This window comes from Denticeps clupeoides, chromosome 2 (assembly GCF_900700375.1).
Source record: "Denticeps clupeoides chromosome 2, fDenClu1.1, whole genome shotgun sequence".
In the NCBI taxonomy this organism is placed as follows: Eukaryota; Metazoa; Chordata; class Actinopteri; order Clupeiformes; family Denticipitidae; genus Denticeps; species Denticeps clupeoides.
The window spans coordinates 4109829-4247459 of NC_041708.1; the positions used below are offsets into that span (position 1 = coordinate 4109829).

Sequence of the window (137631 nt, forward strand, 5' to 3'; positions counted from 1 at the left end):
TATATTTCTTGATTCAGCAACAAATGTAAAAAGATTCACAAATCTAATTTATGACTAACAAATAAATGTATCACCATTCAGAAATGCATTTCTCCTCTGTGCAGTTACATTTATTCACAAACCAACAAAACCTGCATTTACAAAACACCATATATATTTGTGAATAAATTTTACATTTATTTGTGGATTTTTGAAACTTCCCTTCAAAAGGTAGCCAATCAAATGTCTCCCGAGTTTACAGAGAATTTGATTTTTAATCTGGACTATTTTGTGCTGCTGTCGCACATTGTCATTGTCTCTTGGACGGAATTAGAAATTGCGAAGTTTCATAAAATGAATCGGGACAAAAGTGGCACCTTGGTGGATCGGGATTCAAACCGGCAACCTTCTGATTACAGGGCCGCGCCTTAACCGCTAGACCACTGTCCCAAGTCTTCTTTGAGGCTACTTTGAATGCCAAACGTCACTCTGGTCGATCTCATGCTGATGCTGGCCACGTGATGGCGTACCACCACCCAGAGTAGCTCTAAAAAAAAGAAAGGTAAAATCACGAAGCAAAATAACAATAGGGCTACTCTGCAGGGAGGACATTGCCATAGCAAAGCCTCCAAGAGACACCCTAACTTACCGGATATACAATTCTCACCTTTGTACCCCCAACTTTCGGCACACCACCAAATGCTCAACCACAAAAGAGAGCTGACTACAAACAGCACAGAATCTGTACAAAACATCCTGGACGAGCCCCCATTTGTCATATCCCTAAGTCTGGGGGAACCGCGACAAGGGTTTGGATAGGAGGAGGTCCGCTGTTGTGTGCTTTTATTTACAGTGAGCTAATATGTACATTAAAACAGCACAGCTAACAAAAACACAACAGTCTAAAGGAAGGGGTGGTCCAGAGGGGATAACTAAAGCACGCACAAAAGTTAACAAAAAGGGCTCATAAACACATAAATGAGATCCCCAACGGAGCTCCTTGCGAATCTCTGTGGACCCTGGGGACCTCCCGAAAGAGTAAGGGCCTAGCGGACCCTGGGGACCTGAGGTCCCTTATATACAGGCGTTGTTGACCATTAGTCAGATGGTAGGTGGAGCTGGTAGGCTTCAACTCCTCCAACGAGGTCAACCTAAAAGAGACAGGGGGACACAAAAATACAGTCAGCCACACAGAACATGTGGGAGCATATGTAACAATTATTTAACCTGTTCAGAGAATTTCTGACTGCAGTCACGGTATGTCCGGACACCAGGCTGTCTGTGTTGACATGTCACTCACAGGCACCACATGCCATGAGCGAGCGGGGAAACTTTAATTCCAATTGAGCAGAAACACAGTTACTACCACAACAAAACACTACAGGATTTGCATTATATTTATGACTTTTGTCCTGATTCATTTTATGAAACTTGTGTTTTCGCAATTCCTTCCAAGAGAACATGACGATGGGCAAAAGTTGTGCAACATCAGTTGATGTGATTGGCTACCATTTGAACAACACGTTTGTGCATTGAGGTCCGTCAGAGAAGTTTCAGAAATCCAAATTTAAAGGTATTCACAAATGTATATGGTGGTTTGTAAATGCAGGTTCATCTGTTTGTGAATAAATGTAACTGCACTGACATTTGTGCATCATGTAAAAAAAAAATGCATTGTGAATGCTGTTACATTTATTCGTCATAAATTGTATTTGTGAATCTTGTTACATTTGTTGCTGATTCAAGAAATTTATTTGCGAATGGTGTGATGTTTATTTATGAGTTTTGAAACTAAACTATCTCCATACTACAACTCTGATCCAAGCTACAGTAAAATATCGCCCCCTGGTGTATATTTTGTTCACTTTGAAAAGGAATCGTTTTTTTTCATCTAAAGCAGCGAAACATTGATCGTTGTATGTACTTTTCCAGGCCAGTTCTTTTAATAAAATGGGTTGTTGAATTGACCTTGAGTGGCTGAAAAGCTTTAAACGTCAAATTCCAAGCAGCTCATGTCGAGTCAGCCCTAGGGGCTCAGATCATTTGAAAGCTTTTTACTCTGGAGTCTCACCAAGTGAATGTGTGGGATGTAAGTACCGGGTGTTTTAGGCTGTTTTAGGTACTTACTTTGTTGTAGTCGTGCAGTTACAGGTCCTTAACCTAGCGGTTAAGAAAGCGGCCCCGTAATCAGAAGGTTGCCGGTTCAAATCCCGATCCGTCAAGGTGCCACTGAGGTGCCACTGAGCAAACACCGTCCCCACACACTGCTCCCCGGGCACCTGTCATGGCTGCCCACTGCTCACTCAGGGTGATGGGTTAAATGCAGAGGACAAATTTCACTGTGTGCTGTGCTGCTGTGTATCACAAAGACAATAGCTTCAATTTCACTTCATAAATAATATCCAAAAGGAAATGACCAAAAAAATAATGGAATGAAAGTGAAGTGATTGTCAAAAAACTGCAGCACAGCACACAGTGACACAACAAAATGTGTCCTCTGCATTTAATCCATCACCCTTGGAGATCAGTGGGCAGCCATGACAGGCGCTCAGGGAGCAGTGTGTGCGGACGGTGCTTTGCTCAGTGGCACCTTGGTAGATCGAGGTTTTAACCAGCAACCTTCTGATTAGGTGGATGAGGCAGTTGCTGTACTTCAGGCTCACCAGGCTAAGGAGGCCACTCAGAAAACCGTGACCAACTCTGCTGGTGTTCCAAGCGTCTAAACCAAGAAATGGGAAAACCGTAACTTGCTTCACCGAAGAAGAAAAATAAACATTGAAAAAATTAAAATACACAAAACATTGCATAAGATCTAAAACATCGTTTTAAAAAAAATGGAAAAGAAAACAGATCAGCCAGGTCTGGAGTAAGTAAGCGCTAGACCTTGATAATAAAACCAAAAAATATACCAAAAAAAAAGTAAAATAAAAATTTTTTTATAAAAAATGAAAAATCTGGGGTTTGAAAATTTGGGCCGCTTCCTTAACCGCTAGGCCACCCAACACAACCAGGTTCAGACAAAACGGGCATGTACCACCGGAGAAAACAAAGAGAGTTAGGGTGTCTTTTCTACATGGGCGCTGTGGAGAGCATCCTGACACAACCTTACTTCATGTTTGGTAACAGCTGTGTCCAGGATCACAAAGCCAAACCGAGGGTGATCCGTGCGGTGGAATGCTGCTGCAGTTCACTTCTTCCATCTCTGCAGGACATTTCCACCAAGAGATGCGGGATCGGGGCCATCAAGGAAATGAAGGACAAATCACACCCAAGTAACATCCTGTTTCAACATCTGAAATCAGGCAAAAGGCTTCGATGCATCATGGCCAGGGCTGAGAGACTCAAAAGGAGCTTTTATGCCCAGGCCGTAAGGATGCTGAACAAGGACATGCAGCCACACCTCACACCTCCCAACCTGCCCAGTTGAATGTTCACCGTTCTACTTCAATCTGTTACTGTTACACTGGTCATTGCACAGTCTATGCATAATGCCTTTAGCAGAATCCATAGCCACCATCAATGATGTCTGTGTTTTATGTTCTCGTTGGACATATATGGTTGCTTACCTTTATATTTACTACTTTTTTTACTTTTTTGCTAGCCTTATTTTATTTCCCCTTTATTCTATTTGATTTATTTCCATCACTATTACCAGGATGCATTTCACCGTGTGTTGTACAAGTATAACTATGCATGAGACAAATAAAAAGCTTTGCTGGTGTCTTCCTCCTGTACGTCGCTTTGGATAAAAGCGTCTGCAAAGTAAAGTAAAGTAAAGTAAAGTAAAAGAAAAGTAAAGGAATTTTTGCATACAAATTGCGAAGAAAAAAAAAAATCTTCTTGGTCCCAGCAGAGGGCGCTCGGCGGGGTCAGTCGGCGTCCGGAGTCAAGCTGTTCGGACGCGTTCGCAGCAGCCGGCCTTTCCACCCGCGGCCACCGCACCTTACGGGCGACGGTTCTTTTTGTATTTATATATATTTTTGGTGTCGGGCCGGGGGACGCGTTTGTTTTTAATCCGGCGGACAGAACGCAGCCGCGTCTCGGGAGATTTTCTTTTTTTTTTTGTTGTTGTTGTTGCAAGACGCGAGAACAAAAAGAAACGTGACGAAGATGGACGCGTCTGGCGAGCGCTGATCTCCCCGGGATCCTGGTCGTGGTTCGACGTGAGACCAAGTCGCAGAGGGAACAAACGCCGGGGAAGGAGCGATTCACGGTAAAAAAAAAAAAAAAAGATATAAAAAAATATATATGCATTAATAATAATAGCGACTTCGAGGAAGCCGGCGAACTTTTCCAGGTCGTGTGGAGCCCTTCCTCCGCCGTCCCAGCTCCACAGTCCGCACACGGCGGGATTTATTCTTCCTGCTGTTGTCACCGGTGGATGTTTGAGCGCCGCCCTGGAAACGCAAGGCCGAAAGTCGCTGCCGTTCCAGACCTTCTGTGGGTTAAAAGCTCATTCAGCGTCGAGTACGACGACCACAGAGTCCCAGGTTCGAACCCCGCTTGCTAACCATCGTGTCCCTGAACCAGAGTGTCTCCCGGGGGGCGGGCGTCCCTGTCACTGCTGATCGTAAGTCGCTCTGGATAAGGACGTGTTGGTACATTTTTTATTTTAATTTTTTAGAACCTGGTTCAAATAGTTTTTCTGTGACGCTTAAAATATGTTATGGACAGTGCTGCACGTTGGGTTTGTCCTTTACGTTTTACAGCATTTATCAGACGCCCTTATCCAGAGTAGTGACCGGGACAGTCCCTCAGAAGAGTTAAGTGTCTTGCTCGGGGACACCGTGGCAGTAAAGGGGGGGTTTGAACCTGGGACGTTGTGGTCTCATGCTTCCACTCGGCTGCTACCACTGTTGTCCTCGTCTAATGCAAGGACATTAGTGCGATGCTCCATGTTTTTTTTTTTTTTTTTAATTCTGGAAACTCTACAAGCATTCGGACAAAACTATTACACCAAATATTTTAATGTATGATGGGCATCAACTGTGCAACACAAACTAATGTTCATTCAGTACCAATATATGCAGCTAAAATTACCAAGATGGTGTGATTCACGGGACAACAATGTCACTGGTCTAAAAGTTTAACATATGATGGCCAGGGCTAAGAGTTAAAATGTGGTTAAAATGAATATTTTAATTAGGCCTGATTCACCGTTCAATATAACATAGATACACTGAACTTTGTAAAGTCTGGGTTCTGATGATAATAATTTGCCTTGAATTGAATAAAATTAATTTTACATCGTGAGAGGTAACAGTGTTTCAAATGTCTGCAGAACCTGCAGTTTTTAAATACGTTGAAATTAAATGACGTTCCACGGAGTACACATCTTAAATTCTAGTAAAAGTAAGTAAAAGTGCAAATATTACAGAAATTCTTTTAGCGTTTTAGTTCCATTTTCCAGACAATCGGCCAAAAGTATCTGAGGTATTGTGTAAATTGATAAAACGGAAAGAAACACTCTTAAATTATGTGATTTCTTGATGGAAGCTGGTTTAAATAGTCCAAAACGAGTAAGTAACCTATGTGAAAGCGGTCCATAAGGCTCCTCCCATTTTAAAGTGGAAGTGACGTGATTGTCATTGTGAAACACGGCAGCGCAGCACACGGTGACACAACGAACTGTGTCCTCTGCTTTTAACCTTGGTGAGCAGTGGGCAGCCGTGACGGGCACCCGGGGAGCAGTGTGTGGGGACTGTGCTTTGTTTAGTGGCACCTTGGCGGGTCGGGATTCGAACGGCAACCTTCCGATTATGGGGACGCTTCTGCTAGGACACCACTGCCCCAGTCTGTTTATGATTAAAAATAAATTCTGTCCCTTCCACTATCATTGTGCAGGATCTGTGGTGATGTGGTAAGGATGGCCACTCGAGGGGACGGCGCACCCGGCCCCGGCGGCTGAGGTTTGTCCGAAGGAAGAATGCACACGTCCTACGTTGGCATCAACAAGCTCTGCTTCCTGCTCTCGCTGGCGCTCTGTGCCTTCCTGCTGCTGCTGATACCCAGCCTGCAAGCCCCCTCACGCCAGGGGAGCCTCCCCCAGCCCCGGGCCGCCAACACCAGGAGGGTGAACTGGACCGTTCTGCCCGACACCTGGGGGAACAGCACCACCACCGAGGCTCATCACCTCGCCGCTCCTCAGACCCCCGAAGGAAACGTCGAACACCCGCAAAAAGGTATAACCCAAAGTAGCTTTGTAGCACCACGCGTCAGAGACCCCTTGGAGCTGAGAGACGTCTTCATCGCAGTCAAAACGACCAAGAAGTACCACCGGTCTCGCCTGGAGCTTCTTTTCCAGACGTGGATTTCTCAGGTGAAGGAGCAGGTAAGTGGACCTGAAGGTTACATTTACGGCCTTATCCAGGAGACACTCGATGTCTCGTTCAGGGACACAGTGGTAGTAAGTGGGGTTTGAACCTGGGTCTTCTGGTTCATAGGCGAGTGTGTTACCCACTAGGCTACCAACCACCCACCGAGGTTTTCCACAAAGTCCTCCCTCGGTTGTTCAGGTTGTTTGCCAGCAAAAAAACGCCACTGTCACAAATTATCCGTCCTCGTTCCAGATGGTGTCTCTTGTCCGGGGAATTACAACGCTTACGATACGTGCGAGGCCTTTAAGACCAAATGTCTACGTAAACGTGTCCTTCCATGGTAGGAGGTTCTTTACCCCGTCTGCTGCGAACTGTTTTTATAAATGGGACTGTTTGGAAGAAATCTTCCATTTGTGGGTGTTCACACGTTGATTTAAGAAAGGCTGTGACAGTAGTGACATGTCAGGCTGTGACGGGGACTGCAAGTGTGTGTATCTGTAAACATGTCAACTTCTTGCTGTGGGCAACCCTGCAAAAACCCACGCAGGCCGTCTTAAAGCGAGGAGCTGATCGCGCGAGACCCGAGGCCGGAATCTGCCAGGTCCAGCACACGTACGTTGGAAGTAGTGTGATCCGTTTTTTCCCCTCATGCTGCCACCTGTCGACATTCAAATTGTATTGGTCACGTACATAGTGAGACACAGTATGACATGCTTTGGCGACTGCTACTGACCACAGTATTGCAAATATTGCTAGTATACAATGATTACCAATATGCAAATATTGCAAGCATAACCAAATATTACACTCTTATGTCTTTAAATCTTTAACAGCAAAGTATAAAGTGAAAAAATAAATAAAATAAAGAGTTTGTGCAAAAATTGTGGGGAAGATTGATTCCAGAGTGATTGAAAGTGGAAGTGAATGTGCTGGAGTGTACTGGAGTTCTATGAAGTGTTGTTATTGTTGAGAGCTCGAATAGCCTTTCTTCAGACTCGATACTTGTTGAGAGAACTTTTGAGGTTCTGGAACAGAACGACCTGGCTGTTTATGCCATCTTAACTCTCCAAAAAAAACCCCCAAAGACCCCGTCAGGCGATGTCCCTTTTTTCCTCTCCGCTTTTAACAGCAGTGCTTTTCCAGAACGAATAACGGTGTTGTCATGTTTATCAGACCTTCTAGTTAATAAATGGATTGAACGTTTTTGTGAACGTGGATGCCTAGTCTTTGACAGGAAAATGGCAAGCATGAAGTTCAAGGTACCAGAATTGCAGGGAGCTGCCATCTGGCCCCTGTCCCCTGACCGGCGTTGGGTCCTGCGCCGCTGGGGTTCCGCTGACCTCAGCGAGGCGGAGCGGGCAGGAAGAGGCGACGTCGCAATAACGCTGGGCCTGGTGTCGGGATCCCGATCCTCCCCCGTTCCCCCTGGCGACCGGGATCTGGCATCCCGCGGGCCGCATCTGTGTTCGGTCAAGGAGTGGCACTTGCTGACGGAGGCCTGCGGTTTGTCCTCGCCCTGCTGGCTCAGGATGGGAGGTCAGGCGGCCGCGTGCAGATGCATCGCTCCGATTTTAACGCGTGCGTTGCCGTTTGCAGCGGGCGTGAAGTAATAGCGTCTTCGTGATCGTGCTTCATCTGGTAATTTGGTACGGATGGTTGAGACCCGTTTCAGAGAACGGGGCATTTCAGGATTATCAGGATCCGCAAAGCGCTCCCAGCCCTGCCATAAACCACAATAACCTGCAGCTTTATTACGTGTAATAGTTGTGTAATGCAGACATTTGTGGTGGTGGTGGCGGCCTAGCGGTCTAGACGATCCCACACGTGGGAAATTTAGATTCAGGAGGTTGCCGGTTCGAATCCCAATCCGACACTCAGGTGCCACTGAGCAAAGCACCGTCCCCACACACTGCTCCCCGGGCACCTGTCATGGCCGCCCACTGCTCACCAAGAGTCATGGGTTACTTTACTTTATTTAGCAGACGCTTTTATCCAAAGCGACTTACAAGAGGAAGACACCAGCAATTCTCGTTCGGGTTAAAAGCAGAGGACACATTTCGTTGTGTCACCGTGTGCTATGCTGTGTATCACAGTGACAATCACTTCACTTTCATCTTATCTTAAGGATGAATTGCTATTCTATTAAAATATGCAAAAATATTCGATTGACAGTGCTAATTAATATTAATATGTGTACATTTTTAAATGGTTGTGGCTTATTGTTTAATTTTTGCAGAATTTGATCTCAGAATAGAATAACACTCACCTATGAGCCAGAAGACCACAGTCCCAGGTTCAAAACCCACTTACTACCATTGTGTCCCTGAGCAGGACACTTAACCCTGAGTGTCTCCAGGGGGGGACTGTCCCTGTATCTACTGATCGTAAGTCGCCCTGGATGAAGGGCGTCTGCTAAATGCCGTAAATGAGACACAGTGCCCTTTGTCTCTTTCAGACCTTTATATTCACCGACGGTGAGGACAGGGAGCTGCGGGGAAAAGCAGGTGAGACAAAAAAGCCAGTCATTCAAGTTGAAAAGCGTCAGTGTATGATGAAAGAACTTTTTGTCAAGCAGGCCTCTGAGGAACCTCCACGTGAATCGCTTATGCTAGATTGCTTGGTCTGTTTATGACATTCAAATTCGGGCCATCTCCATAAATCCCGAACGCAAGTTCACAGCCTTTTGTCACTAATCGGCATATGTAAGATGTGACTGGGAGGGCGCGATTGAAAACGTTACACGATGTGTGCGCCTGAAGGACCAAACCCGATGTTTTTGGGCCTCCTTTTGCTCAGAGCATTCCTGCGATTGTACGTTGGTGGCCACATGTTGTGACCGTAAACACATCCATGTGTGATGAACGTCAACTTTGCGGTGGCGTCATATGCGTCCTCTGCCAGGTTTGTTAATCGAGTCTCGCATGCATTGTTCCTTCCCCCCCCCCCAAGGCCCGAACGTGATCAACACCAACTGCTCCGCCGCACACACTCGCCAGGCGCTGTGCTGTAAGATGTCGGTGGAGTACGACAAGTTCATCGAATCGCAAAAAAAGTTGAGTCGCGCGATCGCCTCACAAATTCCACTTATTAGTCATTTTTAGCATCTGTACTTGGACGTATTTCATTGCAAAAGGTTTGAACCAAACTGCGAATGTACCACGGTGTTTCTAGAAGTGTGTGTTGCTGACCTCGGCTCTGCGGGTCTTCTGCTCCCCAGGTGGTTTTGTCACGTAGATGACGACAACTACGTCATTCTGCCCAGCCTCTTGCGGCTGCTGTCCTCCTATTCTCACACGCAGGACGTGTACCTTGGCCGGCCGAGCCTGGACCACCCCGTCGAGGCCGCAGAGAGAGTCAAGGGCGACGGCTCGGTGAGCTGTGGCTTCTGTTGTGCTCACTTGCATGAGCCATACCCCCTTTCATTGCCGAAAGCGACACTGACAAGTGCACGTTTAATTTCGATGACATTTATGGCAGCAGGAGTGTGTCATTTCGTTTGACATTTTTAGCAATACAACCAGTAGACGAAGCCGAAGCCTGTCACTAATAAAAAAAATCAGAGATCACAGGGGACTTGATTTACTGCCTTAATTGCAGTAGCTTCTGCAGTGGGAAGGAAAATTAAATGTAATTATCGGTGATGCTTTATTTATACAATTTTATTTTTAATTTGTTAAGTTGCAAGGTGGAAACAAAATGGCCAGCACTTGGTGTTTGTGTAAGCGCCTGGCATTAATCAGAAGGTTGCCGGTTCGAATCCCGAGCTGCCAAGTTGCCACTGAGCAAAGCACCGTCCCCACACACTGCTCCCCGGGTGCCTGTCATGGCTGCCCACTGCTCACTTATGGTGATTCTGTGGACATTTCGTTGTGTGCATGTGTGCTGTGCACACAATCACTTCCCTCTCACTTTAATAGTATGTACTGCTGATGTTCAGTAACTGACTAACTGGTTCCTGTTTGCTCAGGTTTCTGTGAAGTTCTGGTTTGCCACTGGTGGAGCCGGGTTCTGCATCAGCCGGGGACTTGCACTCAAAATGAGCCCTTGGGCAAGGTACACAAATTTCCATTACATAACAATTGCCACTTATTGTTTACATTCATTTCAATAATTTCTCCACTACCCCCGACCCACCTCAGCCTGGGCAACTTCATCACCACTGCAGAGAAGATACGTCTCCCCGATGACTGCACCGTTGGGTACATCATCGAGGCTCTGCTTGAAGTCTCCTTGATTCATACATACCTCTTCCACTCGCACCTGGAGAATCTGCAGCGGTTGCCCAGCAACACTGTATTGGAGCAGGTTAGACCCCCTTATTACATCTGCAGTGCTCATGTATTAAAGGTCTGTGATATTATTTGACATTAATACGAGTTGCCCTAGCCTGTCTATGGTCCTGCGGTGGCTGGAAATGGCGATTTCTGAGAGCAACAGCTGAGATGGTCTGATCTGGAATTTGTCCCCTTATGTTGTCATAAAGGGAAAGATTACTTCCCGTTTCTCAAAAAAGTAACTCCACCGACATTAGTGGGTTGTTAAACGTTTTTTTTTTCTGGAAAAACGGTGAAATAACTTCCTGTTTGCGGCAAACAGGAATAGTTGATTACTACATTTTCAGCGAATCCCCACACGCTTCATTTGGCCGGTCTCCTCCTCGTCCCGCCCCTCTCCTTCTCATCAGCATTTGAAGCTACAGGTACTGAAACGGCACATCCTGGGGTAATCTCATTGTGGGACTGGATCAAAGTGGCTGTAATTGTGCACCACGGCTGAATTTAGGAAAGAGACTTCAGATACAGTACAGTCCCTGACAAAAGTCTTTTTGTAGAAACTCCTGCTATTAATCTGACTTATAATTAATCAATATGTGTTAGAAATAGCTCATATGAAAAGCTAAAAGCCTACCAAATTATGTTTAATGCATTGAAATGAATTAGTTTCACTGAAAAAATATTTCTCATTTAATCAAGACAGAAAGGACACATTTTGGCAAGACAGTGGTGCTATGAGATCCAAATGTAATATCTTATATGACTTCCATGAGCTTGAAGTTTGCTCATGCAGATGTCTAGTTGCAGTTGATGTGAAGGTCTAGTGTACCGGGGTTCTTTTTATACACACCTGACACCTAATTGGTCCATTATTAGTCCCAGGTGAAGTCATATGACAAGGCGACAACACGTATGTCTTTGCAAAAATGGACTCAATGGGCTTTACCAAGCTTTGAATATTCAAAAAAACTTTTTGACAGTTTAATTTTGCAGCATTATTACAAAAGCTGTTTGGAATAAAATGAGCCATTTCTTGTAAATAATAATCTTGATTAGAAATATATTTCTGCGGCACCAGAGGTCAATTTGTACAGAAGCAACAATACTTTTGTCCAGGACTTTATTAGGGGACCACTAAGACCGATATAACAGCAAAAAAACTAAATCATTATAGGGGAACCTTCAATAACCCACTGACCGGGCATTTTCCCACATTTTATTCAATGTAATGGGCACTTTTCAAACTGGTACAAAGAAAACCTTTGCACACTAAGTGTGGGCCCAAATGCAATCTTGAACAATGTTTGCACATGTGACCCAGCAGAAGTTAATCATTCAGAATGAGGCAGTACCGTGTGGGAGAGCTGTCAATCACCCCTATGGGCTCCTCCCATTTTAAATTTGACATCTTTGCATGTGCAATCGCAGCCATCAGCTTTGCTTTTTACATCCCCATCTCCATCTGTCTTTCATAAGTCCCTTCATAAATACATACATAATATAATAAAACCAATAATACTGTGATTACTTCCAAACCCTTCTGATTCATCCCCTTCACCTTAGGAGACCAACGCAAACATTACAATACTATAAAAAAAAAAAAACCCACCAGTGTCTCTGGTCGTCATTTCCTCTTATTTAGTCTGCTTTGGTGCGGTGGGGCAAAATGATCCAAGTTAGCAAGGTCTAACTCGACAGACAGAGAGAAGTGTTTACATTTACATTTACAGCATTTATCAGACGCCCTTATCCAGAGCGACTTACAATCAGTATTTACAGGGACAGTCCCCCTGGAGCAACTTAGGGTTAAGTGTCTTGCTCAGGGACACAGTGGTAGTAAGTGGGATTCGAACCCGGGTCTTCTGGTTCATAGGCGAGTGTTTTACCCACTAGGCTACTACCCCACCTTACCACATCATCCATCGCCGCTTTCTCCTAATAATAATCCTCCTGCCATCCCTGATTGACGGAGGGCGGCACGCGACCGGTCCAGATCCGTGCAAGGCAGGATTTAGCTGCACATGCCGCTGGGAAGGGTTACTCACATACTTCATCTGTGGTGTTTGGTATGACGTCCGACCACCTTCCATCGTGGTGCGAGGCATTTGCTATTCTGTTAACAGAAATGGTTTCTTATTTAAGATGCAGATAACTACCAAGATATTTATCTATATAAAGTGCTTTGTGCTTTGACCTTGATCTTACAATCAAATCCCATGCTTACCACATAGTTTAAAGTGAAGTGATTGTCACTTGTGATGCACAGCACACGGTGCACACAGTGAAATTTGTCCTCTGCATTTATCCCATCACCCTGAGTGAGCAGTGGGCAGCCATGACAGGCACCCGGGGAGCAGTGTCTGGGAACAGTGCTTTGCTCAGTGGCACCTCAGTGGCCTCGGGATTCGACCTTCTGATTACGTGGCGGCTTCCTTAACCGCTAGGCCACCACTGCCCCATAGTGCCGCGCATGGCAACGGTTTGAGAATAGTGCCCAGTTGTTTATTGTCCGAATTGAAACGTGTCGTCTCACCCAGTCTAGCCCCATATGACGAATAAATAGTTTTAGCCCCAGACCAAACTTGGACAAAGGCCTTTCAAACCAGATACGTATTTTCTCTGTGTGTTTATGTTCTCTCCAAGGTTACGCTCAGCTATGGAGGGTTTGAGAACCGGAGGAATGTGGTCAGCGTTGGAGGCGCTTTCTCTCTGGCCCAGGATCCCTCGCGGTATGGTCTGCTGCACAATGGCTTAAGCTTGGCCAAACATTCATTAATTCAGGGTCTTTAACCTTGTGCTTAGTCCTGCTGCCCAGTTTGTTTTTGGTTCATGTGATCATTAACTGCTTCGCCGTGTGCCAGGCTGAGTTGCAGTTGAAGCAGGGAAAGGCAGGCTTGAAGATCCATAGATTGTCATAGATTGTTTGCTTATGGATCCTTTTTAGTATTTAATTTCTCAGACTGCGTAAAATAATATTGGAGAGGCCCATAATTTAAGGAAAGTCCTTAAGTGTGTATGTGTGTGTGTGTGTTTTTTTTCAGGTTCAAAACTGTGCACTGCCTTCTCTACCCAGAAACAGACTGGTGCCCAAAGACCAACCACCATTAATATTCTATCATCTACATTCTGCAATATCTTCTCTATTTCCCCTCTATCTATTTATCTAAACCCCTGGCCTACAGAGACTCTTGCGAGTGGAACTGGGGTCTGTGTTATGTAGAACTATGCTGTGGTACGGACGTGGGTGTATGTTACTCATTTGAGCCAAAGCTCTGGTGAACATGGCCATGGAGTCAGTGTTGCTGTTGAGTCTGAATTTTGTGTACTAACGACTGCAGTCGTCTCTTTTGTCATGTGTTATTTTGACCTCTGTTGCACCCAGATTAGTAGAAATCCAAAGTATTTGCTGCAGTTTGCAACAAATAAGCAAGTGAATGTCTTGTGGGTGAATAAAATGTTCTCCAAGTGAATATATGTCTAAGCCAAAGCCATTTCAGTGCGACTTAATAATAAAATAAAAAAAACACATGGGTAAGATGTTTTCAAAGTCTTAATTCAGATTCTTGCTTAATTTGCAGGATAACCATTAGTTATGCTGTCCACACCTCAATATAGGATGTATTATTATTATTTTTTTTTTAAAGTTTGATGTGTCCTTGTCTTTGTGTCTCACCTTAATTGCACATACATGCATCACTGCTGGACAGTGGCAGATGAAGATTTACCAAAATGTGCCCTCGATGTTTCCTTGGGTCTGTAGCAACCAGTCTACCTTTGTGGGTTTTGTGTGAAAGCTTGATCACATTTTTTTTTCCCATGAGCTAGAAAAAGTTGATTTTGTGTCTGATATACCAAAGAATGTGTTTTAATGTTTTTTTTGTTTGTTTAAATAAAGCTTAATGCAGTATTGTTTCATTCATCTCTTCACCTCACAAGGAAAAAAAACCTGCTTGAACTAAACCATATAAAATAAAGATTGAGTGCATTAGTTTGTGGACGTAATAATTATCGGCATAATAGCATAGGATGCTTTTTTTTATTTTTTAATAATCATACCCCTTCACTGTCGTCTTCCTGTACAATTAAAATGCAGAACATTCCAGTATGATTTTAGATTATCTTGCCAATTGTAAACTGCATGTCCTGGCCACAGATATTAAAAGTGTTAAAACATTTCTACAGTGACAATGTTAGCAGAATAACGAGATGCATGTAGACCGTATGCTTACAAAAAAAGGTACATCAGCGTGTGTATGTATTTATTAATGTATGAAGGCATGCATGAATGACTAAATGCATGAACGTATGCATGCATAAATGAATAAATGCCTGATGTTGTGGACTACAGAGCTACAGATTTGATTCCGCAACCCACCAAAACTATTCCGCACCAGACCGATATTAAATGCAGTCGGGGATATACTGAATTAAAAAAACATCTCTGAGGCGTCCTTTTCAACGTTAGTCGAAAGTGCGCAGCAGAAACCTGAACTTTGCCTGCACTCGATCGGGCCGTCGCGACAGGAAGTTGTCGCGCCTTCTGCTTTTCAAGCGACGAAAATTAAAAAAAAAAATCCACACCGTTCTTTCGGAATCCACGCTCGACTCGTTTTTCTAGAAGGTGTGGCGGAAAAAGAACAAAACAAGAAGAAATTATGGAGATCACGTTCGCAAACAAACGCGCGTTGGTCACCGGCGCGGGAAAAGGTACGTTAACGCAATAAAAAAAAAAGTCGCGCAATAGTGAACGAGTGGGATTATTGTGCATACCGTGTTAAAAAAAAAAAAAAAGTGTATTAAAAAATGTCCTGCAGGGATCGGCAGGGCCACGGCTCTGGCCCTGGCACGCTGTGGGGCGGAGGTCGTGGGGGCCACGCGCACCCAGGCCGACCTGGACAGCCTCCTGCTGGAGGTAATGACCCCTGACTGCCCGTCCTGCCTGTGCATGATCCATACAGATGAAAGCCAGTCCAGAGCTTTTCATATCTGCCTTGCCATTCGTTTGTGTGTGTGTGTTTGTGTGTGTGACACCCTCGATCTTCAGTGCCCCTCCATCAAGCCGGTGTGTGTGGATTTATCAGACTGGGAGGCCACGGACGCCGTGCTGAAAGACATCGGTCCGGTGGACCTGCTGGTGAACAACGCCGCCTTCCCTGCACTGCAGCCGTTTCTCGAGGTCACGCCCGACATGTTTGACATGTAAAGCTGTCTACCGCCACCCTGCCCTTCACTGAACATGTGGCCACGGCCTTAAAAACACCCCACATTTTTGTCCTTATTGTCTACTTTGTTTTTGACCCCTTCCATAGATCTTTCAACACCAATGTAAAGGCTCCTCTTCACGTAGCCCAGGTAGCATAAAAATTCTGGTTCGTATTAATGGTCAATGAACATCAGTATTGTGAGATGGGTTGATTGCTGCCTACAGATTGTTGCGCGTGGGATGAAGGCCAGAGGAACGGGAGGCTCCATTGTCAACGTGTCCAGCCAGGCTTCTCAGTGCGCCCTGAAAGACCACGCTGTTTACTGTGAGTGCGACGGATTGGACGTCCTCCCCTACCCATCAACCCATTTCCGTTTCAACTTGATAGTGGGATTTTTAGCTCTGTGACTGACAAAATGTTAACTGCTAATGAAATTCTGAATGCTTGTGGGATGTGATGTTATAGGAAAGTTGCATTAAAAATCTGCACTTCTTCTGGTTTTCGATGTGTGTGTTGATAAAGGTGCGACCAAAGGTGCGTTGGACATGCTTACCAGAGTGATGGCCCTGGAACTCGGCCCGTATCAGGTGAATGATCTCATATGGTATATGATAGGAAAATATAACAGGTTATACTAATAGTTATAGATAAATGTAATGTATTGTAAAGGTAATGTATTGGCAACGTCATGATACTGAACAATTAATATTTGTCCCAGTTCTATGTATGTTTTATTTGACTTATTTGTCTTGTACTGTCAGACTAGTGTGGAACTTGTTCAGTTGTGCAGCATCAGTACTTTAATATGGGAGGGATTGTGATGGCTGGGCCTGTTTTGTTGATCTGAAGCAGCTGAAGGTGTCCCTCTTTTAACAGGAGCCCACATGAAAGCACACGAGTTGACTCTTGACATTGCGGCGGTCGCATGCGCCTAGTAAAAGGCCGAGTTTGACCTCTTGGCAACCTGTAACCCAATGCTGTTCTGCCCGGGCAGATCCGAGTGAACTCCGTCAACCCCACCGTGGTCATGACGGACATGGGCAGGCTCGGGTGGAGTGACCCCGAGAAAGCCAGAACCATGACTTCCCGCATTCCGCTTGGGAGATTTGCAGGTCACGCTTTCCACGTTTTCGCGTCAAACATGGAGCCTGGGTGCTGTGTACTTTAGGGCGCTCAGAACAACACTAGGAGGCCTGAGGTTTTAAACACACACTAGATGTAAACACTAAAGCCAGGGAAGCCAGTGTGTTTCTCTGTTTGCTTCTATAAAGTTCTTTGTGTCCCACCATTCTTGGAGCAGCCGGAATGTCCCTTTGAAATGCGACGCCGTGGAAATTGCAGCCCCATATAATCTAGCCGTCCTCGTAGTCCAGCCTCATAGTCAGTAACTAATAAGGAACTTGTAGTTGTGACTGAGGGTTCTGTTCCTTGTTTGACAGAGGTGGAAGACGTGGTGAACGCCATCCTCTTCCTGCTGAGCGATAAGAGCGCGATGACAAACGGCGTGACCCTGCCTGTGGATGGTGGATTTCTGGCCTGCTGAATGAGTGTCCAGCGTTCCCCATTTAAAAATGTAAGAGGGTCATTAGTCTTGACTATTTATGTAAAGAAGGAATCAGTTATGAAAACCTCATGCAGCTGTGTGAACATTTAAAATATATGTTAATGGCCAGTAGTATGTGCAAAATAGCATGTTGGCTTTTTTAATTAGTAGAAATAAATTTAAATTGTATTATCCTAACAGGCAGGAGGTCAAGCCATAATCTATTATTCATACTTGGGGGGGAATGTGGAAAGATTTTGTCCAGCCAGGCTCCAGTTGCTATGACAACCAGGAACCAGCATCCATGTTGCAGTGATGGTGAGAGCTGTGCTGCTGTAGATGACCAACAGAGGAGGATATTTACCCTGAAATGTCTGGCTGGCCAAAAAGGATGCATGAAATATGCTGGGAGTTTACTTTTTCCTAAATTTATTAATGACGAGACCTTAATAATGCGTTGCTTTAAAAAAAAAAAAAAAAGACTAAAATAACACACAAATTCAAAAACGATGTCAGCTTCTTCTTTTAATCGGTTTTGAAGAGCTATTTACAAAGTTACAGCAAGTGTATATCAAATGTCATGGCACCTATATAAGATATTAGTAAGGGTGAATCAAATGTATATAACACACACACACACACATGCATTCACTCATATCTGCACGCGTCCACACACTCGCCCACATGCCCACTCTGACAATTCATGCAAACAAAGACTATTTAAATATGCAAGGAATTCAGGAGGAGTGCCCTTTTTTTTTTGTAGACACTTGTGTACGTGGCATGCTCTTCTGTCACAAACATATTCACAACACGGATGTTTCTGGAGGAGCGCAGTCAAATACTCTAAATTAAATAAGCATTGTCACCGTGTTCACCAATGAGAAAAGGGTACGTTACAGAGAAGGACCAGGCGTGGCTGATGTGGAATCCTTGAACTTGGAAACAGGCAGATCTTCTTTCACGATGCATTTTGAACAGTGCTACACACAATGCAAATGAGTCGTACTTGGCGTGGGGCGGGGCCCGTTCACCGACGCCATACGGCGAGCTGCGATTGCAAGCGCACGCGAAAGTGCCAATTAGCGCTAATTGCGGACCGGCGAGAATCCTCCTCCGTGCTAAGACTTAGCACTGTTAAAGTTGAGCCCGTAAAAACCATTTAGACATTTCGTACATAAGAGATTCTGTATTCAAAAATTAGTCCAAAGACGTAAATCACAGGAGCTCACTGGCTGTATTTTAACAGTGCAACGCTAGAAAGTCGTAGCACGGGGCGTTACGAATGCAGGCACACAAGAGAGTGCTAACTATGCAAGTATCCGCCCCTTGCCGATACGTTGCATTGTTGAAATACATCCCTAACACCAACAACACTTTTTCGTAAGTATGAGATGGCATATCCAAAAATTTGCCCAAAGCTATGCACGGACATGGGATAAATATACCACGGTTCTTATGGACGCGACCTAAAGAAATACGGGAGTCGTACTGTGAAAAGTTTACACACGTTTACACAACATTACTCTGAATCGCCGTATGTGCTCTCGTATCGTTTATAAGCAGCTGTAACAATACGAAAAAGTAAAACTACGACAGAACGAAAAGAAAAGAAAAAGCCAACAACGACGTTTTCAGACGTTGCGTCACCAAAATCATGGCTAAAACGGATTTACCGAAAGAATCAGATTTTTTTTCTGAGATTTCTAGGATATTGAAAAGCAAACATCCTCTATCACAAGACAGCTATATTCACTTCCAGATTAGGCTGAATGTTTTTGCCGTTATTATTTTTTCTCAACTCCCGAGTTTTAACCAGACCTATTCTATGATGTTGGGTCCTTCGTAAGTTTATGGTTTCCTCTAAATCTAAGGCCCCCCTTCACCACTTAAAAAAAAAAACAATGGAAAGTGTCCAACAGATTGTATTTTCCACTTCCACATAGCTCTGCTGTTGTTGGGCGGTGGCACAAGTGGTTGTCGTCACGTCAACTTCGGCACGGCTGGCTTCTCAGAACACGGTGCACCTCTTGCCACGCTTTTTGACGGGCGGAGGGCAGAGCACGGCCCGGATGGCCTCGTCAAACACAGTCTTTAGGCCCCGCTGGGTGAGGGCGGAGCACTCCAGGTACTTCACTGCACCTGAGATGGGAGAGGAACCTGGACCGTTAGCCGGATGAAATGACACCAATAGGAACTTCTTTGTTTTCTTTTCATTAGTGAAGTCCATATATCTTCACTCTGTGGTTACAGTCTCTTTAAGTAAAACTATTTATGTGATTATTTTTGGTATTCTGTGTCATATAAGGAAGCACCACTAGATGGAGCTGTCTGATCAATTTAACTTGTACGTCCGATGTGACCAATGTAACTAAGTGGGTTCCAAAAACTATTAAACAAGAGGTCAACTAAAACAATTTGTAAGTGCACACATTTTCAGTCTGTTTGAAAGCTATAAATATATAGTATAAATGACATACTTGATGCATTTCCATTATAGGGTATTTTGAGACATTCTCGGTTGAGTATTTTTAACATGCAGACTTATCTTTTGTAAGGCTAACCACTTACGTGAGAATCCAAACTCAATATTGTGATAATGAGGACAGGTATACATATTTATGTTTATGTGTGACATGTAGAAGCCTCACTGAAGCCATCAGGGAATGGTTTGGAAAATAGGAACACTCCATGAAACAAAACCAACACTTTTGAATCCAATTAGAACTTCTGTTTGTGTAATAATTGAATTGGCACTTGCTTAAAGGACGAGCACAAATGGTTACATTTTACAACAGGAAATGGAAGTCCTGACAAATGCCTCTTGTTGCTCACATCCACCCACCCCCAAAACATCCCTCAGCAGCAGTGGTGTGGCACAAGACAGGCATTTAATTGTCTCGAGGAGCCTTTTAAAAGCATGCGTGCTCACACACACACACACATCCCGCACGCAGGAGCACACACACTCTCCGGCGAATACACACTCCCTGGTACAAAGGCCCTTTCTGTTCCAGCTGACTGGTGGCCATTTTGTTTTCTGAACGTCGCCCACTTCCACTGACTCCAGCAGTCCCGACAATGGCCCTCTGTTTCCATGTCAACCGAGAGAGCGCGGCTTAGCTGATCATGCATGTCAACAGGAGCCGCTCTCACCGGTGACCCGTGCGAGTCTTGCACAAAAACTCTCGTATTCAGGAATACGTTAAAAAAGGGAAAAGTACGCTTCATCAGATGTTAAGATGTTTTTTTTTTGTTTTTTTCCTTCCTCCGCCGTTTACTCACCAATCTCACGAGCCATGGCCAGGCCCTGGGGGTACGTGATGGGAGAGAGCTTCTTGTCTCGGAGACGCTCAATGGTGTCTTTATCGTCCCGCAGGTCCAGCTTGGTGCCCACCAGTATGATGGGTGTGTTGGGGCAGTGATGTCGCACTTCCGGGTACCACTACAAGGCAGGATGGGAAGACGATGGAATTACGATTGCGATTCATTGCCAAACCGATGGATTTAACTTTGCTCAGTTTTGGGTTTAAAGTGATTTCTTCCAAAAACGTTAGCACAAACCTTCGCTCTGACGTTTTCAAAGGACGCTGGGCTCACCAAAGAGAAGCATATTAAAAACACGTCCTGAAAAGAAAGAAAAAACCAACACCTTTAGTAAAATATAAGCAATGTGCTTTGAGTTATGTGGATCGGTAAAACCTGTCGTGACACAACACACCGTTTGAGGGTAAGACAGCGGCCGAAGACGATCGTAGTCTTCCTGTCCGGCTGTGTCCCATAATCCCAGGTTGACCGGCTTTCCATCCACCATCACATTGGCGGAATAGTTGTCAAACCTGAAAGGCCAGGCGCATTAGTAATGATCAACAGCATATTCTAGAACACAGTGGACGTGCTACAGCTGATCTGAGATCAGTGCTGGGCAGACAACTCACACTGTCGGGATGTACTCCCCGGGGAAGGCATTCGTTGTGTAGCTGATCAGCAGACAGGTCTTCCCCACGGCCCTGAGCGAGACGACAAGATGCAACAATGACCCACAATTTCATTTACGATATTGCATATATCGATAATGCATATGGCTGCTGGTGATGACAATTTTACATTTCTAGTAGTGACACGTTCCAGCAACATGAATTATTTACTATAGGAGGCGACCCGCTTAATGTGCTTTGGGTCAAAGTTCACGGAACTGTGTCAGTGGTGCAACGCCACAGTGCACCAATGAGCCACGTCTGGGAAGCTGCCATTGACTGTGTGTGTTGGTGACGGATCTGTCCCAGATACAACTCAGCCTGGGGGGGGCTAACACACTTGTAACCCCCCCACCACCACCATCATCATCGTCGTCGTCTGCTCCATCCGGGATGGTTAAAGACACACACGCATATCTCCCGGGCTTGTGTGGTGATGCACCGTGATGCTCCGTGGTCCTTCCTCCATTGTAATCCGCACACCTCACACCCCACTACACGTTGCAGTGTAGGATGGCTGCCGTAGGATGGCGACCTTATAATGGAGCAACCGTCACCGGGTAACAGAAACGCCACCCAGTCGTGGCGCCGCCGGTGTTCTTATTTTTTTTTTTTTACCACTGATTTTATTAAAAAAAAAAAAAAAAAAACACCACCGACCGCACGTAAATCCCGAGGTGGCCACAATGTGACAGTCCTGCTTGATTTACGCACCGGTTACGCATGGGCTCTGGCCGCACGGACGGGCGATTACGCTGAAATAAATGGCTGCAGGACGGACACCGCGGGGCGGATGGATCGCGATGTCAGGAACGAAATAATCCGGGATGCGTTTTTAAGGCGATCGGCCGCCGCGCCCTTCACAATAAATTCCGAAAGATGCTGCCGCGTCCCCGCCGGTACCCTCCTAAACGCGCCGTTTCTCCCCCCCGCCCGCACTTACCCGTCGCCGACCACCACGCATTTTATGGCCTGCATTGGCGAACGATCGTTGCAGCGACGCAGCGAGATTTCATACGACGCGCGGCTCTCCGCTGCCTTCGGATTCACGCCTTTTTAAAAGCCAGGATCCACTATCCTCCTCCCTGCTTGACGTGCGGCGGCGGCGGCGGCGGCACCGAGCGCCTCCGGAAACACCCGAGCGTCTTAAAGGGCCAGTAGCGCAGCCGTCGCATCAAAAATCCCAAAATGTCATATTGTTAATAATAAATGTAATTTTTTTTCCCTCAAAGATATTTTTATTGACTTTAAGCAAGAGAAAGAAAAAAAACGAATAAAAAATACAATCCGCACAATATAAAAAAGATTCTGTAAGAGTTACATACAAAGATCGGGTAACATTGAGTATTATAGGAAAAAATGGCAATTTAATAAAAGTGAAGTGATTGTCACATGTGATACACAGCAGCACAGCACATGGTGCATACAGTGAAATTTGTCCTCTGCATTTAATCCATCACCCTGAGTGAGCAGTGGCAGATCGGGATTCGAACCAGCAACCTTCTGATTACGGGGCCGCTTCCTTAACCACTAGGCCACCACTGCCCCTGCAATTTAGTCATATTAAAAAAACAATGATATTAACGTGTGCAACTCTAAACCCAACAACCTTTCCACATAATAATAACCCCATCCTCATGCCAGATTGATTAATTAAAAAGAACAAGATGACAATATGGGCTGGTAGTAGCCTAGCGGGTAACACACTCGCCTATGAACCAGAAGACCCAGGTTCAAATCCCGCTTACTACCATTGTGTCCCTGAGCAAGACACTTAACCCTAAATTGCTCCAGGGAGACTGTCCCTGTAACTACTGATTGTAAGTCGCTCTGGATAAGGGCGTCTGATAAATGCTGTAAATGACAATATAGTTTCTGGAACTTTACTGGGTTATACTAATAGTTGGATTCTGACACTGAAGGCTTGTAAAACACCCCAGGAAGGGCCCTTACACCATGTGAAATTCTTTGTTGGCATCACTAATTGAGTAGCGTATCTTTTCAAGGCTTAGACAGGACATATGGTCCCTCATCCATTGAGCATGGGTGTGAAGAGCAGCACCTTTCCATCTAAGTAAGACTGCACGTCTGGCTAAAAGGGAAGCAAATTCATCATGAATCATCACTGATGCAAAAAAGCGCAGTTTACCTAACCCTAACCCCTATTTCATATATATACCACATAATAAACCTATGATTTAAATAGTGCAATGTCTTGTCCAAAACAATTGTCTTTATCCTTGCATCGAGTCTCCAAATGACATTTAAAGGACCAGGGGCGTAATTCCTGTACTTGCCAATGTTGTCTTGAAATATTCATTTGAAAGGGACATGTGATTAATAGTACATACAAACATTTATCATATACAATTTTAACCCGAATTATTTAGTCCAAAAGCCTAAATCTCAGTTTGCGTTACTCACTTACTGCCCTGGCTGCCGGAGCCCATCCCAGGGCACTGGATACATTGCAGGGACTCAGCCCACCACAGGGCGCACAGACACACTCACACCTACAGACTATTCAGAGTCGCTAAACCACCTAGTGTACATGCCTCTGGCTGGTGGGAGGAAACTGGAGAACCCGAAGGAAACCCACACGAACACTGGGAGAGCATGCAAACTCCGCACAGAAAAAGGCCCAAGCTGGGATTTGAACACACAACCATGGAGGTGTGAGCGAATGTCGCTCATAAACGTGCAGCCTCACCCTGCTGATAAACTGAAGCATTTGTTTGGTTTAATTAAACCCCAAAAAATGTTTAATATAAAGAGCCAAACAAATAAATTTACAGATGAGTCAAAGCCGTTTGCATTTAATATAAAAAACTGCCTTGAACAAAAAAAAAAACAAACAGTATTACAAAAAAAAAATAAATCACACAGTATAAAAAGCCAAATTTGTCCTTTAAAAAAATAATTTAGATAATTATTGCTGATACAAGCTGTACATTTCATTTTAAAAAGACAGTTATAGTGAGATTGGTCATTTGTGTTTGATTTCATACGCAATGTATTCTGTGTATTGTATAAAAAATAAATAAATAAAAACTGAAAATTCAACTTCAAAAGCTGTGATTACATACTGTAACTTTTCATGCTCTATCAGCACACAAGACCCACTTACAACACAGGCCTGATAGCTGAATGGTGGAAGGCGGGCGTAAGTGGAGCTGAGCTCCTGGGGTTACGGTTTCACTTTTTGGGGCTGAAGTGGCTGAGTGAAGAACCCTGTACGTAGGTCAGGATGGCGTTCTGCAGGCAGCTGGCTCTCTGCGCCTCGTCCTCACGCATGCGCTGGATCTCGCCTTCTCGCATGCGAAGCCTCTCAAGCAGGGAGGAGATCTCGCTCTCCTTGTCCAGCAGAGCTTCTCTGTGGTTGCTGCCTAACACTGAACAGACCAACGTCCGGCATGACAGGAGAAAATCATGTTCAGTTACAATCCCCCCACCAGAGTCCAACTAGGATCTATATTGAGTACAGCAAGAAAAACGCCACGAGACGCCACAGAAAATGGTCAAGGGCAGCTCCACTGACCTTTAATCTCTCTCTCCAGGGCAGCGATCTTCTCCTTCAGCCCACCCTGTGCTGTCCTCTCAGCTAGCAGGTGCCCAATCTGCTCCTGGAGCTCCACCCGGACCCTCGCCACCTCCGCCATCTTATCTTGCTCCTTTCCCGACAGCTCCTGCAGGCAGTTGAAAAGCAGCCATGAAATTCCTTGCTCGGTCAGTCCACAGGTTTTACCCCAATTCTGCAGGTGTGTCAATTCCCGCAAAACCAGTAATTTAACATTATATAATCTATATAATCTTATATAGCCCATAATCACATACAAGAGTGCTACAGAGAGGGACGCCCTTCCAGGCTAGAGTGAGCCTGCAGTTGGTCAGTGCAGGGTTTATGATGATTTGTCCAAGAAAAGAATAAAAGTCCAACGGGCACAGTAGAGAAAAAGTGCAGCAATTTATCGCACATTTTGGCTATTTTTTGGCCCAAATGACCCAAAAATCCTTCAGTCCTTCATGTCCCACAAGAATACAACAACACTGGTGTCCCCTTTGTACCGTTTAAATCAATAATGGAAAGAATGATGAAGAGAGACAAGTTCCATTTAGTGGGTCCTCTTTTCACTGGATACGTCCTCTTTTTGAGACCCGGAAATTGCGGCCGGCTGGGGATTTTGAATGGTCCAGGTTTTTGAGATGCCTTAACATTCATCCCATCATTTACATTTAGAGCATTTATCAGACGCCCTTATACAGAGCGACTTACAATCAGTAGTTACAGGGACAGTCCCCCCATCCTGGAGCAACTTAGGGTTAAGTGTCTTGCTCAGGGACACAATGGTAGTAAGTGGGATTTGAACCTGGGTCTTCTGGTTCACAGGCGAGTGTGTTACCCACTAGGCTACTACCACCCATCATGAGCATCTCTCATTAAATAGTTACTATCCAAAACATACGAGACCCACAGTACGTCGAACTTGGGTGTGGTTTACCAAGAGAAAAAAAATGCAAAATGTCTCACGAATTTGGAGAAAATCATTTCGGTGGCAAAAACAACACAACAAAAGTTCAGTAAGGCCTGAAGGGCGGAAGACGAAGTGAGCGAACCTGCTGGAGCTCGCCAATCCGACGCCGCAGCGAGTCCATCTCCACACTCTGCTGGCCCAGCTTGGCGTGGAGCTCGGCGATGGTCTGCTTCTGCTGCGTGCAGTGGCCCATGGACTCGTCCCGCGATTGCCGCATGGCCCGCAGCTTCTCCTCCATGCTGCTCAGGTGCTGCTGCTGCAGAGAAGAAGGTGGGTACAGCGCTGGACATCAAACACTGAGAGAAAAAAAACTACTTTATTCCCAAAGTTCCTACATATCGTTTAAAATGTTTTAAGTGTTTAAAGTGAAGTGATTGTCACATGTGATACACAGCAGCACAGCACACGGTGCACACAGTGAAATTTGTCCTCTGCATTTAACCCATCACCCTGAGTGAGCAGTGGGCAGCCATGACAGGCGCCCGGGGAGCAGTGTGTGGGGACGGTGCTTTGCTCAATGGCACCTCAGTGGCACCTTGACGAATCGGGATTCGAACCGGCAACCTTCTGATTACGGGGCCGCTTCCTTAACCGCTAGGCCACCACTGCCCCCTAGGGGAGGCAATTTTATTTCTAATATATTTCTAACCATATTGGCTCATATTAATCCAGTTATCTTGTGGTTAAGGATCTTTTACAATATACTTCTGATCCATTCAATTTATTGGAGAGCAGGCATCATTTTATGCTTTGAGGCTTTTACCAGTCAAATGTTTGAACAACCCTTATCATTTATGAGTCTGGCATGTTTTACATGACACAGGACTATGGACACATATGAGGTTATGTAATAAACAAAAAAAATATATTACTAGCATTCGAATCTTCAAAATGGCTCCAAACTGCCATAGAGTACGTGCAACCAGATTTTTGACTGGTAGTGTACAATAAACTAGTCAAAAGTTCAGAATGAGACAGACGCTCATGACATCTATACTGTATGGATACTCAGTTATTACCTCCTCTAGGCGCACTTGGGTGCGCACCTTTCCCAACTCCTCTTCTGCCTGCGCCCTCTCGGTCACACCGACCGCTTTCACCCTGCTCAGCTCCTGGAAGGAGAAGCACGACGGAAATGAACCCGGTCCCGCACCAGAAAGCTGGGCTTGAAGCGAAGGCCACATACTTCTTCTAACTGGATGCGTTGGCCTTCGAGTTTGAGAATGCGCTCCTGCATCGTCCGCTCAGTTTCCTCCAAGTGACGGTTCACATGATCCACCTGGAAAATGAAACACAGTTTGTAAAAAAAATCTTTTCTCACCACTAAGACTTCAATTGGACTTCAATCAGATTTTACACCGGGACTCTCCTCACCTCCTTGTGACGCAAACTGTCCACGTCTTCCAAGGCTTGTTTGGATCGTCTCTTTTCAATTTCCAGACGCTCTGTTAAACAGAGGAGCAGATTAATAGATCTTTAGTTTATCAATATATTTCATGAAAATTGTGTGTTAAATTAGCTTGCATTTTACCTATGAGTTTTCAGTTGCCTTTAAATGTAGTCTTTTGGAGACCACAATGACAGGATATCATTTCTATAAACTATATAAGGTATGTTCATAGCTACCTTGATCATCTGACACGTTCACAATCAGGCAGCCTCATCTAGTTGTGCTTTTCATTACCAAAACTGTTACACGTATCAAACAGCACATACAATTTTGTTTCAGCATTTGTACAAAGTGCAAATATACTAGACATTTGAATTGTAGCCCCTCCCTAGGTCTGCGTGCAAAACATTTACTTTGCAAAAAAAGACCAGAGATAAATTTGTTGAGGTATTGGTACCGTCATGGACATGGGTTCTCTGTGTGTGTGTGTGTGTGTGTGTGTGTCTGCTGTACCCTCCGCCTGGGCCACACGGAGTCTGAGCTCTGCGTTGGAGTTGGTAAGCTCCTGCTTCAGCTCAAAGATCTGCTCCTGTTGGGCTTTACACCGGCGTTCCACCTCTTCCACCTGAGGAAGCGGCGCATGCACGCTTGAGGTGGATCAGAAAATTGGAGTTTTGCCTGAGCTGAAATGTTTGATTTGAGGATTCCTACCTTGCTTTTTAGCTGACTGTTCTTTTCCGTCACAGAATTCACCTCCTTCAGAAGCTTTCCTTCCCTGAGTGCAGCATCCTGCAAAAAAAACCCCACCAGCTTCTTTTTAAAGCCTCGGTTCCTCAACTCGTTCATCAACTTTCTCAGGAAAACTGCAAATTAACCTCCAGCCTTCTAGTCGTTTCTTTGCTGTGCTGTCCAAGAAGCTCAGTCTTCTCCTGGTTGGCCCTGGTCAGGAGATCGCCCAGGCTGTGGACCTTCTGCTCAGCAAGAGCGAGAGCCGCCTCGGTCATCTGCAGCCTGTACATACGAAGGAGAACAAGATAGATCTTCAACAAATGCCTTCGATAAAACATTCCATAATTTATTTATTATACAATAATGACACATTGTAGCACCTGTTCCTTTAATTTACTTCACATTTGCACAAAATCACTTTGCACAAAATCTTTGCGCTTTTTACTTTACTGCTCTTTTTTTATGGCTCTTTTCTTTAAACATTGTCTTTCACTCATTTGCACGCCTTCTCCCTACCAGTTACACATATTTTATGTTAAAGACGTAAAAGTGTAATATTTGGTTATGTTTGCAATATTTGCATATTGGTTCATTGTATACTTGCAACATTTGCAATACTATGGTCTGTAGCAGTCGCAAAAAGCATTTCACTGCATATCATACCGTGTATGACTGTATGTGTGACAAATAAAATTTGAATTTGACATTTGGGAATAAATATTACACTATTATGTCTTTAACATAAAACATAAAATATGTGTAACAGGTAGGGTTGATGGTGTGCAATTGAGTAAAGTGAAAGTAAAAAGTAAAGAAATTTGTGCAAGGATTCTGGGCGGATTGAGTCCAGAAGTGATTGAAAGTGAAAGTGCTGGAGTGTATTAAAGTTCTGTCCTATGAAGTGTTGTGGTTGCTGAGAGCTCGTATAGCCGTTTAATACAGTTTAATGCACTCAGGTCTGGCCTAAAACATGCTTTACATAAAAAAAAAAAGTATTGTTTTGGTCATGTGTTGATTTCATCAGTCATTCAACGTAATCAGATGAGAAGCATTTAATCCAATTGTGCATTTACTTTGCGGTGAGTGAGTTGGCGAGAGATTTGCGCTCGGTCAAGGCATCCTGCAGCTGTCCAACTCGGACCGACATGTTCCTGCAAGACAAACACTCACAGTTTGTGTTTACATGTAAGGATGGGAATTGAAGCTCCCATGACATGAAAACTTCACTTTGTGAGATTAATACGAATTCCGCTAGCCTGTCTATGGCCCTGCGGTAACTAGAAATGGTGATATGTGTAAAGAGTGCTTTGGCCGTTCTGCTTCACCATTCAGACGGTCGGATCTAGAATATGGCCCCATATGTCACTGTAAGGGCAAAGGTTACCTCCCATTTCTCATGCTTTGTCAGAGAATTTCCCACCCCTCCCCTAAAAAAGTAACTCCATCGACCGCCATGGCTTCCAAACATGCAAAACATTGCAGTTGCTCAGTGATTGGATTTAAAAACAAGCTCAAATGTATTTTTTAATTCCATCATGTGAAGAACCAGTGGAAAAATGCCGCCACGGCTCCCTCTCTGTGCCAAATATTGGTGGTTGGTGAATGATGTTGACGTCATTTCCACGAATGCCCACTCAACTATCTATAGTCTGCTCTCCTCCTAGACTTCAGATACAGAATTAGATGATTTAAAAGCAAAAACACATCCCCCCCAACACTCACCTACTGCTTCGGCCCATCTCATCCCTCTGCTTATCTATGGTGTCCATTAGACTGACAAACTGAGGAGAGAGAAAACTGAATGGATTACGCCAGACTCAAGAGGCTCCACATGTGCCGAGCGTTCCTCACCTGACGGCCCTTTTCCTCCTTCAGGAACTGGATTTCTTTGCTGAGGACCTGAGTCCGGTTGTGGCTCTCCTTGAGGGTGCTTTGCCGGTCAGCATTGTGGTTTACAGCCTGCTCTGATTTTACAAATGCACAATGGACGAGTCAGATATTGTGTTTTGTAACACTGTGAAATATGACACGTTTTTTTCTTGCTTACCGAGTGCTTTAAGGGTGTCACTGGGGACGTTGTTCCCGGCCATCTCCAGATGAACCAGTGTACGATTGTGCTGCAGCCCCTCCAGCAGGGCGCGGCCGCCTAACAGCCCAATGTTATTCCATCGCACATCTATCCATTCGCACAGAAACATCACGTTAGATTAAATAAACATAAAAAACATGTACGAACGCACTATACGATAGTATATATATATATAAATATACCTGACAATACAGGAGGCAAATTACTCATGGTTGCTTTTAATAGAAAAAATAGTGCATTGGTCCGAATATAAGAGATTGTTCTCAAAACAGAAAAAGGTCCTGAACAAAAGTAAGGATTACCAAGTTCCTGCAGTGTGCTGTTCCTTCTGAGGACAACTGCGAGTTCAGTTGCCCCCTGGTGGTTGATCTGATTGTTGCGCAGATCCAGCTGGACGAGGCAGCAGTTGGAGGCCAGGCCCTCACAGAATAAAGAGAAGGCTTCGTCCCAAATGCCCAAGGCATTCCACTCGAGGACCAACCTACAAACCGTAGCCAGTGGACTTTAAAGCTATGCTTTGTGTTCATGCTTGCTTCGGATGTTAACCTGAAAGACATGTTCTCACCTACGTAATGTCTTGTTTCGTCCCAGCAATTTCCCCAAAGCCTCAGCTCCAGAGCCTCTCAAGTTGTTTCCCTGTGGAACATTTCCTTGATGAATGAATATGTTTAGTTGTGCTCTCTCAGGCCAAAGCCAAGGTTTGCGTAAGAGTCTCTTACCTTCAGATCAAGGACTTTGATGACAGTGTTGGAGCACAGGCCATTCAGAAGGAACCTGGCACCTGCAAGTGACACATGTAAGGTATCAGCAGCTTCTGTTTACAGTTTAATGCAAATACGGGGCTTTACTCAGTTCATTTTTTTTTTAAATAAGAACCTTTTCAAACACTGAAACCTAAATGCTTAAACATTTTTTTTGCACTTTTTCTTGTCCCAATATGCAATATGGGTACTCAGATAATGTGGAACGTTGTTAAATTTCAATGTATTTAAAAAACTGAAGGTTTTGCAGACATTTGAAACACGGTTACATCTCACAATGTCAACTTTTTTATCATTTTAATGAAATTCAAGGCAAATTCTTATCATAACCCATAGATTCAAAGTTCAGTGTCTATAAGTTATATTGAATAGTGAAATAATTAAAATATTAAATTCATACAATGAACAGTTTATCTCTTAGTCCTGGCTGTCATATGTTAAACTTAACAGCACTTGAGTAGCTTTTAGACCAGTGACATTGTCATCCCGTGCATCACACCATCTTGATCATTTTTGTTGTATATATTGGTACTGCATAACCACATTATTTTATTGAACTGTTGCACAGTTTTGACACCCATTATATATTGGGTGCAATAGTTTTGTCTGAATGCTTGTAGAATTCACAGAATCTTATAGTGGAAGTTGGTTTTAACAAGTGAGACTAATTTTCTGTGTCCCGTGCATCACATGGCAAGTTTCCAAACTGCTTGTATGGCTTTTATCAGAACTTCATATTGAAGAATCCAGTAGTAAAGCACAACAAGTACTACAACATGTCACACTTGTTCATAGTTCAGACCTCTAGTTATGGGGATAAAGAAACTTATTAAAAAGGCCCATGCATCAAGTAGAGAATCGTCAAAAGCTTCTCAGGAAATTGCAGAAATAAAGGCAAACAGACCTACCTACCTTCCTCACTGAGCATGCAGTCACTGAGGACAACCTCGGTGAAGAAGGAGTCCTGGCTCAGCACCCTGCCCAGCACAGAGCAGGTGTCTGCAGACAGGCTTTGGCCAGCCAGGTCCAGCTTGGTGCCCATGGAGCCCCGCAGCTGCTGCAGCTGTGCCAACACAGACTCCTGCGGCTCCATGCCGCTCTCCTTGCACAGGCGTAGGAACGTCCTTCTGAACCCATCCATTTTCCTCCCTGCTGCAGTTATGGGAATTACTTGCAGTAATGCGATGGATAGAAATTCAGTTCTCCATGCAGTTTCAACTCGATTGTTGCAACAATCGAGTTTAGAACACATCCTGTAGAAATACTCAACTGCTGCTAAACTCAGTCATTTAAGGTCACTTGTGCGAACAATTCGAGTGACAGCTCGAAGTGTAAACACAGTACTTTTACAACACTCTGATGAACCGAAACCGTACCTTACGACTCACATCGGGCAACTTTGTCCGCTAATGACTGCTATTTGATTCATCTTTATATTTGAAGCAGAGTCAAGGAATAACACATCAACCAGGCACTGCCACAAGCGCGGAATACGAAAACGGTTGTAAGGTAACCAGGAAGTAAACGGCCTGATGGGAGTGCGCAAAGGATCTTGGGCAATGTAGTCTAGTTAGTTAGCATTGACGTCATAGAGGCGGACCAATTTAACAGGCAAAAGAATAAGATCTATAATTTAATATTACCCTAATGTATGCATATTATAGTAAACATGTTATTTACACATTGCTTGAAATCGTAGGGAAACATTTTAAAAATCTGGTGGTCCATAAATGATAAAATGTGTGTTTTTTAAGTTGCTGAGTTTGACTGAATACCCCTCTCTTTCCCATTTCACGTTATGACACGGCCTGACATTAATTTACTGGATTTTTGGATTCTTGATTACTGTAGAAACCTGTTCCATATGTATATCATAAAACATTAGAAAAAATACACTGGATCTGTACAACATCTCATTTTCATGACCTATAGCTCAAACCCATACTAGGCTAGAGATGTAACCACGACAACCGTGGATACAACTGTGGATAATGGCCAAGATGCATCACCAGAGTCTGTTAATGATTTATACAGAGTCCACTTATTGCATGGAGATACTTTGTCCCATGCCTGAAAAGGGTTGAAATCAATTTTGTGATCAACTAAAATTTACAATCTCTTAAAGGAAATATACATTTCATATAAGGCACAATGAGTGAGAAAATCTTAGCAAAAAGATAACTTCCACACCATGAAAGGACATCAAAAAAGTATCGTTTTTTTAAGTTAATCATAAATAGAGCTTAACTAATTTCAAGCTTGGTTAAACCTCCACAGATTCCTTTACTTAACTTCAGCCCTTCAAGAGATATCACACCTGCACTGGTACAGGAACCAAGGCAGGACACTTGATACAATGGAAGTTTCCCAGACGTCCTCCTGACTGGGTTGAGTTTTGTGGTGTGAAGTCACAGATGATTCATCAATTGGAGACTTGCGCATTCCTTCCTTTTGGACTAATGGATCTCTGAATGGCTTTGTCTTCAGGGTGCATGAGAAACAAAGAAGCTGTGAAAGCCCTGGAGCAAATGGGAGGTGCTGTTTGCCATTGTAGAGGATCAACATCTCGCTCGGCCTCCCAGACAGTGTCATTCTATGGACCACATCAGATATCGAGCAGGAGACCTTCTAGATGGTAAAATGAAGGAAGGAAGGAAGCAACAAAACACTGGATAATATTCTGACCATATGAAAATCATCCAGCACAAAAACAATGGATGGTGTAAAAAGATACAGCAATAACCCATGGACGGTCTATGAGGAAGAAACCCCTCATTGTAGAGTTTGGTAAGTAAATTATAACTAGTATCATGATACCATGAAACAAATAATTCAAATAGATACTAATTTTTAAATGATGCCACAGTATAATTTGTATAATGAACATTAAGAACAATATAAGTAGTTACATTAATTATCTCTCTGTTGCCAGTAGCAACAGGAACTTATCTACAAAGAAACAGAATTAGACTTCAAAATGAGAAATGTCATACTTCAAAAATGAGAACAGTAATAAATGGCAATGCTACTTTAATTAGGCCTTTAAAATAAAACTTTTGCATTTCTACACAATCTGACAGAATTATTTACAGAATTGTACATGGTCATATACATGTAAATGTACATATAGTTAAAGTAACAATTAGTTGTTAATAAGTAATATATTGTACTGCTTGAATATTAAATGTAAATGTTCTCCAAATATGTAACATATATTAAATAAAATGACTTTTATAACATATGTATTATTGTATTAATATTTACTTTACTTTACTTTACTTTACTTTACTTTACTTTACTTTACTTTACTTTATTTAGCAGACGCTTTTATCCAAAGCGACTTACAATAGGAAGACACCAGCAATTCTCGTTCGATTTCTATAGAATATCGAGTTTACAAACCTAGAGCCCTGATAAGGCTTAGACTTGTCATTGAAGAGCATGCTCGGAGATTGTTGGGTGCTAGACTAAGAAAAATTATAATGTATTTATACATTTTGTATTTGTTTGTTCAATGTGTACGCATGTGCTTGTGTAAGTGTTAGATTTGTCTGTAGTATTAATGTATTAATACTACAGTATTATTACATAACAGTACATAACAGTATGTATTAATTTTTAAAAATTGTCTTTTTATCCAAACAGGAAATGTAAAGGTGACAGTCTGCAGGATGAGCTGAAGCTTGAGCACCTCCAACTCTTACAACTGAGCTTCACCAGGCAGATCACCTCAGAGGCCACATCGCAGGGGAAAAGAGAGAAGAACGGGATCCCTGGTGGTCCGTCAGATGACACTATGGGTCTGGAGGAATTTCGGACAGCTCTCCTTGCAATAACCGGCTTGGAACACTGGGCCAGTAAGGCAGAGGAGCTTTTCAACGAGGCACGTGAACAAGTTCACTCAGATGAGAGCTTTTCTATCACTACATTTACAGGATTTGGGCAAATGTTCTTATCCACAGCGACTTAGAAAATGTCCTTCATTAAATTTGATGGTGATATCTGTCAATACCGTTTGCTTAACAGGTCAGAACCCAACCTTTTTTGTACATTTACGTAAAAGCCCTTTTTAATCAAAGTATTTCCTAAAAAAAGGAAGGTTTGCAGCTTGTGTTTGAAGATCTTTAGTGACTCAGCTGCTCAGTAGAAGTTTATTCAACCACCTAGGAGTCAATACTGAGAAGAATCTAGATGAATGCTTTCCTGTGATACCAGTGATACCAGTACCAGAGAGACCGGGTGGGCGCAGTGGGGCAGTGGTGGCCCAGTGGTTAAGGAAGCGGCCCCATAATTAGAAGGACTACGAGTAAAATCTTGGTGAATAATCTGCCACTACTCACTAAGGGTGATGTTTAAAAGCAGAAGACACGTTTCGTTGTGTGCACTGTGTGCTGTGCTGTGTTTCACAATGACTTCACTTTCACTTTCACTGCTCACTAGGGTTGATGGTTAAAAGCAGAGGACACATTTAGTTGTGTGCACGGTGTGCTGTGCTGTGTTTCACAAACGACAATCGCTTCACTTTCAAGGGATCGCGTTACTGGGACTATAAAGAGACCTGTTTCTTTCACAGATTCTATTTATATTATTACTACACTTTATATTGATTGTTCTTTTTGTTTCCAGTGCATGAAAATGCTTCTAAAATCTGCATTTGGTGTCAGTGTGCAGTGACCTTGTTCCAAAAGAAACGCCCCTTGCAGCCAGTGGGTGGCAGTATTGCTGTTAGGTAAAGTGCATATTTTCTCTCTTGCACCCTTGCACAGGTGGACATCTTCTGTCGAGGCAGGGTGGGCTGGGAAGAGGTGTGCACTTACCTGCTGCAGTGTTACAGACAGAGGGACAGCACGGAGCAGGAGGAGGCCAGAGCTCCCCGCACCTCACAGCCACTGATACGCCACTGCCTGCACAGCCAGGTAGTCCACATCACGATGCTTGCAAACTGACATTTTCATGAGGCCATCTGCACATACGACAGTCGTGAATGCAAGTGACAGTCAATGCACTTTTTGCTGACTAACAGCGTGAGCCAATTGTCCGCATGGTTGCGGTGAGCCAGCCTCCACCTCTGCGCTTCATCACCGTTAGTAAGAGAGGAACGCTCACTGTCTGGAACCGCAGCCTGCACATCGTCACATCCGTGCAGGTGAGCATTAGGAATGTCGCAAGCATGTCACCTCTGTCTTCCTGATACATGCACTCCCTGTGGAAGTCCGCTCTTATAAATCATTCCCATTAATACAATTATATTTACGGCATTGATCAGATGCCCTTATCCAGAGCACCTTACAATTAGTAGTTACAGGGACAGTGCCCCTGGAGACAGTCCCCCTGCTCAGGACACAACGGTGGAAAGTGGGCTTTCAACATGCGACTTTTAAGACGATTGTGCTACGCACTAAGCCACTACCACTCTTTAATAAATGCAACATGCACATGAATGCGTGAATTCAATTTGTAATGGAGGCAGTGGTGGCCTAGTGGTTAAGGAAGCAGCCCCGTAATCCGAAGGTTGCTGGTTCGAATCCCGAGCCGCCATGGTGCCACTGAGGTGCCACTGGGGACAGCACCATGATCGGTGATGGGTTAAATGCTGAGGACAAATTTCACTGTGTGTGCTGTGCTGCTGTGTATCACAAATGACAATCTCTTCACTTTATAATGCAAAATTAACTTGTTAACACGCACATGCACACACAATGCACAAAATGTAAAAAAAAAAATTGTCTTAACAATTTCCAAGCATGTTCTTTTTCTGACAAGTTCGGCCTCAAAATCTATAGAAACCGAATGAGAATTGCTGGTGTCTTCCTCCTGTAAGTCGCTTTGGATAAAAGCGTCTGCTAAATAAAGTAAAGTAAAGTAAAGTAAAGTAATTTTCAGTGTTTGAGGCTGTCTTTCATTCGGATGGTGATGAAGTCATGGTCTTTTCCCTCATGTTTCTTTTTTTGCTGTGTGTAAAAGCTCTCTGGGGACCCTGAAGAAGAGGGAAACCGCAAGAAATTCAGGGGCTTGACCACAGACGCTGTCTACATGGCCAACGTTCACAAAATAGCAGTCGCCACCATGAACAGGGAGCTGCGCTTTTTCGACATCTCTGCTAGCAGCTACATCGAGGAGTTCCACTTGTGTGGTAAGCATCAGGACATTTTGTCCCATGCTGTGGATTGTCGTGATCTACTTACAACTCTCTTTTTGTCACAGGGTTGAGTAATGCGGTCACCGCGATGTGCTACTGGTACGACACCTCAGTAAGTGCAGCACGTTTTAAACCCTCTCTAGACCCGGCATCTGATGTGCTTCTGCTGACTGTCCCTCCCGCTCCCAGTCTCCAGGTAACCCCTCACTGCTGGTCTGGGGAGACGATAAGGGCAGCGTGAACATATTGAGGTTCCTCTGTCCCCACAAGGGCTTGTTTGACATCCCCTTCACGAACCAAACAGGCCCTCAGAGAGTCTACTTGCAGGTGCTATGCTTCATTTCAGTCGGATCTCTCACAGTAATGACTGATAAGTCCGTAGATGCAACATAAGGCATGAAAGGAAGTTCTCTGGAACGTTCCAGATGGTCGCTACCATAGAAAGCATATTCTGCTGTCTTGAATTGGTACTGCCATTTCCAACTTATTTTGCTAGAGCTGGGTAGGGGTCACCCACCCTGGTCTGGGAGGGCACTTGTCCTGCACATTCAACTCTTCAGTTGAATTAGGTGTTGTGGGTGACCCCTGTACTAGAGCATTGTCTGCTCGGGTGCAACGTCATATGACATTTACACTTTCAGTCTTTCTGTGCCTGTGAAGATGCTGTTCTGTGCATGGAAAAACATCAAGATCAAGATAAAATAGGATCACATCATGCCGGAATGTAGAATATAAAGTAGAATCCTCATTCTGCTTGCTACAGGACGTCTGCATCAACAGCCAACGGGTTTCTTATCAGCACGTTGGCAAGATTCACGAGGAGCCGATCAACAGAATTCAGTACCGACCTGGTGCAGACCTTGTGGTGACGTCATCAGAAAGTGCCACCAGCTCAGTGGTCCTGGTTGATGTCAGCCTCAGGAACAAAAGCTACGTCTGGAAAATCAATAAAGTAGGTCCAAGATCCACCACAACCCTCTCCTGTTTCCAACACGGCCACTGCTGCAGGTTTGCATGGTGACCGTTCACTGTGACCTTGACCCAGGTCACTTTTTAAAAGTAAACACAGAGAAGACATTTAGGGCAAAAATGTGTGCAGCGTTCCGCCGCAGATAAGTGGTCGTAAATGATCTACCCAGACGTGTACACGTCTCGGGCCACAGGGGTGTCCATGCGTCATGCAATGTGTGAGAGTAAACGATACTTTCAGGACGTACGAATATATCCGCCTGACTCACGGGGCCTGTGATTGTTTCTTGTTATTGTGGTTTTTTTGCTGGCCTGCACCCACGCCCTCATTAAATTTCAGTTCGGTCTCAGTTCCCCAGCTTTTTGTAGTAGTGATACTGTGCATGAGCACAACAAAAGTAAATAGTACAGAATGATGAAAACAGAGGAAATCCCACGTGCAATTTATGACAAAAAAAAAAAGATTTTTAAAAAATGTTGATGTGTTTTCTCCAAGGGCGTGACCTGCTTTGACTTCTGTGCTTCCATGGGTCTGCTGGTGACGTCGGGTGTTGAGCCAGTCGTGCGTGTTTGGACCTGTTACGTGACAGCTTGCCCTGTAGCCTCTCTTGAGGGCCACCGGACCGCCGTGCTGGATGTGGCAATTCATCAAGGCCTGAGCAAAATATTCAGCTACTCAAAAGATGCAGTGAGTGCGAGGACAGATGGACCCCTGGTGACCTGAATTCTGTCCAATCTCATCCCAACATCAGAAATAATAATCCAATCAGTATGACGTTATTAAAATATATATTGAATGTAGTATCTGTGGATTAATGATTTTGTTATTAGGTGTTGAAAATATGGGACATCCAGTCCCAGCAGTGTGTGAGGAGCCTCCAGCTGAAGTTCCCCTACATAGTGGCTGGACAGACACCCGAACACGGGAACTTCCCCCTCCTTTTGCTCCAGACCCCTCTGCAGCAGGTGCTGGTGTCCTGCAGGGACTACCTGGGCCTTCTGCGTCTGGATGGTGGAGCGTCTGATGACAGACCTGTGGCCTTAACTTCTCTTCTTTACAACTCTCATCTCAAACAGGTCATTTTTGCTGTCCCCTTCTTCAAAAAGATTGACTCGACCTCTTATGCATTCAATTAAATATGCAATGTTTACTGAAGAGTTTGGAGGCTTCACAATTCAGGTCTTTAGTAGGGCAGTGGGGCAGTGGTTAAAAGCAGAGGACACATTTCACTGTGTCACCATATGCTGTGCTTCAGTGTTGCACAATGACAATCACTTAATGTGCATGTGTGTGTCACAGGTAGTGACAGCATGTGCAAACTCCTCTCTGGCTATGTGGGACATTAGGACCGGATCAAAGATTCTGGAGATGCGGAACACCCATGGGGAGGCAGCGATCACCTGTCTGGCTCTGGACACCACCCAGCGCCTACTGGTTACTGGTGCCTCCAATGGCACTATTAAGGTAAAATATATATTTATACATATTTCGTTGACACTATTTATCCTGTTCACTATAGACTGAAATAATTACTGGTGCCTCCAATGGCGCTATTAAGGTAAAATATATATTTATACATATTTCGTTAACACTCTTAATCCTGTTCACTATAGACTGAAATAATAACTGGTGCCTCCAATGGCACTATTAAGGTAATATATAATTATATATATTTCGTTAATACTCTTAATCCTGTTCACTATAGACTGAAATAATGAAAGGAAAAAGAGGATAATGAAAATGTTCTTTAAAGTTTAAAACAGTAATATGTGCTTAAAATGGTTCCATCAGTCCCATAGCTCTTTAGTTACTGCCATTTTCATACTGTATTTATAAAATGTAGTTACTGAATAATAAAGCAGAGCTGATTTTTTTTTAAATGAAGCGATTTATGCAGTGTTTATCAAAATGTATCTAAATAATCATCATAAACATCCACACAGTTGGTTTCAGATGCACAGTTAGCCTGTATGAAATAAAACTGTATATTGTATATCCCCATCAGGTCTGGAATCTGCTGAATGGTCACAACTTGCACAAGCTGGAGGCTGTATCTGACACAGAGGTCACAGGAGTCATCTGTAACCCAGACAACCACCTTTTGGCTGTGGGCTGGAGCCGACAGATAGCACAGTACCACATCACTGATCCTAATGTAAGGCTCTGCTTTCCACCGACGCATACAGGCTGAATAATGACAAGCTCACGTGTCCTCAGCCAGTTGGACAAATGGTTGTAAAACAGAATAAACATCTGGCTTGTTTTAGAGGGTTTTACCTTTCAGACATCTTGGGTTAGATTTTGGTTTTGTGGTCGAACCCACAGCCGGCGAAACATCCAGGAAACTGTTTAATGCAACCAAATGCAGTTTTCCTCACCAAGAAGCTGTTTTTTTTCTGCAGGAAACATATGTAAGGGCAGAAATGCCGTGGAAGGCAAGCCAACAACACCAAGGTGACATTCTGGCTGTAGATCATTGCCCACTCCGTGGTCTTCTGGCCACTGGGAGTTTTGATGGGGAAATCATCATCTGGGACTTGGATAACCAGAGACCTGTGGTCAGGCTGGCCAATAGCAAGTCAAAAAAGTACGTGTGTTACATGCCGAAGATTTGAATCAGTTCGTTAAAGTATGCTGTTGGCTCAAATATTGCTAAAATTTAAAATTACAGAGATGTTCCGGTATTAATTACGGCGCATACTCATATGAAATTAGACTTGCCCAACACATAACACAATAAAGGGGCAGTGGTGGTCTTGTAACTGGAAGGTTGCGGGTTCAAATCTGGAATTGCCAAGGTGCATCTGAGGTGGCACTGAGCAAAGTACCATCCCCACACCCTGCTCTTCAGGCGCCTTTCAGGCTGCCATCTGATAACCATCCTGATGGTTAAATGCACAGGTTAAAATTTTGTTGTGTGTACCATGTGCTGTGGTGCAGTATCACACTTTCACTAAAAATATCACAACACAGTGGATTACAGTGATATTTGAAAAAAATGTTTTTCGGTCCCTTTAGTGCTGCATGTCCAGTGGATAAGCTCATGTTCCTGCAGCATCATGCTGAGTGCCGGCAGTGGAGAGAACGGCCACTGCTCATCAGCTCCCAGGCCGGCTACGTCTGCTGCTGGATGATCTCTGGATCCCCATGCAACCATGGTAATTCAAACGTGAGAAATGTCTTTTTGTTATCCACAGAGTTGTGTTTAAATTATTATTATATGATGGAAGTGAAGTGATGGCCATTATGATGCACACAACGTGTCCTCTGAATTCAACACAGTGGCTTCGAACTGGGATTCGAACTGGCAACCTTCTGATAATCCATCCTTTTAGTAAATTCAATTAAAAAACAGTGTATAGCATATAGCTATTGCGTAAGTATGACCAAACTAGGGTACATTTATTAGCCCCTTTTCTCTTTGAACAGGGCAATTTTATGCACCTAACCAAGCCAGAGAGTGTGTCCTGGGCCTGAGCTCAGACCAAGAGAATAAGCTCCTGGTCACCAGTGACACGGCAGGGTTCATCCAGGTCTGGGATATTTCACAGCATCTCAGACTGACTCCAGACGAGGTGAGCCTACAAAAACTATTTCAAAGCAGCCCGTTCGCAGTCGGTCCAAGCTCAAGTGCGACTGCGCTTGTCTTGGTCTTTTTCAGGGTGCAGAATGCCGACCTCTGCTCTTGCACAGCTGGAGAGCCCACGGTGCAGCAGCGGTGGGTGCAGAGTTGCTGACGGTTCATACAGGCTTCTTTGTGGCCAGTGCTTCGGCAGACGGAGTAGCGCGGCTCTGGACTGTGGATGGAGGTCTTGTGGGGGATTTTGGACGGGATCAGCAGTGGAACCTGAGTGACCCATCAACCTACCAGAGGTCCAGGTGCTAAACCTGCACTGCCGCAAATACATAAAGACATTCACTTTTCATACAACTCAGCTAGAGCTCTTCATATATGTTAATCGAAAAGTCCCCCAGGAGCATGCGTGTTCCATTCTGCATTTTGTAATATAAAACAAACACTTTAAACGTAATGGGTTTATAGTCAACCGCCGAAGACGTGTCCGAGGCCATTTCTGGTCAACATGTCCAAAATGACACCCAATTTCACACCGTGGTCTCACCTTGTGACCATTTGATTGTTGATAACCTAACAATGTTCTTAACAAAGTTAACAAAGTTAAAATTCAACCAATGGACCAGGATCAAACATTTTACCTGTTTGGAACATTAGCATTTACAAATTTATCAACCATATTTCATTTAAACATCAGTCCTGCACTTTAACATCTTGAACATTCCCTTTATTGACTTCATTTTAGCCTTCACATTCAACCTTAACTTAGTTTCCTTTTGCTCATCTTCCTAGCCTCAATCATATTTTTTTCCCTCCAAGTATTTACTGTTTTCTGGCACAGGGCTCCATTGTTTTAAACAGTGCATCTTTTCACGGCACCAGGTACAGGTACAGTCGTGGTGTCGAAACGTGAAACGTTTGGGCTTGCAAAAACTGAGTTAGTGCTGGCCGGCTGTGGTGTGAGGGTGAGCCAGATGTGCCAAGGGCCTTAGGGATGAGCGACATCCGATATCTCTCCACAGCTGGCAGCAGTCTTAGAAACATCAGCTGGAGACGTCAGTCAAAAACGGTTGCAAGTAAAAGTATTAAGCCGGCGCAGATGGGTGCTTAGGAAAAGACAGAATATTTCGAAGTCATGGTATCTGGTATTTTAGGGTCTGTTTTTACTTTAGGACTAGAAAATTGCATTATTTTATTCTTAACATCTAATTTTCTCAATGATTTGTTAACAATTGAAAGAAATTTGTTAAACAAAATTTTTTTTTGAAGATGCGAGCCTTCATGACATTTTTGGGAGAAAATAAAGCTGTGCTCTCTGTCAACTGCCAAATAATTGTACAAATAAATGTACAATTCATTTAGAGTTATTTAGAGATTTAGATGTATCTTGGGCTATGGAAGACCCCAAAATATTTTAGCAGGGACGAATGTAATGGGGCCGAGCCCCAAATATAGTTTTGCTTTCATGGCACGCACCATTTTCTCTTGCTAAACTAGGCCTGGCAGTCTTATAGATGACAGGAACGTTTAAAAGTGATGAAACATAGCCAATGGTCATGTGTAGCAAGTCTTTAGAAGCCTCATATGCAGTTGGTTAGTCTTCATTCATTTTTTTCAAACATTATAGTCTTTTCATTTTTGTCTTGTAAAAATGAGTTGTACTTTATAACGGCTTTATTTAACAATCAATTGTTAACTTTTGTTCTTATTGCCCCATAACAAGAATTCATTTGACAGTTTATGTGTGTGATCCATTTTTTTCCTCCAATTCTTGATGTTCTGTTACCTTGTTAGTTAAAACAAACTTTTTCTATGGGTTTCTACAGGTAGGACAGGAGAGGAAATATCCTGTTTTGTAACATCCTGGGCTAGAAATGTGACCTAGAAAAGTTTGTAAATTTGACTCCAGGGTCCTGGGATGACAGATGTCACCATTTGGTTGGAGACAAAAGCGCAGCTGCAGAAGCCACAGCCTCTGGCGGGAAGTTAAACTGCTAATTAATGTTAACTGGAATGACCTCAGCTAAAAAAAGAGAGATTAATGACAAAAAAGCTTTTTCTTATCTCTATTAAATGTAGGTTATAGCAAACACATTAAGAAGGGTCAACATTTGCTCGCATTTGTCATTAATCATTCATCCATGGGACTCTCGACAGTGGGCGCTGCAAACAACGCAGCACAAACCAGGGGGATGTGGAGGAGAAGGAAGATGACCAATCACCAGGGAGCTCAGATGCACCAGATGACACGGGCAGAGTCCAAAGTGCAGAGCTGGCCTCCAGGGCAGATGAACGTTGCAGAGAGGACTATCCAAAAAAAACAGGTTGCACGCATTGACACGCACGCAAACACAGATGCATGCATACTTATTAATAAGCACCAGCAAAAACAACATGGCAACTGCAAGAAGTAGATGCACACACACTCATCCCTTGCATGTGTGATAGAGCATTGTCTGCAGGCTGTGTTATGCTGTGTTATTTGCAATTATTAGGTAAATATCAATGAAATATTTACAATGTAAACTGTAATGTAATATTTAATATAGATTGTTACGCAAAGACGAAGCAAGGCTTTAATTTAAATGGATTTTCAAATCAACTGTATCTGAAAAGCCTTCAGACATGTCAGAGAAAATAGCAATTTCTGAACAGCAACATCACACTTCCACCGTGTTGCGGTTACCAATGGCAGTAAAATTCACTCAACTCTGTGGACGTGTCTTTAACATGGTTCAAACAAGAACCAACCAAAACACTTAATTTTTCACAGTGTGTACGACACTGTGTGGCTCGTCTGATGTAATAATTACAGCAGAACCCTGACTTTAGGACTGTTGTCATAGTGATTCGTGAAATGAACCTGAATGCACCATACAAAAACTGAAATCTGGAAAGTCTGAATTGTCATACAATGAGCTGTCAATTAGCGTAACCACATTTAATTAAAAGTGAAGAAAGACTTTCCACAATAAAGGCCCCAAAAACCTTGGGAAAATTCCAGTCTGGCGTTGTCTTGAGTAAGTCATGCCTGGTTTTCCCCACCAAGATGAGTGGTTACAACACACGGAGGAGAGAGTCACCCATTATTACAACACCGTGCTGCCGTGGCATTAAAGTACACCTGCATGCCTCGTGTAAATATACGGCTCGCTCTCTCATAATGCTGCAGTACAATAACAGGTCAGATTCCATAATTAAATGCTCTGTGTGGCCTACGATAAATTCAGCCTTCCATGATAATGATGTTGTTCACGGAGCATATTAATTACAGCATCCTAAATTCACAGTCAATAAAAAAGGCTTGACTGAATGGATGGCTCAGAATGTGTATTTTTACCACCACTCTCAGCCAGTTTATAGCTAATTTATGTACATAACCAATCCTATAATAAATTCACAAAAAACTGCCATAGCTAAAGATGTAAAACTGTGAACTTCTTTTATTTTACTTGACCTTTCAGGCCATAAACTTTGTGACATTCATAACTAAATGTGCCAGAGGACTCCACAAACCATATTCAACCATAGACTTAAGTGGAAATGTGCACCTTTTTCGGGATATTCCCGTGTGAGCAAGCTATCTTGGTTCAATCCATTTGCAGTAGGTTCCACTGGCTTTCAATTCCCTTTTCTTTTGTAAGTGTAGAAAGGTATACTTCACCCTTAAAGCTGCTTGTTATAGATATTTAGATCTTTGACACCGGATTGTGCTGAGCTCTGTAGGTAGTGGTGTGGAGGTGTTTCTCCAGAGGCACTTCCTCAATGTTTCTTCTTCCAGACAGCCTTTTACGCCAAAACAAGCAATTAGCTGCACTCCCAAGCAGGGTGTGTGCTCTGTCTAGACTCTGCATGGAGTGAATTAGGTGTCTGCTAACACACACAGAAGCACACACTACCTCTGACTGCTCAGAGCCCTGCTGCCCTTGCATTGTCTGATCTTTGGTAATTTGATGTTTTTTCCAATTTAAAAACAGCCAAATGTACTTGAAGTCATCATATTGTTCCATGGACGGTTATTAATTTGTGCATATTTCTGTATTTTTCCAACACCCAAACCCGATTTTAAACACAAGAGAAGCATTTGTTTCACACACACATTACATGGCCTCTGAATGGTGCGGTGGGATGTAATGCTTTGATCGTAAATCACACTGTCCCTCTCATCTTTTCCATGAAATCAGAACCGGCAGGTCCAGATGAGGATTTACTGGCAGCAGAAGACCAGGCTGAAGCCAGAAGTGTTTCGAAGAGCCCTACTCCAATGGCGTACACCACTGTAAGGCTTGCATGCTTTTGGGAATGACTTCAAATTCATATAGAGAAACAAAAAAGTACTTTGCAGCATCCTTTGTGCAAATTGTCCCACTTAAAAACAGATAAATGAAGGTACACAAAGGGTACAATATTAAACCTCCAGGTACAAAACTGTTCCTTTCAGTTGATTGTACCACAGGACAGGTCCTTTGTGATTCCATGTTGTACCTTTAAATAAACATGATTTGGGAAAGTACATAGTTGTACCCATGAACCTGCACCACATGGAAATGATCCCAATTAACCCAACGTACCAACAAAAATGCGGGTAAATTGCCAGATTTCAGATGCACAATAGTGACAGAATGATCTGACCAATTTTTCCAAAAGTGGCAGATGTTCATGTTTGCTTCCATTTCTCTGTGTGTAGGTTCATCATAGGACAGAATGTAATCCAAAAAAATCCAGGAAATCACATTGTATGATTTTTGAAAAAATAATTTGTATAGTGGTGCAGAAATTTAGCAAAACATCACATCAATACTCTGGTTGGCAATGACAGAGGTCAAACGTTTCCTGTATGTCTTCACCAAGTTTGTACTATAGCTGGTATTCTTTCATGCAGATCTTCTCAAGAGCTGTGATATTTGGGGGCTGTTGCTGGGCACAGATTCTCTATTAGATTATGGTCTGAAGCCAGAAACTTGTATTTCTACAAGTAGCATTCCACTCCTTTGTGTTTGGGATCATTGTCATGTTGGAAGCCACATTTCAACTTCAATCTTTGGAAGGAGGTTTCTTGCCAAAATCTCACAATACATGGCCCCATTCACCCTTTCCTTAATACAGATTGGTCGTCCAGTTCCCTTTGCAGTAAAGCAGCCCCAAAGCGAAATGATTCCACCCCCATGCTGTTCTTGGTATGCAACTCAGCAGTCTTCCCCAGCTATTTTGGTCTTATCTTACCACATGGCATTTTCCCAATCCTCCTCTAGATCATCCATTTGGTTTCTGGCAAACTTTAGATGGGTCTGGACATGTGCTGTCTTAAGCAGGGGGACATTTCGAGCTCTGCAGGATTATAATCCATGACAACATACAGTGTTATTAATAGTAACATTTCTGTGGTCCCAGTACTCTTCAGGTCATTGATCAGTTCCACCCGTATAGTTACGGGGTGTTTCCTCACCGTTCTCAAGATGATTGTACCCCACGAGGTGAGATCTGCATGGAGCCCCAGGTCGAGGGAGCTCAAACAGTTTAGTTCTTCTCACCAAGCTGCTTGCCTGTTGTAGACTGGCATGTCTCAGCCTTGTGTAGGGGTACAATCTTCTCCCTGGTGTCCTTAGAGAGCTCTCTGGTCTTGGCCATGGTGGAGGTTATCATCTGACTGTTTAAAGGTGTGAACAGGTGTTTTAATACAGATAACAGTTCCCATTAATACAGGTAACGAGTGAAGGATAGAAGAGCTTCTTAAAGAAGAAGTAGCAGGTGTGTAAGGGAAATTCTTGCTTGTTTGTAGGTGCTAAATAATTATTTTCTGCCCCATTATACAAAAACATTCATTAATAACCATACAATGTGTTTTTTTACATTTTGTCTCTCACAGTTGAGGTGTACTGAATCAGATCAATACACCAATACACAGGTAGAGTGCATAAGTGAAATTCTTGTGTGCAAAGCTTGTCATGCAGCAATGGTGTGACATAACAACAGTGTGTGTGTGTGTGTGTGCTTCATATTCGCTAAATTCCAGGTTTTGGTTGCACAGGGTATGAGCAATGATTACATTTTGTGGAAAGGCATGGCAAAAGCATTGATCCCGAGTTGACTAATTAGTCATCCAATAAGGGAATTGCAATTTTCGACAAGACCGATCTGCATTATTCATTCGCATGTCTAAATAATTTCTCAAATGTGATGTAACTTTTTGTGAAACAGCATTTGAAGTTCTTGCAATCTCATGGATTGATGGATGGAAGATTTGTCTCAATGTTGCCTCATGTAGACTTCTCTTGGAACTCGTGTGGCCCAAGAGCTGCAAAGAAAGATGACCGCCCGGAAAGATCGACAGCAGACATTTGGTGACATTGACGTCAAGAAGATCTGGCTCATCAACAACATCTGCACTCCTTTTCAAGCCTTAAAACTCCCTGTAAGTTTTTGTGAGAGCTTAGCAAGCATGCAGCACGCACCGACTAAATATTTACACAAGGGATAAAATGAATACTGCATTTCAGTCAATAAAATGTTGAACATGAATGTATAAAAGAGCAGCAGGGAAGTGTCCTACTACAAGCAGAATCTGGAGTTAACCAGATTCTAAGAATTTGTGAACGTTATAGAAATACTGTAAATGACCTGATTTAAATATTCTTTTTAAAGTTGTTCATTGTGAAATGACACCGATTGTGTCTGTTTTTGATCAGAGATCAGTTTGCATTCTGCACTGTCCATAATAATTAATGAAGATATGAATAAAAATGTGCTTAGAATCTGCAATGAAACTTTGTATGAGTTTACAGAGAGTATACATAATGGAAAACAGCTTTAAGGTATAAGAAGTTTAAAATATTTACAGTACAGGCCAAAAGTTTGGACACACCTTGTCATTCAATGTGTTTTCTATTTTTTCATGACCATTTACATTGGTAGATTATAACTGAAGGCATCAAAACTATGAATGAACACATGTGGAGTTATGTACTTAACAAAAAAAGGTGAAATAACTGAAAACATGTTTTATATTCTAGTTTCTTCAAAATAGCCGCCGTTTGCTCTGATTACTGCTTTGAACACTCTTGGCATTCTCTCGATGAGCTTCAAGAGGTCGTCACCTGAAATGGTTTTCCAACAGTCTTGAAGGAGTTCCCAGAGGTGTTTAGCACTTGTTGGCCCCTTTGCCTTCACTCTGCGGTCCAGCTCACCCCAAACCATCTCGATTGGGTTCAGGTCCGGTGACTGTGGAGGTCAGGTCTCCACTTTTTGTTAAGTACATAACTCCACATGTGTTCATTCATAGTTTTGATGCCTTCAGTGAGAATCTGCCAATGTTAATGGTCATGAGAATAAAGAAAAGGTGTGTCCAAACGTTTTACCTGTACTGTATAAAATATATTAAATTAATTAACTAATAAACTAATCTGTTATTTCAATATAATATGTAATGTATTTTAGTAATTAATAAGAAATGCTGCTTTGGACTTAACTAAATCACTTCTATCAAAGTGATTTATAACCGGTGTTGCACTCTGATTGAGTCTATATAGCTGCTTATCATTTTACAATCATCTTATGGCCAGCACACAAGAACCCCATGAGGTTTTTCTGGCCAATTTTGACCGTTGTCTGAACTATGGCCCTTTTTGTTGTGTCATGCTCAGGTCATTGAGGTGAAAATGGTCTTACTATAAACCAGACAGTCCATGCTCTCAAAAAAAAAAACAAAAAAACAGGGAAATATGGAATTGTCTGCATTCTGTACAATTTTCAACAAAGTGTGGAGGCGTCGGCCCTGCCAGCGCCTGCTTTTCCCCGACGGAGTGGCTTGTGACAGGGAGCCCACAAAAAGAAAACAATACACTGTTATGGCAACTAAATGACACCACCAGAGAACGCCCGAGTCTCGCAATGACACGTAAAACTATTTATGGCCCAAAAAATGCCCCGCGCTAATCAAACCTCTTCCTCTGACCTTCAGGAGCTGTCTCGAGTTGAGGACATGCCCACCAGGCCGGAGCTGCTGTTCTCGAGAGCCACGGAGCTGAGCTCCCCTCTGCTTTCTAGCCAAGGCTCAGACAGACATGTGACAGAAGAAGTAGCTTCAGAAAGGGATGGTGTGGAGGGTAGTCACCCTTCCTTTTCTCTGCCGGTGTAAGGTCCCGCTCGTTCTCGGTGCTTATTCAAATCTGGAAGTCCCCCGGCGTGGACTGAGAATGGCCGTTTGTCAATAAAAATGGGCTATTTAATGCCAAAATGTATATTTGTTTCATGCTGATACAACTTTATCATTTAAGGTAATAAGGAGATGAATATGAGCCAACTGTCTGTCCTCTGATAAATGACCAGCAGGAGATTTGCCATCGCTTTAGGTAAAAAACTTGACGGTGGAATTTGAAGGTTGGCTCTGCCGCCAGTCTGGCTTCGCTGAAAAGAATTCGGCGCTCCTCTCCATGTGGAACATGTCCATGTGGACCGGTGTGTTGGGGAGAAATGTGTGTGTCCTTCTGTGTGGTGGGGGTGGGGTTGTGAGGGGATTTCCTTTCACACTCCGCGGAATATCTCAGGCTGGCTGGACCTCTTCGGTCAGAATTTTTTCTCATGATATCACACCATGCAGAAAGGAGATCAATTCCCTTCATGCAGGCTGAGGAATGACTTGCTATTGAACGCCGGCTTTTGGCTTGTGCTTCTGTCATTTGTGTATGGGCCCAAGGTTCTTCTAAAATTGGATCTATTCACTCACTAAATCTGAGGTCCGTTCCCTCATCATCCTGCTTGAAAGCAAAAGGTTTTAACTGAACAGCAATGCACTGAGCTATATTCGATTTCACATACATGCTGCAAAAAACATGGAGAAATACCTCAATTTTGGATTTGTACTACCAGACATGAAAGCCAATGCTTGGAACGCTCACTCAATTTATAAATCATACGCCTCACGATTTAGGTGGCAGTCTTTTCCAGTCAACGTTGTCACAACAGTGGAAGTAGCCTAGTGGATAACACACTCGCCTATGAACATGTGTAGTCCATGTGTAGCACCACTTACTACTCTCAGCTTTTTTGTCATGAAAAACAGGGATGTTTGTGGTGCTTAAAATTGTACTACAGCCAACAAGCAGGGGCACTTGGCTTTTATTAGAAAATATGCCTCACGGAAACATGCCAATAAAACATGACTTGCTTACATTGTCTTCTAGTGTGGCTGATGCAATAGAAATAAATCAGGTGGGATAAATCCTTCTGTAGTGTGTTTTTTTCTTTTGCAGTCAGCGATGCCAACACATTTCTTATGGCATTGTCCCATGGTGATCATCGAGACTAGACCAGAGAGACATGACGTGTTAAGATCTGTACGGAATAACCAACCAATAAAACTGAATAAGTGTGTTCCTGGTTTGCCCTCTGTGAAGTTGGCTTTGGACGTAGAGAGCTTGTATACATGTATATACACTATATACTATACCTATAGTTATATTTTCGGTATTCTGGCTGCGTGAATTCCAACCTGTCGCCTGTAGAAAAAGTACAGGAAGGGCGGAACCTGCATTTTTCCAACGGGTTTTTATGACAAGAAGGGGGCTGAATAAGCGTAAACAGACAGCAGACTACCTGAAAGAGATCATCACCACATGGTGGCATGCGGTGAGCCCCAAGCACCTGTTTAACACATCGGACTCTAAAAGGCAAACCATGTGCAGCTTTGTGGGGCATTGCACCAGGCCGCCATGGCCGCTTGCGGCAGTTCGACGCCTTCCTCCAACTTGGCCAGCTGACAGCGGCTGTCAGGCGGCGTACTCTGCAATGACAGACGACCGGGTCCGACCCAGAATGTGTAGTGCGTAAGTGAACATCCAGATGCACGACATCTGGACGCAATTGTTGCGGCAAGTTGCCGTCGACAGTTGCAATTGCTTAAGTGGCTTAATTGACACTCACTGTTGGTTTCTCCTTCAAACCCACTGCCATTGTTCTGAACACCCGGGCTGATTTATGTGTCCGCTTTCTGTCCTGCGAGGTGACAGCAGCGCAGGGACGCTGAATATAGTTGGGCTTTTTCCCAGTCTCGCTCTCTGTTTTCTTGGAAGTAGGGAAATTTACCAAAAAATAAAATAAAACCTGTGAAAATGGCACAGGACATCGGAAACGCGGTGCCGCCGAGGCTCAGCGCACCCGTCTAACCGACAGATGTTCTAGAATACCACATCAGGAGCGACAGATGCAGTCCGGGGACAGGCTCGCTCTACTGTCTGTCCGATTCTTTTTCCTTTTTTTTACATTTGGTTTCCGTATCCTTAATCCTTCCGGAGGGATTCAAATCTGATGCTCATCCTTGAGAAAAGGGAAGAAAGGCGATCTGTTGATGGTTCGAAAAGAGAGAAGTGTACACATTGCGTTTTCGCCTGTGGGCACAGGCACTTGCAATGTGCTAACATGCGAGCGTGTGTGTGTGTGTGTGTGAGACATGGGAAGTGGGAAGGTACAGCTGGAGCGTTGCCCAGGAGCGCTGCGAACGCGCTGCCTCCCAGACAGCAGTGCAGCTCAGACGGCACAGCAGCTCCAGACCACAGCTTGAGTCAGCCGAGCGTACACACACACACACACACACACACACACACACACAAACAAACACACGCACAGAGGAGCGGGGCCAACCAGGTGTGAGGCGTTGGATCCGATTGTGAGGCGGACGTAGTTCACAGAAGGACACGCTTGGAAATGTTCTGGAGGAGAAGGACCCTCTGAGTGGAGGACTCAGCCAGGCAGGAGGACTTCATCCAACGCGCACGGGGACCCGCGTCCCACCGACCCGGGACATGAGACGCGACAGGCTCCTGGTGGCCTCCAGCTTGGCGTTCATCTTGGCGGCGGACGTGTACTTCGTACTGCTGCCCAGGCTGAGGGAGTGGTACCGGCAGCCACAGAGGGACGGCTGCGCTTGCAGGGGGGCCAACGGCAGCGAGAGTGACAGGTCCTCGGAGCCATGGGGCTCCAACGTATCCATAGGCACCCTTGACTCGGGTTCCAAGCTTGAGCGGCTGTTCGCCCACCCCCTCTACAGCATTGGGCTTCCAGAGGTGGGACCAGAAGAGATCCTGCTCCAGTCGGAGGAGCTGATGAGCTACTACAGGAGGAAGGTGTTGCGCTGGGAGAGGTGGGTTATTGAACTCCTTCTCGTTCCACTTTAGGACCCTCCAGAGAACAAAGAACCATGTTATAAGACCTGCGTGTCTGGAGGTGGAAAATCTAGTTTGAAAGTGATTCACTTCTGCAGCAAAGTCGTCACGATCGCTTTTTTTTCCTTAACCCCTTACTCTCAGGAGAGTTTATGTAAAAACGGGAGACCAATCAAAGAAACCCGGACAAAATGTAAAAAAAAGAGGCTTGACAAGCTCGCAGTTTAGAACTTTTTAAAACAGTCGGGCAGAATATGAAATCTGCAGGTTTTGCCGACATACAGTTGCTCTGGTCTGGAGAGGTGACGCCTGGGCTTTCAAATATCGGACAGGTGGGTATGAGATTTACACCGCCCCCGGCGGGAGACTAAATTCTGCCCTCTGTAATTGGTGCCCTAGGGCTTTGTGTGTCTCACAGGGAGAGAAATGCTAAATTGCACAAGATACTAATGTGAGTGTGTGTGGAGCAGTGCGGAGGAGGAAGTAAGGTTATTTCAGCTGTGTGTGTGTGTGTGTGTGTGTGTGTGTGTCAGACTCCTTGTGCAATCCCCTTTACCGCTCTTGCGGTTGCTGCTGATTGCATGGAACTCACACACCAACAGATTAATAACCTGCTCGGGACTTCCTCCCCCTCCCCATCATCTGTCAGTTTACTTAAACCTGACCGAGGGCTGCCCACGCGCCGAAACGCGGCTTCGCCGTCCACCCGAGACTGATTACACACCACCATGTTGCTTCAGGACGAGATCCTGGCCGAGCGTCAGAGCGACGCAATTACTCTAGCTATGTACAAATATTATGAGAGCATTCTATCAGTATTAGTCCGTCATGAATGACCTGATTCAGGTTCAGCGAATTCAGTCAGCTGACATGCATGAATTCCAGGGCGCTTTTAATGAGTGTTTGCTTGTGAGTGTGTTGTTCAGACTGAAATTGGACGCACAAAATTAAAAAAATTATGGCAATTGTCTAAACATTAAGAAATACTTTTAAAAAATTGCTAATTGCAAGACCAGATTTATTTAATTTACTAATATATATATATATATATATATATATATATATATACACACACACACACACATATGTATATATATATGTTTTATGGTTTACATTTTTCAATTTAAAAAACCTTTTTGATATACTGGTTGGCAGTTGGAAAATAATAAAAATCTAAAATAATAAAAAATGATCTCTGTTCTCTCCAGACAACAGAAGTTCTACAGCGTCGCAGCGGCAGTGGCAAATATCTCTGTACATGAACAACGGGTGACATTTGACCCTGGTGCCAGCTGGTTTAAATTCCACTTGGGCATCAACCGCTATGCCCTATATGCGCGAAATGACCCCAACATCGCCCAACTCATCAAGGACATGCAGAATACTCCTGTGATAAGTGCAGGTGATAGAAGTCGTTCCTTATTCTCACATTCGATTTTGCATTTTCATTCAAATCCAATTTTAAGATTCAGGGAAATGGCTGAGGATCCATGTAAGTATTCAATTTCTTAAACAAAATGAGAAAATTATAAAAGACCAGGGTGGAAATTGTGTTTTTAATTGATAATGATTGATTGATTATTAATTGGTAACATTTTAATGTGTGACTATTTTTCTTTTGCCAGATTACACCCAAGATGAGAAGGCGCTGAAAGGGCTCTGTGACTGTTCTCAAGGTAGGTTTATAGTAAAATACAGTCTACAGAGCTGGTCTGAACCGTTAATTCTGAGGTCTCTCCATTGAGCTCACTAAACAAAAAGAAAAAGATCACTTTCCTCACTGAAACACATGGGGATGCTAGCTAAACATGGAGCTAAATTCTTGTCCATTTCAACATATAAGTGAAAATATGGTCAAAATATATAACACACTTGCCTATAAATCAGAAACGCAAAGACACAAGTTTTCATTTGCAACATTCATCAGACGCCCTTATCCAGAGAGACTTACAATCAGTAGTTACAGGGACAGTCCCCCTGGAGACACTCAGGGTTAAGTGTCTTGCACAGGGACACAATGGTAGCAAATGGGGTTCAAACTCTCTGGATAAAGCCATCTGATAAGCGTAGTAACAGTATAAATTGAGCCCGAAACATGTATAGTGTTTTGGACAATTCTGTTTGATGTATTCATATGTACTATTCTAATTGTAATCATTTGAGACTTGTAATCATCAAGACTTCACATGAAATGTAGTTCAGCATTTATAAAAGTAAACTTATTGAATGAAACTACCTGCTGTACTGCAACTGTACCCCAGCAGGGGCGCTAGACCTTTTTGTCCATGTTTTTGTGTCTTTGTACTATGCATAAGGCAAAATCCACAACACTGATTGCCTTACAACCTTGGAACTAGCACATTTATTTATCGAGTTTTAATGCACCTAGTTGCCAATCAGAGTTGAGAATTCTTTTCTTACATTAAAACTGTCCAATTACCAGTTTTAGCTAGCAATAAACTTGGCTATCAACATATGAAGCAGCAGTTACTAGCGTTCTTTGCTATAGTCACTCAGCAGATGCTCTGTCCAGAGCACAGTGCTAAAAAGTGGCACTTTGTGGATGAACACATGATGTGCCAATTGTTGCATTTTAGGCTGAACAGAGTGTGTTCTTGAGCAGTTAACTATATTCGGTCCATTGCACTGGGATTCTGGACAAGATTCCCATTTCTTTCTGGATTCTCGTTTTGCCCTTTCGCATTCAGAGTCAAACAAGCATTCTGTTCCTTCTGTTCCATTCTGTTCTGAAGTATTTGTTTTCATCTGCTTCCAGCACCATAAATTACCATCGGGTTTAATTTAGCATCAGATCCTCATAAGAATTCGTAGCCCGGAGGCGCATGCAGAAGGTTCCGATTGTTTCGAAGGCGGCCATTCCCCGCTGTGAGCCGCGTCTCCGTGAGCTGGCAGCCGGGCCGGTGGTGCGGCCCACTTGTTCGGCGGTGGGCGTAAGCCCCTAACAGCAACAAACATCAGGGCCCGCAAAAAAGCCAATCGCTCCCGAGTGAGGGGAGGCTCCTCCGACAAATTCCAGCATGTGCAGCTCTCCTCCTGCCACATCTCCCTCCAAACAAACAGGCTGTTAAAAACCACAGCTTCAGCAGTCGCTGCCAAGCAAGCAGGGGGAGAAAAAAAGGCAGCTCTCAAAACGCTGCTTTTGCCAATGCAACAGACGATGGCCTCTCTGCTTTCTGCTAATTTAAATGAATAATTTTCTTTTTTTGTGATGCACTGTAAACTTATTTTTGATAAAAGAGCCCAGGCTAGGTCAGTGCGAGGCATTTGGAGATGTGGTTTTGGGGTTCAAGGAGGCCTGCCAAGGCATGCCATGAGTCCCGACAAAGCCATGTGCACACCACTGACTGCGCTACGAGTGAAGCACGGAGCTCGTTACGCAATAAAGAAGAAAACGCAAAAAAAAAACCATCCCACTATAATTAAGCTCAAAAAAAAAAAAAGCCTTAAATTTGGTGAAGATGCAACAGAACTAAAATCTTAGCAGCAGCTGTGTAACATTATGTTGCATCTCACAAATTAAGGTTATTTAAAGGCTGTCTTTGAAGGCAGTCTAAATGCAGTCTAAAGAAATTTATACAGTATACCATTTGCATGATAAATGGTCAGGTGATACATTTCGATTGGAGCAAAATGGAAAATGGATAATGAGGAGGTGAAATGGAGGCTAGACTTTTGGTCGCATCGGCAACGAAAGCAAAGTCTGATGTGTTACTACAATCAACGGAAGAGGAAATACTTTAATTAAGTAGACCGGATATGGAGCAAAAGCAGCTCAGCTGTGCGAATACAACAAAGCATATTTAGCCTATTGAATTTCCGCCCGGCTGAGTCACTACCACATCTGCTCTGTGTCCGGTTCACAGTGGTCAAACCGAGTGGGCATCATCTGAAGCTCGCCCTCAAGTTCCAGGACTTTGGCAAGGCCATGTTTAAACCTATGCGGTAAGGATAACTTCACTCGTAAACAATTGGTCAACACAGTCATCAGTACGTTTGCTGCTTATAATGAGTCAGCAGTAAAACGTGAGTGTGGGTCCATCCTAACCACCCTCTGTCTCAGGCAGGAGAGAAACCAGGAAACCCCTGAGGACTTCTTTTACTTTGTCGACTTCCAGAGGCACAATGCAGAGATCGCTGCTTTTCATTTGGACAGGTGGGCTGTGGCCGGGACACATTACATGTTAACAAGTGGGTGTAGCTGGTAGGCAGTATTCTTCATTGAACGCTGATTGGCTGCTGGAGTTCTGCATGATTGGCAGTTTAGGATTTCTGCTGCTATTGCAGTTGTGGCTGTTGGCCATCCATGCTCAACCAATAGTTCTGGCTGGTTATTGAATGTAATATTCAACAGCGTAACAATAAATCAGTTATGAAACTATACCTTCTCATAACAACCATTCAAAAAGTTGTGTAATTATTGTTAAAGCTTGTGCTTTAAGTTATTTTTCATTCAATTTCTTGCAATTTCATCTTAATATAATGCCATCAGGACACACTTTATTATGTCAGATTCACAGAATCTTGTTGACTGAAGTTGGTAGGGACAGCCTGTGGTTTCCACCATGTCATTTGTGGCTTAGATGAAGACATTTGAGGGCAATGGCGGGCGTCTTGGGATTGGGATTGTAATTAGCCGAGCTGGGGCAACGCATCGGAATCTGCACATCCAACGCACATTGGTGGTTGGGTGAAAGCCGACCAAGGATAAGCATTACTGTGTGTCTTCAAGGCAACTTCAAGACCCAGGCGTTAAATTTCTGTCAAGGAATTTGCGTGTATGTCTATGTTGAATGTGGTGGTAGTAGCCTAGTGGGTAACACACTCGCCTATGAACCAGAAGACCCAGGTTCAAATCCCACTTACTACCATTGTGTCCCTGAGCAAGACACTTAACCCTAAGTTGCTCCAGGGAAACTGTCCCTGTAACTACTGATTTGCTCTGGATAAGGGCGTCTGATAAATGCTGTAAATGTAAATGTAATCCATTTCAGGGTTCTAGATTTCCGGAGAGTTCCGCCAGTGGTTGGGAGATTCGTGAATGTGACAGGAGAAATATTGCAGGCCACTCGTAATGATGACCTTCGGAGTGTCTTCTTCACTTCGCCAGGTTAGTATGTGTGGCCATGGACGATGGCATAGACATGAGGCAATGTTGACAGAGTGTGAAGATGTTGCTATCTTCAATTAAGGCCCTAGTGAGCAATTTTAGCATTATTCTTGCAAGCTTCTACATTCTAGCTCCTGGTTGATAAGTAGGATGTACTGTAGGATAGCGGACTACAAGGAACAGGGTCGGGTCTTGGAGAAATGTGCACGTAAAACATTGTGATAGTTTTCGCTGCATAAATGCTGTTTAAAGAAATGAAAGAAATTGCCTGTAGCAGACAACCTTTGTTACTGCTATTGCCAGTTCTCATCATTTAGGCGCTAAATAGTTTTTTCCCTTCTCAAAAATCTCTCAACCAGCCAACAACACCTGCTTTTTCGCTAAGTGCCTGTACGTATGTAAAACCGAATACGCAGTGTGTGGTCAGCCAGACCTGCTGGAGGGCTCGATGTCAGCCTACCTCCCCGGACTGAGCATCTCCCCCCGAATCTCCATCCCAAACCCCTGGACCCGCTCCTACACCTTTACAGGCCGACAGGAGTAAGTTGACTTGCTGACCCATTGTTTCTGTGGAAGTTGGATGAATACAAATGATTGGAAAAATGTGACAGGAAGTGAGATGAGTGAACATTTACTGGCTCTTTTTATAAAACATATTTAAAGTTAATCAAAATAGCTGGCCGGGTAGTTTGTTCCTCTCCTCTAAAATACAGATAACTAGCAGCCATCCATTCAGGTTCCTGTCTGTTCATTTCTTTAAACCTAGAAGACACAATTAGTGAACACGCCCCGTGCACCAAAGTTGGGCTCTTGGTGTCGGTATGCGTTATAAAATTTCCTTTGGGTGGCGTTTGATGACGCCACTGCATCGTCAGCGCACATTGTGAACAAAGCCCATGGGACTGATATCCGATCCCAGTGACGGCCAGACGTCATTGTACCTGACTGGTTGCATTCTAACCTATGTTTCCTCAATATACAAATGGTGCCTGAAGGAAGAAAAGCACCTTTTGGCTGAAATGAAATATGACACAGACTAACAGCACATAGAAAACTAAGCTTGTTTAAAGCAATGAACCAGTGTTTGCTGGTATAATAACTGCTCTGTTCGTTCAACAGAAGATCACACACTGGCTGTGAATGATAGCACTGGTACGTGATATGTGTGTCCCAATTACAACAATGTCCCCTTCACAGATGGGAGGTCAATCCGTCCTATTGTGACACAGTTAAGAAGATGTACCCATACAATTTGGGCAACAGGCTGCTCAATATTATCGACATGGCCATATTTGACTTCCTCATGGGTAACTAACTTTGACCAGTTTCTTTTTTTAAGGTTTCAGACATTTTATTAGACAATTATTAGAATGTAGTCACATTAAATACATATACCCATCATTTCCCAAAATCCCCCAAAAACTTTAGTGTTACATTCTTATTGTATTAAGAGACATTTTGAGGCCTACAACTCAGATTCTTTTCAGTTTGGTACTGTGTCACCATTCTGTTTCAGGCAACATGGACCGTCACCATTACGAAATCTTCACCAAGTTTGGCGATGCCGGTTTCCTCCTTCACTTTGACAATGCAAGAGGGTGTGTGAGTGTGTGTTAATTATTCATGCTCTGTTCCTTTTGAGTTCTTTTGCTGGAAATTTAAAATGTGTGTTTTTCAGATTTGGAAGACACTCTCATGATGAAATGTCCATCTTGGCCCCTCTGACTCAGTGTTGCATGTGAGTGTAAATCAGAATGGAATGTATGAAAACTGTATTTCTGATCATTGGATATTAGATGGTCCATACTCTGGATTGGATGAGATCATTGGATGTTGTTTCCAACAGCCTGTTGCCTAGGGAACTGGCTATTTATCATCACAGCCATGGCAATGTAATTTGTGCTTTAAAACTCTGGACAGGGTGTGTTGGTTTTTAGTGCTTGACACGCGGGTGTAACGTCTTTCCTTGTTTTGGTTGGATGGGTGTGTTCCTCGGGCAGGATCAAACAGTCCACCCTGCTACGGTTGAGGCTGCTGGCCCGGCCTCAGTACCGGCTCAGTGACGTGATGCGGGAATCCCTGACCCTCGACCCGCTCTGGCCCGTCCTCACCGAGCCTCACCTGCTGGCCCTGGATCGCAGGCTGGGGCGTGTCCTGCGGGCGGTGCAGCGGTGTGTCAAGCGGCTGGGGGAACAGGGGGTAGTGGTGATGGACTTTGTGGAGACGCTGCGAGGTGCCACGCCTCGGCAGACAAAGGAGAGCAGGTGATGGTCGAGGAGGATGAAGAAGAAAAGCACTGGAAGTCATCTGAGTCAAATGAGACAGTCCAAGCACCAATCACGATTTGTTCCAAACCTGCGGCCCCTCTGTAAGGTCTAGACCACATATCCTAAATCTGAGCACTACCGTTGAAGATGTGGCACCGTGGAGAGACCACTAGCATCTTAACATCTGCGGTGTCATCAAATGAAGGCCTGGAACGGAACCCGTTCTGCACTCGGGCCCGGATTTCCAGACCACAAGTGTTTACAGCTTCTTGACGACTGCGAGCGAAGCAAAAATAAAGAGGTCACGGATCCGTGCAGGGCCCTCAGCGGCTCATCTGCGCACAGAAACACTCGCCTCCTTAAAAGCCCGCTGCCGCCGCCGGTTTATGGCTTTGTTTTCCAGACACCTCACTAGCCGGTTGTCTCTTCCAACAAGGTGCTGCAGGGCTTTCATGTGGAGCCGCAGCATGAACAGTCACATGACGCGGGTGGCCCATGCTGTTGCACAGACTTTGTCCAAGCTTGTCCTGAACCGTGGTTCTTCAGACGTGGATTTGAGGTTTTTTTCACAATATGGTATCAGAATGTGTGTGTTTGTGATGGAGGATGACAGTAAATTCAAGATTGCGGAACAAAACTGAACAAAGGCTTGCTTTGTCTTGGAACTCTTGCTTCCTTATAAAGAAGACAGACCAAAAACTGGCCTATTTTATAAGGTGAGACTGGCAGAAAATCCAAAAAGTCTTATTAAATCAAAAGTTTGTACGCCACAGGGAAGATTACACTCCAAATAGGCTTTCACCTATAATAAAATCTTTCACATCCATATTAGGCATTGTACTAGAAAACAGAATTCTAAAAATAAGAAACCTTTCTAAAAAAACGAAGAAATCAGATTGTGTCAATGCAGTGAGAAATGGCCACTTGTTCTTTTGGTTTTAAAACTAGATTATTTATCATAACCATATAAAAGTAGTCAGCTAGTCAGTAAGAAAATATTTTATTTCTCTTCATGACTGTTTTATTAGGATTTGCATTGTGAATAAGATAAGAATTGTATTTCATTGTTAGATTTTATCCTTTTTTGGGCTCTTTTTTTATCATTTAATTATAGAATTTGCCTTGTACTGCCATCTGCTGACCAGATATCTTCTCCACTGCAAGTGTGCTTCATACGCCGAGTACTGATAAAGGGAGATAAGATGCCCAACAAACGTAGCCCATGCTGGTGTAACCGCGAGTCACGACATTAAAACCACAGAAAAGTAAAATGGTCACACTGACTGATCGTGATTAGGACAAATGAGTAACATTTGAATTGGGCAGTGGAGTCCCAAATTTCATTGATGCATGTGACAAGTCACTGTGTCAGAACTGGACCGTGGCAAAATGGAAGAAGACCTGATGACGCCGAATCATGTGGACGTCTGGCCATAATCGGTGTGATACAGAAGCAGTCCTAGGCAGATTCAATAACACAATTTTATTGCTTAAACTGCTGTTTGGAGAAACTATACCAAAAAGGGCTATAGTCTGAGCACACATACAATAAACCAAGCATTGTACAGACATCAGGTATAACAGGGGAGAGAAAAAGAAATTAAACAATGAAAGAAATGGTCTTTTTTTTTTTTTTGTCCTTCAGTTAGATAAACTGCAGGCCACACAAATGTAAAATAAAGTAAAAATCAAACCTTGCCGCTGGTCACGCTAGCGGGAGAGTCCTCTCCTCAGTAACAGAAGCTAAGGCAAACTATGTTCATCAGTTTGGTGCATACAGATGTACACCCCACACGGCCCACTCATCGTCCAGAAACGTTTAAAAATGCAGCAGAACGTGACAGCCAGGGTGGAGGGCCTCCTTTGGCGCCCTTGAACTTCAGCAAACAGCCAAGAGGTGATGGCAGGTCATATGGACAAAACAGCAATTGTGTCGTTATACTATAAATTGTTCAGATGTAAGTATAAACAAAATAATAATAATAATAATATAAGATCGAATTAAGCATCTAATTAGGTTCGCTTCTAATTTAAACTATTTAAGCAAGCTTCGCAAATACAGCACCAGTCTTTTTCTGGTCTTGCTCGCAGCACATATATATTGATGTATGGCATTAACAAAGCAAACACGGATGCTGTTCATAGAAAACACCAGAAAGTACAGAAAGTCAAAATCAGACACGTCTCTTCAGCAATCATTCAGTCAATATAGATTCATTAGTACCGTAGACATTTCTCTCTGGGGTTAGATAAACTGCTCAAACTCAAGCTTATTCTTTGTTTTTATATTTTACACAATACCCACTTTGTAATACCGCTACTAAATGTACAGTAACTTGGTTTGCTGGCAACCAGTTATGGCACTCCTAAGGAAGAATTTACTTTAAAAAAAAAAGGAAACAAACAAAGTAAGAAACAAACCAAAACCAAAAAAAAACATGGAGGTACAGTATTCATAAGATTCATACTTACACCAAATACTGAAAAAAGTTACTCAAGATTTGGTCTCAAACTGTTTATTTTTTTGTTATGGGCGGTGAGACAGTGTTTTTTGCCTCATCTTTTACTACCACCGCAATTCTAGAACTCAAACCAAACGCTAACCAAATAATTCAAAACTTCCCTTAAAAAAAAAAAACGTCTAACTTACGGAAAAAAATCTTACGCAATGCGGTCGGCTGATCTGTAGACATTTAGACGCCTTTGAACAATCAGACCAAGTAAGATCTATATATTTACGCCGTGTACTCTGCAGCAATAAAAGCACTCTCATAAAATGTCCATGTCATAAAGTAACATCGCTTTTCTACATCTAAGGATGTGTTCATGGACCTCTACGTTCATGCCTCAAGGGGCAAACAAAGGGTTAACATTAAGGCTGCAAGTTGTGTGTACGTTATTCCCCCCTTTTTTATTCTTTCAATAGACTTTCTCTCCCTCTCTCAGGTGACACAGTCTCATTTAAACCTGCCTTTTGGTTTCTCACAAAAAAAAAAATCAAGAAAAAGGTGCAGAAATCCCTTCAGCACGTGAAATACTTAAAATCAGAAATTTGATTGTCTACTTGTTGTTAACCTCTTTTAAAAACACTGTTTAATGGAAAAGCAAAAGTCCCAGTGTCACAATCCTTACGAAGCGGGTGCCCAAAAATGATTTTTCAATTCAAGTGTGTAGCTTGTTTCAAAATAGTGACTGCGCAACACAAATAGGTGACGGTGAGCAAATAAAGCAAACGCTGTTGTGGACCCTGTAATATGAGGTTTTTTTCGAGGGAGGGGGGGGGGTGACGACGGGGGACAAGAAGATACTTAGACTGACAACGACACGAAGCTGTTGTACTGTTGGATGTTCCGCTTCAAGATGTCGGAGCAGGGCCCCAGGACTCTTTCGAACCGTGGCCGGTCCAGCTTCACGCACTTCAGCGGGCCTCGAGCGACCACCGTGGCGGCGCGAGGGCGGTTCATTAGCAAGGCAATTTCTCCTGCGATGCAAGAAATAAATCAATTAAATTAAATCAGTAAAGCACAGAAATAATATTCTCCGTTGAAAAACAGCATTCAGTGTCAGCTGTCTGTGTTACGAATCAGCAAATTTAACGGAGCACATGAGGCTGACTTATTTTATACATGCATTTTACAGACCTTTGCAATAAGCCACTTTGTGCTTTTTACTTTACTGCTTTTTTTTTTTTTTTTAAACATTGTCTTTCACTCATTTGCACACCTTCACCCTACCAGTTACACATATTTTATGTTAAAGACGGAAAAGTGTAATATTTGGTTATGTTAGCAATATTTGCATATTGGTTTTCATTGTATACATTTGCAATACCGTGGTCTGTAGCAGTCGCTAAAAGCATTTCACTGCACATCATACCGTGTATGACTATGTATGTGACAAATAAAATTAGAATTTGACCTTGTGGTCTCCAAAAGCATTAGAAAACTGAGATGTTGTTGAATTGAAATGGAACAACATCTACTGTGAGTGTAACTAAATGAACGGCAAACTTTACATACAGGCTTCATCAAAATGTCAACCCCTGGTCTACCACACTGCAGATTCACTGCATCATTTCTGGCAATTTTTGGAAATGACACCCAACCCCTTGAAGCACACAGAGTGAATGACAATGTCCGAACCACACACATCATGTGTCTTGTTCAACAGCAAACAGGTTTGGGCCTTTGTGGCTAATAAAAAAATGCCAGCTAGTCGTTTACGTTCGCTTTATGTATTTACAACGTTTCCTGAAAGTGTTCTCAGAGATACATTATTCCATTTAATGATGTCGCTAGATTTTTGGAAGCCTAACTTACCGAAGTAATCGGAGGGTCCTAACCGCCCAACTTCAACAAATTCTTCATTCTCTGATCGGCGCTGCAGTACAGCTGCACAACCCTTGAAGGAACACGTTTAGGTTTAAAAGTGGAGCAGAACGTGCTCGATAAACACGAAGACGGCAGCAACGACAGGTAACAGGACCTGCATAAAGAATGAACGTCTTAAGCTGTGCTTACCGAATCCTACAGTCCCAGCCCGTCAAGGGTAACCAACTCATCCTTACCTCTAGTATGATGAAGAATTCATCTCCTGGTTCCCCCTGGACAACAATCTTCTGTCCGTCTTCAAATTGAACGGGTTCCAGGGCGTCGGCCACAGTCAGCCGCTCCCACTTATCCAGGGATTCTGGTTGGACAGGGACATGTAAAAAAAAAAAAATCAAGCAAAGCAAAAAAAACAAAAAAACAATAATAAACCTCTAAATGAAAGTAAAAGGCCCACTCACCTAAAATGGACACTTTGCTAAGGAACTCTTCGTACATCTTCCTCTTCCTCAAAGTACTCCCCTGAGAGAGGAGAAGGTGTCACACAAAAGAAGCCACTACGCTACTAGCAGTATGAACTGCTTGTGAGCGTTGCTCACCATCAGTATCCTCCTGTAGCTGTCACGGTCAATGCCCCACAGCTTGACATTGGTCTTGGCTCGGACCGTGGCGGCCCTTGGGGTGCCGTAGATCAGGGCCAGCTCTCCAAAGCTGCCCCCCTCCCCGATGCTGGTGACCCACTCACTGTTCACATACACCTATCAAACCGGAGTGGACGAAAGGGCTTAAAAGGACTGGTTCAGAAATAATAATTAACATTTTTTTCCTAAAGCCCATATATTCTTAGTGAGTATAAAAAAAAACTGCCACTCCATTTCATATGTAGTCCTCCCATGTCCATTATTTTATGAATTCCAACAGCTGCAATACCTAACGCGTCTCATTCCTGCTCTGTGAATTAAAAGGATGTAATGTTACTGCCAGTTGACTCACATCCATTTCCCCCTGATCGATGACGTAGAAGTTGTCACCCTCATCACCTGCATGAAAGCAAAGACTTAAACATAACCCAATTCAATGTAATTAAAAAACCCAATATAAAAAATAAATCAATTTATCACAATAAAAAAAAAAAAAAAAAAAACAGGATAACAAAATATCAGAAGCAACGCACCTTGCTGAATAACTATTTCTCCTGCAATGTATGTGACGGGGAACATGGCATCAAAGATGTCACTGAGGGGGGTGGAAAGGCACAGTGTTCAAAAGACCAAAAAAATCCACAGGATCACCAATAACATGCAGCGTTTAATCCAGACACCCAAACAAGGATCATACCTCCTTTCGTTATCGTCCAGATGTGAGAACAGCACATTCTTTTCTATAGCCTTAGCCAGGGCCGCCATCGTTTTGTAGTCTTTGGGTATGACCTTCAAAAAAAAAAAAGATCAAGTCAGCAGTCGCTACAGTCTGCCGCAGGTATTTATTAATGAGCGAAGACGCACTTTGCGCACGTAGGAGGCCGCGTCCTCTTCCGTGTAGACCTCGGCGCTGATGGCGCCCCGTCGCCTGCGGCCCTTCACAACAGGGTTCATGGGCGGGGACACCTCATCCTCCCGAGAGTCCGAGCGGGAGCTGGCCTTCTGCTGATTCTGGATCTGCTTGGCTTCCTCCTTGATAATTAAAATGAAAATTTATTGAAAAAGCACCAGGTGAGGTGCGTTCATACTTGGGGTGGTAGTGGCCTAACGGGTGTCACACTCGCCTATGAACCAGAAGTCCCAGGTTCAAACCCCACTTACTACCATCGTGTCCCTGAGCAAGACGATTAACCATGACCGTCCATGTAAGGCGTCGTGTAAAACGGTCGCATACGGCTTACGGCCATACCAGCTGAAGAACGCCCGATCTCGTCTGATCTCGGAAGCTAAGAAGGCTTGGGCCTGGTTAGTACTTGGATGGGAGACTGCCTGGGAATACCAGGTGCTGTAAGCTTTAACTGGGGCAGTGGTGGCCTAGCGGTTAAGGAAGCGACCCCGTAATCAGAAGGTTCCCGGTTCGAATCCCGATCTGCCAAGGTACCACTGAGGTGCCACTGAGCAAAGCAGAGGACAAATTTCACTGTGTGCACCGTGTGCTGTGCTGCTGTGTATCACGTGTGACAATCACTTCACTTTAGCATACCTTCTCCAGCCTCTCGAAGTACTCCTGCAAGAAGGCCATGGGCCGTTCCGGCCTGGAGGTGCACAGCTGCACGATGCAGTCCTTCAGCAGCTGCTGGATGTTGTGACGCTGCACATACATCTCACACTCGCGCAGGCTGTTCTCCTCCTCGCTGCTGCCAGTGCCCGATGCCATGGTGCCCTGTAACGTTTGACCTCTGACCTTGGGTTAAAAAAAAAAAAAACATGTTTGATATTTTGGTCATTTTACTATGCAAACTAGTGACAAAGTTCACAAAAGTCTAACTGGAAAAATAAAATATTGGTTGACGTGACTGGGTCGGCTCTATAATAATCCGTTTATTGGGATCACAGGCTGATGTGGAGCGGAGCACAGATTCGCTTTTGGTTTTAAATATGCAGATCTACAAACCGTACCTACTCCTAAAACATTTGTAATCTTCTGCAGATCTTTACACAGCCTTGGTTCCTGCACTTAAATAGTCATTCAAGCGTTGGAGCCCAAGTTTTTTTTTTTTTTATCATCTAAATAACTGAAAGTGTATATGTGAATCATGCACAGATTCGATTTTTCCGGGCTGCATGTGAAAAGAAAGTGGTCAAAGCCGCGAGGGCTCTGGAGTATCCAGCTCCGCTGCATGCCAGCGTCATATCTGCCCATCAGCATCCACATCGTGGCCCGTTTACGTGAAAACAACTCCGCACATTTGAGCGATGGCTTTATTTGCTGCGCCTTCGCGGGAAATACGCAGATCGCAGACATTGTTACGTTTCGTGACCGCTGACAGGCGGGCTGCGAAGGGATCGTGTTGACGGCGGAGCGAAAAAACAACACGGGCCGCGCAGTCTAGGGACGCCATCTTGATCGGTGAAATAAACAAACGACCGGACGGGGCGAGAAGCGACGTCCTCCAACACGCGCCGCGACGTCAGCGCGGAGACGACGGCGGCTCCTTACCGGACACCTCGAACCGGACGCGGCCGCGGTGTGCGTCTAATCTCCGGTGCTGCGGGCCGTCGCGAATTCCGGGCTCTCTCGCTGCTCCGCGCTTGGACGGCTGCCCTACCGGAAACCAGCCGCAGCCAATCAGAGGGCACGAGTGACGTCAATGCGCCCCGTTCTGACAGGGAAGCGGTAACCCCGGGCAACCTTAAAGAGACGGCGGCGCCGTGAAACCATTGGATTTACGGGAGGATTAACTCCAAACGCCTCATGTTTCATCAGAATCACATGATATTAAACTGAGGACACGTTTAACAATATAATATACAGCTTTCTGCTGACGTTCTAATCAATAGTGGAAATAAATAAAGGCTTTTCCTCTTCGCAACAACAACTCTGAAATAGTTCAGGAAGGGACTATTTTAAATGAAAGGAACATCTTGATGTGTAGCGGTGTGCCAGGAGAACTGGGGGTTGTTCTCTCCCAACTCTGTAAACTGAATAATGATGTCATACAAGACGGCACACGACGAACAATTGCTTTGTTTTGCTGCTCGGAGAACTATACACACACCATGTCACTGTTTCATGAAAATACGGAAACCGTTAAAGCAAACCAATATTTGATGTATTTGATATATTTGACTCTATTCTACTTCCTCGGATATGTCCCCACGCTACGATTATATTTAATGGACCACACCGCGAGTCGGGACGAGCAGCCAATTGCAGCGCGCCGTTCTTCCCAGAATTGGGCCGGAACCAATAAGGGAGCAGCGGGTTCGACCCCAGCGTTTTACAGGACAACAGGGGCGCGTTCAGGACACGCGGCTGCGTCGCGCCATTCGCACGTCGCAGTCAAGACACACTCGCGCCCGAATTCAAACAGTTCGCTACACACATACGTGCGGATGATCTTTTATTTATTTTATTTTTTTTGTGAGACGAAATGTGGCATGTACACAGCTTATGGTCTTTGTTGGAAATGGAAACCCCTGCGCTCTTAAACACGCCCCCTGGTCCGCCTGACGTAACCGCGTCCGCCAGCTGCTGTTTTCTTGACACCCTGGCGCAGTTTCTGTCAACACAAACTTCTAGTTTGTTTTTTTTTAGGTCCCTGAGACTTTGCTAATATTTCCACGTAATGGACATAGTCTAGTGTGGGGACGTTGTCGGCGAAAATATCGCACGTTTTCCTGGACGTCCAGCGCGCAGCTGGTGCGAAACCGGAGAAAGTAACGCGCCGAGGAAGGAGGGGGGGGGGGGTCCCCACCATAAAATGTCCCGGCGGCCGTCCGACGGGTCTCCGGGGACACGGAGACTCTTGTGCGCCTCTTTCAACCAGGACACCACGTAAGCGCGCTCCCGCACTGTTTACACCACGCTGTCGTTATGTACTTAACAAAAAGTGGAGACCTGAACCCAATCCAGATGGTTTGGGGTGAGCTGGACCCCAACACGTGCTAAACACCTCTGGGAACTCCTTCAAGACTGTTGGAAAAGCATTTCAGGTGACGACCTTTTGAAGCTCATCGAGAGAATACCAAGAGTGTGTAAAGCAGTAATCAGAGCAAAGAAACTAGAATATAAAACATGTTTCCAGTTATTTCACCTTTTTTTGTTAAGTACATAACTCCACATGTGTTCATTCATAGTTTTGATGCCTTCAGTGAGAATCTACCAATGTAAATGGTCATGAAAATAAAGAAAACATATTGAATGAGAAGGTGTGTCCAAACTTTTGGCCTGTACTGTAAGTTATGAGCAAGATGAATTCACGTGATAACTTTATATTTCTAACACAGTTCTCTGGCCGTGGGATCCAAAGATGGCTATAAACTCTTTTCCTTGTCATCTGTGGACACGCTGGATTGCATTCATCACGGCAGTAAGTTGGTTGCTGGTTAAAGTGGTGTATAAATGAGCATGTCCTAGAGTGGCATTATTTCGAGAGAGAGAGAGAGAGAGAGAGAGAGATATATATATATATATATTGTCCTCAACATTACAGATGATATGTCGGATGTGTATATCGTCGAGAGGCTCTTCTCCAGCAGCCTGGTGGTAGTGGTGAGCCGGACCATGCCACAGCGCATGAACATCTACCACTTCAAAAAGGGCACGGAGATCTGCAACTACTGCTACTCCAGCAACATCCTTGCAGTGCGTCTCAACCGGCAGGTCAGCTACAGCATTCCGCTTAACCCAGAGACTGTCCCTGCAACTACTGATTGCAAGGCGCTCAGGATAAGGCGTTTTTTTTTTTTTTTTGATAATCATACTGCTGATCCATCGGCCCTTGGTAACTTTACAGAGGCTGGTCGTCTGTCTGGAGGAGTCTCTCTACATCCACAACATCAAAGACATGAAACTCCTCAAATCCCTACTCAGCACGCCAACAAACCACAAAGGTAGCGCGCGTTGACAGGAGGCCGCTGCAAACACCGCTTCTCTCTGAGATTGTCTGAATGTGTCTACCTTCCGTCTCAGGTCTGTGTGCGTTATCCATCAACCATTCCAACTCCTACCTGGCCTACCCAGGAAGCAGCAGCATGGGTGACATCATTGTCTATGACACTAACAGCCTGGTGAGAGTAGCTTCAGTTTCCATGTTGTTTAAATATAAAATTCTACTGTTTTATCTATACTGTGTGTGTGTGTGTGTGTGTGTGTGTGTGTGTGTGTGTGTGTGTGTATATTCTCTCAAATGCAGAGCCATGTGGTCGAAATCTCTGCCCATGACAGCCCTCTGGCAGCGCTTTCCTTCAACACGTCAGGCACCATGCTGACCAGCGCCTCTGAGAAAGTTGGTGCCTGGTGAAATATTAGCATATGTCACATTTGCCGCCTTTTCATTACAGCTGCTGTTATTACCTTTCCGGTGTCTACACAGGGCACCGTCATCAGAGTGTTCACTGTTCCCGACGGCCTCAGGCTATTTGAGTTCCGTAGAGGAATGAAGCGGTCAGTCCATGTGCACAACATAGACACAGATGCAGAAACATGCTCCGCCATCACTCACAGAGCCCCTTCTCGTCACAGGTACGTCAGCATCAGCTCTCTGTCCTTCAGCGCGGACGGCCAGTACCTGTGTGCCTCCAGTAATACAGAAACCGTGCACGTTTTTAAACTGGAGAATCACAGTCCCAGGTATGACAAGCGCAGGAAAATGGCCAATCGGAAAAGTAAACTGAATCCTATCTTGCCTTGCACCCTGACATAAAGCACTTATATAAAGGATTGTGTTTGCAGTGTAGGCGAGGAGTCTCCGACATGGTCTTCCTATGTGGGTAAAGTGTTCTCAGCAGCCAGCACCTACCTGCCCACACCAGTGTCGGATATGATGCACCAGGACCGGGCTTTTGCAACCGTGCACCTCAACATGTTCGGCCTGAAGAACATGTGCGCTCTGGCCATGTGCGTGTTGTGTGTTACTCCACTCGACAGTGTGGGCTTTGTAATCCTGAACAAAGTTGACAGCCATATTCTTTATTTCATGGAGGATTCATATTAATAATAATTAATGTAGTAATTATTTATAATTAGTCTCAAAAGTGTGAAATTTGCATGGTAATGGAAGCAGAAGATAAGAAAACGATACCAACAGTACAACTATATGAGAAATCTGAATATGAATGATTGTATTAGAAGATGTACATGAGTATATATAAACTTAGATAAATAAAAATATGTATGTCTATGGGTACGGAGTGAATATATACAGATATTGCACATAAGAAAACACTGGTTTATTGGATGGGTGTGTTAGTCTATGTATGTGTGTTAACTGTTGCAAAGCTGAACCCTAATTATATATTATATATGTGTAATATGTCATGTTTCCAGAATCCAGAAGCTTCTGCGTCTTCTGATTGCCTCCTCTGATGGCCACCTTTACATCTACAACGTGGATCCTCAGGAAGGAGAGGAGTGCGTGTTGGTAAAGAAACACAGGTAGCCACATTATTATCTATTTTCAGTAAATCTAGAAATTCAGTGAATTAACTGATTTCCGCGTTCCCATCGTTTCCACAACACTAGGCTGCTTGAAATGGATGAGAAGAAACCATTGTTGGCAAAGGAGTCTATCGAGGGGCAATCGTACGCTGCAACGGTCGCCGCGACGGCCTGCACAGGACCCCCAACTGGTACAGCACTCACAGGTAGGTCGTGGGTGTCAAATTTGACCGTTTTTTAACTGGGTGTCTAGATCTTGTGAAAGTGGCAACGTCTTTTGTTCAAGGTTATTCGGAGGACGGAGGAGCGAGGAAGGGCGAAGTCATCCCGGAGCATGAGCTGGCTGCCGGACCTGTCAGTCTGGACGATGAGCAGGAGTTCCCTCCCATGACCTCTCGGTACAACTAGCGCACTTCCGAAGAACTCAAGTCGGTCATGTCCCTGGGTTCCTTCACGAAGGGAAGATGGCAGCTTCTCAAACCAGTTGAGCCGACCGCGTGAAGCGATCACTGTGTAATAACTAAGCGCTACTGAAATATCACGTTCCCTCTGAACAAACTGTGCTCAACCATGGCTCTGTATCGATTACGGCATTGTGCTGGGCAGAATCGTTTTTTTAGGGTGAGCAAGGTTTATAAGGTTTGCATTTCAAGAGCAGCGAGAAGCTACACATAGCAGTAGCCACCATGCTTCGAGGGAGTTGTATTTTATGAATGCAATAGCATTTTATTAAGCTTCTTGCTTGCTAGTCATCACTAATTCACTCGAGCTGGGAGGAAGTTCACGTTCAAGTTCACTAGTTTTCAGCAATGTGCGAGATGCAATAATGTCTGAACCACTATATTATTTGAGTAATATCTGATTGCTGATGTCATCTGATGTTTGAGAGGTGTAGGTCCAAGTGTCCAAGGACCAAACTAAATATAATCAACATCTGATGTCCTTGCCTACCCGTTTCACCTGCATTCAACTCATTTCACCTGCATTTATATATACATCTTTATTTATATATATATAAAAAATTATGTATATACACACACACACAGTTCAGGTCAAAAGTCTGGACACACCTTGTCATTCAATGCGTTTTCTTTATTTTCATGACCATTTACGTTGGTAGATTCTCACTGAAGGCATCAAAACTATGAATGAACACATGTGGAGTTATGTACTTAACAAAAAAGGTGAAATAACTGAAAATGTTTTATATTGTAGTTTCTTCAAAATAGCCGCCCTTTGCTCTGATTACTGCTTTGCACGCTCTTGGCATTTCTCTCGATGAGCTTCAAGAGGTCATCACCTGAGATGGTTCTCCAACATTACATTAACATTTACAGCATTTATCAGACGCCCTTATCCAGAGCGACTTACAATCAGTAGTTACAGGGACAGTCTCCCTGGAGCAACTTAGGGTTAAGTGTCTTGCTCAGGGACACAATGGTAGTAAGTAGGATTCGAACCCGGGTCTTCTGGTTCATAGGCGAGTGTGTTACCCCCTAGGCTACTACCACCCAACAGTCTTGAAGGAGTTCCCAGAGGTGTTTAGCACTTGTTGGCCCCTTTGCCTTCACTCTGGGGTCCAGCTCACCCCAAACCATCTGGATTGGGTTCAGGTCTCCACTTTTTATTAAGTGCTTAACTCCATGTGTTCATTCATAATTTTGATGCCTTCAGTGAGAATCTACCAATGTAAATGGTCATGAAAATAAAGAAAATACATTGAATGAGAAGGTGTGTCCAAACGTCTCTGGTCTGGAATCCCAAAATTCCTGGGTACATCTTCCTTTTCAGTGATGGAAAAACAACTACACGAAGCAGCCTTCAAAAACCAGAATTGGCTTTATTAATATCTTGCCTATGTTAATCTGGCATTTATTTTTTCAGCACTCAACACAGGAACACATACATTAAAAATCAGAACACTGCATTTGGGGGCAAAAACCCCTAAAGATTTCATGTTTAATCCTCAATTATTAAAATATTTTGTTCAGGCCAAAATCTGATAACATAAATTAAATAATGAACCATGGATGAAACAAAGGGAGGTGAAACAAATGAATAAACAGAGAAAAGTCGAACAAACAGTGTGAAAACATCAGAGCTTTACACGTCAAAAGGCTGCCGGGGTTTTACGGTGGATTGCGTTCCAGTTCGGACCGGGTTATGGTGTAGTTCTAACATGCGCTGCTGCGTCTCCCTCTCAACGCCCCACTCATGCACTCTTCCCCCTTTTCCCACCTGAAATCCATATAAAAACAACAAGAACTGGATTCGTCTTTACAGTTAACCACGCTCCCATGTCAGGGCTTTTCCGTCGTCGTGTCATTCTCACTGGATTTGCTTCAAAGCAGCTCAGCTGTAGCGAGGGTGACATGGAAATGCAGAATTTGGTTTTAACCCCACCCCCTCCCACCCCACTTTTAGTCAGCCCCTTTAAAGTATAGTCCGTTGAGACCCCCCCCTTTTCTGTATGGTACACGTGTTCTCCATCCCGCTACGTCCGCCTCACTGCACCGACTGCTCATTAGCTGTGCTGCTGGAATCCTGAGGCTTCATCACGTCCGGGAGCTCAGGGGGGGTGGAGAACGGCTCTATGTGCAGAGGCTCAAACACGTCATCTGGGGACAGAGAGCAAGACCGGATGGAAAAAATAAAATAAAAGGAACCACGCTGCCATCACCATATGCAGAAGCACGCACCAGTGAGGCGAAAAGCCAGTCCAACTGTAGCCGGGGCCTGTGGTCGGGCGGTCTGGTTGGTAAAGCCACAGTCGCCCAGAGTCTTACTGTCATCCAGGACCTGCTCATCCTGAAGAGACAGAACATGTAGTCAGCATCGCTCAAGGTATTTTTAGTATTCCGCTCATCTGCACATCTACCTTAAAGAGCCTCTGGTCTTCAGGGGATTTCTTCAGAATCCCTTCCACAATGCGCTTCAGCTCATAGACAGTGGTGGACTCTTTGGCATCAGTAAAGATGGTTGCCTTGTGACGCCGGATCATTAAAAATACATCCTTTGGGGGGGGAAGGGGAAATAAGTCAATGAATAAATAAAAATGAACATTTTCTGCTCTACACAATAAACAGTAATAACATGAATTACAATATTATAATTGCAAGAAAAAAAGGGAAAGAAAGGACATTGTATCTTGATTTTGATGGGGTGGATTTTTGTAAAAATTGCTCATATGAGCAATTAAAGAGGCAATAATACAACAACGTACAGTTCTCTAGCAAAAAAATATGAGTAATCTGCTGGAACAGAAAAAAATGATAAAGGACTAATGGTTTGTCAAGAGCTTTTGGTATTGTCAAAGATATCAATACGATACACAGGTCACGATACGATTATATCACAATATATTGTGATACTGTACATAATGAGATATTCTACAGTTCACTGAAAATGTAAAAACAGAGCTGAAATACAAGATGCAGTGATCATTGTCATGTTTTGTGATTCCCCTCTGCCTAAAATCCAATAGGCATCCAGTTGTACAGCGCCATCTACAGGAGTGGAGGTTGTAGTCACAAGCTGATTCTCACCTAAATTTGTATACAAAAATATTGATATTTGATGTCCCTGTATATTACCACGCAAAATACTACGATATATCGATATTTTCTAACACCCCCCAGGAAAGTGTGTCAGCCACCGATATTTGTGATCTTTCCACAAAGAATACAGAGGATCAAGGAAAGAAGAGAATCGTTGGAGAGGGGCAGCGCCTGAACAAAACTTCATGAAGACATTCAAGGTCTCACATCTCTCAAAAATGAATTATTTTACTTTACAGATATCCTAGAGGTTGATGTTCTGTGTATCTGTGAACCGGAGGCTAGAAATTTGAACAAAAAAAAACATGAATGAAATAGAATGAAACTAGAATATAGTCTAGTACTAGTCTACATAAAAGCTAAAAAATTTTAGTTGTTAAATGAGACATTGCAGGGGTGGTCCATATAGGTATGAACTTCGCTGCGAAGCGAATCTTACGCGATTCAAGCAATGTGTGTTTAAATATTAGTCATGAAACTTTCACATCCTTTAAATTACACTTCCAGCCGTCTTAAATCCTCTCACGGGTTTCTAACGTTTTTCTTGGCACAGAATGGTTCTCAATGGGCGGCGTGTCGCTTATTTAAAAAAAAAAGTTAATTGTAATTATTTCTACTGATTTCTCGGAGAACTCCCAACAGAGCAGCTGCCCTGGTAACGCTACCCCAAAATGTGGCCAGATTAGCAACACTCGAGGCCTTGTTCGTGAGAAACACACACAGTAATTCAAGTAAAAACACGCCTCGGCGGACACCGCGCATAAACCGTAAAGCTGGATGGTTTGCGAACTTTATGTAGATCCCTGCAAACTAATATAACGAAACAACACATCGAGTAAACAATCGAACAGTGGCGGTGAAATAGCCGCTAGCTGACGAGCGAATTTTGCTAATCGTAGCGTTAAATCGACTGCCTGGAAAAATGGTTACAATGGTGATAAAACGACGGAAGGCCGCACCGCTAAGAAAACGGGAGGATGGAAGAACGAGGCAAATGTCGCGGTATTGAAGCGTTTCTTGATCGCTCACCATGTCTTGTCTGAACAGCAGTTCGCTCCGCCGCACTCCCACAATGCACTGCGATGAGGGGAAAAAAAATAGGGGCGTGGCAAAACAAGCCGCAGAAGTGCGTCATCGCCTCTTTCCCACCGTGTTAAGGTTGCCAGGTCAAGTAGAGACCCAACAAAATTAACTGCACTTTAAGTACTGCCACGGGCGTAAATTATTCTCTTTGTCAGAAATTCTGTTGGGAACCAATTAATACGTTGCTGATTTAACGCTAGAGTTGACATGAAGTAACATTTGCTGAACTAGCCCATTTATACTAGGCGTTTTGGTTTGTACAGAGTTGGCTTAATGACGAATACCTGGCAACGTTGCCTGCTTCCACCCTTGTGTTTTGGCGCGAGGCTGGAAACTTGACGAGCCTTTACGAGCGAAGTAAAACGCGAGTAGCAGAAGGGAAAACGGACGCGGGTCTTTCTCAAGACCGGACAGGATCTGCAATTCCGGCTCTGGGGCTCAGGTCGCGTCGCCTTCGGCTAGATACGACGTGGCTTGCCCGCTAACCACAGCGGTCCTCGACCCAGTCTGGCGAGGGGGAGTTTCGCCGTTTAATGACCGTGAGCAGCCGTTTTCGATAACGTCCAGTTTCGAACCTTAAAATAAATACGGGCATTAATTAATTTCTGTCCATTATTTAATTGTTGACTGCGATTGGGAAAAGTCAATAATTGTTATTTTAAATATTTCGTAATGCGTTTCGTTTTTGCCCTGTGTTTTGCTTGACAGACCTAGTTTCGCCTCGTCCGCTGAACCGCCCCTCCCCCGATGACGTCACAACACGTCATTTTCGTTTCGACGTGTTAAGCATTGTTCGGTTGCGCCCATGTCACTTTCGGTGGAAAGCAAAGTGTCCTCGCCCCTTCCCCTCCCTGCCCACTTCTCCCAGGCCCAGCAATCCTTCTCAGTGAAGAAGAGGCGCACCCCGTTCTCCTCCTCCTCCTCCTTCTCCTCCTCCTCGCCTTCTGTCCTGTGCCACACTCTGCCACCCCGACCTCTGTCTAAAGGATGCCAGCCATACAGCCGGGTGTTTCCCCAGTGTGCTCTGTCCCCCTGGACCCCTCTCTCCCGCTCCCTTACTGAAAACCCACCACCAGCTTCCATCTACAGCCCCCACCGGCGACAGTCCTTCTTCAACCAGTGCTTCACCAACCTCGGGCTCCTGGGACAGGGCTCGTTCGGGAAGGTTTACAAGGTAAGGCTCCTGCCTCGGCAGGTTTCTGCACAGTCGGTAGTAACTGTTGCTCAGCGCCGTCGTGGTTCGACAGATGCGGAGCCTCGTCGACGGGCGGCTGTATGCCGTGAAGCGGTCCCTGCAGCGCTTCCGCAGTACCGGCGAGCGGACCCGCTGCGTGCTCGAGGCCCAGAACCACGAGCGCCTGAGGCCCCACCCACACGTGCTGGGCTTCGTGGCGGCGTGGGAGGAGGGCGGGCACCTCTACATCCAGACGGAGTTGTGCTGTACCAGCTTACTGCTCCATGCAGAAGGGCAGCAACAGAACACAGGTACAGGTCTAATGTGGCCTAGCCGGTAAGGAAGCGCACTTGTGACAGAGAGGTAACAAGTGCCAAGGTGCCACTGAGGTGCTGAGTTTAAAGAAGAGGATACATTTCATTGTGAAAGTGAAGTGATTGTGTCAATTGTCGAAATGTGTCCTCTGCTTTTAACCAGTCACCCTTGGTGAGCAGTGGGCAGCCATGACAGGCACCCGGAGAGCAGTGTGTGTGAGTGTGTGTGTGTGTTGGGGGGGGGTTGGGTGCAGCTCAGGATTCAATCTGGCAACTTTCTGATTACGGGGCCGCTTCCTTACCCGCTGTATCACTTTTACTTTGGTTATGTCTTCATAACAGCATTTTATTTTTAATGGTGTCTTGTGAAAGCACTTTTGCACATAACAACTTTTACATTGCAGATGAGACGTCCGCCTGGGGATACCTGTGTGACCTGCTCTTTGCTCTGAAGCACCTGCACTCCAGTGGCTTTGCCCACATGGACCTGAAACCCGCCAACGTCTTTGTGACGAGCTCGGGGCGCCTGAAGCTGGGGGACTTCGGCCTGCTTCTAGAGCTGCCCAGGGCTCGAACGATAGATGGGCGATGGGAGGACGTACAGGAGGGCGACCCGAGGTACATGGCGCCCGAAATTCTGAGGGGGGAGTATGGACTGGCAGCTGATGTCTTCAGGTGAGCATCCCTTAACACCTTTTTTTTTTTTTTTTTTTTTTTTTTACACGTCATTGTCATCATCATAAGCAGCTTTAAGAGATGATTGTTAATACGATTGAAGGAAAAGCAGCAACAATAGCTCAATGTAGGAACTATTTCAGGACTGTTTGAAACCATTCCTGTTGACATGAGGAGGAGAGCGGCCTATACATTTACATTTATGGCATTTATCAGACGCTCTTATCCAGAGCGACGTACAATCAGTAGTCACAGGGACAGTCCCCCCCCCCTGGAGCAACTTAGGTTAAGTGTCTTGCTCAGGGACACAATGGTAGTAAGTGGGATTTGAACCCGGGTCCTCTGGTTCATAGGCAAGTGTGTTACCCACTAGGCTAATACCACCCAATGCCTATAGGAAGTTGTCGGCATTTTTCCAGAAAAAAATATAATGAACCCACTGGTTCTTCAGAGTCTTGCATGACGGAACTAAAAAAAAAATACATTTGTGCTCATTTTTACATCCAATCACCTAGCAACTGTAATGCCACAAGTTAATTTTTTTTTTTTAGGGGAGGGAGTGGGAAATTCTCTGTATGACAAATGGGAGGTAATCTTTACCCTTATGACGACATAAGGGGAGAAATTGCAGATCCAACCGTCTGAGCTGCCGCTCTCTGAACAGTGAAGTAGAATGAACAAAGCACTCTTTACACCTATCGCCATTTCTAGCCACTGCAGGACCATAGACAGGCTAGGGGAACTCGTATTGGATCTTAAATAATCTCACAAAGTTACATTTCCATAACTGGGGACCGAAAGTGTGAAATGCTGCAATAACAGTGGTCTGAAGATCCTAAAACAGGAATTCTCTTTTTGTCTTTAGCCTCGGAGTGTCCATCTTGGAGTTGGCCTGTAACCTGGAGGTGCCCAAAGGAGGAGAGGGCTGGCAACAGCTCAGGCAGGGAGAGCTCCCCTTGGAGTTCACCAGCGGTACTTTCATAACCACAGCTCCATAAAGTGATCATTTTTAAGATCCTGTGCAATGCAAAAGAAATATAAAAAATAAAGTGGGAGTGACCGTTAGCCCCTGTGTTTCAGACTAAATGTGTTGAATGTGTCTGTGTCAGCCCTGTCCCCAGATCTGCAGAAAGTGTTGCGGTTGATGCTGGCCTCTGAGCCCAAGAACAGGCCCACCGTGGATGAGCTGCTGGCCCTGCCCTCAGTCCAGAAGCAGTGCTGGAGACGGTGGGTGACCCTGTTGCTGCGCGAGAGCCTGCAGGCTGTGCTGTCCTGCACACAGGTATGGTCAAGAAAACGTGTTCGAATTCTATTTACATTTACAACATTTATCAGACGCCCTTACAGTTAAGTGTCTTGCTCAGGGACACAATGGTAGTAAGTGGGGGTTTAACTCTTCTACCCACTAGGCTACTACCACTTGTACAGTTCCTAAGTTCAGGGTTCCTACACTCAGGCCTTAAAGTTCTGGAAAAGTTATTGAAATCTGATTGACTCATGAATGTAGAACATGAAGTACATCGTTTATATTTATATTTACGGCATTTGTCAGAGGCCCTTATCCAGAGCGACTTACAATCAGTAGGGACACAATGGTAGTAAGTGGGATTAGAACCTGGGTCTTCTGGTTCATAGGCGAGTGTGTTACCCACTAGGCAACTACCACCCCTTACAGTACATGTAAGTCTGCACGAGAAATGTTATAAACTACAATGTTTAAAAATTCAGAGAACATGTGGTCATGAAAATTTGCCTTGAAAGTAATTGAAAATAACTTTTTCTCAAAAAAAAAAAAAAATGTAAGAACCCTGAAATTCTCTTTTCGTCTTCTGTAGTCAGTGATGACGCTGGGCTGGAGTCTGCTGTCGTACCTCAACCTGCCACTGGTTCCTTCGCCACCCGCGCCTGTGCCCTGTACCCCACCCAAGGACAGCTGGGAGGGGGTGGTAAGCCTACCCCCGACCCCCCTCTGGGACTCCAGCAACCCTGAGGAAGACCTGGTGTTTTTGCCTTCAGCCCACATGGAACAGAATTCTCCCGGCTTTACCTACAGGTACAAGCCTCATACTGCACCTAAAATGTGCTTATTTGAGAACAATGCTTATTGTTTTGTCAGAGTTAGTACATCAGGGTGATTTACAACACATGACATGCTTCTGTCACCATGCATCATTAAATCACAGCTTCTAGTGGCACAAAAGGTAGCTGCAGTCCTCTGAAATGTTTGATAATACTTGATATTTGACTGTGGATCCTTCATAACATAAGTGTATTTTCTACATTCCTTACCACAGTTTGAAAGCCATTAATAACCTTTTAGAGCCATGTAGGCGAATGGTTGAAATGGTTACTTCTGAAATATAGTCTGAAACCCTAGGGGCGTAGTGCGGGTGTCTCGGAATTTCTCTAAACCCTCAATCTGTTTTTTTTTAATTATAGAAAAGAATAATTCTGTTTTTTAAATAACCCATTCTCAAATCTCCTGTCAGAATCCAGTCTAGGTTGTCCATGGGCAGCACCTCTACACCTCTGCCAAAGTCTTGCACACATCCTCAGTCTGGCACCCCAAAATACCCCCTCACAAACAGTCCCCCACGCACCCCCTCCACAATACACTCCTTCCGGACTGCACAAACCCTCACCAGCTCCCCAGGCCCCGGCTCCACACACGGACGTTCCAGGTTGGCCAGCCGCTCCCTAGTCCAGCCTGGTCCACATGGCCCATCTTCCACGCAGTCCCACTGCGAGGGTTCCGATGGGTCCGACCCCCTCCCTAAACTCAGCTTTGAGAGGAAGAACCTGCTGAGCCTGTTTGAGGAGAGCGAGATCGAGGAGAGTGAACCTTCTCGCCATCCAGACTCAACATACAAAACCTTTTTCAAACCAAAACCTGCTTCATCTGTCAAGTCAGGGGTCACACTGTGTGTAGACAATCTATTATGATTTATGGGGTTCAAGGTTGTGGTTCTCAAGCATGCATGAAATGTGTATTTTTGGTTTTGTGAGATATAGGTTTTGTTTGTCCATCCTCTGTGTTTTCAGATTCAAAAATGTCAGTCACTTGTTTTCAGTTGTAAAAAGGCCTCAGACCCCTGAATTTCTGCATTTTCCCTCTCACTTTCAGGCCAGAGGGTATGAAATGAAACACTACTGTGTGTTCAAAGTTAAATGGTACACATTTGTTATGATCAGAGAATGTTTAAGTCATTATTTATTTTAAGATTTAAAATGTGTCCAGTGCCTTTTCAGGTCTGTCTGTACTGGGAATAGCAGGTGAGCGAACATGATTGTATTGTTGAAGATTCTTATATTTATCCAACATGCAATAAAACGGGTCTATCTAATGAGCTGTAGTGCTGTTCTGTCATTTATTTGTCTTTACACCATCTACTAATATCCATCTGGTCTCCATCCGCCAGGTGGCGCTGTGACCAACAGCAGCAGTTGCATCCACTTCCGCGTAAACGCCGCAGAGCGTTTATTTACGCGAGACTCGATGTAATATTCCCCGTCAAAAGTTCCCCGTCAGTTTTTGTTCTACAATCCGTGGTATTTGAAAGAAAACATAAACATATATAACATGTGACTTTAATTAAATATACGGATAAATTGTAGAAAATCCACCCTCGGCGCGGCAGGAGCATCATGTCCAAAGCGGAGCGCCTGAACGCCCGGGTGGCGAAGCTACTTACGGTGGCGGTGCAGGAGGTGCTGGAGGTGGTGCGGGAGACCGTGGCGGAGTACCAGGAGAAGACCGCCCGGACCCTGCGGGAGAATGAGCGGCTGCGCAGGAGGGTGCAGGAGCTGCAGAGCAGGCAGGCCCGAGAGGCTCCGGGTGAGAGCGTGTTATCGAAGAAACGATCCATGGCACCCATCCGTCGTGGACTACTAAATAACAGTTATTAGGGGTGTTGGAAAATATATCGCGATATTGTACGTGTTAATGTTCTATTGATAACAGGAACATCAAATATCGATGTTTCTCTATACAAATTTAGTCCACCTGGTGGCGCAATTCAGCGTTTTCTTTAGATGGGGTCATCTACTCCTGTAGATGGCGCTGTACCGTTGGGTATTTTGAATTACGGCTTTGCATTTCAGGCAGAATGAATTGGCAAAACACTTCGGCACGGTTTTTACGTTTTCAGTGGACTGTACAATATCGCAATATGTACAGTAATAATAATGATAATAGGAGAACAACACAATTAAAATATTTTATTTCACATAACTGTAATAAGGCTAATGCACAGATGTAATAGTACTCTGAGTGGTAATAATGATTATTGCCTAACTTTAGGACCTGAGCTGCCTGACGGAGACGTCACTACAGGAAAAACGTGGCCCAACCATTGCCATTCAGTGCAGAAACGCGACGCGGCTCTGGCCCAAGTCACAGAGCATCACGCGTTTGTGGAGTGTGTAGCGTCGACAAAGACGTGTGATAAACCAGCCTCTGAACAGCTTAATCAGGGCTCTGGGACTTCAGAGGCAGGCTTTAAAAACACGAGACCCACTGATGGCCTGAAGAACAAATGTTTTCAGATGCAGATGAGGAGAGATGAAAACCATCAGCACAGTCTCCCGGATCGTAAAGTTCCAGAACATAGCTGCAGCACCCACAACACGGGGCCGTCACTGTTGCAAACTAACCATTTGTGCAACAGCGTTGATGTAGACCCTTCTGCGTACTGCCTAAGCACCTCCAACACACTTTCTGCAGAAATATCCCCCCATCTGACAGCTGATGAAATCAAAAAAGAATTAGACACCCACGAATATCTGACAGACCCCGTTGAGCCTTACCCAGGAGGATTCAGTATGATCAGAGACAATCTGGACGTTTTGCAAGAGGCACAGGCTTTAACCTCTGGGGGACTGGTGCATTTTCCTCCCAGTCAAAGTGACGGAGGTTTCTCCTATGAGAACAGAATTCGAGCAGCCATGGGTTCCAGAGACCGGGAGGATCAGATCAGCGGAGTTTTATGTAGAAAAGCACCAGTTGGGGTTGGAGGACTCCGATTCCTTCAGAGACGCCACACCGAGCAGAAACGCTACTGCTGCGGCTTGTGCGGCAGGAGCTTCAGCCACGCTGGGGACTTTAAGAAGCACAAACGGGTGCACACGGGGGAGAAGCCGTACTGCTGTGTGGTGTGCGGCAAGCGCTTCAGTCAGTCAGGCTACCTGAAGATCCATCAGAGGTACCACACTGGAGAGAGGCCGTACTCCTGCAGCCAGTGCGGCAAACGCTTCAGCCACTCCAGCAACTTAAAGAAACACCAACAAACTCACCTAAGCCATGTTTAGTGTGCTGTTGGGTGATTCATTAAAAATCATATTCTACTGGTGCAGTGCATTTTTAAAGAATAAAACTGTTTAAAATATGCATACACATTCACATAATAATAATAACAACAATAATGTGTCTTTCCCACTCACTTTTTATGTGCTTTTTGTGTGCTTTAGCTTTGTTTATTTATGCATTAGTAATTGCATAGGTCTGTTTTTACTAATTTTTACAATAAACATACAGTTTTTGTCATTTTTCATTACAGTGCATCCTTTTTAGTGTTTGTGGCACACACTTTAGCCTTTATTGAAAGAAATGTTGGAAGGAAACACCTTCTGGAAGAGAGATCCAGAAGGTCTTCCCTTCAACCACTGTTAGACTTGACCCCACATATATAGTCTGACAAATACATACATACAGTACAGTATAGAGCAGTATGTGTGTATCCACTCTGTACATAAATGCATTCTGTCTGTACGTACAGATTTTTTATATAAGTTTACATATACACATACGTTTATATTTTTAATACCCATATATATTTATATAGTCAGTTTTTATTCTATTATTGTTGCTGCACTTGTGTTATACTGTCCACTTTCTGCCATTACTAAGCAAATTTCCCACTTTCCTCCCTAATAAAGCAGTGTTATCTCGTCTTAATGAAAAAGAAGCATTTTGCGGTTGGTGCCCCCATCCCACTTCCTTTATAAAATGTTAAGATTAATGCTTAAATAAGATGATACAATGTGAAACTATGGATATGATTTTAATAACCTATTTAATTTATTTCTGTTGTTAAACAAACAATCAAGGCACTGCTTTGGAAAACTTCAGTTGTTTTTTACGTACTACATTTCCCACAATGCAACTGCACACGTCGCCCATTGTTAGACTAAACCATTATTGTTGCTTGGAGAGGTCTTGTAGACCTTTTTTACACTTCTATTAAGTTCGAAATACATCCAGTATATATTATAAATGTACAACATAGAATAGATATATATATATATATTCAAATAATTTGCTAATTTTCACAAAGATGACACGATTTTATGAATCTCGTGTGGTTTGGCGCTAACGTGGGGTGGCGAAACCCTTATAATGGTACAGCTCCGCTAGCACCGATCTCGTTCTTTTCTCTCTGAGATCCGCAGCCATGAGGTAGGAGTTAAGGGCCGGCTCTCGGCTAAAATCTCAAATATATGACCAATGTTGGTATCAGGCGCAGTCACAACCTTCGCGAGTTTATATCTAAACTCGTAAGAATGCGTAAACTGTTGAAGTGTGGCGCGAACCTGGCCGGAAAAACGTGTATTCGTTAAAGAAGAGCTTGTCGACATGTGCAGGCCACGGCGCTGTTTCACCCGAGTTCCGGCGCAATATGCGCTCCAGGCCCCACGTACTTCAATATTCCCTTTTTAGCGCATGTTTAATGCTTTTACAATCAAATATACTAAGGCCGCACAGTACGTGTTAACAGGTACAGCTATTCTTAACATTGCGTGATTTCTGATTATTTTAGTTACGTTTTTTTTTTTTGGTAGGCCTGCTTTGGTAAAACATTAGCGCAGTAATACGGCGTGTTATTAAAGTCGCGTTTCGAGTTAAGGGGTTTATTCGAACGCTTTTGTGAATATTTTGCGCTGACAGCCCTGCTGCTTATTAATATCCTTTTTTTTTTAACGTCGCCGCGGCCACGAGTTGTGCGCAGGCGCGCCACGGCGCATATCGCGTAACGCCAACAGCGAGTGCCGGTGCTGCCGTGGGTATCCCCGACTAATTTTTCCTCGTTTTCCTGCGTTCAGCATGCTCAGGCTCCAAAAGCGTTTGGCGTCCAGCGTCTTACGCTGCGGCAAGAAAAAGGTGTGGCTTGACCCGAACGAGACCAACGAGATCGCAAACGCCAACTCCCGTAAGTGTCTTCTCCTTTGTTTATGTCCGTGTGGAGCTGAAAAAAGGAGGGAGATCTGTCAAGTCCTGGTTTTGTTTGGTTGACTTGTTGATCTGTGACTCTCAGGCCAGCAGATCCGTAAGCTGGTGAAGGATGGTCTGATCATCAAGAAGCCCGTCACCGTGCACTCTCGTGCCCGGTGCCGCAAAAACACACTGGCAAGGCGCAAGGGTCGTCACATGGGTGTTGGTAAGTTCGGAGTGTTTTTTTTATATTTATTTATTTATTTTTTTAATGTTAAATGTTCAGAGGTAGTGTGAAGACATCATGTTCTGATATTGTCTCACCACAGGTAAGAGAAAGGGTACAGCCAATGCCCGTATGCCGGAGAAGCTGTGTTGGATGCGTCGCATGAGGATCCTGCGGCGTCTGCTGCGTCGCTACAGGGAGTCCAAGAAGATCGACAGGCACATGTAAGCTCGTTTTCCATTGACTGTGACGATAGCGCAAAAAAATATAAAGTTACATCAATCTAAAATTCCCTCATGACAGGTACCACAGCCTTTATCTGAGGGCTAAGGGTAACGTTTTCAAGAACAAGCGCATCCTTATGGAACACATCCACAAGCTGAAGGCTGATAAGGCTCGCAAGAAGCTCTTGGCGTAAGTTGTGAAAATGTGACCTTCAGTTGCAGATACTAGTACTTTTGGTCTTCTGCAGCTAAAACTTATGATGTACGGCTTCGTTTGAATGGCTGCGACCTTGCTGACCTTCCTTCTCCCGGTCTCTCCGCAGTGACCAGGCCGAGGCTCGCCGCACCAAGACCAGGGAAGCCCGCAAACGCAGAGAAGAGCGTCTGCAGGCCAAGAAAGAGGAAATCATTAAGACCCTCTCCAAAGAGGAGGAGACCAAGAAATAAGCCTTTATCCCAACAGACCCTGTGTTCAGTTCTAATAAAACATAAAATCTAATGAGCGGCTGTCTAGTGTTGTCCTTACCAGAGCAGTCCATTTTGGCCTTCTGACCACCTAAATGTTGGTTTTAATAATCTTTTAATCAATTTAATATATCTTCCTATATATAATTTTAATATAATATAGTTTGTACAAATATACATGCTTAGGGTTTTGTTATGATTTCATTCCTATAGCAAAAAGAGGTTCTATTAGAATGTTTAAGATTTGCATTTTAATATTTTTATTTATTTTGTTTTTGTAGCTGAGTGCTAATTATCTATTTAATGAAATAGTTTTAGTCATACAGGTAATATATTTGCTGTCTTCTTTCTCCCATTCCCTTTTTTATTTTTTATATATATATTAGCCAAGACTGTATATAACTAACCTAGATTAATGTGTAGTCTTAAATTAAAGAAAATAAATAGTCATAGTAGAATCTCGGGAAGCAGTGCGATGTGTTTGTAGCATAAATGCTAAATTTGGAGTTGAGCTAATGCTAACGTTTAGCCTGTCCGGGGACAATTCAACGCAATTCATACAAAAAAGACCGCAGCAGTCTTTATTATGTGAGTATTTACACCGCTGTGGTTTACCCATAAGAAACCTTCATTGCGCAACGTTTTCAGTATAATATTCTCTAGTGGCAAAAGGATATAAATGAATTCATAATTTTTTCCATTTAATACATGGCCTTGTGACTAGTTTCGGTGTAGAAACAGGACACATCTAGTTTCCAAAATAAGCTGTAAAATATTGATCACTATGTATACTATCATCCATGTGTCATTGAAAATGTAATTTACACCCACACTGTCGCACCTCGGAATAAACACGCTCTGCAAATTCTCTACATTTCAGAGGCCTTTTTGTCAACTTTTAAATGTGACACCAGGTGGCGCTCTTTTAAAGCCTCTAACTCTTGACTACTTCCTACAGATGAGAAAACATGCAGAGTCTGCTGCTCTAGCTTAGGAGCAGGTGGGATGCACTAGTTTCTAACGTTTCTGCCCTTCTGTCTCGCCATGAATGGTAATATGTCACCTGAATCGGGTACAAGGCTTTGCACCCGGTGACTGACACCCATCACAACCTTCGGAAGTAGCACCATCCTACCTCACAGCCCTTATTACACCTCGCGCTGCACCTCGTATTCTCCGAGCCTCCAGTACTGCTCGCCTGGTCCCTCCATCTCTGAAGGTATGAGGACACTCATCTAGACTCTTCTCCGTCTTGGCCCCTCGGTGGTGGAATGAACTTCCCCTCGAGGTCAGAACAGCTCAGTCACTGAGCACCTTCAAACGACAGCTCAAGACCTTCCTCTTTAAAGAATATTTAGATTAACTTGTAACTTTCTTATTGTCGAACTTGTGTACAGAATCTACAACAGAGTGAATAAAAAGACTTTATTCATAGTTGGGGGTCCTAGTGAACCAGAATTGATCACTTCATTGATGGTAACATGGAAGCACGTAGTAAGTCGCTCTGGATAAGTAAATGTAAATGTCAAAGTGGATGGCAGTGAGAGCTCTGGACCACGGGAGTCTCCGCACCTAATCACACAGGGTCACTACACGGGAAAACGGTTAATTGAACATGACTGAGTGGGCGGAAGTCATGGTTATTTCCCATCATGCCTTGGACACCTGGATTACTTGTCATGGGCGAATTTACGTTTCATCTGTGGGCAGACGTGTCTCCTCTCACGGGGTCGTGGGTTCGCTGATGTTACTGTGTGTGTGTGTGTGCAAGAAGAGTGTGTATTTAAAGCAAGTACAATAAGGCTGGTGTCTGGGGCACAGAGATAACGCTCTGGCCGACCTCTACCACAGGGGCCATATCTCTGTCCTCCTCAAACAAGAGCCGCCGCCCGCTGTCTGGCCGGTGGACGGCGGGCACAGCACTGAGGACATATAATAGCGCTTCCTGTCTCTCTATCACATTATGTCTCACCGAGTTCTCAGGGGGAATCTTAGCTTGCCTTGGCAAATGGCATGATTTCACCCGGAAGTAGGCAGAGGTCGAGTGAAGTTTACCCCGTCTGTGGAACGCTTATCCTGTGGCTGCGGGCTCACCGTGGAACGTCTTCACTGACACAAACGCCACTTAAGCTGTTGCAAAAAAATATTTGATAGCTAAAAAAGCCATTACTGTGTCAGTACTGTGCCACTGCCTCATGAAATTACTAAAATCTTTTTCACCATGTTCTCTATAATTTATATTTTCTTTGACTAATTTGTCCTTAATGTGACCCTAACGCTCTGAATCCAGGCTTTCAAATCACAGATAGTTGCCGTTAGATCATTTATAGGAAATATTTGTCCTTCCCATAACAGTAAATTTACTAAACTCCATTCAGGAGAAATATGAGCTTTCGAAGTGACTTCTCCTCTGAAGTCATGGCAGATGGGTGCTGGCCGGGATTTCATGGTGGGCTGATTTGTTTGCACTCTGTGCTCCCGAGGCCGGCGTGGATGCGAGAGCGATGCGGTAAAACACCCCAGGGAGCTGTCATTCCGCCTCCAACACGCAGCCTTGTAGCTGTCCGCATCAGGGCGCAGAGAGCGTAAATACCACAAGTGGTGACATTTTGATTACACGGTTTGACAAAAGTGAGGACCCCAGGGACATTTTTCAGGAGGTCTGTTTTGGTACAAATCTTTATCGTCTGGATATAAATATTTTTCAATGGACATAACGTATCAGTCAGCTCAGCATCCACGTGTAACCCGCTATAGATCCAAGCATTTGATGTTCGAAACGTGTGTACATTCTAGGCGTGTGTCTTTACGGTCCCTCGGGCGGGATGGATCGATTGGTCTCATGGACGGGTGAGTGGACATGTCCATGCTAACTGTCAGCTACGGTCTGTTACTGCAGGCTGGCTGGAGAACCGAGGCACTGTGACCACTCATGGACTTTCCGCAGAGTGATAAGACGCGATGTTGGTTCTGTATGGAAAAGCCGTACAGGTGGGGATGGCTTAACGTATGCCCCCCGCCACCGTCGCCATGTTTGTTGTTGTCGCTGCCCTCTCGTGTACTGTTTAACACGAATGCTTGGAATGAACGTCCATATTTAATTGTAATTTAGTCGTTTGCTAGCGTTTGAGGTTTTGTTGGGTGAGACACCACCTCTGCTCCAACGCGAGGTTACATATCTTGATCGTATCTGTTAGATTGGGGTTCACAGGTTCACCCTCAGGACATGTTGATGGCCAAGTTTATTGATGTCTGTACTATTATACTACCGTACAGCAATGAATTGACCTGGGGTCACCATGGGTGTGACGTGGGGGATGTTCTCAGGTGAAAAAGGAGTCTTCAGTTCAGTACTTAATAAATGAATTCGATTTCCTGGAGTTGAAGCTAATCTGCGCTAATTGGATTGGATGCAGTTGAAAGGAAGACAAGGAATTGTGGCTTATGACAGAACTAGGTGTGTGTGTGTGTGTGTGTGTGTGTGTGTGTGTGAGTTTACACTTTGGGGATAGACTCTGGGGTCGTGTAAAGCCATAGGGTTTATGTGGGCCTTTAATTCTTCAATACACTTTGGCATGCACCTTTAATCCCCGAAGAGGAGAAGGAAGCAGACGGAGGACAGTCTCTCATCCTTCCATCTGCCCCTGTCAGTCCCTGCACACCTCTGATCGCTCCATCTCTCCTCTTCATCCAGCCTCATTGCTCTCCTCTCAGCAATCTTTATCGTCTCTTGCCGAGCACACACAGCGTGCGCATGTGTGTGTGTGTGTGTGTGTGTTTTACACACCGAGGTCTCCAGAATGAAAGAGACAAGCGAGGAAGCAGCGGCGAGGGAGATGACTGGGAGATAATTTCCTCCCCTCTTTCTTATCAAGATCAGAGATGGGATTAGCGGAGCTCAGTCACGGCTCAGGAATCAGATGAAGCGGGTTAACCGTCAGATCTCACAGTGGATACACACCTTCCTCCCCACCACCAGCCAAAAAAAAAAACAATCAGGCTTATTAACATATAACACCGGCAGCAGGACCAAGCAAAAGCGGAGAGCCTTCTGAGAGCTTTCACGCTGGCTGCTTTTCAGGAGGTCATGACCCAAGTCACATACTGAAGCCTCAGACAAATTATACTTACATGACATTTACACTGGGGTGGGAAGTAGCCTCGTTTTTTACAATTACTTGGAAAATATTAATGCTGTGAATTTTTTGGGCCATTCATATTTGCCAAGTAATGATAAAATATGAGGCTATGGATGATAATAAATTAAGAGCCGTTTTGGGAGCCAAAAGAGCCAAACTTCCCATCACTAATATACATTTATGACATTTAGAGTGTCTTCTCTTATCCAAATCGCCTTACAATCAGTAGTTACTGGCACAGTCCCCCTGGAGACACTCAGGGTTAAGTGTCTTGCTCAGGGACACAATGGTAATAAGTGGGGTTTGAACCTGGGACTTCGTGGGCTTCTGGTTCATTGGCGACTGTTTTACACAGTAGGATACTACGAAACTGCAAGCAAGTGAGATCCATGTTCTAAAAAAAAAACACAATTCTTCATTTCATTCTTCTTCAAAAGCTGAAACAATAATTATGATGTTTAGGGTGGTGGTGCAAGTTAAGATTTTTGTGTCCTGCTTGCTTCAGGTCTTTTTCATCCTAGCCATGAGATACTTTGCTCTGCATTTTGGCATGTCCACATGTACATAGGACTGGTTTATTGTTGACAACTGGGCCAGACCAGGTTATTGGTCATTATGACTCATGGATAATCTAGCTTCTCATTAGCTGGTGTTCAATAACTCATAGGTTTGCGTAGGGCAACCATCAGGGTCTGGATCAGCCTGAAGGACCGATCCATTTAACCTCCATTGCCACATTCTGATGGAAACAGACGGGAAGGTTGACCGTAAGGTAATCGGAAGGTTGCCAGTTCAAGGTGCCACTGAGCAAAGTACCGTCCCCACATTCTGTACCCCGGGTGCCTGTCATGGGTTAAATGCAGAGGACACCTTTGCCTTTTTCATTAAAAATTGTAAATCCTGAGGTCTGGTAAATAGATACTGACAGGAAGCTGTGATTGAACCTCTTAATTAAATAATGAAAAAGTTTATTTTATATTATATAGAGAAGCCCCTGTTCCCACTGTCTGAATTTTTTTTTCCTTTTTCACTTTTCACTCTCCTCCCAAAATGCTTTTCCAGTGTCCTCACTGACTTTCTCAGGCAAGGCAAACAAAACTTCAGGTCTGCATTACCATACCCTCCCTCCGTCTCCCGCATTCTGCCGGCCTGCTATCGCTCCCTCACGCTATTACTCTGTGTAAAAATAACTCCCGCTGACTGAATCACTGTTGTGCCGGGGTTTGCAAACACACTGGCTGCCCTACTAATAAAGAGAGGCAGGGGTGTGTTAGTATTCCGGCAAAGGTGGTGTTGGGTGTACAGTCTGCGGCATCGATCGGGGAGGATTTATGTAACCTGATCAGAGTTCACTGATGGGTTTGAATGATATCAGAGACACCAGAGCTCCAATGACATCGTTTGATTTCACATTCATGCATCAGGCATCAGTAGAGACTCTCATTATTATCAGCTGAAAGAGGGGTCACCGAGAGGTCAGAGATTAAATATAGAAGGGAACAGCATCATGCTCTCTGTCTCTGTAATTTGGCTAAAGTCACCCATTAAGGAATCAAAATCTAAAATATTTCCTTTCTGGCAGGCTAACGATTATGATTTTGGCATGCTAACAGTCTGAGCTGTGGCTGTCAGGCCATTGTCACAGCCCTGACATTTTAGGGGTGAAAAGCGTTAAAAATGTATTTTTATGCAGCCATAAAATCATAATGAGATGATGATATGTGATGTGTGTTTCTCGTTGTGTAATATTTCCTTCATATGATTCAAGAATAATATATTTTTTTTTACTCCCAAGATATGTGGAGGTTTCTAACAGAATGTCCAGGACTGAGGGTAAGAGGCTGTTAATGTATATGGCCTAACCCCGAGTGTGTGTACGTGGGTTTATATAAGACGTCCTGCCCTGGTCAGCAGGATATTAGCAACTTTCATGCTTTTCACTGCTGACCAAGAGAGTCACCTCTGCAAAAAAACCCACAAGATGCCCGACGATGCAGTTCCTATCTGGCACTTCCTGGAGGTCAGGTGTGTGTGACAGCAGTTTGGTCATCAGTGTCCCTCACCCCTTTCTGTGCTCATATCACAGGCGTTCTTTTAATGTGTTTTATTCAAGGGTGTTGTGGAGACTTTTTAAACTTTTAGGAGCTTGACAGGTTATGGAATTCCCAGTTGGGCGCAAATCCACACGTAGAGCAGCATGGGGTCTAAAGTGAAAGGAAAAGGCTCCTTGGCCTTAAAACAGCTGAATAATGAATAAATTCTGATGGCGAATTCTGGGCTGTGTTGTCCTTATATAAATTCCCTATCTGTGGGACTTAATGGATTCTCCCTCTCGGCTTTCAAATGTCTTTTTTTGAACCTTATTGAATTTTAATGCATGTGTGACCAAAGGCGGAAGACGTGAGAGCAAAACAAGGCAGGAAGAAGGTTCCAGAACCCAGATTCCAGCCCGCAGGGGAACAAGACTTTTTCTATAGATTATTAGTTTATTACAGAGATGCTATATGGAAAGGAGTTAAATATATCAAATCCTGAAAAGATGCACTTGAGATGTTACGGTATTTCAGAAAAGACAATAATTGCAGAGCATTATGAGACTCTTCACTCTTTCGGAATTTTGTCTGGGTGTCTTACATCCTGAAATGAAAGCAGATGAACCTTTTCTTTACTTCCTGAAACAGAACCTCAGTTACATTTCTTCAGTGCTTGCCATGTTGATGATTAAGCATATTAGACTTCATTCTCATAATTTATGAGATGCCCTTATACAGGGACAGTCCTCCTGGGGAAGTGTCTTGTTGAGGGACATAATGGTAGTAAGTGGGGGTTGGAATTTGTGTAATTTTACAATGTTTATTCTCTAAATCATTTTATAATTTATTTTTTACACTTTAATTACAAAATCATATCCAATTCCAGTTTCAACTGTTAATAATAAGATTCTCTTGATGAAAAATCAAGGATGAAAAGGTAAACTGTGTCGAATAATAGAGAGGATTACATAATTTTGGTAAATGTATCTGTTGTTTATCACGTGTCCGCTGCATGCAGCTATTGGTGCAAAATGAATTAATGTGCCAAACGCGGAACTGAGATTTCACTCACTTGGTCGCAGAGGGGTAGTTTAATCTTGGATTCCTCTAATTCTATCCTATATTGTATCCATCAGTCTTTCATTTTTGCGTGCATATGGTTACTGGCCGATGGACTGGGCACAAGTGCGAGTGTCAAAAGTTTTACTTTTCCAGCATTACTGAATGCCAGAGCACAAAGCAAGGCCCATACAGATCAAAATCAACATCAGTGCTCCTCTGGAAGAATGGAGAAAATTTCCCATACACACACTCCTAAACCTAAAACATTCATGTGTGACTAAAGGCAGGCGTCACAATACAATACAATGTAAATATAAAAGCTGCAAATGGATTTCACTTGTACATGATAAGCACTGTCTGTGTGTGTTTTTTTTTTCTGGAGACAGTGCTGTCACAGCGCTATTTCGTAAGCATGTCAGAGCGCGGTAGATAGTCCTTGACTTTTCCAAGGTTGGAGAGGAACGCAGCAGAATCTGCCTGACAAGTCTCCTCCGGAAGGACAGGTTCGGCGTGGAGGTTGATTTCTGGCCTGCAGTGTGTGCGGTGTGTCTTATGTGGGTTATGTAACCTGGGCGGAGTATACAACATGGTGGCCCTTTATGATAACACTGTAATAACAGATGTTACGGAGAGATTTCAGGTGTGTATGTGCATGTAGGTGTCATTATTTTCTGGACGAGCCTGCAACCTGTCTCTTCCTGAGCCATTTTTAGCATTATCAACCCCACCCCACCACCCACCACCTACAATTAATTCCCATTTTCGGGGTAAATATTCATCACAGCTGCTGGTTGGGGCGCATTGCAGTGATGCTTTTTATAGCACAGCATTGATTTGGTTTCCTCTGTCTCAACATAAATTATCCCCTTTCACCATCAAGACGCCTGGGCCTAAGCCAGAGCCTTCTGCAAAACCTGTGTGTCTGTGTAAATGTGTGTGTGTTGTTTCTTTATCTAAATCTCATCATGCTTTTGTTTGACATTTGTTGAGTAAATCTGTCACTGCTGAAGTCAAAGTGTCACACATCAGTAACAAAAAAAATTAAAAATATGCCCGGCGTAGAGCTTCTCGCTAAATCCAAAAGTGATTAACATTCACTTAGAGGGTCACGACTGTCTTGATGATGTGCCAACAGACACTCACACACAAAGAGAAGCTCCTGGCAGACATCCCGCCCTCGCTTTTCATGTTTGTTGTATGGAAATGAACTGAGGCAGAGAATCTGCCACAAAGGCAAGCAAGCGCGGATTTCCATTAGAATGGAGCATCTGAAAAAGCACAGACTTTGCATCTGAAACGTTCCCGTATTTCGCATGCTAGTATGAAACCAGCCTTCTGTGTTGCTGTAATTGGATCTGAGAATGAGCAGCTGGAGCTGGAGTTGGAGCTTCGATCCCACTCCCGTCTTCCTTCTGCCCCACAGTTCGATCCCATCTCGTCTTCCTGGCCCGACCTGGTGGCACCTAATCCTTCTGGCCCCCACCCTATCCTATTCCATCTCAATCCATAAGATCCATTCCCATCCCTCCATTTACATTTTCATTTACAGGATTTATCCAGAGCGACTTACAATCAGTAGTTACAGGGACAGTCCCCCCCGGAGCAATTTAGGGTTAAGTGTCTTGCCCAGGGACACAATGCTAGTAAGTGGGATTTGAAACTGGGTCTTCTGGTTCATAGGTGAGTGTGTTACCCACTAGGAAACTACCACCCTACTAGCACCCTCCAGTTCAATTCTCTACTATCTGATCTAGTCAGGATCCAATCCCATCATTCAGACTCCCAGAATGCATCCAATCCTTGCAATCCCTTTCACTCCCTTGCCCTTCCCACCACTTAATTCTCTCCCTATTTTTTTAATTAAGAACTAATTGCTTAATTACAGTTCATCAGGGCTGCATGAAATCACTCTGGACACAACAGTTGGAAACAGCTTGGTCCCAGATTGCCATGAAAAGATCCATGGGAGCACAAGGAGAACTGAAGGAGAACGGGTCTGGTCTCTATCTCTGAGCTACTGTGGCGTCCTTTGAACATCATTTCCACCAGGGACACAAGGCCGGAGTCACGTCCCAAGGATAGACAAATGACACCGAGATCTCGAAGGGTTCAATACTTCCAAACTATTTTAAACATAAAAAAGACGCACAGACCACTCCAGTGCACTCATGGTTCTTTATTTAAAAGGTGGTTGGGTGTGTTCACATGCCCGCTTGCTACAGAAAACAAGACAATCAGACACAGGCAAGACTCTTGACAGAGGGAAGTGACACATGACCTTTCGAAAAACAAAATGTCATTTCGACGCGGAACTACACGGCTCTTTCAGAAAGAAGCTGTCGGCACGTTGCGTAACCTTCTCCGCGAACCCCACCCTACCCATCCTTTTCATATTCAGCACCCACAGCCGGTATATTATCTCACCGCGCTTGGCCCACTGAAGGGTTCAAGGCTGAATTATTCACCTCACCGCCATCGCCTGTGATCAGTCACTTTTACTACAGCTTCACCGTACATTCTCCCGAGGGCCCCGCCCCATTCAGCAGGCAGAGGCGCAGAGACTTGACTTGCACTCTAAGTCTTAATGGCTACATTATTTTACCCGTAACCCACACGAAACACACATGAACGAATGCCTGGTTTTAGTCACTGAGAGGTATGATGGCTTCTTATCCGAGGTTCTGCTGTGCAGGCCTGGAACACCACAGTCTCAGCAGCTCAGAGCAAAAATACGTGATTGTCTGTCTGTACAGCGGAGAAAAAAAGTATCTGATACTCTGCCGATTTTTTCCCACTTACAAATAATGGAGATATCTGTCATTTTCATCGTAGGTACACCTCAAACGTGAGAGACAGAATCGTTTTAAAAATTGTTTTTACATTTTATTGCATGACTACACTGCAGTCTGCTACTGCTACACTGGTCATTGCACAATATATCCACAATGCACTTTAGTAGTATCTATAGCCACTACTTAGTGATGTCCATGTCTTGTCCTTCTTTAACATAAACATTTGCTTGCATTTTTGCTTGCTCTCTTTTTTACTAGCCGTTTTCATCTTTTATTCTATTCTATTTTCCCCTGCACAGCCAAAGCAGAGGATGCATTTCAATGCAACTTTGATCACCTACCAACCATTAAGAAGCCTTCCTATCCTCCACTCATTTCCTGTATTCATTACACCAGTTTGTACTTGTAACCTGTATAAAAGACACCTGTCCAGTGTCCACACACTCAATCAATCAGACTTCAACCTCTCCACTATGGGCAAGACCAAACAGCTGTCCAAAGACACCAGGGATTGTAGACCTGCACAAAACTGGGATGAGCTACAGGACAACAGATAAAGAGCTTGGCGAGAAGCTACAGCTACCGGGAATCTCCCTCAAACTGGGGCTCCATGCAAGATCGCACCTTGGGGAGAGTCAGTGAGCATAAGAACAGTGAAGGATCATGGGAGGACCTGGTGAATGACCTGAAGAGAGCTGGGACCACAGTAACAAAGGTTACCATTAGTAACACACTATGTCATCATGGACTAAAATCATTGCATCCTGCTCAAGCTAGGAATATCTGAAGCTTTCTAAAGATCATCTGGTTGATCCAGAGGAGGCATGGGAAAAGGTCATATGGTCAGATGAGACTAAAATAGAACTGTTTGATATGAACTCCACTGGCCATGTTTGGAGGCAGAAGAAGGATGAGTAGAACCATGAAGGATGGGGGTGGAAACATCATGGGGGGACTTTTATGCCAAGGGGGCAGGACGACTTCAGCATATTAAGCAGAGGATGGATGGCACCATGTTTCGCAAGACTTCGGCCAACAAATTCCTTCCCTTAGTAGGAGCAATGAAGATGGCTTATGGCTGGGTCTTCCAGCATGACAATGTCCCAACACACACAGCCAGGGCAACTGGAGCTATTCAAGATCCTGGAGTGGCCTAGCCAGTCTCCATACCTGAACTCAATAGAAAATGTATGGAACCATGTGTGAACTACAGGAAACATCTGACCTCTGTACCAAATATTAATTATAATATACATTTTTAATAATAATCTAACATTTCTGTACCAAACATAAAATTAAAATTTTCTGTCAAATACTGTCTCTCACAGTTGAGGTGTACCTGAGGTGTACAGATCTCTCCATTCTCTGTACGTGAAAAATCGTCAGAATATCAAATACTTCTTTCCCCCCTTGTATGTCTATTTAGAAGTAAGCACACAGGGGTGAAACATACCGTATTATTGCTGAGTTATTGACAGAGGATCGATATATATATATATATATACACATATATATACATACGTGCAGCTAAACATCACAATGAAAAAAAAGGTCACAAATCTATTTCCGCATACAGACCGAGCAATCAAAGAAGTTAAAAATGAACTGGTGTAACTGCTTCTTTATATTAATTTAATTTACAATGAACAATTACATTTGAATTTAAAATTGAATGAAAAATCGAAAGGTACAGTTGTAAATGATTTTGTTGCAGAACACAGAGACACAGGACAGGAGAAATCACATGGACGTCACATGGATCTTCATCACTGACGCCACCCGCTTCCGACTACTCAGCTGCAGAAACAGGTGATCTTTGGTACACAGTTTTCATTTTTGAGGTCGCGGACCTCCGGCGGAGGGCACTGATTGGCTGGAACCAGTGACGGGTGTGCAACGGGGCCTGGCCGTGCTCTGTGCTCGTGATACAGTTTTACAGGAAAGAAGTGTTGTGGTACATTGTGGTGCAGTGCAGTGATTATTGTTTATGGTTTCCTGAATTCAGAGCAGTAGATAAGAAAAAGACAAAACATGGAGGGCAAAAGGGGAAGCTACGCCACAGGGTGGTAAACGGCACCCTTCTTTCACACCACAATCACCCACCCAGTAAAAAAAAAACGAAAAAATAATAAAACAATACACACAAACACTTCAGTCGGGTGTTAATGTGTAGCCATGTGAGCCGTAGCGATTGCCGTACATCGCTACAGAGGTTTGCTACAGTCTCTCCTAGGACCCAGGACCCAGGTTGGCTGGGTCCATCCTGGTTAATCCCCGAGTGCGGCACAGTTACGGGCGTTAGAGCAGGAGGCGTGGCCGGCCTCACGTGGAGCCCACAGGTGAAGTGTGTACAAGTGCGTGTGGGTGCGGGCGGGGCAAGGTGAGGTTAGGCTCAGAATCGACTCCAGCCGTGGCCTGCAGGGGGCGTGGGGAGAGCTTCATATCTCCTGCAGGTATGTGGAAGGGACCAGACCTCTCTTTTTTCCACTGGTGACCTTCAGAAACCCGTCAACCTCATCCTCCTTACCTACACACACCTGGAACAGATTTTCACGTCAATTTCTGGTCCGTCATCATTCCTCAAGACTTAAAAAACCAGAGCAGACAATCATAACAGGGGACTATGTAAGTCCGCGTTAATTGATTTGTAATTTAATTTTTGTTCCTGTTAGCCAAAAATCATTATTGAAATTTTGATTCTTGTGTTGAGGAAAGGAAGTGTGATTTTTCTACTTCTACCATAACTGTACTACAACGCACTTCGATATTATATTTATATTAATTTGCTGTGAAAATAATAGTTATAATATATATATATATATATATATATATATATATTTTTTTGGCTTCACTTCTGTGGAAGCTGATGAAAAAAAATTAGGTTATGTATGAAAAAGTGTCCTAAAAAATGTGATATACTGTGCACATGAGTAGTAGTGGAGGTGGTGACAGGGACATTTTACAAACAATCTGCGTAATATAGGCAGCTACGGTTTATTTAACACCTCAGAAATGTCACTTCAAAACATTAATGTGGTGTAAAAAGCTGTCCTCCGTGTGCTTGCTTGCGTGCACGTGAACTATAAGAGTGTGTATGTGTACTGTAAGTGGGTTGTGGGGTTATTAATGTGTGAAGTGGCGTCTTGCACGTCAGCTCACCTGAGACTCTTTCACGGCCATTTGACCTTTCTCTCTGTTGCCGTGGAAACCTTGTGTGGCCCTCCACACTCTCTCTCCGGGACGGACTCTCTGGACGAAGTTGGCGGGGAAGTAGCCGACTCTCTCTTTACTCTTTCCCTACACACAGACAGATGCCGGTCTCCCATTGGTTCATTTAGCTATACACTTGTACCTGTGTGTGCATGTGTAAGCGTGTTCTCACATGAAACAAATGTGTGTGTGTGTGTGTGTGTGTGTGCTGATCTTGTATTTGTATGAAACCCTTTCTGTATTAGTTAGGGAAAAGCTCATTAATTTTTCATTGACTGCAGCTCCCAGCTGCAGCAGCGCAGACACTCCGCCTGGCAACGCGGCATTAAAGCTGAAGCCTTTACTAACTTCTAAAATCCGCTGGCGGACCTGAACTCAGGGAAACACAAAGGCGCTTCAAATCCAACCTACTACCATTGTGTCCCTGAGCAAGACACTTAACCCTGAGTGTCTCCAGGGACGGACTGTCCCTGTAACTACTGATTTTAAGTCGCTCTGGATAAGGGCGTCTGATAAATGTTGTAAATGTAAATGCAATGTATATGACAGGTCTACCTCGCCTTTTTTGTAGTGAAGTGAACTGGGACAGAAGCATGTAAAAAACGCACCTTCCACCAGTCCTCATTGGAGTCGTCCATCACCTGTATTCTGTCGCCAGGCCTGTGAGTGAAAACCACAGTAAAGCCTCATCAACACAGACTCCTTTCCTCTAATATTCATTAATTCAATTCAAATACCTGATTTCACTTTTTTAAAAACTATTCTTTTGGCATTTTTACAATGCAATTGCAAAATAGCAAGAACTTTCACTTTCTTAGTACAAGTCTTTAAAGTAATTCTTCCCCAGTGAGAATAAAAAAGCATACTGTTGCATTTCATTTTGTGTGGTTCAAGCTCCTTTTTATTGCATCACATTAAGTAGTGAGCCCCACTAAACAGCGCAACAAAATATTTGTACTCAGTGTTCACAGGGGAAGGCTGCATTTGCATTCGTTGCCTTAACTATGGCACTGAATAATTACTGCGGTAACTACACAGTTGAAAAAAGGTTCACCACACAACGGTGCATTCAGACCATCTTCATTAGGGAGGGCATGCTCCAAACAAGAGTGACTCGACACAAGTTCTGCAGCTCTGCCAGCTGCAAGCAATTAAAAAAGCTGACGATCTGAGCTGCAAATAAATACACGGGGACGCAGTCGCCCTGCCACCCGCCTCTTATTCCTGTGATAACTCAGCCGGCTGCATTCTGTTCATCTTTGTTCTATGGCAAACCAGGGGTCCTGAGGTGTGCATTAATCTGCCTAGTTCGCGTTTAGGTTTATTGACATACACAGATAACAGTGCAACTGTGTTACCTGTAATGCAATTCTTGGACTCAGGAGCCAGGTCAGCTTTACACATAAAGGACACTTAAGTTGAATACATACAATTAAAACTAGAAAGGCATTAAAATTATTACAATTAGGATTATTAAACAGTATTTAATTATTAATTAATTAATGTATTAAATTAGCTGATGTTAAAATTTCGTGAGTAGTACAATGCTGTGCAAAAGTTTTGAGGCATCCCATTAACAAAAATTCTAATGAGCTTTCACATCAAAAACTGGTATTTTCAGTGTCCATAACGAGATCCTGCTGCTATCAAGCACATGAACATACTGTTACCATAATAATATACTAAGACAGAACGTAATCTGTGTCTAAAATGCATCTCTTTATTTGATTAATATCCAGAAACTGACAAAAGACAAGGCTCCATCCTGATCTCCAATGCGCAGTTTTGTTGGTTGGTGTGCTGAATTATGCATTATGCAGTATTGTGTTGTATAATGTTTAATGCAGCTGTCTGTAATTTTTATAATATCCAAAAGGACAGCCCTGCCCCCCGCTACTGTCACACCAGATGGGCTGAGAGGCCAGTACCGCACCATTCACACTGTTTCTATATCTCTCTCTCTCTCTCTCGCTCTTTTTCTTTTTTAATCTGCTGGTCACCATTTCATACCAGAGAACGGCAGCGCAAGCGGCCTCTATGCCACCCATTTCTCCAAAAAGTTTGGGTGCTCTGCTCAAGCGTAAGCGACACCCTGAGACATTGGTCAATGACCCCTCCAGCTCGGTTTCACCCCCTGTGCTGCAGAGACACGTTCTGCTGACTTCGACTCTCCTCTGTGAATTCTGCAGGATTCTCACTCTCTGTGGCAACGAGTGCCTCCACTGCAGTGGAATGATGCCGGCAATGAGGCGCGGTCAGCACACACACACACACACACACACACACACAAAAGAAGGAATCTTATCTTACTGTAACTCCAGGTCATCCTTCTCCTGAGGGAGAAACTTGTAAAGGGCCACGTATGTGTGTAAAGAATGAACCTCCATCCGCCGGGGGGTCTGGGGACAGACAGAGATGGCAAGAGTCAGATCGCACTGCAGAACAGACCTTGAAAAATTAGAAGGACAAGGAAGAGGAGGAATGATGGAGGGATAAAACAGGAAGGCAGACAGGACTGATGTGCACATCAGAGGGAGAGAGGAAAAGGAAGATGAAGGAGAGGGGGTTTGAGGGGGGATTAGGGAAACCCATTAGTGGGCAAAGGAGAGATTAAGTACTAAGGGAGGAGCGAGGGAGTTAAGGGAAAAGTTTAAAATGAAGGGTTGAATGAGCTCATCACACATGAGTATGCAAAAAATGAAATGTTAACAGGGCAAAAAGTCTTTTTTATTTAGGATTATATAACTTGACTAGATTTGTATGTGTCTAAAAATTCATCTAGTTTTTAAACTTTTCTCACCTTATTGGTAGATAATGTTGCTTGATTCTTGTGCCTATTTTTTCTTGTTTTTATTTTCATTTTTTTTCATAGATTATTAGAAAACATTTCAGTAACCAAAAATATTTTTAACAATGCATAAATATATAATGTTTTTTTGAACATATAATGTAATGCAGTCAGCATTTTAAATGCAGACTTTGTTTCTAAAAAAACATTAATAACTTTTTTATTTTTTTTTCTCCACACTTTTACCCTGTCCTCCGGTTCTGACTTCTCGCTGGCTGGAGTGGAGGGTGCTGGTTTTTCAGGACTGGTCTCCTCCTCTTTGATGATCTGGCTCTCCAGCCTCTCCTCCCCACCCTGCATCTCCCCCTGTAGAGGATCTAACCAATCAGCACCAAGGACAGCCAAAGTTCCTCATAAAAAAACAACATACACATACTATACATTAACCTGGTCCAAAATCTTTCATTTTAACAAAAGTTAACAAAATGGGAAAAATGAAACTCAAAAGTAATGGTATACTGTACACAACTGAAGTTCAAAGGTCAATTGTACCACATCCATAATAGTCATCGCTATCCTACATGCGTAAACATTTCAACAGCACACACAACTGAATGGGAATGAAAGACATTATGAACATTTTTAGTTAAAAAAATACAATTACATGAAAGTAAATGTCAGTAATCACAAAAATATGCTTTCATTATTCAGTATAAATCCAGATGTCACACAACTTCAAACTGCCAGAGCCGAAGATTTTTACCCTCATTTTGCAGAATGCAAATATGAAATAAACGCTTTACATATGTCTCCAAATTTAGTTGGACTTCAAATGCATACTGATCTTGAAAAGAACGACAAGCTTAATATCACTGGGGGAACAAGAAGTACCCACATTACTATAGAGTGTACACATTAGAGAGTATGTGCTTATTTGATTTCGTTTTGTAGTGTGTGATGCCAGCCTTACCTTGTGCCCAGGGGATTCTGAAATGCTGCCAAAGCTGGATCGGCTCATTTGCGCAAGTGACGTCCCGTAACGCAGTGCCTCGTATACCGGGTCTATATCCAGCTTGTCCTGATCTGTTAACCCACGAACACACACACACAAAAACCACACCCTTTTCTGTGTGTTTCTTTGAAGTTTCCTGTGTCCTGTGTTCACTAACTGTCCTGCGTTCACTAACTCTGACACTGGAGCGTGTGTGTTCCTTTGCGTGTGATCAGGAGAACACTGCATGAGTTTAGTCATGCACTGTTTATTTTCCATCTTGAGGTGTATCTGCGCCTGGTGGGGCTGCAATAGAGGAGGATGCATCCTCCAAAACACACACCCATGAGGCATCAGAGATGTAGAGAGGTTGAAAATAATTGATTTCAAAATGAATCCATCTAGAAAACTTTTAAATTGTGTTTATGTTTCCATCAGTTAATATGTGCTTTTCACATATTAATTTTAATCGTAATTCAAATGTGAAAAAAATGGAAGGTTCACACTGCTAGGTATCTATGTGCAGACAGAGTGCCAGTGGCATGATGGCAACTATGGATCGGCCCTATTATCTTCCCGTAAAGAAAATGAGGGACGGAGGGAGTGACGAATGACAGGTGGAAGAACGCAGGTTTGGGGACGCTCACCTCTCGAGGGCGAAGCTTCCTTGACGACCCCGAGCAGGTCGTTAGTGAGCAGCGGAGAGCTGAAGTTCCGTTTGAAGGCTCCAGTCTGCCGGGTGGAGGGAGAGATGGAGCGTGAAAAAAAAAGAAAAAGGGAAGGAGAAGAATAATAAGGGATCAGGGCTGTTTATAAATAGCCGTGTCACCATGTCATTGTGATTTGAGCTGCTTTGACGTAAATTGTGCATAAACTGGAATTCTATTTTAGGGAACTTCCTGCTGTGGGGACAGTTTTAAGGAGGATGGAAGGTGGGCTGTTATGAAACAACGTGTGTGTGTGTGTGTTTTTTTGTTTTTTTTTTGTCTTTGTCCCTCAGGCAGTGGCTCTGCATCATGTCCAGACGCTCCAGCTCACCTGTCCTGCAGCACTTGTCTTGTCTGTCCCACCCCCCTTTCGTCACCCACGCGTGTCAGAAAAATCACCGGTCAGCCCTTCTGATCACACTGCACAGACTGCAGCTGTCGGCAGACCTCCGTCCCATCCATCCATCGACCCATTCATCCCTTCATCCATCACCCACATTCCAAAGCCAGTTATCCAGGTCCGGGTCACAAGGAAGCTGGAAGGCAGGTACGGCCCTTAACCCGGGCGCCAGTCCATCACAGTCTATTTAAAGCTAGCGGCTCACATAAGCTGCTCATCTTTGGACTGTGAGAGAAAACTGGAGCACCCAGAGGAGCCCCATAATCAATCCACATTGAGAAGGAACCGAGGTGCATGGGTGTAACTGTGGGCTCATTCACCCATGTGACTGGAAACCAATAATTATTCACTGTACCACAGTTACTTTCATCCTGCTGTTTGATGAACACCGGCAGTGACAATATCTCGTGGTAATGACATTTTTGAGGAGCTCATTAAATATCATTTTGGCTTATTACATTGTTTACAATGCCAATGTCATGTGACCAGCTGCTGCCAATAGAGATTAGCTTTTTAATTTCAGAAGATGAATCAAGAGTTTGTCAAAATTACCTTCATGAAAAAGCATTAGCATTTAAACTGTGGTTTAATATCAGTGGAGCCGTAAAATTAGTCACTTAGTCAGGAATGCAGTTATCTGAAGTCCCAACCTGGGGAGCAATTCCGCCATGTCAGCATGTTCAGGAGTGTTTACGACACGTTTACTACACCACCGGAGGTTTCTAGCATAGAGGTTTAAACCCAAAACCCGACCTCAATAGGCATTCATAGAACTACTATGAATGTTTTATACAAATTCATCATTAATTACATGTGAAAGTGAAAAAGTGAAAGTGTAGTGACCGTCAGTGTGAAACACTGCAGGTGAACACAGAGAGATTGTGTCCTCTGCTTTTAACCATCACCCTTGGTGAGGCGCCCGGGGAGCAGTGTGTGGGGACGGTGCTTTAGCACAGGGCCATCTGTTCTTTTCTTGTGTCGCACTGATATTGCATGCTGATGTTAGACTGTTTTGGTCAATTTTACAATCAAGTTTGGTCCGGGGAAGGATTGTTTGATGGTTTGATGGTGCAAGAGAAAAACGATTCATTCCAAACGAATCTCAAGTGGCTAAAGTCCAATTGCTAAAGTACCTGCATGTTATTAATGCAGATGGTTACATGAAATTTACGGCATTCATCAGACGCCCTTATCCAGAGCGACTTACAATCAGTGGTTACAAGGGACAGTACCCCAGGAGCAATTTAGGATTAAGTGTCTTGCTCAGGGACGCAATGGTAGTAAGTGGGATTTGAACCTGGGTCTTCTGGTTCATAGGCGAGTGTGTTACCCACTAGGCTACTACCACCCCATGGTGAGTTCACTGAGTGTAACTCTGGCCAAAGGTTAAGACGTGGCTTGATAGAAAGGCTCATCTCATCCGGTCAACATTGCTGGTTCAGTACCTAATTTATTTTCTTTACTGCAAGCCATCTGACATTTAAAAATTGCTGCACTCTGCCAAAAAGGTTCCCTATTAATTTACCCGGCACACTGCGGCAACGTGGATTTTCGACGCCGTTCGGCCGTCAGCAAAAATGCGCCGCGCAATCCAATTTACCGCGCTCCCCTGCAGAGCCCGGATGATCTTTAACCACAACTTTACGTGAGCTGTGCATTTTTCATTTTCAGCGCGAACGTAAATGATGCAATTACGAGCGCTTCGCTGGCCGTCAGCTTTTTGAGCCAAACTGGCCATAAAAAGATGAGCGTGCTCATTTGCATGTCTAATTTACACACCCGGACTGTTGTTATTCTGCATATAAGTGCTAATTTGTATGTGCAAAAAAATGCTAATTTGGAATGCTTGTTGTGTGACTTATTAATAACAAATCTACTGAGCAAAAGGGCACAAAAAGCCAAACACAAGGGTGTGCAGGGTGTTTGAGGAATATCATTATCGTCATATCATATGCAATTTCAGTACCACACATTTTTATCAGGAAACAGCACCAAACCCAGTCTCTGCATCTGTGTGTGTGTGTGTGTGTGTGTGTGTTTACTATGGACTGTCGTACCCATGAGGAGCACCAGGAATTTCACACTGTATTAACTCCAGTGGCTGGTCGCAGCGATATTGATTTTCCAGCAGGCTTGTGACGAGGGAGAAAAGCAGCGGATTCAGAAAGTGAGGAGAAGACAAAAGAGAGTGATGGGAGGGGGGGTAAAAAAAAAGAGAGGGGCTCCTTGGTAAAACCATCCGTCTCGCTCGTTCGTTTTGCATCTCTCTCTCGCTCTCTCTCTGTCACCATGAATCCCTACCTAATTCCCTCTCTTGCTTAACATCCTCCTTTCTGTTTTTTAAGTGGCTGGAGCGTTCCTCTTCTTCTTTTTTTTTTTTTGAAGACAGCTGACCCAGTTTGTGCAGTTGAACATAATTACATCACCATTACCCACACTGCATCATTCCAGCCCTTCCAGGACTGGCGCTGTCTAAGATGAGCGATGTTGAGCACGGTCTCCCAACGGAAATCGGACTGTTTTTTAAAACCACAGTCACTCCCCAGCACTCCTCGCTCTTGTAGTTGCATTATTAACAGAGTGCTGAATATGCATATGCATGTGTGGCTATGGGCGTCTCAACTCAAGCATGTGCATAAATACGGTCAGCGTTTTGATTCTGAACACATGCATTAAAAGTCTTGACACACGCAAATGAGGTCTTTAACACGCACACACAAACACACCCACGTATGCCATCATTCAGCACAACAGAGGATCATGTGACCTGTATGCGTTCACACTTCCAGCATCAGAATTCCAACTTCAAAAGGGATTTGTGAAGCTGCCTTTTACAGAGACGATCTGAGTTGTACATTGTACTAATCCTGCTCACAAGCTTTAAATAACATGTTTTAATTAACTGGTGACACTTGCTGTTCACCAAACAGCATGCGGTAAGAATAGGAATGGTTTTTTTTTTAGTTAGCTGCAGTGTGTGGGTGTGGTTAAAGTGGAGTCAGTGAACATGAGTTTGTGAGGTTAAGGTGGTGATGTTGTGGAGTTAGCTGCAGTGTGTGGGCGTGGTTAAGGCGGAGTCAATGAAGATGAGTTAGTGTGGTTAAGGTGGTCATGTTGTTGTGGAGTTAGCTGCAGTGAGTGGGTGTGGTTAAGGCGGAGTCAGTGAAGATGAGTTAGCATGGTTAAGGTGGTCATGTTGTTGTGGAGTTAGCTGCAGTGAGTGGGTGTGGTTAAGGCGAAGTCAGTGAAGATGAGTTAGCATGGTCAAGGTGGTGATGTTGTGGAGTTAGCTGCAGTGTGTGGGCGTGGTTAAGGCGGAGTCAGTGAAGATGAGTTAGTGTGGTTAAGGTGGTCATGTTGTTGTTGTGGAGTTAGCTGCAGTGAGTGGATGTGGTTAAGGCGAAGTCAGTGAAGATGAGTTAGTGTGGTTAAGGTGGTGATGTTGTGGAGTTAGCTGCAGTGTGTGGGCGTGGTTAAGGCGGAGTCAGTGAAGATGAGTTAGCGTGGTTAAGGTGGTCATGTTGTTGTTGTGGAGTTAGCTGCAGTGAGTGGCCGTGGTTAAGGCAGAGTCAGTGAAGATGAGTTAGCGTGGTTAAGGTGGTGATGTTGTGGAGTTAGCTGCAGTGTGTGGGCGTGGTTAAGGCGGAGTCAGTGAAGATGAGTTAGCATGGTTAAGGTGGTGATGTTGTGGAGTTAGCTGCAGTGAGTGGCCGTGGTTAAGGCAGAGTCAGTGAAGATGAGTTAGCGTGGTTAAGGTGGTGATGTTGTGGAGTTAGCTGCAGTGTGTGGGCGTGGTTAAGGCGGAGTCAGTGAAGATGAGTTAGCGTGGTTAAGGTGGTGATGTTGTGGAGTTAGCTGCAGTGTGTGGGCGTGGTTAAGGCGGAGTCAGTGAAGATGAGTTAGTGTGGTTAAGGTGGTCATGTTGTGGAGTTAGCTGCAGTGTGTGGGCGTGGTTAAGGCGGAGTCAGTGAAGATGAGTTAGCGTGGTTAAGGTGGTGATGTTGTGGAGTTAGCTGCAGTGTGTGGGCGTGGTTAAGGCGGAGTCAGTGAAGATGAGTTAGTGTGGTTAAGGTGGTCATGTTGTTGTTGTGGAGTTAGCGCAGTGTATGGGATTGGTTAAGGTGGAGTCAGTGAAGATGAGTTAGTGTGGTTAAGGTCGGTATTTGGTTACTGTGGAGTTAGCTGCAGTGAGTGGGTGTGTTTAATGTGGAGTCAGTGAAGACGAGTAAATGTGGTTAAGGTGGTCATGTTGTTGTTAAGTTAGCTGCAGTGAGTGGGTGTGGTTAAGGTGGAGTCAGTGAAGACAAGTTAGTGTGGTTTAGGTGGTGATGTTGTTGTGAAGTTAGCTGCAGTGAGTGGGTGTGGTTAAGGCGGAGTCAGTGAAGATACATTAGTGTGGTTAAGGTGAATATTTGGTTACTGTGGAGTTAGCTGCAGTGAGTGGGTGTGTTTAATGTGGAGTCAGTGAAGACGAGTAAATGTGGTTAAGGTGGTCATGTTGTTGTTAAGTTAGCTGCAGTGAGTGGGTGTGGTTAAGGCGGAGTCAGTGAAGATGAGTTAGCGTGGTTAAGGTGGTCATGTTGTTGTTGTGGAGTTAGCTGCAGTGAGTGGATGTGGTTAAGGCGGAGTCAGTGAAGACGAGTAAATGTGGTTAAGGTGGTCATGTTGTTGTTAAGTTAGCTGCAGTGAGTGGGTGTGGTTAAGGTGGAGTCAGTGAAGACAAGTTAGTGTGGTTTAGGTGGTGATGTTGTTGTGAAGTTAGCTGCAGTGAGTGGGCGTGGTTAAGGCAGAGTCAGTGAAGATACATTAGTGTGGTTAAGGTGAATATTTGGTTACTGTGGAGTTAGCTGCAGTGTATGGGTGTGTTAAAGGTGGAGTCAGGCATGTGTGGGCATGATTAAGGCAGAGTGTGGGCTGCTTCAGTGCAGACTCACCTTGCCGTTGCAGGGCTGTTGAGAGAGTTCCGATGAGCACCACAGATGCGCCGCAACCTTACACAGCTTACAGCGCAGCCCCTGTTTAGAGTTCCCTAGGGAGAGACCAACAGGCACCCAGAGACCAGAGACTGACAAAACGTTTATGAGCAAGTTTATGGTAACTCTATAGAAAGTGGTGTGTACGTTACCTGCGATGGTGTGCTTGCACTGCTGACAGGGGGTCGGTCGACGGAACGCGTGCTCCATGAAACAGTGCAGTTTCTGAGGGGGCGGAGCCTTGGAGGACAGAGATGGCGATGGGCTCAGGGATGGCGAACGGGAGGCCAGGGAGGGGTTTGGGCTGAGGGACGGCGACAACGAGGGTGAATGGTCAGACGTCACATGACACTCCTGGAAGGGCGGTGGGGAGGGGGGTTCCTGCACAGTGGGAGGGTGCTCGGCAATGAGGTCTGGCGGCGGACGAACTTCGAAGTTAGTCCGCTGGAAGAAGTTGTCAACACTCTTGCTCCTCATTATGGTCTTGAAGGAGAGCGAGCGCTTCAGCTTCTGCAGCTGAAAAAAAAAACAGAGAAGTGACGAGTAAACAACCTGTCACGGTCACATGACCAGCAACGCGGTGCTGTGAGGGTTTTATTTTCCTCGGCAGATGCAGACTCATTTATTCCAAATGAACCCCCCTCCACCTCTAGTGCCCACATCACTTTGACACAAGCAGACAATGGTGACCTGCAATACAATAGTCCCAGCGTCCACTGTGACAGTGGATTATGACTCTATTTTGGATATAATATTATAATGCGATTGCATAGTCTCAATAGTGGAAATGAACCGAGGCAAGAGTGTGTGTGTGCGTACCTTTGCCATCTGTGAGCTAGAAAACCTAAAAATGTCCTAGCAGTGTCTGAACATTTGTATTGTTACTGACGTGTGTGAGAGTCTGTGTCCAGATGCACTGTGAGAACACAGAGATCAGTTCCCAGGGGCAAAACATGTGCTACATGAAACTCTTCTCCTCCTGAACCATACAGGTTTGTACCAGCCGCGCCACCTTGATCAGCTCATGGCCTACCTGAGTGTTTCTGAACACTGGTTTTGTTTTAACCCTTGCGATCATTTTTTTGGTCCATTTTTTAAAACCTGGGTCCTCTGGTTCATAGGCGAGTGTGTTACCCACTAGGCGACTACCACCCTACAATCTACAGGAGTAAGGCAGGAGTAACACTGGTACCAGTTCACCTAATGGGCCTGTGTTTTAACCAGTACTGAGATGAATCACCAAGTATTTGACATACGTCACAGCATTTATATCTTCAGGATTTACAGGAAAAAAAACAAAGAAGTGTCTGTTTGCTTGTTATCTGTTTCATGGAACTAACATTGAACTGAACCACCCAGCCCAGATTTTTGGTGTTAATTATTCCTGACGCCCAGAAGATGAACTTTAATGATGTTTTTATAAACAAAGTTTAAAATGGGGAGGAGCCTGTAGGCATGATTGACAGCTCCCACACACCCTCCTTCCACAATCTGGACACACCCCCAGGTGTAGCGCAGCGTCCATCGCCTCCCTTTCTTGTCCGTTCTCTACACTTCTAATACCCCTTCTACTCATGTTATGTCAGTGGCCGTTCCAAACGTGACCACGCCCACTACCAACATCAACATGCAGGCTGTCAGCAGTTTAATTCAAGCATTCTGATGGGGGAACAACTGAATGTTTTTTCATCTATTTTAGCACAGTCACCTTCTTATACTTCAAGGATTCTAACTTGTTGTGCTCTCAAGGCATCTGAAACGCAATCCAAGTCAGAACATAACGGAGTGTAGAACCCAGACCAGGCTCTCACTGCTGAGCGGTGACAGGCACACTTCCCCAACGCTTCCCATCGCTGAAGACACTGATTCCATGTCTTCAGACCATGTAGCTACTGAATAATGGAGGGGGAGCTGTCCAAGGTGCTGGAGTTACGCTACCAAGAGTGGCGGCGTAACTGCTAACCTGGTGAAGACGAAGACACGGCATGGAAAGGAACGGATTACGTCGGGGAAAATTCTTCCCGTTATTTTATATAATGTCTGATGCAGCAGATGAGGAGTCTTTCTGTCTGCCTCATGCTGAAGCAACCTGCTGCTATTTACAGAGCCAAACGGAACTAATAAACCCTGAAAACAGACACAAGGGAGGAGGGGTTATGACAGGAAGTTGAGGAGAAACTAAAAATATCTGCGCAACACTTCTAGACCACTTTATCAAAGTCTGACAGAAATGTGGACGGACAGACAGGTAGAGCCGTGTGTGTGTGTGTGTGTGTGAATGTGCACGTGCAGACAACATGGCCTTGTTCAGGGGCTGTTTGAAGATGAGTGGGGAGCCAAAAATAGCCCTGGAGATGCAGATAAATTAATGATTACAGCACAGATTTCACTTCCAGGACGTCTGTGTACCGAGGTGTGTTATCTCATACACTCACACACCTACACTTGTAAATAACTATCGCCCTAAACCAAAGGCAAACGTCCGGGTTATTTATTTATTATTTCATGTGTACATATTTTTGTATGGATCCTGAAACTAAACAAGATATTTCAATAAAACACACACACAAACACACACACACACACACTGCTATCATCCTTGGGTAATGTTCAGTTGGTCACAGCTGGAGGGATGTAAACCAGCAGCCCACTGCGGGGTAAAGGCAAGGAGAGCTGATGTGAACGTGTGTGTATCTTTCTCTTTCAACACAGCACACATCATGCTTTTCTAGAGCTCAAGGTCCCTGCGTCTGTACTCCCGTGTGTGTGTATGTGTCTGTGTGCGTTTCTCCGCATAAGCGCTCATGCAGAGTGAAACGAGGCAGAATTCGCAAAGACGCGGGCGGCGAGTCTCATTAATAACTCTGACATGAGTCGCATCCAAGGTCCACGGCTGCACGCACAGAATGAGTATTCATTAGTCCGCACACTTACACACGTACACACACGGACAATCCCATCAAACACACACACGTAAGAAAGGTAAATATGAAAAGACTTCCTTTCTTAAAACTGATAGGTCATGGTCAAGCTTCCTCTGACGTGAGGAGAGGACTGAGATTGTCTTTCTCTCGCACACACACACACACACACACACACACGCGCGCACGCATTCCTCTGACAACAGTCTGAATTACAGGCAAAACAGAGGCGGGTACGCCGATGCCAGCAAAACCGAGCTATAACCACTGCAGAACCCCCCCAAAAAAACACCCTCCACCTGTTAGATCCCCATCAAATCTCCAGGCGAACAACACACACAAACACACACACACACACACACACACACACACCGAACATCACCGGCGTGAGTTTCAGTCCAGCTCCAGGTCAAAGAAAGCAACTGTTAACCCACCGGACGGGGACCATCCATCCTGCCCAGCAGCTGGAGTATCGTTCGAACCCACGCACTGATTTAATACCTCTGGGAAATGAAGTTAATATTCTGCCGTTTTTCATCTGCGAAAGTGCTGATCCGTGATCCCGACATGAGAACTAATTACATTTACATTATTCAGCATTCGCTCATCTGAAGCTTTTAGGTCGGCTGCGAACGGCACGGGGTCAGGTTTATCTATCAGGTTTGCGATGGCGGCAGAAGACCCTTCAGTATCAACTGCATTAAAGTAAATTATAGTAAAAATATATAATTTTTTAAAACAGAATAATACAGGAGCTAATATTATACCAGTACAACGTGCAATATCAGTATATAAAGTATGTTGCTGTACCTCTACGTTCAATTTGCCCCACGGGTGTACAAAGGGGTAGAAGTCCAAGATCATCCTGCAGGACACCAGAAGTTTACCGCAACATATTTATATATTTTCACATTTCCATGGCTGCTGATCTTTTTGTTGCACAGACTTTTTGGCACTCACTCACATGTGCCATTCACAAATAAATACTTGGTTCTGGTGTCCTAGCTGCTAAGTACCAGAACCACACTGGACACACTGGCCAGAACAGCGCTGGGTCCCTGGAGAAGACATCTGGACACATCTCTGGTCCCTCTGAGCACACAGATTTCAGATCTCAGCTCATTGAACTACACGACCATCCAGAGGAGTGTGTTCGTCCTGGGGGCTTTCATGGTTTAAATTGTGTGTGGATGAGAAACTAGGCGGTCCCCCCCCCCCCCCCCCAAAAGCAACACACCAACCCCACAAAAGTGTTTTTTTTTGTGTTGTTATTCATGACACCGCACGGTGACATTAAAGAGTCAGCAGCAGCAGAGAGTGATTCACTGCTGTGTGGATGATTCATTACAAGACCTTTGGTTTTTTTTTACTGCCCTCGCTGCACGCTTCACGGTGTTAATTACACTTTTTCAATAACCGCCACTTCAGTGTACCACAGGCCCTTGGCTACTGCGATTAAAATTACATTTTTCCATATTAATATTTTTTTAATATTACTAATTAGGGTGGGTGCCTATTAACCAGAAATCCCACTTACTACCATTGTGTCCCTGAGCAAGACACTTAACCCTGAGTGTCTCCTGGGGGGGACTGTCCCTGTAACTACTGATTGTAAGTCTCTCTGGATAAGGGCGTCTGGTAAATGCTGTAAATGTAACTAGCCTATAATTAAAAAAGACCTCGTCTGTGAGACACGTCTAAATCAATCTATCTATCTATCTATCTATCTATCTATCTATCTATCTATCTATCTATCTATCTATCTATCTATCTATCTATCTATCTATCTATCTATCTAAATACACTCTTAACGTCAAATGCATAACCAATGCACGGAGACAGAGACACTCCTCCAGCGGCGATGCTCACCTTCGATTCCGGCTGCGCCGGGACCGTGGACCGCTGCAGGTCCCGGTTCTGCGGCTCGTTCTCCTTCTCGTTGTTTTCCGTCATTCTCAACTCCTCCGCCCCACCAACAAACAAATTCGGTCACCGAACGTATTCCCTCAGCAATTGGAAGAAAAAAAAAATGTGTGTGAGTGTGTATGAATAAATATCGATTTTTAAACTCTCGGGAGTCAGGGTGCGCGACTTGCCGTCTGGCTTTCTATAAATCCGATTACGGCAGCAGTCTCGAGCTGGCGAATATTCAAAAAAATAATAATAAACCCACTATCCAGTTTCGTCACGCAAAAAAAAAAACGTATTAAAAATTAACAAGCGCGCTGATTTCTTCGCTCTCTCTCTTTCTATATATATATATAATATATATATATATATATATATTATAATCTCGATGCGTCTCGTGTCTCCGCTGCCGCGCGCACGCGCGCCGCCACCGAAAACTTTGATTCCGCCGCGCGCGCCCGGTGCCTCGTCCCCCGAATCTTGCGCGGCGCCACGCGAGAGCGGCGTGACGTCACCGCTCAGTGGGCGGGGCCGGCGCACAGGTGCACGCGTGACGTCAGCGCCAACCGAACGAGCGGCGAGAGTGGCGGATGATGTGAGGGCGTGACGGCAACGTGAAAATTAAATGCAAGCGTCGTGATATTTCCCCCCTCCCATGTTTTTTACAGATGTGTTCATGTACGTCGTTAGCCCACAGAACATCTGCACGCCTCCCCTGCGCCGCGCTGTCTGTGAAATATGCAGCTCGGCGTCGCAGAGCTATGTTTAGAAGCGACAGAAGAGAAGAGGGGAAGAGGACTATCATTATCGTGATACAACGGAGAATGCAGCAATATTCCCCCGTTTTATCTCGATCTGTTCACGGTGCTGCCAAATCATATAAATGACACGTTTCTCCATATTGTAGGCTCGCAGTAGCGTTAAAACAATAATTATCTCCAAAAGGAGTCATAATCCGCTGCCACAGTGGCCTCTGGGACTGTTACATTCCCTACCGAGTGTAAATGGAAATGATCGCAGATTGCCTCCATATCCAGGGAGAACCACACTGAAACAAAGAGAACACTAAACTTACAAAAAATTGATGTGATCTGTCACACCTAATATTTCTGATCAAGGCTGCTCACCTGCTGTCAGTAGATCATAGTAAAGTAAAAGAAAAATACTTAGAAGCATGAAATTAGACAGTTTGTGATTAACACATTAAACGAAGAGCAGCTACGTTGGACTTTTTTCAGTGTAGTAGACATGTAGACACCGTTGCCAGGGTCAGGGTTCGTTAGAAACGGCCGTTGGCCACGTTGAGCTGCAACTTGGCCTCGTCGTGGCCTTAAGGGCTTCGCGGAACCAGCAGCCCAACGCTGTTCAGAGTAGAACAGGGTAGTAGACAAGAGAGTACACGCTATTACCCACAATCCCAATGTTGTCGCTGTGTCTTTTCAGCCAATTCAGCTCCCTTCTCGCTCGCTCTGCTTCCTCTCCTTTTCCTTTAATGTCCCCCCGCTCTTATCCTGCCTCTGTCAGTGGTTCAGGTTCGCTAAGGCCCGACTTTGCGGCTGTGTTAGAGGCGACGGCCCGGAGGCCTGTGAAGTTCTGAGTCATTTGATGTGCTGTGGTGTGTGTGTGTGTGTGTGTGTGTGTGTGAGGTGTCAGTGCAGCACGCAGGGAGATTAGGGCCCGAGTCTGGGAGAAAAACATAAGCAGCCTTTGAAAGCACTTCATCCTCTTCCCTGCAGAATTAGCATAGCACTGTCGTTCCCCCTCTCTCCCAATCCTTCAAACCCCCCCCCACCCCCACCCCCATATCTACACCTCCCGCCTCTCCCCCCCTTCCCTCTCGCTCCCTCCCGCTGTCCTTTCTGCCTGCCTATTTTTACGTCTACGTCGCACCAAACTCTCGCCGACTTCTTTTTTCCCTTCTCCGTGTGAGCCCTCCACTAGCTTATCACCCTTTGTTTATTTCTTTTTTTCATCACCCGTTCCCCTGCAAACAGACCCGGATCTTCACACATCTGCAAACTGTCTGTTTTTTTTTTTTAATCTTCTGCAATTCCTCACTGGCAGCACATCTACTGTCAGAGCTCAAAAACTAAAAGCTTTACTGACACTTTGTCTGACCTATAATGGACCGAGTCAACGGTTTATCCAAAAAAAAAGAAAGAAAAGAAAAAGCAGATTGGACGACAGGATGTAAACAAAAGGCCCCGTTGGCTGCTTCACACGACGACACATAAAAGGAAATAAATCACACGGGGCAGAAAAAAAAAGACAAATCTCTTTCATGAAACAGCACCCGTACCCCAGACATCAGTGAAGTGAGGTAATTCTTTATTTACAGCTTCGAAGTGTGTTTTTGTGTCGTCCCCGGCCGCACACCTGGGACCTGATGCCCTACTTCCACGGGGTGTGTAACGTACATCTCGCAGAGTACTACACCACATGAAAGAGGAGAGTAATGACTACTAGTGTGAGTTGATGGGGAACAACTGCGAATCTTAAGATCAATACAGTCTTAAAAGTGAAGTGAAAGTGAAGTGATTGTCACGTGTGATACACAGCAGCACAGCACACGGTGCACACAGTGAAATTTGTCCTCTGCATTTAACCCATCACCCTGAGTGAACAGTGGGCAGCCATGACAGGCGCCCGCAGTGTGTGGGGACGGTGCTTTGCTCAGTGGCACTTCAGTGGAATCTTGGCGGACCGGGATTCGAACCGGCAACCTTCTGATTACGGGGCCACTTCCTTAACCGCTAGGCCACCACTGCCCCTTATCACAAATGCGTAAGAATCTGGAATTACTCATCGAAACAATACACATACATATTATACAGCTGTAAATGTTGGATGGACTCAAATCTGCCCATAATAATCAATAAATATCACATTTCTGTGCAGATATTAATAGACATGAGGTGTGTATCCCACAATATGATCAAATATTGATATTTTGTGTTAGACACGTTATATGTTGGACATTTATTTACTATGTAAATGTAGGAGAAAAAAAATCATCATACCACCACAGCATTTTTAAACAATAGAGAAAATTCCCACACACAGGATTAAGCGTTTAACTTCGCCAGTAGAAGTACAGTAACGCATCGCTTTTTCAGTTCTTTTAAATTTTGCCATACCATGGAAGCTCCACTAGATGAAGCCGTTGTGTTTGTGAACAACTAGTATGGAAGGCCCCTTGTTGTCTCCAGAGGTTTTTACTCCAGCACTTCGGACCAGTTGATTTAAAGGTAGAGTTGCATTTTGATTTAAACATCGTCTAAACGAAACATATCAGTGATTTTGATCAAATAACACACAATTGCTAATGTTACATATACTGTAAATGACTTTTTTTCATTTGAGCACTGATGCTTCAGCCATGAAGCATCTATGTAACTGCAGATATGATCCAGGAAGAGTATGTGTGTGTGTGTGTGTGTGTGTAAATATAAAAATGTATATCACTCACACATACATTAGGTTACATTAACAGAATTAGGCAAACTCTTGTGTTATTCAGCTATCTAGTGTTAGGAAATGTGAGCATGTAGTTTTCTCATGTCAAAAGTACACATTTTTAAATTCAGCCTCACCAGTTGGTCACAGCGTGGGGTGAAAACGGGTCACTGCAATGTCACATCAATGCAGATTTCCTTTCATGTAGAGGACTGTGTATGTATTATAGACTTTATTGTGTAATACCTATGCAGTTGCCTATCCCTTGCACATGGTGTCACTTAGGTTGCTTTCCTTACATTTGCATCAGACTACAAACAGATTCTTCTGCATTCATCCTTTTTATGCAGTTATCAAATGATTTGAGCTTTGCATTTACATGGCAATGTAGTACTTGACTTCAAAAAAACATTCAATGGGTCTCAGACACAATAGAACCTCTTGGCATGAAATGGTTTAAAACTATTATCATAATCTCCCCATCTGTTCTGCCTATTTTTTTTATGCCCCACTAAAGATTTATGAAAATGAAATGGTCAGCAAATCTGCCTTGTTTATTTATTTTTTCTTTCCCCCAGAAATTGCAGAAGCAGAGGCTTTGCGTTCCGAATGCACCTAAAGTCCTGCAGCGTATCTTTGGTTCCTATGTGATGGGCCGGTGGTGCGTCCAGTTCTCCCTCTTTGTCTGTTCGCTTGCCCTGTTTTGTTCCTTTTTTGCGTGCATCCTTAAAGACTAAAATGTTTTCCAAAGCCAGCAGGAATCCAGGCTATTTTATGCCCCCCTAAAGCTGATTTTGCACCACAAAGCTTAACTATGGGGTAAATGACTCTACCAGCGCTCTCTTATCGCTCTCGTGAGCCAGACGAGGGAGTGTTACTTTCACACCGAACACGCTCGCAAGCATCAAGCACGCTTAGAACCCTGACTCATACACCTTTCCCTGGGGAAATCATGGGAAACAGAAAAATTCTACACATCCCACCTAATGGCCTGAGATGAACCGAATTGCTCGGCATGCTGCATCCCCATGACAACCATGCAGGCAAATGATCAAGCCCTTTCTGCTCATTGTTATGCAATGTGCAGATCTTTCCTTTTGCTCATTGCACACTTGCCCTGAGAGGCGCTCTGCTCCAATCGTATCGCTGCGTGAATTCTAGATAGACCTAGGGTAGTAGCCTAGTGGTTAAGACGCTCGCCTGTGAACCAGAAGCTCCAGGTTCAAATCCCACTTAGTACCATTGTGTCACTGAGCAACACACTTAACCTTAAGTTGCTCCAGGGGGGGACTGTCCCTGTAACTATTGATTGTGAGTCGCTCTGGATAAGGGCGTCTGATAAATGCTGTAAATGTAAATGTAGATTGTCACCGGTCATCCTCAGAATTGGACTGCTCGCGCAACCTGATTGGTCCTGACGGGAGCAGCCGCGCAACCCACACAGTAACAGCAGCCCCCAAAAAAGTGGCAGCGCGTAAGTCCACGTCAGATCTTAAATAAATACTGCAAATCATTTTAAAAAGTGAGAATGAGAGAGAGAGAGAATGAGAACTGGAAGGAATACAGGTCTGGTGCTGCAGATCTTCTTATCAGCGCTCCAGCAGACAAGATGAAGGCTACTGCTCATCCACCCTGAGGCAAAGCTGCTCTCACTGGGCCAGGAAAGGGATGAGTCCACGGCCAAGGGGAGGAGGGGGGGGGGTAGTATACAAAAGAGTGCCAAAGGACAGGTGAGGAACACATAAAACGAGGGGAAAAGGGTGAAAGGAGATGGGCAAGAAAGAAAGGAAATGTTAAGAAGAATTAAATACTAAGGGTCAGTAATGGCTGAGAGCCAGAATGCCTCCCTGGACAAAGGGATGAAATGTGAGGGAGAAAAAAAAAAAAAAAAAGGAAGGATCAGCAGTTTGAAAAGGTCGCTGGCGGGGGAGAAGAGAGCAGAGGGTTTTTTGAGACATGCACGTGACGTAGTTTACTTAAAGCAAATTCAGAAATATCTGAGGGTAGGAAGGTTAACCCTGACCTCACTGGATGACCTTTGTCTAAATCAGGGGTCTGTGGCTTTGGAAAATAAATCATTTAAACGTATTATTAGTATTTTTATCTGTTGATGGCATTATTTCGTGTTTGATGTGCATATGCAGACACTCAGCTGGTAAGTAAGTTGTGTAGAAGTTAGGATGACCAGATCTTCTCCTTTCCTTGAACATGTCTGGGCGAATAAACTTTCGTCACGTCATCGCTATTCATGCACACTATGCACATTCATGCTAGTAAAAAAATAAATAATAACAACGGTGCTTTAAAGTTCTAAAATGAGATTTCTAAAAGAGATTTCAAGAAATATTTTCTCTGCGTATCATAAAAGTAATAATAATATATGCCGTGTTATTGTCATTTTACAAAAAGAATTTGCAGCTCCCGATGCTTTCTCTTCAGTGGAATCTGGGTCTAAATACCGAAGTTGTCAATCCCTGGTCTACATTATACACACACACACACACACACACACATACACCACCACACAAACACACCTGAATCAGCACCTGAAAGAAAAGCATTTTATTTACAAGGTGCTTAAAAACTCGTATATACAACGTAGAACTTCAGGACAGCAGACTCGGGGTGGTGCCAGCACTGCACCAGGGCACTGCAGTCAAATGCAGCATCACCGTTAACACTGTCTCCTCCGAACTAGGGCGGCAGAGGGGCGACTGGCTAACAAAAAAAAAAATAATAAATTGAAGCCGGAGGACCTCCTGGTCCAGCCTGTTAGCTCTGTAGGTCAACACAGAACCTTTTCACCGTCAGAAAGTTCTAGGGTGTCTAATTTAATTAATGTTCTCTCTTGCCCCTGCATGAACCATTACGCTGAGTGTGGCACAACGTAAGGCTGCAGCAGAACCTATGGGCATGTGGACCTGATGTAACTTCGAGCCAAGAGTAGGTGCTAAAATCTCAGTTTCAAAACCCTAAACGTTGCAGACTATGGAACAGAGTAAAGTAAACCCAAAGTTTGACTATCTAAACCCCAAGATGTGACGTTTTACGGTAACTGTAACCCTGCGATTGTTTACTGCAGCTATATTCTTGGCGCACCCGCCTTTTCCGCGCAGAACCTCTCCAACACAATGCCTCCACCTGCTGTTTGAAACATGAAGGGAAAAAAAATCATTGCCAGACACAGGAAAAAAGTAATGTTTTATTTCAATCCTGCAAAATTAATTTGAACAGGAAAAAAATGAAACAAGAAGTGATTTAAGAAAAAAAAAAAAAAAAAAAAGACTACTAACCCCATCTATGCTACATTTTAAAAGTCTAAAAACATAATTTGTCCTAAAACATAAACTAAAATGTTTAAGGCATTTTAACACTGTACAACATTTAGATGTTGAGAAAAAAAGTCTAATACATTGCTTTGTTTTTGAAATACCTTGACATGCACTTATTAATTATTGTATTTGGTTTGATACGGTTCATTTTTTCCAATTCTGCCACTCATTGATAAACCATTTCTTCTAAATCAGATCTGTGTCGTTCAACCTGGAACCAAATTATCTTTCATTCCAAATACTTATTTTTATCTCAAAAATGTTTGTTTTGTGAAACAGTGAATGCCTTAATTCTTCCCAAACAGATCTGCCCACTGTAACAGTGAAGACAATGAAAGATAATTGATCAAAAACAATATAAGGGAAGCAGAAAATACTTCCCTCTTAAAAAGTTCCACGTTTAAAGGTCCACGTGTCAGATTATTTTAAATTTCAAGTTCAAAATTTAAAAAATGAATGAAATGAAAATAATGGAATTATTTGTAAAAGGAATTTTTTTAAAAACCCATACGCATAGAAAAGCCATACATGGCCCAATCATACATTCAGCTGTTACAAGAAAAATTTAAATTGAATAAATATGGATTAAAATGTATGGCTTTTTTCAGATTTTGTCAGCAATATTTTTTTGCAGTAAACTTCTGATTATATCCAAAATTTGCACACAAATCACCAAAAAGAGAAAGCTTTTGACATCAAATAAAACTTTTTGGAAGAAACCACATTAATCGGTCATATTGTTTGCTACGCTGTTACAGTCAATAGAAATGCAACTATGAAAATAAAAATTTCCCAGTCTAATCTTTTCACTCACCCACAAGTCACGACTCAACAACTGCAGCTTCCTCCTGATTGGTTTCACAGTGCAGATTAGGAAAGACCACAGAAGAGCATCTAACACTTCCTTTCTGCTTAAAATATGCAGACAGGATTCATTCCACCTCAAACATACTTAGAAAATGATTAAAAAAAAAAAAAAAAAAAGGGTTCATTCTTTATAGTAAACATGGCTTACAGGGACATGAGTCCGGTTTAATTCTGTAGGATGGGCGGAGACAGGCGGAGCTTCACTTGAAGGGCTCGAGGTTCCCGGTGAGCGCCGAGTCCATGAGATCGTCGTCCTCGGAGCGCATGTACACCGGACTGGGTCTAGACGTTCTCTCTGAGCCGAGCAGTGAGAGTGTCGGTTCGGAGGCCGAGATGGGCGAGCGATGGGACCAGCTGTCCGTCTTCATGGGGTGTGAAGAAGGCGTACAAGACATGGACGATTTCTTCTTCTCCTTGTCGCGCTCTCGGTCGCGCTCCCTCTCTCGCTCCCGGTCCTTCTGCTTCTTTTTCTCCTTCTTGTGCTTCTTGTGCTTCTCCCCGAAGCTGACTGACATGGAACTCAGGTAGTCCTGCGAGGGCTGGTGAGACGGCCGCGACGCCTGGTCGTCGTCCGAACTCGGGCTGTTCTGGTGCGACTTCTCTGCCACCGAGCTGCTGCCGGACTCGCTTTCGCTGTCGGGGTTCAGCGGCGTGTACCCGGGCGAACGGCCATGACTTGGCGAGCTCCGGTCGTGTTTGGGGGTCGAGCCGCTGAAGAGGGGTGAGGCTTTCAGACCCGAGTGCTGCGAGCGCATGGAGGCGTCCCCCGAGCCCTCACCAGGCTTTTGTAACGTGACCTTGGCCTTGATGCTTGGCGATCCTCCGTCAGGTTTGCTGATGATGATTTTGGCGACTCCGGTGCTCGCACTTGCGCTCTTATCAGGCTTCTTGTCTCCACCGCTGCCTGACATCGGAACCTTGGGCTTGCCCTCCTTATCCACCTTGTCTCGTTTGCTTGGATACTCTCCTGCCTGAGAGGACATGCCATGCTTGGACGGCGCGGGCACCATGTTTGTAGACACTCCCCCACCTGGGGCCCCTCCCCCACCGCCTCCGCTTCCCCCCTCAGGGCCGTCCTCGCCTCCACCCCCTCCCGAGCCGACGCTCTTCAGCTTGTCAATGACGGCAGTCAACGAAGGCTTCTTGTTTCGACTAGGGGACTTGCCCTTGGAGTTGGGGTTATTCCCGCCCCCTCCTCCACTCCCCCCAACACCGCTTCCACTCCCCCCATATTGTGCCTGGCCACCTGATGAATAAGGAACAGATACAGAAGAAGAGGAGCCTGTAGAGGAAGATGACGAAGAAGAGCCCGAAGATGAAGCTCCCCCCATCTGCTTCTGGGAACCCATGCTGCTGCTAGAAGAAGACTTCGATCCCCCCGAACCTCCTCCCCCAGAGCCGATAGGGGACTTTGCTTTCGATGAGGGAGGGGTACCTGGCACCTGTCCCTGCTGGTGCTTCATGGGTGACGAAAGCTTTTCTGAGCCACCGGAGCGGGAGTGAGAGGGGGAGATGTTTGGCTTTATAGTGGGATTCATGAGGGAGCCAGGGGGCTTTCCTCCTTGGGGTTTCATTTTACTCCCACTTCCTGTTCCACCGCTGCCACTTCCAGAACCAGACATTCCATGCTTGGTGATGGGGGAAGAGCCTGGTTTACCCACACCCATTCCCTGGGAGGAGGTTTTGGACTGGGATGGCACATTCCCACTATTGCTCCCCCCACTGCTTGGCTTTGATGTGCTACCCTGGCCCATGGAGCCCTCCATCTTGCCGCTCTTCATTTTCCCTGAGGAAGAGGAGGAGTGGGAGTGGTGACTTTTGCTACTGCTTGTGCTGCCCATACCCCCACTACCCCCACCAGAGGAACTGCTGGAGGTGTATCCCCCATGGGAAGAGGTTTTCCCCCCGGTTATTGTTCCTTTGGGGATCTGGATGGTAATTTTGGGAATGGGAGGAGTGGCACCACCAGGTGGCGTCTGTGACCTCCCAGAACTTCCAGGAGATTTTGAACCACCTCCCACTGACCCACCAGAACCAGCACTTCCGCTCGGAGGGGTGTAGGGACGTCCACCGGAACTGTGTGATGGGGACTTCCCATCAGGGTCCAGCTTCTTGCGTTTTGGAGGCTTGTCTTTGGACTTGCCTTCGCTGGAAGGGGTGCGGCTTCGTTTCTGCTGTTTGCCCTCCGAGCCACTTGTTACTGTCATGCCCACGGTTGCACCGGAGCCGCTACTGAGCTCGTCCTTCCCTCGGATCATCTGCTGTTGTTTGGCTTTGGCGTCACTGCCTTTAAATTCCCCACCCCCCCCAGCCACGCCCATCATTAGTGGGCTCTGACTCCCGCCTGAGAGGGAGGGGTGGGGTTCCCCTAAATCCGGTGCAGGTACCAAGTGTGGCTTGCCCCCTCCACCGCTCCCCCCAAAGACTAGGTTCATGTCGAACGGATCCTTGACTGAAGCGTCTGGCGTGTTCTGGCCATGTGGGGTGGGGTTCTGAGGAGTTCCTGATGGGGTGTTCTGCTGGCTGCTGCCCCCAAATCCCTTCAGGTCCAGGTCTGCCTCAGGACTGGGGGAACTGTCATCAAAATAATTCTGTGGGAAGCTCCCTTGCCCCGGCAGCAGCTCAGGGTTGAAGTCCACAGTGTCGGAGAAGAAGTTGGTAGAAGAAGAGTCGCTGTTGGGGGTTGCTGCAGTGGCAGCCTCCGCGATGAGGTCGGCTGCATCGGTGAACGGGTTCTCGTTGCTGTTGGTGTTGAACAGATCGGAGTCAAAGACGCCGCTACCCTGGCCTGAGCTGGATGAGTCTCTGGGGGGAGTGCCCAAGGGTCCGCCCTCCTCCCCACCCATGTGGTGCTGGGTATGACTGCTGCCGGCTACTTTGGGTGCCTGCTCTGGAATGTCAGACAGGATATCGTTGATGTCAGGGCCAATGCTGTCGGTACTAGAAAGTCGCGCTACACGCGTCATTACTGAACCTGGTGGGGGGGCCTGCGACTGAGGGGGCATGTGAGACTGAGGGTGGTATGACAGTGTTGGGCCAGGAGGTGGAGTACCACACTGACTAGGGGCGGGCGTGATGCTGTGTGGCGTGTCCAAGCCATCTCCCGGCAGGTTGACATCAAAAATGGTGTTTTGGGATGAGTCCACGCACGTGTCCATGGAGAACAACTCACGATGAAAGTCATCTTCGGCCGGGTGATGCGCAAGGTGATGTGGAGGTATTGTCCCAGAGCCTGGCTGTGACTTCATGGGGCCTCCAGGGCCTACCAGTGGCCCTTTCTCTGACCTGGCACGCTTTTTTTTGCCCTTACTGCTGGCACCACTGGGGCAGGGCTGGCCCATACTGTCTGTGCGGGGGGAGCCTGACGAGTTCTGCCGTTCCAGAGGGCTACTGGCATACAGGGCTGCGAAGTCCTGTGTTGGGTTGTCCTTCAGCAAGTTCATCAGCATGGGATGGTTCTTGGTATTACTTGCTGGAGAGGAAGTTGGAGGTGGGGTTTGGTGGGGCAGTGCGCCTCCAGAGGTATTCTGCGGGGTGGGGCTGGAGCCCACATTGCCTGTTATTTGGAGCAAACTGGTGAGGATGGGGTTCTGCGTGACCTTGCTGAAATCATCTGTGCCGTGGCCCTGCTGCTGTGGCTGACCGCCAGGAGCTGGCCCCATGCTGTCCACTCCAGGGGCCCCCACACTGCGGGTCATCCCAAACAATGAAGTGATGGGTCCAGCAAATGAGCCGCCTCCCCCAACACCTGCACCACCACTGCTGGCACCGGTGGGAGTATTCCCACCCCCAATGCCAGCGAGGCCCATGTGACTGGCCGCATCAGCACCAGAACCCATTCCATACCCCGGACTTCCAGTAGGGGGCAAGTTTTTCTTCACCATGATCTCCACAGTTTCTGCAATGAGTGACAGGGCAGGTGTGTCTGCCTGAATGGTCTCTGCCTTGCGCCGAATGCCACGCATTGTTACAGGGATTGACATGCACCTGGAAACAAGAGATGTGATGGGAAGACTCCACCTGAGATACGTTTGCTTAGTTCTAACTGCATTAGAGAGCATTATCAGTGAAACCTAGGGCTGGGCGATCATGATAAATTTAAGCTTGATCTCAGTTATCAGCTTAGACCATTTTTCTCCATCACAATAAAACTGCAGATATTAGCATGTTTGTGCGTACTTGCACTACTTTTTAATGGAAACATGTGGCTGCTGGACATGTCAACCTCCCTGAATTGATAGTAGCTCCCTGATCCCCGCAAAATGTAATAAAATATACCTTACTGAAATACTATGACAGGAAGCCCCACCCACATAAGAGGTTTGTGTCAAAAACTTAAGCAAAACTTCAGGCAGGGCAAACGAGAAAGGGGGATGGCGTGATTGCCAGCAGTGAGAGGGTAAAAGAGAAAAAAAAAAAAATTATTTGGATGCATCATTACTTTTCATATCACGCTAGTAATTCAGTGTTTTTTGTTATTTTGAAAAAGAGCATCCAGACTGGCTAATTTTACTAAACAACCCAATCAGATTTCAGTATGGGCTGGCTTTTATATAACTTCTCAAGGTCCAAAGACTGACAGCTGTTTTCGGTTCAATGGAGCATCATGGCAAAGGGACAGATAAATGATTTCGCAATATCGCCCAGCTCTAGGGAAACCAGAACATTTTTAACAGCTTTTGTAATTTTACATACCTTTGCACCACTTTAGTGATAAATTCATCAGTGCAGATGAGTGCATCTGACAAGCCCTTATAGAGCTTACAGGAGACCTGCCTTGAATCAATCACGTCCATAACCACTGGAATGGAACAGAAAACGTGAAATAAGGTCAGTGTGTGGGGACTGTGCTTTGCTCAGTGGCACCTCGGCGGATCGGGATTTGAACCGGCAACCTTCTGTGCTAGGCCACCACTGCCCTGAGCTAAGCGAAGAGTGAAATGAATGAAGTGAATGTCAGGAGTCAGATTCTCACCACAAACCAGGGACTCATTCACTGGGTGCTGGAAGGAGACGCTGAAACTGGTGTCCGTCAGCGGGCACACCTCAAACTGCAGCAGCCCTGGGGTGTCTGGAAACACATCAGCATGGTTCACTTGTAATGACCCCCATCACAAAAACAATTAGTCTAAATTATCACAGAGCCTCAGGCAGAGCAGGGTGACTGCTGCTCTAGACTAATGGTGCACTTCAACTGGCGCGAAACAGAGCAAATGGAGAGACAAGAAAGAGAGAGGAAACAAAAACACTCCCTTATCTGGATCAAGGTTCAGGGCAAGATTTTTCATCTCTTAGCAACAAACCCCCACAAGAGACCTTCTCACCTTCTCTGATTAGTGTTCGTTTGACACAGCTGCCAATGAGCGTATTATACGCAGCTTGGTGGCGGATGATATCTAGCAGGATTGGCACCTGTGCTGGATGTCTGAAGGGAATTCTGAACACCAACGCCCCCTGAAGGTAGTGCCCATCCTGCACTGGGGCATCACCATTCAGGAAATAACAGTGCTGCTGCCCAGGCAATGACTGTCAGTTAAGAGAAAAAAATTCTTTAGTATGTATTTATAACATCCTTAATATTTAGAATGATTTTCAGTAGACTGAATACTCCATTTTTTTAATCAAGCCTAATCATGCAGTGGGGTAAACTCTTACCGCATAAAAGCGCATGTTGTGAGCTGCCTCGGGAGCAGTGGCTGCTTCATCTTGCAGTTGACTCTGAACTATGAGCTGGTAGAGTGGTGCCAGCGGGGGTGCCGAGTCAAACACTGGGATACCTGAGTGCAAAAAGCCATACAAACAAGATACAAACAGGATGGTAAGTAGCCTAGTGGGTAAGACACTCGCCTATGAACCAGAAGACCCAGGTTCAAGGCACTTAATACCATTGTGTCCCTGAGCAAGACACTTAAACCTCCAGAGGGGAATGTCCCTGTAACTACTGATTGTAAGTAGCTCTGGATAAGGGCGTCTGATAAATGCAGGAAATGTAACAAACTGGTATATAGTCTGATGTGTATATAGTCTTAGGGTACTTTCACACGTTTTGGTCCAAATCAACCAAATGGACCAGTTAAAGGTGTAAAAACGCCTTTAGTTTATATATTAAGCAACTGCAACAGAGTATGAATATGAAAACAGTCATTAGACTGTTGATAAAGTTTTTGATTGATGAACAGAAAAAAAATGTCAATACATTCTTTTCATACCTGCGGCATTGCCCAACCTCTGGATGAACGATAAGGAGAATGGCATTGGTCGATTCACCTTCAGGAAGAAGCAAGCTGGCAGATCCACAGAGTTAGAGTTGGAGATGGAAGAGAAGGAAGGAGTTCTGCCAAACAGAATTGAACAAAAATGTGCAGAGAGAGGGAGAAGTGAAATATTTAAATTTGGAAAAACAAGCTCTGCAAAATTCCAAGACATGAAGACCAAAGCAAGAAAACACTGTAACAGATCAATGCATATGGTGAAACAAGTGAACAAGTTAGGGTGGATGCCTCACCCTTTATTGTCTACCGGGTGTGAACCGGTGATGAGTTGGGTGATTGGGAGTTTATGAACTGTAGGGGTTCCCTCCACAGTCACGGACACACTCACGCCTAGGGAACGAGGGACTGTGGAAACAGAAAATGCACAAGTGAGACGGACGAGACAGACCTTGTCACGTACACTTTGACCCAAATTGTTGAAATTATCATCCTATCCTATCCTTATTTTCTATCCTCACCGAATTGTGAGTACAATATATCATAATTCAGTTGTTCACCTGTTCACAATAATAAAAAAGCACACACACAATGGTGCATCATATTAGTGCAAAAAAGTAACAGCCACTAATCTTGAGTCCCCGGACTCCTTACTGGTGAAGTCGGTGAAATTCATCTGCGCTCCCGGTCCCTCCCCAAACACGTCGTATGGAGACACATAGCACTGAAGGGACAGCAGGTGACCTCCGCTACGGGCCGATAACAGGCCTACACTGCCATGCAGGATGGTGTCCACCGTGTTAGCATTAGTGGCTAACCTGGATTTTAAAACAGGAAATACACACACAAAGTCTTGCTATCAGCAAAGAGAAGGCCAGAAAAAATGGACAGTGATCACTGACGAATTTTGCTTTAATTTTACTTTAATAACTTATATCACAGGCATACACACCTGAACATGTGCATCATTTTAATGAGATCCTTCTCAAGTGACTGCAGTGACATGTACATATTTGACTTCAGCTTACTAAAACAGAAAGGGATAGAAAACGGACATAAGTTAAACAAACAAAGATTTCTAATTTGCCTGAAAGTCCACTGATGTGAACGCACTTGTCTCCAGGAAGCTTGTACAAGTTGACCAAGCCTTTAAGGTGCTTGGAGAACTCCTCAAAGTTTTTCTCTCTGCACAATAAGAAAGAAGAACGAATCATAATCCATTAAAAACTGGACTCATTTCATACATGGCAGAAACCACACGAAGTAAAGAAAGCTGTGAATATGGACTCACCTGAGGTGCTGGATCAGTTCTGTGCAGCTCTGAAGGGTAAATAAAAAGAAAGTCAGCAGTCAAATAAAAATTCTTTATTATGGCTAGGTGTATATAAAATCTACCATTGTCTTTAATTATGTACAGACATTTTGCCCTTGTTTAATAATTCATACAACCAGAAAATACACTACCAGTCCCTAAGAGGGAGACATTTTAAATAATCCAATCCAAGAAACATAATTCATGGCTGCTTTGTTCAGTATTGTCATCATCAAAAGCTGCTTGATAAGATGCTCATTAATATGAGTGAATGATAAGAAAGTGTTCAGCATAATAAACCTTCACTTGCCCTAACACACACACACACACACACACACATTAAAACTAGTGTCACAAGTGCCAAGTTATAACGACTTTACCAAATCGAACATCTAGAAAAGCAATGAATGATAAACACTTGGTTTTCCTTCAAATCACAGTAGTAATGTTACTATTTACTATTTACTATTCAGTAACATTCCAGAACTCTCAGTCTCAGTGAAGGGATTTATGAATAGGTCCATTTGCTCCATTTACCCACAAAATCAGATTCAAAGACAAGTATATCCTGAACCGTGGTCTCCCAGTCAGCATAGTTCAGCTTTATCCATTTTAACGCTATTTTGGTTCGAAGTAATCAATATATGGATGTGCACAACTGCCGTAGCCTAGTAACATTACTACTGTGATCTGGAGGAAAACCAAGTGTTTATCATTCACAGCTTTTCTAGATGTTCGATTTGGTAAAGTCGTCATAACTTGGCTTTGATAATTTAACTCACCGCTGGGTTTTCTCCATGGTGGGCAACGATCACGTCCATAAGCTGGCCAATGTTATCCAGCTGCACTTCTACGTAGAACAGATCCGAGGTGATGTAGCACTCCGTTCCAGAGGGACTTAGGTGGGATTTCAGCCTGAACAATCAGAGGAGGTACAGTTAGCAACAAAAACAGCCGAAGAGAGAAGAGGAGACCAAGAGACACTTACATGTTCTGCCGGGCAATTGATTCTAACCGATCAGTCATGGAGGACAAGGAGGTGACTATACGAGAGAAGAGGAAAAACCTTTATAATGCTTTATAAAGTGTCTATTAATACTCCATGATCATGTGGTAATTTGCTATTGCCACCCAGACCACACCTTTCAACGCCCTCTGCAGGGTCTCCAGGCAGGTGAGGAGAAGCTGGTGTCCTGCACTGTTCACCATGCCGCGCTTCTCCTAAGAACCAAGACAGAGTGATCAAACAAGGAGCCAGCAGGGAAGCAGCACGGCACTTTACGGCCTCTCTCCGCGTCACAGTTGCCCTCACCATGGCCTGTCTCACCACCTTGCAGGTCTCCTGCCACGGCCGGCTGGCGCTGTGCTTTGCGTGGAGCCTCTCCTGCAACGCTGTCACGCGACTTTGCTTCTCTGCCTCTGAAATCACACCTTCTCGAAATGTAATACAGGCACTGTGCACTGGCCGTTAGAATCAACAACAACGAAGCTTACAAGGTGCAGCAAGCTACACCCAAAATGATGCCAATACTGACAAAGTCCTCCTAAGTCTCAAATGCAATCTTGGTCAATTCAATTCATCATTTAATTCGTGTGATGCATTCCCTGAAATATTGCAGGCTACATATAAAGAATGTGATGCAGAAGCTTGCCGAAATCATTTTAGACCACTACGCAGCAGCACTATGTCCAGACGTGCACAAAAAAGCAGCAGATCGTGCAGCCACAAGTCAGCATTACCCTCAGCACCGTTTATTAATGTGAAAGCGAGGGGTCTGCAGGTCCCAAAAATGACATCACCAGTTAGGCGACGAGGAGCTGCTTGTTTACAGTAGCCGCTAGCCCGCGGCTAGGCTAATGCCTTCCGAGATGAAGAGAGAAGGCAGGAGACAACCGCGTACCCGTCCCGTCCTCCGCTTTTGCTCGGTCTCCGAGACAGGGCGTCGCCCCGGTCTGGACCGAGACCGGGGGCTCTGCGGCGGGGCTACCACTCTGCATCGATACCGCCGACACCGCCGCCATCTTCCCAACTCTCCCTGGGCTCGGCACAGGCGCGCAGCCCGCGAGCGTCGCGAAGCGTCTCGCCCGAGAGTTCAAACTGATCCCCGGTCAGACTCGGGTTAGTAGCGCGCCGGTGCGGGGAGGACTAGCTGTCCGCAGACCAGCTGAGACGCAGGGGGCGTGGTTTGTAAACGTCATCGACATGCGACAGAATTGCGGTACAGACGTTGACATGTTTGTGTGGGTAACTAAATGCATATAAAACGAAATCTTACCATTGTGAATTATTAGGAATCAAACAAATCACTGATTATAAATATAAAATTACTAAAAGTAACTTAACAGAAGGTGAAACTGAAGCAGTATTGTAAATTGTGAATGAACAGCCTTTAAAATAAATGTCCACATTATTATTGCTGCAGGTCTTTTTTACTTTAGTGTTAAGTTTGAATATTCAAACAATTCAGACTCTTATAAGAGAACAAAAACATAACAGGACACCGTGATCATGCTGTTCGCCTCCTGCTCAGAGAACTGTTGAATGAACTGTTACTCCCAAAGAAAATGCCATACACTTTCATGCACTTTCATAAGATGCCTTTGCATGTTATCCTCCACAATAAAATATAAAATCCACAGATTAGATATTTTATTGTAAAACAATAAAGCAAAAATAAATATTTTGCACTACAAATAAAAAGTTTTTGGATTACTACTAACTTTGTTTTTTGTGTTGGAAGTGCACTGATATCAGAGGCACACGATGACTGACAAATCTCACCCACATTACATATGATCATCTTTCTTTCTTGTTCTGTTCCTTAATTTGCAGTCATATGAAAAAGTTTGGAAAACCCCCTTGAAACTTAAAACAGACAAGACAGGAATGTGCAGGTTATTCTCCTTCATAACTACATGCATGTATAGCTTTGACGCTAATTTATGGATGAGTCACATTACGCTGTCGCATCAAATGGTCTGCTGTAGGGTTCGCTCTGTGCATCTATATTCCCTACACATCATAAATAAACTAGACAGATGCATACATTTGGCCACCCAACAGAGCATTGACATCAATACTTAGTTAATCCTCCTTTTAAAAATATACTAGACGCCTCCTATACGAATGTCTGGATTCTGGATGGAGATATTTTTGACCGCTTCAATATAAAATCTCTCCAGTTCAGTTCAATTTGATGGCTGCTGAGCACAGACAGCCTGCTTCAAATCATCCAATAGATTTTCAGTGACATTCCAGAACAATGTCCCACTCCCTGTGCATGAATGTCTTTGTAGATTTCCTCCATAAATGCCTTTGTAGATGACCTCGTGCAGAGGACACCTGCAATTACATGTAAATATGAAGGACCTGACAGGTGCCAACATGATGGTCGGCTTACCTTAGCCATCTAAACCCCACTTACTAAAATTGTGTAATTTTTTTTTTTTTTATAAAAGAATTGAGAACTGCATTCTGCCATCCAGACAGCGAGGTGGACGGCACCTGCGCCAAGGCGCATCCTCAGTGATTTTTTTGGTGGCCAAAACCACGCTGGATGCCTCTGTGACTTCACCCTCACTGCCTTCCAGGTTCTCATCCTCATCACAGTGAGGGGGAACAAATGCAGTTAGGGTGTAACCCCAACAACATTATTACATTATTATTATTATAACAACATTATCTTATTAGTTCCTAGGGATCTTTTTCACAGCTGTATAATTGCTTAAATTATGTGTATAAATATAATATAATAATATTAAAATGTAACAATATATAGCAATATTTGTAACCCATTCACTGGAGATGCATGTGTACTTCTCTGTGCTGGTCCCAAGCCGGAGTAAATGGGGAGGGATGGGTCAGGAATGACATCCGGAGTAATCCACTACAAATGCTGTAGATTCTGCCATTGACCTTTCCCTCTTTCTTTCTGTACCATTTTGCCAAAGTCATGGAGACAGATGAAGGATCAGCCTCCTCTCTGGATCAGCGCTATTCCATAATTTCCATTATTTAAGGTAGATGATCTGAATTTCTTTCTTTTTCCCTGAAGACAATAGGACAATACAGAACTACAGTAAGAAACAGATTTTATGTTTTTTTTACAGAAATTTAACAGAGCTAAACTTTGACCGCGATGTACGCAGAAGTACGCACGATTTCTGTAACCCACAGTTTTGTGTGAATATGAGTGAATATATTCATGAGTGAATATATTTATTCTTAGTCTTTAATCAGCAGTCAGTTATAGGCCTGTAGGCTATTCAGGAGTGGGGTAAGTGTTTTATTTGTTTTATACATAACATTACAGAATACTTCTGTAAAATACAGAATACTTATGTACATGTGATTTTTTTGTATTGATGGAATGTAGGATTCAGTGAGCAGTAAATTTGTGAGGTATGTACATACAATCCTAGCTGTAACAGCAATGGTTTCAAAATTGGTATAATAATTCTGCCATTCTGACAAGTGTTTCTTAATTTTTTTCAGTTTATTATTTTATTATTCATTTTATTATAATTGTTTTTGTCTTTATTATGAAATTGTTAATAAATTACGTTAGATAGATAATACTGCTTTTCAGTGGGATTTTTGTGGCAAAATTTCCTGTATCTATGATACATGTTTTAATAACACAATTGATTTTGTTGGCCTGAATGTGTTTGTCTTGTAATCAGATTTACAAAAAATCTATTTGTCATTTTGTTGACCACTGCTCCTATGTCATCTTCTTTTGGCGTCGACTGCCAGTGTAGAGACTGTGATATGATTTACAAGGCATGGAATGTAAATGTATTTTCATCAATTACCATTTAAATAGATTTTGCTCAATGCAACACAATATTTGTGTAAAGTGGACCACTGTAAAAACCATAAGCACACTGATTATCATGAAGCTGTCTTGAACAACATCTGGGTCATATTTATTTTCCAAAAATATTTTCCATGTACACGTATCTAGACTAATGAACCCTCCCTCTTTTTTGTGTATGGTGAAAGCACGTGACAACATGCCCACCAGGTGGCGAAAATACCCTGTCGTACAAGACTTACATTTACATTTGCAGCATTTACCAGGCACCCTTATCCAGAGCGCCTTACAGACAGTCCCCCCTCGGAGACACTCAGGGTTAAGTGTCTTCCTCAGGGACACAATGGTAGTAAGTGGGGTTTGAACCTGGGTCTTCTGGTTCATAGGCGAGTGTGTTACCCACTAAGCCACCACCGCCCCAGACGTGTTTTGTCAGTTTATATCCAGTGTGTCTCCTTTAGCCGAACACCATGAAGTGTCTGAGCCAAGCATTGTTCTTGCTCTGGCTTGCTCTGTTTAGTCCTGCCACGTCAAGAATATCGTGTGCATTTTCACTTGACCCTTGTGCCGTTTTTACGTTCCATTTTTTACAAAGTTGTCGAGCACCTGCGCCTCCTGCGCTTTCTGTGGCATGACAGTGTGTGGCCATTTTAGCTAACTGGCTAAGCTAGATTAGGACAGTTCATAAAAAAGCTTAAACACGAAATTTGAATGTTTTCATTTTTTTATCTAAAAGTCTGTCCCTCTAACCTCACCAAAGTCAAACCAAGAAAAGCTATTCTTAAATGTTGACTAGTTTTGTATTAACAGTTCACATGTATTTAACATTTTAAAGAGCTGTAATGTGCCAACTCCAGCCCATGAATACCGATGAATTTATAAAAATGTGTACATTTGCATCATTTAAAGGGTTGTAGGATTTGCATTAGTTACCAAGCATGGTCATCTGGGAATAGTCATGCTTCACCATTAAAGTTGAGGCGTTCAAAAAGCCCAGGAGGCTCAGGATCAAGGCCACCAGCTGGACCGGAGCGTTCGCCACACCCCATTTAGGAGGAGAGGAAAAGTCAAAGCAGAAAACAACAGAGCCACGTCCTGTCTAACAAGGTTCCTGCAGCTCGCATAAACTTTAGTCACTTCCTTCTCCTTCTCCTCTTTCTCCTCCTCGGATTACCACAACTTCAAGTACCATCTTCATGGGTGCTATAGAGGATGATTTCACACATGCTATTCTAAAACTATGATGCCTAAAGTATTGGGCAGATCACATACAAGTTTTCACTTTTTCCCTGAGAACGCTAAACCAAGACGCTGAAAAGAAATATTTTTTTACATGATATTTTCTTTGCTATCTACTTCAAAATGATGAATCACTTCAGTTTATAAAGTAGTTATAAACTCCCCCAGCAGTGTCCATGTTGGGTACAGGTGGAACAGTCCCAGAAACAATGGAGACATGCATCCATAATATAAGGGAATTAAATTTCCCATTTTTACTGGGCGATAACCAAACAGGAACTGCATCAACTGGAACTGTTACAAACCCGCCCTGGACTCGCCCTGAACCGCCACTGGAGAAGAGGAGAAGACATGTCTGTACAAATGATGCTGCAGGATGTTCCAAATTCACTAGTTTTGTTGTGGAAGGTTTGTTAATGTACAGCAGTAGGAATCTATACAGTACAGTACAGTATAGGGGTAATACAGTTTATGGGTGGTTGTAGCCTAGACGGTAACACACTCGCCTATGAACCAGAAGACCCAGGTTCAAATCCCACTTACTGCCATTGTGTCCCTGAGCAAGACACTTAACCCTAAATTGCTCCATGGGGGGACTGTCCCTGTAACTACTGATTGTAAGTTGCTCTGGAGAAGGGCGTTTGATAAATGCTGTAAATAGTACAATACAAATTTCATGCTGCATGTACAAAAATAATACAGCACATTGCAAAACTATATAGTAATATATCAAATCATACTGATTTCATTAGTATAAAAAGGAAATAAAAGTAAATAAGTCTACCAATCTCTCAAGCAGTATAATAAAATTTCAATGAAAAAACATTTCTTTAAATGGTCCACAGGGGGCGTCAGAGCGCTAATCTTTCACTGGGGCCATGAAGTCATTATCGAGTGATAACAGGTGACAAAATCATAAACAAAACACCTATATTTATAAAATCAAACTTATGATTTATGTATGTAACTTAGATTTTTTTAGATGTATATTATATTAAATTGATATTTTGAAGGCACAGATCATGCTAATATATATGGTAGGAGATATAACTACTACCATATATATTATGAACTATAATTCAAAGTCCTTCCTTTTTAGAGGGTTTAGAGGGAAAGAAATCCAATCTTTATTTGAAACACATTTGTTCTGATGTAAAGAAATCCCTTATCAAGAAATATGTGTTACAATGATATGTGTCACTCCATGGAAATAATAGCAAATGAAACATACGTGAGGTGTGATAAACAGATTTAAATACATGTGTCAGAGTTTCCAAGATTCCAAATGAACATAGAGGTCAAATGACTTCACTTATTCCTCACTTTTCCCAACATGGGAAAAATAAGACAATGGGGGAGAAGTGTGTTAAAGTGTGTCAGAAAAATCCTGAAAATGCTAATTTATACTGGGATTCAATAAAACAGTCGACATCAACTGGAACTGGTACAAACTTGTTCAACAAGGAGGACGTTAATAGATGCAAAACAACCCCCCTAAGATCACTTTTGATGATTTACAAGAAAAACTAAATTTGTGTGGTGACTAAATCGCCAAAATCACCATCAGACGCCACTGCCATGCCAATAACATTTTTGTAAGGCCTGCCAGTAAAAAAAAAAGTGTTTGGTGTATTGTTTGGTGTAAAGAAAAAAAAATCCAAAGAATCCCAAATTCAAATTATATTGGAGGTTGCATGACGTTGCGGGGATGTATTTTCTCCAAAGGGCCTGGGACCCTTGTTATCATGCTGAGCATCATGCATCATGGGCTTGAACGAAGCGCCAGAACTAGTACCGGGCCAAATGAAAACCTGACTGCCTCTGCCAGGGATCAAAACACTGGGTCAACTGGGAACTTAATCATGTGACCAGGACAGCACAATAATGGTTGTTAGTCTATTCTTTTTCAGCCTGTCACCTCTTGTATGTGTAAAAATGTATTATGTACATGATTATGATAACACAACACGGGGCAAAAAAAAAAAAAAGATGCCACAAGCGTCTTGAAATGAGAGTGCATGAAATGAGAGCACTGGGTGAAGGGGGTGCAGAAGACGGGGCACGGCACACGGGCACACAGGCAGAGCCTGGGCTGAAGCCATGCCATCAA

General features: G+C 44.2%; 14 protein-coding genes and 1 non-coding gene across 35 annotated transcripts; 9 read left to right on the forward strand and 6 right to left on the reverse strand.

The window, feature by feature from the left end:
• Positions 1–3843: 3843 nt before the first annotated feature.
• Positions 3844–14477, forward strand: rfng (RFNG O-fucosylpeptide 3-beta-N-acetylglucosaminyltransferase). 3 transcript variants are annotated; one of them, XM_028970388.1, is made up of 9 exons: positions 3844–4192; positions 5824–6310; positions 8752–8800; positions 9246–9348; positions 9514–9667; positions 10264–10349; positions 10436–10601; positions 13214–13299; positions 13612–14477. In XM_028970388.1, the coding sequence occupies exons 2-9, from the start codon at positions 5906–5908 to the stop codon at positions 13676–13678; spliced, it is 1116 nt and encodes a 371-aa protein (XP_028826221.1). In that variant the 5' UTR covers positions 3844–4192; positions 5824–5905; the 3' UTR covers positions 13679–14477. The 3 variants fall into 3 exon arrangements, with proteins under 3 accessions (XP_028826221.1, XP_028826222.1, XP_028826223.1); XM_028970389.1 differs by lacking the exon at positions 3844–4192 and adding an exon at positions 4219–4469; XM_028970390.1 differs by lacking the exon at positions 3844–4192 and adding an exon at positions 4510–4549.
• Positions 14478–15071: 594 nt separating this feature from the next.
• Positions 15072–20387, forward strand: dcxr (dicarbonyl/L-xylulose reductase). 3 transcript variants are annotated; one of them, XM_028970742.1, is made up of 9 exons: positions 15072–15277; positions 15385–15482; positions 15615–15769; positions 15880–15922; positions 15999–16098; positions 16297–16361; positions 16769–16886; positions 17214–17347; positions 19264–20387. In XM_028970742.1, the coding sequence occupies exons 1-8, from the start codon at positions 15226–15228 to the stop codon at positions 17315–17317; spliced, it is 735 nt and encodes a 244-aa protein (XP_028826575.1). In that variant the 5' UTR covers positions 15072–15225; the 3' UTR covers positions 17318–17347; positions 19264–20387. The 3 variants fall into 3 exon arrangements, with proteins under 3 accessions (XP_028826575.1, XP_028826573.1, XP_028826572.1); XM_028970740.1 differs by lacking the exon at positions 19264–20387 and adding an exon at positions 17519–17808; XM_028970739.1 differs by lacking the exon at positions 19264–20387 and adding an exon at positions 17572–17808.
• On the reverse strand, positions 17823–22425 carry rac3b (Rac family small GTPase 3b). 2 transcript variants are annotated; one of them, XM_028970743.1, is made up of 6 exons: positions 22238–22425; positions 21256–21327; positions 21039–21156; positions 20882–20944; positions 20603–20762; positions 17823–19459 (listed from the first exon to the last, which is right to left on the reverse strand). In XM_028970743.1, exons 1-6 carry the CDS (start codon positions 22270–22272, stop codon positions 19329–19331), a joined length of 579 nt encoding a protein of 192 aa, XP_028826576.1. In that variant the 5' UTR covers positions 22273–22425; the 3' UTR covers positions 17823–19328. The 2 variants fall into 2 exon arrangements, with proteins under 2 accessions (XP_028826576.1, XP_028826577.1); XM_028970744.1 differs by having other exon boundaries at positions 20599–20762.
• Positions 22426–24216: 1791 nt separating this feature from the next.
• On the reverse strand, positions 24217–32311 carry lrrc45 (leucine rich repeat containing 45). Of its 6 annotated transcripts, none has more exons than XM_028970736.1 (19): positions 32172–32308; positions 31708–31944; positions 30754–30815; positions 30600–30670; positions 30337–30515; positions 30217–30249; positions 29993–30121; positions 29797–29909; positions 29668–29726; positions 29019–29096; positions 28092–28227; positions 27928–28005; positions 27730–27841; positions 27201–27271; positions 27013–27105; positions 26846–26938; positions 25909–26082; positions 24833–24980; positions 24217–24686 (listed from the first exon to the last, which is right to left on the reverse strand). In XM_028970736.1, the coding sequence occupies exons 2-19, from the start codon at positions 31934–31936 to the stop codon at positions 24490–24492; spliced, it is 2055 nt and encodes a 684-aa protein (XP_028826569.1). In that variant the 5' UTR covers positions 31937–31944; positions 32172–32308; the 3' UTR covers positions 24217–24489. The 6 variants fall into 6 exon arrangements, with proteins under 6 accessions (XP_028826569.1, XP_028826568.1, XP_028826570.1 ...); XM_028970735.1 differs by having other exon boundaries at positions 31708–31947; XM_028970737.1 differs by having other exon boundaries at positions 31708–31947; positions 32184–32290.
• Positions 32312–33094: 783 nt separating this feature from the next.
• On the forward strand, positions 33095–50684 carry LOC114766745 (WD repeat-containing protein on Y chromosome). 6 transcript variants are annotated; one of them, XM_028957913.1, is made up of 23 exons: positions 33095–33182; positions 33283–33582; positions 34441–34678; positions 35562–35711; positions 35819–35941; positions 36760–36928; positions 37000–37046; positions 37124–37261; positions 37698–37886; positions 38400–38591; positions 38735–38980; positions 39204–39368; positions 39518–39556; positions 39910–40059; positions 40307–40491; positions 40923–41062; positions 41334–41479; positions 41566–41783; positions 43636–43802; positions 45663–45757; positions 47345–47383; positions 47744–47890; positions 49436–50684. In XM_028957913.1, the coding sequence occupies exons 2-23, from the start codon at positions 33509–33511 to the stop codon at positions 49610–49612; spliced, it is 3234 nt and encodes a 1077-aa protein (XP_028813746.1). In that variant the 5' UTR covers positions 33095–33182; positions 33283–33508; the 3' UTR covers positions 49613–50684. The 6 variants fall into 6 exon arrangements, with proteins under 6 accessions (XP_028813746.1, XP_028813738.1, XP_028813763.1 ...); XM_028957922.1 differs by having other exon boundaries at positions 33125–33195; XM_028957905.1 differs by having other exon boundaries at positions 33101–33582.
• A 999-nt stretch (positions 50685–51683) lies between these two features.
• Positions 51684–61925, forward strand: fam20a (FAM20A golgi associated secretory pathway pseudokinase). The gene is made up of 11 exons (XM_028966958.1): positions 51684–52612; positions 53843–54036; positions 54260–54310; positions 56519–56597; positions 56716–56808; positions 57647–57762; positions 58122–58302; positions 58960–59069; positions 59279–59360; positions 59441–59500; positions 59763–61925. The coding sequence occupies exons 1-11, from the start codon at positions 52275–52277 to the stop codon at positions 60028–60030; spliced, it is 1572 nt and encodes a 523-aa protein (XP_028822791.1). The 5' UTR covers positions 51684–52274; the 3' UTR covers positions 60031–61925.
• Positions 61498–67621, reverse strand: prkar1ab (protein kinase, cAMP-dependent, regulatory, type I, alpha (tissue specific extinguisher 1) b). The gene is made up of 11 exons (XM_028966959.1): positions 67499–67621; positions 66542–66742; positions 65863–66030; positions 65696–65787; positions 65532–65593; positions 65351–65397; positions 64957–65115; positions 64819–64879; positions 64597–64718; positions 64349–64430; positions 61498–63510 (listed from the first exon to the last, which is right to left on the reverse strand). The coding sequence occupies exons 2-11, from the start codon at positions 66713–66715 to the stop codon at positions 63338–63340; spliced, it is 1140 nt and encodes a 379-aa protein (XP_028822792.1). The 5' UTR covers positions 66716–66742; positions 67499–67621; the 3' UTR covers positions 61498–63337.
• On the forward strand, positions 66234–66352 carry LOC114785035 (5S ribosomal RNA). The gene has a single exon (XR_003749007.1). It is a non-coding gene; the product is annotated as a 5S ribosomal RNA (ribosomal RNA).
• An 892-nt stretch (positions 67622–68513) lies between the features above and the next one.
• On the forward strand, positions 68514–72390 carry LOC114784291 (WD repeat domain phosphoinositide-interacting protein 1-like). 2 transcript variants are annotated; one of them, XM_028969571.1, is made up of 12 exons: positions 68514–68836; positions 69289–69371; positions 69495–69664; positions 69798–69894; positions 69974–70071; positions 70197–70289; positions 70377–70447; positions 70526–70633; positions 70736–70900; positions 71330–71437; positions 71525–71646; positions 71727–72390. In XM_028969571.1, the coding sequence occupies exons 1-12, from the start codon at positions 68763–68765 to the stop codon at positions 71846–71848; spliced, it is 1311 nt and encodes a 436-aa protein (XP_028825404.1). In that variant the 5' UTR covers positions 68514–68762; the 3' UTR covers positions 71849–72390. The 2 variants fall into 2 exon arrangements, with proteins under 2 accessions (XP_028825404.1, XP_028825405.1); XM_028969572.1 differs by lacking the exon at positions 68514–68836 and adding an exon at positions 68935–68994.
• Positions 72391–73260: 870 nt separating this feature from the next.
• Positions 73261–76080, reverse strand: LOC114784277 (elongin-B-like). 2 transcript variants are annotated; one of them, XM_028969547.1, is made up of 4 exons: positions 76027–76080; positions 74319–74453; positions 74140–74248; positions 73261–74058 (listed from the first exon to the last, which is right to left on the reverse strand). In XM_028969547.1, the coding sequence occupies exons 1-4, from the start codon at positions 76027–76029 to the stop codon at positions 73946–73948; spliced, it is 360 nt and encodes a 119-aa protein (XP_028825380.1). In that variant the 5' UTR covers positions 76030–76080; the 3' UTR covers positions 73261–73945. The 2 variants fall into 2 exon arrangements, with proteins under 2 accessions (XP_028825380.1, XP_028825381.1); XM_028969548.1 differs by having other exon boundaries at positions 75957–76076.
• A 314-nt stretch (positions 76081–76394) lies between these two features.
• Positions 76395–81591, forward strand: pkmyt1 (protein kinase, membrane associated tyrosine/threonine 1). 2 transcript variants are annotated; one of them, XM_028967814.1, is made up of 8 exons: positions 76395–76619; positions 76789–77254; positions 77328–77565; positions 77973–78243; positions 79109–79215; positions 79353–79525; positions 80079–80296; positions 80733–81591. In XM_028967814.1, exons 2-8 carry the CDS (start codon positions 76886–76888, stop codon positions 81184–81186), a joined length of 1830 nt encoding a protein of 609 aa, XP_028823647.1. In that variant the 5' UTR covers positions 76395–76619; positions 76789–76885; the 3' UTR covers positions 81187–81591. The 2 variants fall into 2 exon arrangements, with proteins under 2 accessions (XP_028823647.1, XP_028823655.1); XM_028967822.1 differs by having other exon boundaries at positions 76395–77254.
• Positions 81592–81717: 126 nt separating this feature from the next.
• On the forward strand, positions 81718–83792 carry LOC114781125 (zinc finger protein 2 homolog). The gene is made up of 2 exons (XM_028967834.1): positions 81718–82078; positions 82544–83792. The coding sequence occupies exons 1-2, from the start codon at positions 81889–81891 to the stop codon at positions 83548–83550; spliced, it is 1197 nt and encodes a 398-aa protein (XP_028823667.1). The 5' UTR covers positions 81718–81888; the 3' UTR covers positions 83551–83792.
• Positions 83793–84646: 854 nt separating this feature from the next.
• rpl19 (ribosomal protein L19) lies at positions 84647–86402 on the forward strand. The gene is made up of 6 exons (XM_028968122.1): positions 84647–84697; positions 85342–85448; positions 85554–85676; positions 85780–85900; positions 85980–86090; positions 86224–86402. The coding sequence occupies exons 1-6, from the start codon at positions 84693–84695 to the stop codon at positions 86345–86347; spliced, it is 591 nt and encodes a 196-aa protein (XP_028823955.1). The 5' UTR covers positions 84647–84692; the 3' UTR covers positions 86348–86402.
• A 9358-nt stretch (positions 86403–95760) lies between these two features.
• Positions 95761–114562, reverse strand: LOC114784965 (SH3 and cysteine-rich domain-containing protein 2-like). Of its 2 annotated transcripts, XM_028970879.1 has the most exons (10): positions 114251–114562; positions 109613–109976; positions 109422–109516; positions 104028–104112; positions 103360–103472; positions 102636–102755; positions 101912–102000; positions 100210–100261; positions 99551–99688; positions 95761–98928 (listed from the first exon to the last, which is right to left on the reverse strand). In XM_028970879.1, the coding sequence occupies exons 1-10, from the start codon at positions 114332–114334 to the stop codon at positions 98830–98832; spliced, it is 1239 nt and encodes a 412-aa protein (XP_028826712.1). In that variant the 5' UTR covers positions 114335–114562; the 3' UTR covers positions 95761–98829. The 2 variants fall into 2 exon arrangements, with proteins under 2 accessions (XP_028826712.1, XP_028826711.1); XM_028970878.1 differs by having other exon boundaries at positions 109422–109976.
• A 6296-nt stretch (positions 114563–120858) lies between these two features.
• On the reverse strand, positions 120859–131606 carry med1 (mediator complex subunit 1). 2 transcript variants are annotated; one of them, XM_028970641.1, is made up of 17 exons: positions 131367–131606; positions 130778–130884; positions 130608–130686; positions 130454–130508; positions 130248–130380; positions 129445–129473; positions 129267–129338; positions 129106–129180; positions 128808–128971; positions 128450–128561; positions 128154–128278; positions 127600–127721; positions 127269–127470; positions 126920–127015; positions 126640–126745; positions 124314–125931; positions 120859–124244 (listed from the first exon to the last, which is right to left on the reverse strand). In XM_028970641.1, exons 1-17 carry the CDS (start codon positions 131485–131487, stop codon positions 122145–122147), a joined length of 5316 nt encoding a protein of 1771 aa, XP_028826474.1. In that variant the 5' UTR covers positions 131488–131606; the 3' UTR covers positions 120859–122144. The 2 variants fall into 2 exon arrangements, with proteins under 2 accessions (XP_028826474.1, XP_028826473.1); XM_028970640.1 differs by having other exon boundaries at positions 120860–125931.
• Positions 131607–137631: the final 6025 nt, after the last annotated feature.

Coding starts and splice junctions, on each gene's coding strand:
- rfng (XM_028970388.1), top strand. CDS start 5,906: ATGCACACGTCCTACGTTGGCATCAACAAGCTCTGCTTCCTGCTCTCG. Junction 9,349..9,513: donor TTCATCGAATCGCAAAAAAA/GTTGAGTCGCGC, acceptor TCTGCTCCCCAG/GTGGTTTTGTCACGTAGATG. Junction 10,602..13,213: donor GCAACACTGTATTGGAGCAG/GTTAGACCCCCT, acceptor GTTCTCTCCAAG/GTTACGCTCAGCTATGGAGG.
- dcxr (XM_028970742.1), top strand. CDS start 15,226: ATGGAGATCACGTTCGCAAACAAACGCGCGTTGGTCACCGGCGCGGGA. Junction 15,923..15,998: donor CTCCTCTTCACGTAGCCCAG/GTAGCATAAAAA, acceptor TGCTGCCTACAG/ATTGTTGCGCGTGGGATGAA. Junction 16,099..16,296: donor GAAAGACCACGCTGTTTACT/GTGAGTGCGACG, acceptor GTGTTGATAAAG/GTGCGACCAAAGGTGCGTTG.
- rac3b (XM_028970743.1), bottom strand. CDS start 22,272: ATGCAGGCCATAAAATGCGTGGTGGTCGGCGACGG. Junction 21,157..21,255: donor GGGGAGTACATCCCGACAGT/GTGAGTTGTCTG, acceptor CTGGCCTTTCAG/GTTTGACAACTATTCCGCCA. Junction 20,945..21,038: donor CGCTGTCTTACCCTCAAACG/GTGTGTTGTGTC, acceptor CTTTCTTTTCAG/GACGTGTTTTTAATATGCTT.
- lrrc45 (XM_028970733.1), bottom strand. CDS start 32,047: ATGTGTTCTAAACTCGATTGTTGCAACAATCGAGTTGAAACTGCATGG. Junction 28,228..29,018: donor GCCAACTCACTCACCGCAAA/GTAAATGCACAA, acceptor TCGTATGTACAG/GCTGCAGATGACCGAGGCGG. Junction 27,842..27,927: donor ACAGTCAGCTAAAAAGCAAG/GTAGGAATCCTC, acceptor CCGCTTCCTCAG/GTGGAAGAGGTGGAACGCCG.
- LOC114766745 (XM_028957913.1), top strand. CDS start 33,509: ATGGATGGTGTAAAAAGATACAGCAATAACCCATGGACGGTCTATGAG. Junction 40,492..40,922: donor GCCAATAGCAAGTCAAAAAA/GTACGTGTGTTA, acceptor CGGTCCCTTTAG/TGCTGCATGTCCAGTGGATA. Junction 41,063..41,333: donor TGGATCCCCATGCAACCATG/GTAATTCAAACG, acceptor CTCTTTGAACAG/GGCAATTTTATGCACCTAAC.
- fam20a (XM_028966958.1), top strand. CDS start 52,275: ATGAGACGCGACAGGCTCCTGGTGGCCTCCAGCTTGGCGTTCATCTTG. Junction 52,613..53,842: donor AAGGTGTTGCGCTGGGAGAG/GTGGGTTATTGA, acceptor TGTTCTCTCCAG/ACAACAGAAGTTCTACAGCG. Junction 59,501..59,762: donor CCTCTGACTCAGTGTTGCAT/GTGAGTGTAAAT, acceptor TTCCTCGGGCAG/GATCAAACAGTCCACCCTGC.
- prkar1ab (XM_028966959.1), bottom strand. CDS start 66,715: ATGGCATCGGGCACTGGCAGCAGCGAGGAGGAGAACAGCCTGCGCGAG. Junction 66,031..66,541: donor ACTTCGAGAGGCTGGAGAAG/GTATGCTAAAGT, acceptor TTAATTATCAAG/GAGGAAGCCAAGCAGATCCA. Junction 65,788..65,862: donor CGGCCTCCTACGTGCGCAAA/GTGCGTCTTCGC, acceptor TTTTTTTTGAAG/GTCATACCCAAAGACTACAA.
- LOC114784291 (XM_028969571.1), top strand. CDS start 68,763: ATGTCCCGGCGGCCGTCCGACGGGTCTCCGGGGACACGGAGACTCTTG. Junction 69,895..69,973: donor CACGCCAACAAACCACAAAG/GTAGCGCGCGTT, acceptor CTTCCGTCTCAG/GTCTGTGTGCGTTATCCATC. Junction 70,290..70,376: donor TGACCAGCGCCTCTGAGAAA/GTTGGTGCCTGG, acceptor GTGTCTACACAG/GGCACCGTCATCAGAGTGTT.
- LOC114784277 (XM_028969547.1), bottom strand. Junction 74,249..74,318: donor AAGACCAGAGGCTCTTTAAG/GTAGATGTGCAG, acceptor CTGTCTCTTCAG/GATGAGCAGGTCCTGGATGA. Junction 74,059..74,139: donor ACTGGCTTTTCGCCTCACTG/GTGCGTGCTTCT, acceptor CTCTGTCCCCAG/ATGACGTGTTTGAGCCTCTG.
- pkmyt1 (XM_028967822.1), top strand. CDS start 76,886: ATGTCACTTTCGGTGGAAAGCAAAGTGTCCTCGCCCCTTCCCCTCCCT. Junction 77,255..77,327: donor CGTTCGGGAAGGTTTACAAG/GTAAGGCTCCTG, acceptor GTGGTTCGACAG/ATGCGGAGCCTCGTCGACGG. Junction 78,244..79,108: donor CTGGCAGCTGATGTCTTCAG/GTGAGCATCCCT, acceptor TTTTGTCTTTAG/CCTCGGAGTGTCCATCTTGG.
- LOC114781125 (XM_028967834.1), top strand. CDS start 81,889: ATGTCCAAAGCGGAGCGCCTGAACGCCCGGGTGGCGAAGCTACTTACG. Junction 82,079..82,543: donor GCAGGCCCGAGAGGCTCCGG/GTGAGAGCGTGT, acceptor GCCTAACTTTAG/GACCTGAGCTGCCTGACGGA.
- rpl19 (XM_028968122.1), top strand. Junction 85,901..85,979: donor AAGAAGATCGACAGGCACAT/GTAAGCTCGTTT, acceptor CCCTCATGACAG/GTACCACAGCCTTTATCTGA. Junction 86,091..86,223: donor GCTCGCAAGAAGCTCTTGGC/GTAAGTTGTGAA, acceptor GTCTCTCCGCAG/TGACCAGGCCGAGGCTCGCC.
- LOC114784965 (XM_028970878.1), bottom strand. CDS start 114,334: ATGACGGAAAACAACGAGAAGGAGAACGAGCCGCAGAACCGGGACCTG. Junction 99,689..100,209: donor CCAATGAGGACTGGTGGAAG/GTGCGTTTTTTA, acceptor GTCTGTGTGTAG/GGAAAGAGTAAAGAGAGAGT. Junction 98,929..99,550: donor TGGCCGTGAAAGAGTCTCAG/GTGAGCTGACGT, acceptor AATCTGTTCCAG/GTGTGTGTAGGTAAGGAGGA.
- med1 (XM_028970640.1), bottom strand. CDS start 131,487: ATGGCGGCGGTGTCGGCGGTATCGATGCAGAGTGGTAGCCCCGCCGCA. Junction 130,885..131,366: donor AAAAGCGGAGGACGGGACGG/GTACGCGGTTGT, acceptor GTGTGATTTCAG/AGGCAGAGAAGCAAAGTCGC. Junction 130,509..130,607: donor CCTGCAGAGGGCGTTGAAAG/GTGTGGTCTGGG, acceptor TCTCTCGTATAG/TCACCTCCTTGTCCTCCATG.